At 37.7% G+C, this 144,179-nt stretch overlaps 2 protein-coding genes and 1 pseudogene across 2 annotated transcripts; 1 reads left to right on the plus strand and 2 right to left on the minus strand.

Moving 5' to 3' along the window:
- Positions 1-13,900: 13,900 nt before the first annotated feature.
- On the plus strand, positions 13,901-21,891 carry LOC148348358 (phospholipid scramblase 2). Its single transcript, XM_088322716.1, has 7 exons — positions 13,901-13,965; positions 14,386-14,465; positions 15,979-16,021; positions 16,082-16,302; positions 16,611-16,772; positions 17,361-17,522; positions 19,763-21,891. Exons 2-7 carry the CDS (start codon positions 14,397-14,399, stop codon positions 19,790-19,792), a joined length of 687 nt encoding a protein of 228 aa, XP_088178842.1. The 5' UTR covers positions 13,901-13,965; positions 14,386-14,396; the 3' UTR covers positions 19,793-21,891.
- An 8,328-nt stretch (positions 21,892-30,219) lies between these two features.
- plod2 (procollagen-lysine, 2-oxoglutarate 5-dioxygenase 2) lies at positions 30,220-69,524 on the minus strand. The gene is made up of 20 exons (XM_088322047.1): positions 69,225-69,524; positions 56,185-56,276; positions 55,969-56,105; positions 53,739-53,902; positions 51,275-51,387; positions 51,141-51,204; positions 50,836-50,933; positions 49,434-49,535; positions 44,861-44,986; positions 44,672-44,793; positions 43,700-43,804; positions 39,821-39,946; positions 39,452-39,593; positions 37,996-38,058; positions 35,706-35,819; positions 35,504-35,569; positions 35,286-35,390; positions 32,928-33,074; positions 31,559-31,684; positions 30,220-31,495 (listed from the first exon to the last, which is right to left on the minus strand). The coding sequence occupies exons 1-20, from the start codon at positions 69,325-69,327 to the stop codon at positions 31,340-31,342; spliced, it is 2,271 nt and encodes a 756-aa protein (XP_088178173.1). The 5' UTR covers positions 69,328-69,524; the 3' UTR covers positions 30,220-31,339.
- On the minus strand, positions 33,850-33,987 carry LOC148348360 (U2 spliceosomal RNA; annotated as a pseudogene).
- Positions 69,525-144,179: the final 74,655 nt, after the last annotated feature.

A 144,179-nucleotide genomic window follows, 5' to 3' on the forward strand; every position in this document is an offset into this window, starting at 1 on the left:
GAGGGCTCATTCACACTGATAGGTTTGGCAGCAGATGCCCTCGAGAAATGATTTTCAGTAATCGAAGCTATCAGTGTGGTATCAACACTAGATATCGATACCTTGTATCAGTAACCAGTAGAAACACTAGACTGCTGTAAAATAATGGTTCAAGAATTCCAAATAATACAGGATAAGAAACTTGAGTTGTTATGTCCATAAATCACTCAGCAAAATGGAATAAGAAGAAATCTGCGGAATTCTTTGGAAATATGTCAAAAGCATTAAACTATACACACAAGAATTCCTACAAGAATACAATGCTTCCACTAGTCTCAATATTACAAATAATATCAGTTTGAGGAAAGAAAATCACTACCACAATCATTAAAGAGTCATTCATACCACTGTTATATACATTTTGTAAAGTAAGTAGCATATCTTTTCAATCCTTGTATTGTGCCGGATATTGATACATCGAATGTGTACTCGCACACTGTTGCAGATTTATGATTCGAGTATATCAAAACAAAATGACTTCAAAACAAGATCCATACAAATATGCTAATTAACCAATGTATTTTTTAAATTAATTTCCTGCAAGCGTGACAGTAATATTTATTGAGATTTATAGTTAAAATGCTGTCCATTTTTAGATATTAAATGATAACAACACGGTGGAACTTTTTTACACACAATATAGACTCAGCAAGGTGTCAAGATGTCATATGGAGTTTTTCGTGGAAATAGGTTTGGTAGTTTGTCAAAAGTAATAAAGTGACAGTGTGCAATAACTCATCTCTAAAGGTTGTTGTTGCTTAAAATGAAACTAAAGTGTGTTGATTCAAAGTAGACATATCCTACTTGCAGATGTATTTGCAGGCTGTACGCTGCAGACCAGTGGCTAACACAAGTGGCTAGAGAATGAAACAATGGAAAAAGAATGAAAGATCCCTGAGAGACAGTGGAGGACACATTAAGCTTCATCTACATGGAGCAGTGCACAATAAGAACAGCTGCTAGCGGCAGCATAGGTCCATGTGGCTAATGTGTGTGACTAAAGAATGCAGCAGTGGAAAAAAGGGAGAAAGTCTTCATCACGGAACTGAGCGTTCTTAGACTTTGAAAGGTGATTGACAGTGAAGGATTAAACAAGCTTTATTGGCACAAAGCATCTTACAATAACAATGGTGGTGAGCAGTGGGCCAAATCCGGAAGTCAACCTGCTAACATGAATGCCTAAAGAAGGAAACAGTGGAAAAATAGATAATGCCTTAGTCACAGAACTGAGCACCATTAAGCTGTGGAATACGAGTGACAAACCAAGCTTTATATACAGAGAGCAATGAGAAAGTTTCTGGCGGCCAGGCATGCATACCTGTCAATCTGTATGTTTTTGCCGTACAAAGAATGTTTATTATGCATTTTAAGACGTGTACGACGTACAAGAAAATCAGTACGGAAAAACGCAAATCTGTCAATTATGGGTACCATCCGGTAAACACCGACTATCACGAAATGGCAAATCAATCAAGTCAAACGATTTCGCCGATGAAGCCTCTATTATCTTGGTATCGTTTTTTTTCGTTGCAAACGAAGCGAGCGGTTTGATGCTACTGTGCGCATGCGTCTTCCGCCTGGGGATTTCCCAACATGCATCATTCCGAAAAAAAAATATGGTGTAAGATTATTTTATATTTTGTACGGGAAAATGCGACAGTTTGTACGGGCATGGAGCCGTGGAGGTTGACAGGTATGGGCATGGCCTTCAGCCATTTAGCTAACTTGGGTTGCTTGAGAAGAAAACAGTGGAAAAATGGGGTGGACACCTTAATCGTGGAACTGAGTGACATTAGGCTGTGTAATACGAGTGATTACATGGCACAGCAACAACTGTTATCCGCGAGCCATCCCATGCAGCCAAGTGAGTAACATCGGTGGCGAGTGAAGGAAATCATGGAAAAAGTGGAAGATGCCTGAATCACGGGACTCTGCAACCATCACATGTGCTCAATGTGAAGGTAAGTGGCCATCAGGTGATTAGAGCATCACCAGGACAAAATACCTTCATAAAATTGTCATTCAGGCTTCGGTAGTGGTAAGGTGGTTGCCAAAGATATTAGCTTTTTCAAAGGGCTTATTAAGTCGTGTTATATAATGACAAATTTCTAAACCTTCACTGATGGTCATGGGATAGTACATGTGTTTTCGCTTTGTCAGAACCGAAACACATGATAGGCCCAAACACATAAAGTTTCACACAAAAGTTTATTGGGATATCGAAGAAGTCAGGGGCGTGGAAACAAACGCCAGCGATCCGGTGATCGCTGGAAAGCAGCTCACGGGATCAGAGCGGGATCGGAATGCGGAAGTGATTCGCCGGGACAGAAGATCGGAGCGTAGTCAGGGGCAAAAAAAAGGGCGATAGCTCCGAACGAGGTCGTGGTCAAAAGTGGGTTGTTAGCCGGAGCGGGAGATCAGAGTGTGGTCAAAAGGACAAAACGGGTCGAGAGCCGGAGAAAAACTGAGAATCAGGAACAGACAAGGGGTATACGGATGAAAACGGGACCGACAGGAGCCAGAGTCAAAGTGCTTGCCTTGCCTATGCAAAGGTTTGCTGACAGACTGACAAAGAGTGACTGGAGTACTGAGAATAAATAGGGGGGAATCAAACAGGGATCTAGGAGCAGCTGGCGCAATGAGTAATCATGACACGCTTATTATTTGGAATTGATCAATTATGTTTTATCTGAATAGTTGGGGTCACTATAAAATACTCACTGGTGTGTTTAAGGAAATCTTGAAACTCAACATAATATTTCATGTTTAATTGATCTCAGGGCCTATGCTTTTGGCCAAATATAAATACAAGGGGAGGTTTTAGGTTTCTAAAAAAACAAACCCAAAAGGTATTACATCTGTCACTTCACAAATACAACATATATTTGTTACTTATTCAGGATTCCGGATGGTGTTCCACGTCTAATGTCCCGAAGGATTCAGTGTCTGTGAAGGTAACACGTCGCAGGCGTTTACATAATAAAGTCAGCGTGAGTGCCAGTCAGAAAGAGAAGACGTGACTTTGTATTTTGATTTTCTGATTTTATTTTGGACGACCTGTTGGCACGACTCCATTCAGGGTTTTCACACCACTCTCACTCACTTTCTCACTTGCCTTGCAGGTCATAAATTAAGGGAAATCAGACATTTGGAACGCGTAAACGAAACAAAACATTTTGGGTTTTTCACCTTGAAAGTGGTGTGCAAATTCTAGCTTTTGTCAAATTATTTTTAAAAATTAACAAAAGGCGAGATTATTTTATTTTCAATATAAAATGGATTTCATTTGGAATTATATTACGATTAAGTACAAGGGTCAGACAATACAAACAAAATAATAACAATGTTTTGTAAAATAACTTTGGCCTGCAAAGCTATTCCCAGGCTCAGGTTATTCTATTGTTTTCCTCCATTAGTCGAGCTTAGGGGTGGGCAAACTACGGCCCACCTGGTTTTTTGATCTCATCCACCAAACAACAATGATAAAAGTTACCATACGTTTACATGTTGGTAAAGATAAAAAATGTTGTGATGGTGCCTCTGTTGTCCACAATTTCCTCTGTATTTATGTCCTCCCATAATACATACATTTTTCATGAAGTATTATTGTAAGCTGGGATCAAGGACAACATTTAACTACAGCAACATTTTTTTTGTACTTGTTTTTTTTTAGTTTTTAGGATGTATTCATTTTATTTATAGAGATATTTATCAAATCAATGTTAACACATATTGAATTTGAGTTTTTCAATGGACAGGAACATAATATATGTCTTTGTTTTTATTCTACGGGTTTACAAGAGAACATTTACATAAATAAATACACATATTTAGATGGATTGGTGTCACGCTGCTGGCTTCCTGATTGGTTATCCGTCCTACTTAAGCTCAGTCCTATCGTTTTTTTATCCCGTTTTCCACCCCGTCTGTTCCTGATTTCCCCTTTTGTCTCCGGCTACGACCTGTTTTTGATCCCGACCACTTTTTGCTCTCCTGTCCCGGATATCGACCTGTTTTTTTCCGTCTACGACACTACGATCTCCCGCTCCGTAAGATCCACTTCCGCATTGGAACATGATCCGTGAGTGGCTTGCTTCCTGAGTCCAGGGAGCACCGGATCGCGGGCGCTACCTTACCTCTATATCTCAATAAACTTGCGGTTAAGGCTACACATCTGGGTCCTAATTCCATTCTGGTCATTACCATTGTTGCCTTGAAGAACAAGGATATTGTTTCTAGAAATATTTTTCTATGTCCAGGCCAGTTGTTCTTTATTTTGTAGCCAGATGTGGCTTTGTGCATTATCTCTTAGAACTGGTTGAGACAGAGGCTTGGTGGAAATTTCCACCTCTCTACCTTAATTTTTGTTTTAGTTTAAAGGGACACTGTATAATATCTGCCACCAAGACAATACTGTCTTGTGTAGTGCAGCTGAAAATAAGTGTTACAAAGGAGAAGGAAGAATCTTAACTACGGAGACTAAACCGCATAGTTTTTTTATCCCTTTTTTTATTGCCAAGCCTTTCACGAGGTTGAGTTTGTGGGTGGTACACTCGGTAAAATCCATTATTCACACCAGATTTTTTTTCTTTAGTGGTACTGTAGAAATTGTAAAATTGCCTCTGAAAGTCCTTAGAAAGTGCTTAAATTTGGCCATGAAAAGGGTGTACGAACCCTAAAAGTTGTCTCTTTGTTGTTACGGAAATCGAGCAGCTCGCTGAAAAAAAAGAATCCTAGAGAAAGGAGACAATCTAATTTTTTTCTGAAAAAAAAGCACGACAAAGGGGAACAACTCTTTGGAGTATATGATGATGAATCGGGCTTTAAAGGACACTAAACAAATATTGTCAATTTTATTTTGGTATTGTGTCTATTAGGGCTGGACGAATTTGGGGGGGAAAAAACAATTGAGATTTTTCAGACCAGTATCGCAATTTCAATGCAATTTGCAATTTTGAAAGAAAATTCCCTTTTCTGTGCCAGTTTCATTCTTTTTGTGAGCGCGTAATCATAGTGGCATGTTTTAATATCAAGAAAACAGCACCCTCCGGTAAGCTTTGTTAGGGTTGCTGTCTGCTCACACCTCTGTACCATACTATGCTGCTTGCAAACTTTGCCTCCCTTGTATTGGCTAGTTCTGTTAAATCTCGCCTTTGATTGACCAGCGCCTTCAAAACCTGAACTGTCACAATTCTGGTTGGCCAAACACTCCATCACTGAAATAACAAAGGGGAAAATACACAAACATGGGAATATAAATCCTTAAAAAAATGCAGTGTCTTGTGATTACAGATCACATCGCAATATCAATTTTGATTTCAGTAAGTCGTGCAGCCCTAGTGTTCATAGTGTACTTTGTCAATGAACTACTTTTGTCATAGGATGTATTCAATAATGTTTGTCACTTATAATGCTTGGTTTGAGCTGAAAAAAGTAAAAACAAAAATGTACCGATGTTTAATACAAAATTTGTGATGCACAATATAAATTGTACCCGGTAAATATGGTGAATGTACATAAGTATGGTAATCAAACTAATTCAATCAAGAATTTGTATTCCTATCTCAATCGGACCATTCCAAACACATCAGCATTTCCACTCTCCACGCATCATCGATGGGAGTCTGGGCTTTTTAACTCGTCCCCTCCTTTTTTTTTAACCCCCTTCCACTCTGCCAACCCCCGTCAAGTGCTTTTGTGACTTTTCCACGGGGGTTATCTGAGCGGAGACGGCAAGCCTGGCTTTGGCGCAGGACCTTTGGTTTCCAAGGCAACTTTATAATTGTTCTGGACCGGGTCCAAGCGCGGCTGGACATCCAGGCGTTATTGATGTCAGGAGAAAACACGTATGAAACCAGGAGACATCCATATGGTTCCGTAGGCGCTCATTTTCCTTGTCCACGTTTATAATTTCATTTTCTGTACAATAGAGTTCAACATTTCTTATTTCTATCATGTTCTCAATCCATCATTGAGGCCACGAGGTCATCCTGGTTCGTCTGGGCAGAGTATGGAGGCCGTATTGAGAACAATGTGTCTCCATCACGGCGCATTATCGACCTGAATGAAAGCGGCGGCGCCCGAAAGCTTTTCGGCTTTCAAAAATCGCCTTTGTCGTCTGCGTTTTTGACAAGGGCAGCCATCATGCTGCTCGTCTCCATAACCGTGTTATGACACACAAACCCATAAGTTAAACTACAGGACTGGGGGCTAAATCTGGCCCGACACAACTTATTTTGGGGTCAATTAATACAAATCAAGTGATTGTTTTGAGGAGGTTTTCATAATTTGAGCTATGGGCCGGGCTATACAACCAACCGGAGCTGACAAATATTTGAAATCGTATTTCAGAAAGGATGAAGATCATTTTCAGATTACTTTTATGTTCAGACTCTGTTAACGCTTGAAAAAACTGCAAATAACAAAGAAGCTATAATTTACAATATTTTTGTACACATTTGGAACAGAAGCAGGAATAATGACCTGGCGTTGCCAGGCATTCTACTCGGGCGAGGTTGTTGTGACCTTGATTCGTTAAAGAAATCGCCAGGGAGCCACAAGGGAGAGCCAAAGAGACGTATGCAGTTTCAGAGACGCCTGTGCACCAGGTTTGATGTTTATCGATTTTGTTGGTATTAATTGGGGGTGCCTTAACGGGAAACCTTGTTAAAGACACATGCAGAGGCCAAAAATATAATCGTCTATATTTTAACGAAAAATAGTTCAACCCTATTGATATGTCACATACACACACACACACAAATCAGGATTTATAGATTATTTTAGATAACTGTTTATGAACCATCAATTAAATTGTGAAAATCAATATTTTTATTAGAAAAATTAATATTGATTGTTTTTTTATATTGATTATTTTCATTGAAAATGTTTGTGTTAAGTAATTTTCAATAAAATGGCACATTAAACTACATAAGATTCATAGTCATTTGTATAGCTTAATAGTTAAGCTTACCACGCCCCACCAATCCTTTGATTATATTTTCTATTAATATATTTCCAATTTATTTTAAATGTAACTTTTTATTTGTTGTTGTTTAGAATTATTAATATAATTTGGATGTATCCATTTTGGGAAAAATCAGTCATTGACCTGGACTGAGACAAACATTTTCTAGTAACAATATCCAAATCACTCGCGTGGACGTTCCACAATAAATGCAATAAATCTTGATAGCTCATGCACAAATGCACCTCCTTATTTCTCTCCATGCCTCACCCACTCTGAAATTTGAGTTAAACAGTTCTGTTTTGTGCAATCAAAAAACATATAGAATTATATAGTTTCAATTCATTCATTTTTTTTACATCTAAATTGGTAATGCTCGCCATCTAGTCGCATTTAAAAACATGATTGCTAATGTGAGTCACCTGTGTCTGCTCATATGGCGCCAACCGCCGCAGGTTCTGGTTCCCTGTCACTATTTGAACCCTGTCCTGTCAGTTCCCTGTTGTCAGTCCGTCTATGAACCTCAATGTATACTAGGCAAGCCTTTTTCGACACTGACTCCCACCTGTCCCATTTTTGCTCCCGTCTGTCTACAACCCGTTTTGATCCTGACCACGTTTGCTCTGGAGTGCCGGCTTACGACTCGTTTCCGACCCCGACCACGCCTTGCTCTCCCAGTCCCGACTACCGACGCGCTTTTCCGTCCCTGACACCACCATTGCTCGCTACGGAAGATCCACTTCCGTGTTCGCATCACAATCCGAGTACGAGAGCGACTTGCTTCCCGCGTCCAGCGAACACCGGATCATGTGTGCAGCCCTTCCTCTTTCCTTCAATAAAATTTGTGAGAAACCTGACGCAATTTGGTCCTGTTTCCGTTCTGGTCCTGACACAAGTATACCCAGTGTATATTTTCTTCTCTTTTTTCCATTTCATAAATTGGTTCTTAACTAATTATTTTTCCGTAAAATGAGAATATTTACACTTAAAATGATGGTTGTATCTTCCATTAGAATTATTTTAGCCATTATTCGCCCTATTACATTAGAAAAAAACGAATACATTTTGTCCTTGTTTTGTTGGAAAAACAAAACAAGGACAGACAGGATGTTTTTTTTCTCATAAAATAAGGAAAACAATTTGCTAATAGAAATTGGACTATGTCCTGCAGAACAGCAAACAAAGTCTCATAGCACATTGGTTGAGAAATACTGATGTAGATACCCATTCATGGTAACCAGTTGCTGAAACAAGCACATAGTCCTCGCCAAAACTTAAAAATGACCCCTTTGAGGCGCATTTGTGTAATAGAAACCAACTCTTACTGTCACCTCCTTAATTTTGACAACGCCATGAACAAAATAGAAAAAACAAAAACATCCATTTAAACCACAACCCGACTACTTCAGTGACATGCATAATTTTTGAACTGGGAACACTGGGACCTTAACCTAATGAACAACAAAGACGAAAGCGGGCGTAAATGGAGACCTTTTCTTCTTTTTCCATTCATCTCGGGGTTGTCCTCATTACGCGGGGGCCGACGCGACAAGCTCGTTAGGGGCCACGAGAGATTACCCAAACAGACGGACTGTAAAACAGGTAGGAATGTGGCTAGAGTGCACACATGGAGAAGGATCCCCGGGTGGGTGTAACTGGGAAAGACAATCTGAAGGGGCTTTCAAAGACCCCCTGGCTGTTTTCGGTGTTTATTCAGATTGGAGCGGTGTTGTGCTGCTTTGTTTTGATCTCACTGATGGAAAACATAAGTGTCAAGGCTCTCTTTTGGCCATTGCGGGTGATAAAATGCTCCCATGATGGCGAGCAGACTTGGGTGCGTCATTGCTCTTTATGTTTGAAGGTTGGAAAACAAAAGCACAATTTTCTTGCAATCTTGCAGTGAACCCAAAGCATGTATATTTTGGACCGGAAATACAAAGGAATTGTACGGAATTTGGAACTTTTGAACTCTTTACCGCCATCTCCTGGCTTTAAGTCTTGATTGCAGCCTCAGTCAGCTTGTTCATGATGCGTGTGAGTACACGCATTTCTTACTCACGCTCAAATAAAAGCTTATTTTTTTCAGCTTTATTGGAGTGTTTGTCACCGTTCCTCTAGCGCCCAATTGGCCCTGCCCGTGTGGCACCAGCTGTGGCTCATTGACAGATTGGCTTTCCGTCTATTTAAGCTCAGTGCTCTCACGCTTCGTTTGTAAGTCCGGGAACGAACTTCTGCCCCGCAAGACGTGGGTTTTGACTCAATCCTTTTTCCTGTTGGCATTCCTGTCCGGTATTGTTCCCATTTATTTTTGTCATGTTTAATATCAGTTTCCAGTTTCGTTCCCGTCTATTTTTGCCCTGTTTATTATTCTCTTCAGTTTTTCTTTCCCGTCTAGTCTGTCCTGTTTTATTTCGATATGCTGTTTCATTACCAATCCTGTCTGTCCCGTCCAGTCCGGTATCGACACATCTGTCCGATATCTACTCGGGCAATTGGTATCGATCTCGTCGACTGGTGGCTTCCTATCATTTCTCGCCAGACTGCTGCCTATTGTGCGTGACACCGCATTTCCCGTAAAACAAAAGGCTTGTGTGAGAAACGTCACGCATTTGGGTCCTGGTCATGTTCCGGTTCATGAAAGTTTTGGTTTGGTGTTTGGACTATACTTAAAATAGGCATCTTCCGACTTTCACCATGTTCATGATACTCTAACATATACAAAAAAAAAACATTGGGATGAGCATTAAGTTACTTTCCACTTCGTCAACCCCCCCTCACCTTTACCTGTTTGTGCTGCCTAATATGTTCCACAGCCAGAACAGCTTTGCTAAAAGTAAGATTAGAACAAATGCAGATAGGCACAGGGTAAAAAAATAATAAGGGTCTTTGAACTCATTTGGCTATTGTTAACGACCTCAAACACCGCACCCCACCTTCAGTGTATTGTTTTTTTTTCCCTCAAACTATCATTTGGAACCTATTGTTCTTAATATGTACACAAAAAGCAAACTTCTGGACTTAGGAGATATTTTTGCTAGTTTTAAAAAACTGAACTAGAAAGGAGGTGGTACTTTGTAAATTGTTTTTCATTTATTGTTATCTATTCTTGACATTATTTAATTATTGGAATTGTATTTATTACTTCTACATTATTATTATGCTGCGTTGGTTGGTTGGTTGGATCCCTTAACCACTATGGTCATGGGGGCACCCTTTCCTTTGGTGTTTCTCGGGTAAGTCCAGTCTGGTGGCGGCCATCCCTCTCCAGGCCAACTTATGTTTCCATCCGGTCTTGAACCGGGGACGTTTTCGTGAATTATGCGAATGTGCTAAGCTTATATAAATTAATATTAAATGTTTAATTTTGAAATAGATGCTTACAAAAAGTCATATAATTTGACATGGAAAAAATAAGTTCTCAACTGAAAGATAGATGAAGATGAAGGTGGGTGTGTAAGGCTGCATGTGGGGGGAAAATATACTGCAGCTCAGCTGTTCTAGTAGGCTTTTTTTGGACCTGAAACATTTTCCCTACAGTAACTCGTATGATGCAAATTTCTATGGGCTTGTTTTATCAGACATTATTACAATATAATGCACATACCCCCAACATTGTGAGGATTAATTCTTAATGAAAAATTGTTTTTAAAAATGCATTAAATATTCTGACATATATATTTGTATCTTAAGACACTGACGGTGCTTGCATTGTTTTCTGGGTTACTAGGGGTCACTTGGGTAATTTGTGTTACACGAATCAATTAAAAGAAGTTTTTAGTCCCCAGAAAGCAGCTGAAGTGTCAGCAGATCTGCGGCCGAGTCATCATTTGTTCTCATTAGAGTTACTTGGGAGGAAATCAGCACTGCTTGAGGGAAAGCGGTGATTTTTTACTAGCAAATAAGGGAAAGTCGAGCCGCTTGCGCCTTGTAATTTGTAACAGAGACACAGTGAACAACTCTGTTACTGTATTGTGGTTTTTCAGAATATGGTGGTTTTCAGATTTTTTTTTGTTTGGACAATGGGAAAAAAGGCCATTTGTGCAGGAGACCTTGTGTACTGGAGGGTGTGCATCCCTAGCTTAACGCTACCCTCTAGTGGGTAAATTGTGGTACAATGTATTTGTACTACTTAAGCATATGCGTGTATAATATTCAAGGAAGTAATATATTGGGAATATAGTTTTAAAAAGCTTAAATATTTAAAAAAAACTGTGTTTTATAATAATATTAACAAATATACAGAATTGACCCTTTTTTAAAGTAATTCATTTAGAAAAAAAAAACCTTGGAAAATATGTGAATAGATATAAGTTAAAAAAATATAAAGGCAATATATATATATATATATATATATATATATATATATATATATATATAGATATATATATATATATATATATATATATACATATATATATATATATATATATATATATATATTTATATATATATGTACAAGGTATGACAGCCCAAACCTAAACAGACTGTTGTTCCGTTATTCATGTCTTGGTCTGAGTGTAGTAGAAACAAGTTAAAAATAAGGCAATAAACAAGTTAAAAATAAGGCAATAAATTATTATGATAAAAAGGAAAATGGAAATACAGAAATAAGTAAAATATAGGATGCTATGTTTGGTAGATAGAACTGTAAACATAATTTGTGAAAAATAGGAGAATAAAAAAAGGAAAAGTGAGTTTCATTATTATATATTTTATTTATAATTAAAATAAAATGGAAAATAAAAGAAAATATTAAAGAACATTGTTCTAGTTACCCTGGTTAAATAAATAACAACAATCAAATACAATTGATTAATGTGATAAATAGATACACCAATAAATAGGTAATCCTTAGAAACAGAGTTACAAAAATATATGTTAGAAATATTAATAATAATAATAATAAATAAACAAACTGAATTAAAAGAAGACATTAATGTGTTTCATTCTTCCGTTATTTATTTAAGTCAAGTCAAGTCATTTTTATTTGTATAGCCCTTAATCACAAAGAGTCTCAAAGGGCTGCACAGGTTATTGGACAGACTTATTTCAGACTATTACTACACCATCCCCTGATCTGAAACCAACATGAGGGCAAGGAAAAACTCAAAAACCTCAACATGAGGAAAATGAAGAAACCTCGAGAAGGGACCGCACATGTGGTAATCCCCCTTTCAGGATGACCAGGCTGCAATGGATGTTGCAAGTACAAATAGTACAGAAAAGCTTAGATTTAAACATTTCCACTGAGGTTGCAGATCGGATCTCAGGGGGAAGAGCATTCCACAGCACCGGTGCCCGGATGGAGAACGCTCTCGAACCTGCGGACGACTTCTTGGCTCTTGGGATCACCAGTAGGCCTATTATAATCCAAATGAAAATAAAAACTAATTTCTTAGCACATAATTATGGTTACCCTGGCTGAATAGGTAAAAAAAATAATTCAATATCTGAATAAAATTACAGAATATCTAACTAGATCTATTTATCTAGAGAATTATATAAATCCTCATCTGTGTGCGTATGTGTGTGTTCGTACTTGGTTTATAGGCTCCAGAACGGCTGGGGAAAATTTACACATTAATACTTTAGGCCTTTGGGGGTGTATTTAGCTAAGTTTATTGTCAAGGCACCGCCAATAAATACCATCACAATTGATAAACATCTACTTCCGTGTATAAGTGGTTCTGGAGCTCCATGCGGTCATACTGCTCTTTGGCATTTCCCAGTGGCTCCCTAGTGGCCTTTTCAACAAACCACAGCCCCAACAACCTCGCTCAGGTAAAATGCCTGGCAACACCAAGCCCAGCAACTCCAAGCCCTACAGCGCTGGGCCATTATGGTTGTGATGAATAAATACATAAAAAAATTAACAAACCTTAGAAACCGACTGTCTAGAATGTCAGTTAACTGTTACAAAAAAAGCTAGATAAAATAAAATGAGAAAACCTGTCCCATTATTGAGTCCATTACTTTGATATAAAATTAAAATTAAAGCAAATGTCAAAGAACATAATTCCGATTACCTAGGCTAAATTAATTCAAGTACATAAATACAATCAGATTAATAGTACATTCAAAATCCAATATTATTTTCAAAAAATGATTTCAAAAATATACAACAATTACCGAGAAAGAAACAAAACTTTATTTGATCATTGGTAAAATTGAGCTACATGGAATAAAACAAAAATAATGTGCTCCAATCTTAAGTGATCTATTTATATACACTTTTACACACTCCTGGTGGCCTTGCTAAATAAATACAAGTACATTTCTAATAATAAATCAATTTTATGACAATTTATTCTAGTGTGTGGCAGCTGAATGATTAGCGCGCTTGTGGCACAGTTCGGTGGTCATGGGTTCAAATCCAGCTACCAGCCTTCCTGTGAGAAGTTTGAATGTTCTCTCTGCAATTGTGTAGATTTCTTCCGGGCGCTCCTATATTTAAAAAAAAAACATGCATATCAGGTTAACTGGCTGGTCCAAATGGTCCCTTAGGGTAAGTGAGTTGTCTGTCTCTGTGTGCCTGTTACTGGGCTGGCAACTAGTTCAGGATGTCCTCTGCCCACTGCCTGAAGATAACTGGGATGGGCTCCTGAACCCCTGCGACCCAACTGAGGATAAGCGGTGCAGCTGATGGATAGATAATTCTAGTCGAAAATAACATTTAGAATAGAATATTAATAAAAACAAACTTTCATTTAAAATATGTTAAAATTAACTTTAAAAATTCTAACTCATTCAAATGCTAAAATTGAAATGTAATACTAATTGATCTTTAAAAAAAATAACGTATGCGTAATCCATGAGAAGCAGCCTGGTCAATTCTTACCTCAGTATTGGCTGCCCCAGACAGGAAATGTCATGACAAACACCAATCAGATTACACGTTTATCCTCACTTTACTTCCGGTTTGTTCCGTTATTCAGGCGAGTGACAGCCTCCGAAAAACTGTGAGTTTTTGAGTCCGAACAGCTGTATGGATATGACGTCATCCGACACGCGTGACCGTGAATCTAAGATGACAGTAACGATCGCACACGCGTGCAGAATGCCGCCGTCACGTTTGACCCATTTATTGGACCGAAACGAGCACGATTGTGGACCCGTTTTAACGTCGTCCATTTCATTGAAAAAAATAACCGTCCCAACTGTTATTTCTTGATTATTAAGCCTTTGGCTGATACATTTTTGGGAAAATTAAGGGGGGGTTCTGGAGCGGGTTCTCTTTGCGTCACTTCCTGCGAGATTAAATAATCGAGAGATGGCTTGATAAACCACCTGCGTACAACAGTCTGTTTACGTTTGGGCTGTCATACCTTAAACGGCCGCAAGAGGTAGCCAAATATGAGCGTTGTTTGTTATCTCAACAGGTCAAAAAGATATGAACATGTACGAGGCTCCCAGTGCGGGGATACCAGGGTGTCCACCTGGATTGGAATATCTCACTCAGGTAGAGTGTAATATATATATATATATATATATATATATATATATATATATATATATATATATATATAAAAATTGTCTTTCTTTCTCAGGTGTCTGTTCTTTGCTAATATTGGCAATTGTGCTTGGCCAAGGCCCTTCCTTACGCACTCATTATTCCAAGATTGTAGTTTGGATTATCGACCCCCATCCCCTGTTAAGAGGGGACTGTATGAGAGTGTGATTGTGCCGATTGTGTTGTATCGTGCAGAGACTTGGAGCCTGAACAAGGAAATTAAATGTTTTTGAGATGAAGTATTTGAGGAGTAAGTTGGGATTGACACGATTGGATGGATTGAGAAATGAAATTGTGAGAGCCATAACTGGAGTAGTAGTGGAACTGAGCAAGCTTGTGTATAAGAGAGTACTGGGTTGGTTTGGACACATGGAGAGAATGGATGAGGAGTAGATGTTGAAGAGGATCTACCGAGCAGAAGTCAATGGAAGGAGACCAAGAGGGAAGGCCGCGATTGACGTGGATGAATGGTTTCATGAGTGCACTGCAGGAAAGAGGTCTAAATATAGTGGAAGCTAGAGCTCTTGTTGGTGATAGGAATGAGTGGAGAGGTGTTGTAAAAGGATAGTGGGATGTTTAGACGTGTTCTAAGGGATGGACAGGACACCTGTATGATGTGGCAGGGGTAAACCAGTGAAAGCTGTCGGGCCCTGCTGTTGAACTGACCGGAGTGACATGGCCGCTTTCTTGTGTGCCGTTTCATCTGGAGGGACGAAAGCATGACCAACTTGGGTGGCGAGGTGCTTAACTTGTTTGGGTGTTTGGGCATTTGGGTTGGCCAAACATTTTTGTGTATGTTTTGTGCTACTTTTTCCCTTTTTTTACTTTCTTTGTTTTTGTATGTGTTTGTCTTTCTGTCGGTCATTCCTCTCAAGGGATATGACCAGGGTAGATAGATAGATAGATAGATAGATAATGTTTATCTGTTGGCCTGGAGAGGGATGGGTGCCACCAGGCTGTACTTGCCCAAGACACACCACAGGAATGGTGCCCCTGTAACTTTAGTGGTTAGGTACAGCCTGGTGGCGCCACAGGGGTTGGGAATTATTTGGGGAGGCGCTCCCCATGGAATAAACATTTGTCAAGAGACTAATCCTGAAACCTATCGAACTTATTTTATTTATGAATCAATATACTTGCAAATGTCTATATGTTAGATTTCTTTATTTTCGTTTTTAAATAGATTAGTTTCATCAAATTGATTTTAAAACACTCACAATTAAAGCAAAATAATATGTAAGGTCCCTGTTTTAGGCACTACATTTGATATTTAATGTTGTAGTATATATGTTGTATTTTTTAGTATTTTTTTAGTATTTCTGTGTTTTTTGTTGTTGTAATACTTTTGTTTTATTTTTGTATTGTTCTCGTAGTACTTCTGCAGTAATATTTTTAATATTTACATAGATACATGCATTTAATGTGTACATTAGATAAAGTTTAATATATTCTACCTTTCTAGGTGGACCAGCTACTCATCAAACAAAAAGTTGAAGTTGTTGAAGGTAAGAATCAAATTGCCTAAATTATATAAACTAAATGTTAAGGCACATCGTTGGTTGCAGCTCTTGTGGGATTCGAAAGCAACAACAAGTACGAAGTACGCAACGCTCTTGGTCAAAACGTTTTCTACGCCGTGGAAGAAAACGACTGCCTAAGTCGGCAATGTTGCGGTCCGATGCGGCCTTTCTCCATCCACGTCCTGGACAATTTCGGGCAGGAGATCATCACCGTCACCCGACCGCTCAAATGCATGTCCTGCTTCTTTCCCTGCTGTCTACAGGAGGTGGGTCATGCTTATGTTTTTGTGTGGAAAAAAAACAAAGTAATTATAATTGTACACAAATGCATTGAGTCCCATCCTTTTTTGGACAATTTTTATTGTCAAAATTTAAAGGCACGTTGACCATCAAAAACAAATGTTTGTGTCATGTTTGTCCTACAGAAACCTTATAATTTTCCATTATCAAACATTTTTGATAAAGACCTAAAGATCCACTCGAGAGCATCAAAGAGCTAAATGCGGCTCCAGAGTTTCCTGTTGGAGACCCCAACTCATGGAATTATTTTTTCTGCCTCATTTTTGGGGAACAGTTGGAGGTGCAGGCCCCCCCAGGAAACACAGTGGGTTACGTGGTGCAACAGTGGCACCCATTTTCCCCCAAATTCATCGTAACCAATGAACACACAGAGCCGGTCCTCAAAATCCACGGGCCCTTCTGTGGATGGAGCTGCCTCCCGGATGTTGACTTTGAGGTAGGTGACGGCCGCACTGGGGTTCTCCACCTTCTCAATTTGATTTCAGTCAAGCCTAATGTAATCCCCTGTTTATTGTGGTTAATGGGGACCAGAACGCCGGCAATATATGAAAATCTGAGCAATCAGATTTTGTAATGAGCTGCTTAAAGCTATCTGGCGCCATGCTGCAGTTTCCTTTGGTAGGTAACTCTTGCGCCCGCCATCTGTTTGACTGACCGTAAACACTAGCCTATTACAGTTTAGCTCACACAGTCAGTCACACCCACGTAACACAGAGCACCCTCCCTAATCTGCCCGTGCTCTCTGCATTTTATCAGAACACAATGCACAATACCTTGATATCAATGAGTATAAAAACAAAATAAATTCAATTAAAAATCAGCAAATGATTCAACCAGTGATAACGAAAGCCCAAAATAGCGAGGAGTCTCTGTAGTAACTGAAACATAATATTGAGTTCCCTTTAAGAGACTATCAAATCAAACTGGGCCAGCAGGCAGGCGGCCCAGATTCAAACGGGATCTCCGCCAATTTTCTTCGTCCCAGATGTTAGCAGTTTATACCCTTTAACATATATTCTTTCAGATTTTAACCATGGATGAGGTGAGCAAGATCGGTAAGATCAGCAAGCAGTGGACGGGCCTCCTCCGGGAAGTGTTTACAGATACAGACAACTTTGGGATCCAGTTTCCAATGGACCTGGACGTCAGGATGAAGGCTGTCATGATTGGGGCCTGTTTTCTCATTGTAAGCATTATGAGGCATAAGGATTTATGCCTCTCCTGATATTTTCAGTCCTTAAGCATATAACCATTTTTTTCTGCTCAATTATGCAAAATTTATGACATCAACAGAACATTTTTGGAAGGATCAGGAAATTTCCAAGTTAAAAAAGACACTTTTTACTGGTTTCATTCCCTTAATATGAGCACTATGCTCAATGTACTGTTTCAAACTCTTTCTCAACATTGTTTGAGCCAATTTTGAGGCACACTGCCTTTTAAAAACTGTAAAAGGTCAACAATAATGAATTCTCAGTTTCCATTACTGTAGTTTATGTTGGCAAGGCGTGTTTTATAATTATTTTTTGCCTGATCAAGAGTTACAGGTAAATCATTCTGGTTAATGTTGCTGTAATTTCGATGTTTTACCCGATTTCTGGGTTGAATTTTGACTTGTTTCCTAGGACTTACTATATTTATTAACTTGTTTAAAAAAAAAAAAAAAAAAAAATATATATATATATATATATATATATATATATATATATATATATATATACATTTTAAAAAGGAACATTACACATTATATATTGTTAGTGAAAAAAATAATTTTACTACACATTTATTTTTTTTCTTTTGTAATATAAGATTTATATTCAATAATTTATGTAAATGAAATGTACTTCATTTAAGTATTATTTTTCCTGTTTGCTAGTGGAACAAGAGATAAAACAATATTTTTCTATCCATGGCAATTTCACTTAATTTTCTTCTCTGGTAAAAGGAGCAAAATACCACTTAAAATGTGGAAAATTATCTGCCAGTGGAATGGGATTTTTATTTTATTTATCTCAAAATAACAATGTTTAAATTAAGCAAAGTCCTCTGCCTGTGGGCAAAAAATGTTTACTTTTTATATCTTGAAATAAGATGAAATAATATTTCAATCGAGCAAAATTATCTGCCAGTTAAATATGTTTTTACGTGTTTTTTGTTTAAATCTGTTGCAGCTTAAAAGAAACAAATCCCCACAGTACCTTAAGAGCATCATTTAAAAACAAACTCGTAAACAAATAAATAATATAAATTTTCACATTTCAAACATATATATATATATATATATATATATATATATATATATATATATATATATATATATATATATATATATATGGTTAAAAAATCAAATAGAAAAGAGCATACAAAAACCAAATACATAAATATATTAATAAAAAACAGAAAAAGTTAATACATGAAAAATAATTACAATTTAAATAAAATAAATATATAACATATAAATAGAAGCATTATGATAATATAAAAAATGTAAATAAAAAACAAAAGGAAAAATAAAAATTAAATAAAATTAATATACAAAATTCATGTGTACAATATATATACAAAATAAACAGTAAATACACAAATGTAAACATTTAATCAAAATAGAAATAGTGTACGAAATATAAATAAAAACAAACAAATGAGAAAAAAAATCACTGAAATAGATGTAATGTCACTGTCACATTTGTACTCACCAATTTGGGGAAATTGGACAGTTATCTGTAGCACACCAGACAAAGTGTCACACACTAGTTGAGGAACCCAGTTTTTAATGTTTTTATTAAAAAAAGAAAACAAAAAAATCAAAGAAACTGCCTGCAAAGGTGTCAGGTTAATCTGTAAAAACACAATTCTGTTTTAAAATGAAATTGAATGGTCTTATTTGTCAATAATAGCAATGTGAAACATTGTATGCAATAGGATCAGACATGGAACCCCAGGGTAAACATGTAATAAAGACTTTAAAGAGAAAAATCAACAAAAGACAGGCTAAATAGTCTAAACTATTTTGCTTAGAGACTGTGCTAGGTTATAGTAATAGTGCAATGAAAAAACAGTGCATCGTAACAATAGTACAATGATCAAGGATCACTTAGGAGGGTGTGTGTAAGAATCTACTGCTATTGTGTTATCCTTTTACCCTTGAAAAATGAGCAATTCTTCCCAAATGTCTGTTCTGTGTCCAATTCAAGTCCAGAGGTCTCGAAGGAACCAGCATTTCTCCGAATTGATGTTCCCTGTTGGAAATGTTCCCAGACGCGACCATACGTAGTTCGCATTTATTTCGTGAAATTAAACTCAAAACACATTTTCAATTCTCTCTCTTTGAGGAAAATGCCAGAGCACTAACAGTTAATATCCAGGACATGGAAAACGTTTTTCTCCATTAATACTCCTCCTTCGTTTTGTCTGTTTCTGTTGCAGGATTTCATGTTTTTTGAGTCGACTAATTGAGGAGTTGAGAAAAACATTTTTATTATACAACGCTGCTGGGAAGGAAGAGGCTACGGAGTAAAATGTCACAATGGGTGCCCAGCATAAGAATTAAATAACAATTGAAGAAAGTATATATATGAATGTGAAGGTATAAGGTTTAAGACACAGCTATCTGTTGATTTATTTACCCACTTAATTGTATTCATTATTTATTTATGTATTTATTTATTTTGTTTTATTTTGAAGTCTGAGCCTCAAGTTCTGTATTCATTTTATTCGTTCATTTTATTTTTTTATTCTTAAATCTTGCAATAATGTGTGTATTGTATTTCAATTGTTATGACTCTTGTATTAATATATTATTACAGATGTAATTTCTATTTTATTTTACTTAAGTGATTTTTTACTGACCCACTGTTTTTTATCAATTCATGTGTTTATTTAATTTATTTTATTTTGCAGTCTAAGTTAATACATCTTTCTCCATAAGATTTTTTTCATATTTATACTTGTTTAATGTCCATTATTTGGGGGAGGCGGGCCTCATTGGGTTAAAAATGTGGCAAGGGGGCAATCCTGGAGACCTATCCAGGTTCTTATATTTATGAATCAATATACTTTCAGACGTCTACATGTTAGATTTCCTTTTTTCTTTTTTTTTAAATAGATTAGTTTCATACAATTGATTTTAAAACACTCACAATTAAAGCTAAATAATATATAAGGTCCCTGTTTTAGTCACTGAATTTGATATTTAGTATTGTAGTATTACAGTAGTCGTATTTTTCAGAATGTTTGTAGTATTACTGTAATTTTATTGTTGTAGTATTTTGTTGTATTTTCATAGTAGTATTTTTGTCATACATAGGTCGCATCTATGTATGAGTTGGCACCCAAATTGTTTTCTCAATTATGAGTACTTTATTTAGTATTATATTGTCTTTAGAATTTGATCATTTCCGTTTGTTCAGCCAGGTGAAAAAGCCAGGGGTGCCGCATGTAGCCCTCGGGGCATAGTTTTCCCACCCCTTATACAACACATACAGGGTGTCCCAAAAATGTATACATATTTTAGCAGCTGATAAATAAATGATTTGTTCCTTATTTATAGACGAGTAATGGAAGCCAGACTTGACTTTGAAGGACAGAAATTAATTCTAAAAGGTATCAGTATCAGATTAGAATAGTCTGTATTGGTCATTTATATTAGTATATATGTATATATGTGTATGCATATATATATATATATATATATATATATATATATATATATATATATATATATATACCCACTTATTTTTATCCATTCATTTATTTATTCATTCAATTTCGTTCAAGTTTTTCTATATATTTTTCATCTATATTTTATTTATATTATTCATATTTTAGTTGTTTTGTATTTATCTATATTTTATGTGTATAATACACGTTTTCGTTTGTTTATATTTAGTTTTTTAGTTCCAATGACATCAGATTGCTTTAGCATTACGGAAAATGGCCCTGCTTTTTATGATAAAATTAAGATGATTATTTATTTTATTTTTTTCGGTGATGCACTACAATTTTTTGCCTTGTTTGAAGTATTTATGCTTTGACTGGAAATGTATTTGCTACTAAAAGTTTGAAGTTTGTAGTGTGTATTTTGCAGCTTTTTTCACTGGAGGTCGCTGGCTTTCCATGTATTATTGAAACTTCTCAATGGATAACAGAAAGTGTGTACTGTACATATATTTATTTTCTTGACACACTCAGGTTTTGAAAATGCATGCTACTTGAATTTTGTGTCGGTGACTGGCATCTTGCTCGCAACTGACTGTACACATTAAAACATATTTCAAATTTCGGTATGTTCTTTGTCAGGTCATCAATTGTAGCAAAAAACTGTTATTAGAAGTATGAACTGATTTTCTGATAATATTTTCTTCAAAACTTGGATTTGATTTTTGTGATTTTTACCTGTTTGACTAAGATCTATAAGGCTGTGCAATTTTCTTCTATATTTTATTGATATTCATTGATCATTTTTGAGGTCTGTTATGATTATTTTGTTTTTGAAAGTGTTCCTTGAAATAAATGTGACGAGAATTCTGTACAATAAAACAAATCCATAGACTAAATCTTATGGATGTGGGTACCTGATCATTAAATTCTACTTAAAGCATTTTAGTAAAATGGTTATAAATAAATTATGTCATATTCTCAGGACAACAAGTCATTTACATAAAATGTATATTATTTTCAGTCAGGTATTTTTTATTTAACAATACATGAAATGTTTCCTTAGAAAACTATTCTTAGTGTCTTTATGCAATCTAGAAAAGTTTTTTTTTTAAATTGATAATTTTCTCCATTTTACCTTAAAAATACATCTTAAGGGGGGGCGGGGGTGATGAACTGTAAGATAATAAAACATTTGGAAACTGCTTAATATGTTTTAATATTTTTTTATTTATTTTTCCATTTACAATTTTTTCCATTAACAAAAGTATCGAAAATTGGTACCAACTTTATCATGATTACTCATTAGACTCAACTGTGCCCGCTCGTTTGGCGCCAGTTGCTGCCGGTTACCTGATTCGTTCCCCTCCCTATTTAAGCTGAGTGCTTTCACTTGCCTGTTGTCAGTCCGTCAGCGAACTTCTGTTTTCACAAGGCAAGCATTTTTGACTCTGACTCCCGTCAGTCCCATTTTGTCACCCGGTTTCCACTTGTCCATTCCTGATTTCCCCGTTTGTCTCCTGCTACAAACCGTTTTTTGTCCCCGACCACGTTTTGATCTCCCGTTCCGGCTAACGACACGTTTTTTGACCCCGACCACGATCTGATCTCCCGTCCCGGCTAACGACCCGTTTTTTGACCCCGACCACGATCTGATCTCCCGTCCCGGGTAACGACCTGTTTTTCCGCTTAACTACGCTATGATCTCCCGCTCCGGAAGATCCACTTCCGCATTCAGAACACGCGCCGATCCTGTGAGCGGCTTGCTTCCCGCGTCCAGCGAGCACCGTTTCGCCAGCACTGCCTGACCTCTATGTTTCAATAAACTTGTGAGTAATGTTACGCATCGGGTCCTCCTTCTGTTCTGGTCGTGACAAACATATTCAATTTATTTTACCATATTTTTTCACCTCACATTTTTTTGTTTACTAATGTTGTTTTTTGTTACATATGTCCTTTTTCGTTTTTTAGAATTATATTTTTTTCTAGTTCATAGTAAAAAAATGCCCAAATAAATTACAGAATAACATAATACCAAAATGTTTCAGTTATTTCGCTTGTTTTTCAATCTTTCCACTTCTATGGCTGTTTACTAACTGAATCGTCCTAATGATTTGTTGGTACATAAGTTATTTTATTGCACTATTGATTGAACAAAAGGTTGAATCAATTATAAAATAATGTGCGGCAACATAGTTTATTTATGTTAATACATTTTCCCGGCCCTTTTTTTTTGACTTTTTTTTGTTTATAAATTGTTTATTTTAGAATTAATTTTGGGGGGGGACATGTTTCCATTTTTATTTATAATTTTTAGAGTTGTTTTTTTCTTAATTTTATATAAAATATTTTAAATACATTACAGAACAATAACAAAAGAAAAGTGATTCATTTATTTCCCTTTTTTTTATTTGACTTTGTTGCTGTTTATTAAATAATTTGTTGTAATCGTTTGTTTATTATTTTAATATATGTATATATATATATATATATATATATATATATATATATATATATATATCTCATCTCATCTCATCAGCCGTACCGCTTATCCTCATTAGGGTCGCGGGGGGGGCTGGAGCCCATCCCAGCCATCTCCGGGCAGTGGGCAGGGGACACCCTGAACTTGTTGCCAGCCAATCGCAGGGCACACAGGGACAGACAACTCATTCGCTCATTCACACCTAGGGACAATTTGGACCGGCCAATTCACCTGAAATGCATGTTTTTGGAATGTGGGAGGAAACCGGAGTGCCCGGAGGAAACCCACGCAAGCACGGGGAGAACATACAAACTCCGCACAGGAAGTCTATATATATACATAATTGCATTTTATCCTAAAACGGTTTTAAATAAACAAATTTAAAAATGGGTGCCAAAATATTTGATTATTTTACAGTATGTTTCTTCACATTTTTATCTATTTATTTTGTTATTTTTCCAATATTTGACTTGTTTGCTGTTGGTTATAATGATTTATTGGGAAATATTTTTTACTATTTCTTCTCATTTTATTATGAAAAATGGTTTTAATAAATTATAGAATAATGAGTATCAAAATATTCTATTTATTTTACATTTTTTTTTGTTTTCTAGACGTTTAGTTAAATGAGATATTTCCATTTTACTTAGTTTCTTGAGTTAATTTTTTCATTTTCTACAATAAAAACTGTCAAAATACATCAAATATAATAATAAAAATGTTGGAAAGGAGTGCCAAAATATTTTCTACCTCTTTTTTTTACTTTTAGAGTTTTTTTAAATGCTAATGACAATGATTTTGGGGGACATATTTGTCACAGACCAGGAACGGACACAGAACCTAATAGCGCTCGTTTTCTCAGTTTTTATTGAAAAAGAGGGAGAGTAGGGCTTGCTTCCACGATCCGATGGCTGACAAACAAAAGATGCGAGCGGTGCGGAAGTGGCACTTCCGTGTCTGGCGAGGAGGATTGGAGACAGGCGGGAATAGCACGTCGTTGGCCGGGACTGGAGATCAGAGGCGATGTTGAGTTCGTAAGCAAGGGAGGTACCAGGAGTCAGGCAGGTAACGGGGCAAAACAGGTCAGGTAACAGGCAGGCAGAACAGGGTGTAATCAGGTCCGTAAACAGGTCAGCAACAAAGAAAAAAGCAGGGCAGACACGGAGTCGGACAAAAAGGCTAACTGAGCTGAAGGCAACAGTTCGCATAACGATCTGACGGGGGTTTAAAAGGAGAGTGACAGCCAATCAGCTGTCCGGGCTGTAAGCGCCAATTAAGCCGCCACAGCTGCGCTCAATCGGCAATCATGACAATATTTCCATTTTTAATTATTTAGTTATTTTTCATTGTATACAAACTCTGTTAAACAAATATTAGAATAACAAGTGCCAAAATGTTTTTTTCCACCTTTTTTCATTTCATTGACTTTTTTGTTTTGCTGATTTCTGAATTATTAGTTCAAATACGGGCAGCACGGCGGCGCGTGGTTAGCGCGTGTGCGGCACAGTTCTGAGGTCATGAGATCGAACCTCCTGTGTGGGGTTTGCATGTTCTCCCGGTGCTTGCTTGGGTTCCCTCCGGTTTCCTTCCACATTCCAAAAACATGCATGTCAGGTTAATTGGCCAGTCTGAATTGTCCCTAGGTGTGAATGAGCGAGCGAATTGTCTGTCCCTGTGTGCCCTGTGACTGGCTGTCAACCAGTTCAGGGTGTCCCTTGCCCACTGCCGAAGATAGCTGGGATGGGCTCCAGCACCCCCGCAACCCTACTGAGAATAAGCGCTGCAGATAATGGATGGATGGATAGTTCAAATGATTTGTGGGTACATTTTATATTTTAATTATTGTTTCTCACGTTTTGGTTTAAAAAAAAGTGTTTAAATAATTTGTACAATAACGAATGCCAGCATATTTCATTTATTTTACTTTTTGTAGACTTGTTTTGTGGTTTAGTAAATGTATAGAAATAATGTTATAAACATGTTTATAGGTCCATATTTCATTTGAATATTTTTAGATATTTTTTAAAAAGAAAATTATGAAAACTGTTAAATGTTTTATAAGATAATACAAATATTAAAAAGCAGTGCCAGAATATGTTTATTTATTTTTTTACTGCATTTTTACTATCGTTTTGGGGACTCTTTTTGCCGTTTATTCATATTTATTGGGAAATTTTCCTTTTTTGGGATACTTTCTCCCCATAATATATAAAAAAAACAGATCAAATCAACTGTAAAGTTATAAAAATGTTACAAAAGTCTGCCAACATGTTTCATTTTTTTATACTGTTTTTCCACACACACACTTTTTCTTTTCACTTTATTTTGGTTTAATACATGTTGGTTATAATTTTATTAGACATAATTCCATTTTTTTTTCTTTATAGTTTTTTTGCATTTTTTTATATGAAAAAAAATCTTGGGACCTGTTGTTATGGACAGTAAAAAGAAATAAAACCAACAAAACACAATAAAATGAGATGTAGTCCCTCTCAAATGCACCATTTGACTGAACAGATCGAAGAGATTGAGCAGGGCATTATATCATCTAGTGTTAAGGAGTTTAATTGACCCTCCATTTTTCTTCTTCTTCTTAGAATTATTTTTCAAAGGCCCAATCCTCTAAAACCCAGTCCGTGACCCACAAATTGAGAAACACTGCACTAAATCAAGCAATTTTAATAAAATAGTTTGCATCATCTGTACCTTTGAAAACAGTTGAGAGGATTTTTTTTCTTACCTATTTTGAAACCCCACACAAAACCCCTTCAGGCCACAATGCTAAACACACACTTTCCTTCATCAACAGGCACAAAAAGCAGACAAAACAGACAGAAGGATCGTTTGAAAGTGTCCCGAAATAGCTCTTAAAATTGGAACTGGTGTTTTTCTTTGCCAGTTTTAGACAGAGCTTGTGGCTTTGGACTCCCCCATCTTTCCTTCATCTGGTCGTGTTCATAAATCACTATCTGTCTAACTGGGTGGAGTGAGAGGGTGATTGCATTTTCACAAAGCCACTGTGTCATTTAACTTAAGTACTACTTTCACCTAGTTTGCTGATAAGCAGTTTGACTTGTGATGAAAACGGTACAGACGGTCACAGTTCACGGATCCCTGAATCTCCAGGGTGGTAGGGGCATCAAAACCTGTGGTGTGCATTGGGCAAGTACAGCCTGGCGGCACCCATCAATCTCTAATTGTTGTTTTTTTTGGTAGGGGTTTGCTCCACTACATGAAACAGTAAACCAGTGCTGGTTTCCATGGTTACTAGTTGCACCTTCATCATCTGTTCGCTGTTGTTTTCTGGTGTTAAGTGTCAAATCAAGTCAAGTGATGTTTATTTGTATAGCCCTTTATCACAAGGAGTCGCAAAGGGCTGCACAGACCACAGATTATTGCTAACTACAAACTATTATTACACCATCCCCTGATCTAAAACAGACATGAGGGCAAGGAAAAACTCAAAAACCTCAACATGAGGAAAATGAAGACCCTAACCTTAACCCAAGAGGGGACCGCACAGGACGTAATCCCCCTTCCTGGATGATCAGGCTGCAATGGATGTTGCTTTAACAAACAATACAAATACAAATAAAATAATTAAAGTTTAATATAAAAATAAAAAATGAAATAAAAAGGACAGTGCGTGACAAGCATATTTGAAAATAAATGTATCTAGTCCGAAGAGTCAATGTCAGTTGTTAAAATGTTAAAAATGACAAACATCAGGTTTTTGTTTTTTTTTGGGTTCTTTTTTTGTCACGGAATCTGCAGTTGATCACTGAGTGTACCGAATTCTCCAGACTAAAGGGTGCACAACAAAAACCTTTCACTCGCTCTTCAGAGAAGAGCCACATCTTGACATTAACTGGCAGCGGGGTGTGATAATACCGATACTAGACCCTAAATCACTGGGGGAAAACTTTTGTAAAAGTTTTGTAGTATTTGTTGTGCAGTGGTTTGCACATTCGCCTAACACGGGAAAGGTCCCCGGTTCAAGACTGGGTGGAAACATATGTTGGCCTGCAGAGGGCTGGGTGCCATCAGGCTGTACTTGCCTAATACACACCACAGGAAATGGTGCCCCTATGATCCTACTGGTTAAGAGAACCAATCAACCACACTGCAAAAGTCAACTAGACACCAGAGGATGCTATAACACCCAAAATAGAATACAAACTCATTTTTAATTACCAGTCGTTATTTTTTTCAAATTTGGAGATTGGGTGCCAGCCGATTCCATACCGAAAATTTAGTTTTGTAGGCATAAAGTCTTATACCATTGTTTAGTAAACAAAAGATTAACTTTTCTTAAGATTCTTGAAAATACTTGTTTCCTAGAAATCTTCTGAGAAAAACAACTTTTTGTGGAAGGATGCATTTCAGGGAAAACTTTTACTTCTGTTTTTTTCCGCATTTGTGGTACCGTAAAAAATCAGAGGTCTCCAACGTCGTGCCTGCAGGCATCAAGGTGCAGCCGAGTTGCCCGAGAACCTGTTCTGATCACAGCTCACCGTTCTGGGTCATTGTGATTTTTTGTAAAAGGATTTTTCTGGTGGTTGACTGAGTCCATCTAACCCTGATTCCTATAAATAACTTGAACTAAAAATACATATCAAACTGGTTTTCCTTTGCACTAATTAGTAACAAATAGTAGTTCTCAGCTTAAAACCGGGTTTGAGACCTCTGATCTAAACAATGCTATCCATAAACACAAGGATGCTTTGCTTGCAAAATAACCCTTTATCGCAAGAATATTGAACTGATGCATGAACTATGCATGAACTTTGCAAGAACGTTCACACGATTTCGGTCACCATGATGATCGCGTTCCCTTGGGAAACAACGTTACACCTGACGTCCATGAAACCTCATCCTTCTCTGGCATCTTTTTTAAAGGAATAAGCTCTGTTGAAGAGTTAACTGCCTATTACTATTCGTCCATATCTCCCGCCTCTCATGTCACAACTTCACTACACCCACTCGAGCCAACTACACACACTCATTCCTCGGATACAAGAAGCAACATTAGGAAGTTGGGCTTCCTTAACATGTGGAAAAATGCCTGATCAAAGCCACTACTCCCACCTAATGGTGATGTATCATGCTGAAATCAATCCTGAAATTAACCCTTTAAAATAGTTTGAAAAAAAAAGCAAGAAAATATTATTTTTACGTTTTGGCATTCAGAAACAATGCTAGTGAAAATATATATGTTATGGCACTGAATGAGTTAATATATTGACGACAATGATCTCTTGTGACAATTGTAATATCTGACATCACGAAATTGCCATTATCGTAACATCAATGTTACTGAATTAAATTAATTCAATTTGAATGTTCTCATAAATGTTGCGTAAACTTGTGTTGGTTCACAGCGTTCTGGTTGGTAGGGTGGTGATGAAAAAAATAACGAATGCATTATGTGTTTAAAAAATTCCTAAATTATTTTCAAAATTAGCCTATAATTTATATATTGAATCACTCAGTGCCCCTTTACAAAGTAGATAATTTAGTCGTTGACAGACTCTATTGTAACCCAACTTCTAACAATTGGAACATAGTAATAACATAATAATAACATAGTAACACCTTAGTAATAACACAAGTTATTATTTGTGACACGCATATCAAACTACTGGCCCTTCGCACTAATCGGTAACAAAAATGTAGCTCTCAGCTGCAAAAGGTTTGCGAAATATCCTAAAAGGAGCACCATTTGAAATCGATGAGTATACTTTTCAAGGTTATTGTATGCTTAAGATACAATACTGAGCAATATTTCAATCTTAAAAATGGCTCATGTGTTGAATAGGATTGAATATGTAATCCTCCAGTGCAATTCAGGGAGATATTTATGGTTGACCGATCCCCTTTTAGCCTCTCACCAAAATATGTTACTAAAGTAACAACATAGTTATAACAAGTTATTTCAGAAATGCATATGAAACAGCTTTCTTTTGCACTAACCAGTAACAAAGAAGTCGTTTCCATTTTAGAAAATATTAGTCACCCCCATATTAGGCCCCACAATTTGTGGTAGCCGTACTGTAAATCTGTATTGTATAGAAACACGTTTCCCATCCCAAGAGCGCTACTTTACGCATAGCTACCTCTTGAGCATGCAACATTTTTAACCTTTACTGTAACAACATCATCTCCAGATGGATTCCACCGCAATGGATTGCAGAAAATGATCTCAGTGTGCAATCATCTCATTACAATGTTAGGTATTGATTTGACTTGAAAGTATCTCTGAGGACCTACTAGCTTGCTAAGGTATGCATGTCTTTCTAGCATCAATGTCACCTTTCAGAGGCTGGGGGAAGCGATGACCACAAAAGACTCTTTGAGGAGAGCTGACCAAGTCCTCCTAACATCACCCCCACCCTTTTAAATAGCACCAGTTCATATTTTTTTCCCTTCATGTGGAGAGGAAGTTTCGGGAGGTCATATGTGACCATAATTGATGGGCAGGCCACATTGTTTAGTTGTTACCTCATATGTAAGGCATTGGAGAGGATTACATTTTCTATTTAAACATGTCGTATTCAAACATTTCAGTCATCACCGGTGGTATACAAACGTAAATAAACCTTACCTTCCTTTTAGTTCACGTCAACGTTTAACATTCCACACGTGTTACTTTCATGTATGTCAAGTAATGCTGACTTTCGTAACCAGTTCAATGACCTTGGCAATTTTGCTTAATGTCTGCATCATTGTATAAATAATCATTCAGTTCAATGGAAATACTTTTTTTATGTCAATAAATTAAAAAATAACATTTTTTTCATAATGTTTTGTCAAAGAATGAAGATGATTGTCAATGTTCGAAGATGCCCAACAAACCTTCAAGAAACAGATTCAGGCCCAATCCCGTTTCTTCCCCTTTCCCTTAACCATTTTCTTATTTATGTTTCTCCCCCTACGTACAAACTGCAAAAATATATTCCTTCCACATTGGCAGAAAATCTTTCTCTTTAAGAATGCATACATAAGTACATTATATGCACCGCTTATACTCACAAGAGCTGCTTGTTGCTTGCAATAAGAGTAGTTTATTTTAAACTATTGTATCATTTTTGTAGGATAAAATGATTTTTATTAATCCTTAAAATAACCTAAATTGTCGTAGCGAATTCTTCTCATTTTAAGAAATACTTTTACAAGAAAAAATACCTAATATGAGCAAAATACATGTGTAAGATAAACCAATTTTGTTTTTAGGTAGAACTGTTCTTATTTTATTTGAAGTACGAGGTAAAATATCTTAAAACCATAACAAATATTATATCTGAAATAAGCAGCATTTTCTGACTATCGATTATGATTTTCATTTGCTGTACTTTCTAGTTGTCGGTTAATCCCTCCCCCAAATTCTTCCAGTTGGTCAGTAGAAGTTAGGACACTCACAACCTATTTTTGTGAAAGGCTGATTAGGACCCTCACCCCTCGATCTCTATGCTTAACAAAGGAATGGGACAGTCTTTGTCTCATCGCGAAACGTGCATTGCTAGCATAAGGGTCAAAATGGAGGGGAAGGGGGAGAAATGGGACTGCGACTTTATTCCTGTTCTATATTTCTGCTGTGCAAAGTACAAAAATAGATTATCAAACCACAAACAGCTCCACTCACTTGTGACATTAAATAATTTAAAAACAGAATTTCTATAAGCACCAATTATTTTTGTTCAGTTCTGCATCCGCTAGCCAGTCAACACTCTGACAGAGATCGGCTTGGTCCAGTCACTTATCTTTTCAAAGCCTAATACTTTAAAATCCAGCATCAACAAAACATAGAGCCACAAAACAGAAGAAGCCAGTCAGAAATAGAAATTTCAGTGGAATCAGACATTTTTTTAGGGGTCAATGAAGGACACGGCAATGTAGCGTGTGCCGTTGGTGGTGGGTAGACCTTCGTGAAGATGAGTCAATCGTCCCGGGTGCATGAAGCTCCAGCCTTTTCTCGGCGAATCTATTGAACAGTTGTACCGATGGAATCGACAACCGCCACCCTAAGAATTACGCGTAAGGTTATTCTTAATTTCCAAAGAAAATCTCTGTTCTTTTAATCTTACCTGAAAGTCTTTGTTTTTGTCATTGAGAGCAATGTTGATAGTGAAGGTTGAGGAGTCATGGTGAGGCCTAAGGTACGATTGCCTCTCGGGAGTATACTTGACGACAAAGTTCATGAGGGCATAAGCCTACAATGGCAAGGAAAATACATCAAGTTACTTGTCAACAGTCTTTAAACATGAACATGCGAGCCTGTTGAGGCAAGTTATGTGAGGTTTTAGAGAGGTGTCTGTGATCAGTTCCAGGACTGTCGGTCATGTAAAAAAATTCAAAATATGGTAGAACCCAAGGATATAACATGAATCTGTTCTGAGGTGCGGACCACAAGGCGAAAAATCCTATGGTAATTAGTTAAGAATGATTGGTAAACCCATCCCCCAAATAATTGTGTATATTCAGAACTACTTAAGTGTGCTATATGTGTCTATAATTAAATACCAAAGACCAATAAATATTAATGTAAAGGAAAAAAATATATTTTATTCACATTTGATGTGACGTGACTTGAGCTGGTATAGTGGAGTTTTTGGGTGAACGCAGAGGGGGGAAGGAAAAACTTCCACCCGGATCCTCCAAGTTAAATGTCAAAGTGTCTTTGGGATAGACATTGAACCCACTAATGACCCCGGTAAGCAGGTTTCGCCGCTATCGGTGTGTGAGTGTGTCTGTGAATGGGCAAGTGTGAAGAACATTGTAAAGCGCTTTGGGAGGTCTTCAGTGACTTGAAAAGCGCTATATAAATGCAGACCATTTAGCATTTACTTGCAATAATTGTCATTCCTTTAGAAGACCTCCTTTAACCAATTGCCATTTGGTTACAGCTATGTAATTAGCCTTCTTTTTATTTCTTGAAAATCGCAAACTTTATTTCCATGATTAACATGTTTTTGCTTCTCACTTTAGCATAACTGCAAGTTTTGGGACCCATAGTGAAAACAGTACTAAAAATGCAGTATTGTATCACTGGCACACACGTTATTTACAAAGTCCACAAGATATCAACTGAATCAAGTAAAAGGCATTGTGGGAGGTAGTTCAGCTAATGGCATACCAGCATTTTACATGACGTCTACCAATAACAGGAAAGCATCTAGAGACAAAATACTACAAGCACACAAACAGGGCAAGTTTTATGTTTTGGGGCACACTGATGTCGTATACGCTGAAGAAACGTAAAGCGGGAACTAAAAGCCATCGAATCCCACAATGTATTGTGAAAATGTTTTAAGGCAGGATCACCATATCCCAAGGATCAACTGTATCTGTTGAAACGGAAATTTTGTTAGACTGTTTATGAAGGACAATGGTTTTTGACAAACTACATTTTTTTCAGTTGTTTTGACATCTGGTGTTTACTGAGGTTTCACCGACCTTGGTGTAGTATCCCGAGAACACTTTGAGTGTGACAGGCGCTATGAACTCTCGGATGAAGTGAAGCCATTCCTTGTCGAAGCCGATTTGCTTCATGTGAATATCGTCCGTTGGGACCGTCTCATAGCCGCCGGCGATCCTTTTGTCCTATCAGACAAAGAAAGACACAGATTCTAATTATACCTCAAGTATAGTAGATCTTATATTTAAATCCTGGTTTTCTTTCATTTCTTGTCAGTTCATTGGTGTGTCGTGTACCCGGCAAGTGTGTTTTGTTTTTCGACTTCCTGTTTATGACAGGTTTTGTGTTTCACTTTGTTATTGGTTTCTTGATAATTAAACCACTTCATTCGAGCAACTTTCACCTCTGTAGCCCTGCTTTCCCTGCATTTGGGTCTGCTTCTTAAAAAAAAAAAAAAGTGACAAACTCATTTACTGCCAGTGACGTATATAGACATTTTTGACCTGAACATATTCCCAACCAATGACGGCGGCAGACAGGAACATGGAGGTCAAAAACCTTTTTAAAGCTGAGAGCTGATCTTCTAATATTTGTTAGCACAAAGGACTACAAGTCCAATTCACATTTCTAAAATAAATTATGATGTTATTACTAAAGTGTTACTCAGTTCTTAATATGTTATTACAGGGTGCCTATAGCTCAGGGTAAGTTAAATTCAAGAAGTTTTAATACTTTTTTCATGCCTTTCGACCCCTTTGATTCCCTTTGAAACAAACAAAACAAAAAAATACAAATGGGGTTTTGGGGTTTTTAAGGGTTATTGATCTATCTTCGTTATCCATTATCCATTATCCGTTATCGGTCAGTTCATAATACGCTACAAAGCCTAGGAGCCGGGACACTTACTCTCAGCCAAAAGGCCAAGCTAAGGTCCTAGTCCTAAAGCCATGCTGCGATCATTGCGAATGCATCGTTCCCGGAGGTACTGCAATACCGGACCGATGCGTGGAGTGGACAGAGCAAGCTCATATTCCATCTCCGAAATGCAAAAATCAAAGATGGTGACTTCATAGAAAGTACACAAAAGGGCCAAGCTAAGGACCTAGCACATCAAAGTCACCAAAACTGAACATAATGTACACTGTTCAAAAACAAATATTTCATGCACACAATACATTGTGCCTCGTACAAAAAATTCTTCTTTGGACAGCCACCTCCCCTTAAATGTACACTTTCCCTTTATTCAAAGTAAAGGTCTCTGTCCAAAGTTGCTATTTGTATTGTGGGTAGACCTAAGACATGCTTCTGCTCTGAAAGGCCCGACCGAAACCACATCACCGTTTTCATAATTCCGGTATTTTTGGCACGCGGTGTTGCAAAGTAAATTGGTGAAGAATTAAAAATAAAAACATAATTGATAAATTTTACCAAATCTTTTTGGTTCAAAAAAATATTTTTGACATTTTTTGAGACTTTTGAACATTGAATTTCAGACATTTTAATGACAATTTTGGGGGGAAATAATGAATTAAATGCCTTTTAAGACGTTTTCAAGGATCCGCGGGAAATCTGTATTACCAAGGTGCAAATACTCATTTTTAAAAAGGGTTCAAATAAGCTAAGTCAACCTCTAAAATGCATGCCTTGTAAACATCCACTGAGTTGTTTACAAACATAAAATATAGGCTCATTTCAAAAATAATTTTGGAAGAAGTGATTGTGTATTCAAATAAACTGATCATGTCAGATATTTCTCATTCCAGCTAGGAATCAAATGTCCTAAAAAATACTTCAACCCAATAACTAGTGAGCTATTTTCAGAACTAGCAGTTTTATATACATTTTTTTGAAATGACTTGTAATTACTATTTCATTATTATATTATTACGTTATTATATAATGACTGCAGCCGGAACGCATTCAGACTAACAATTGACTTTAATTTGGCCACTCCAGTAAGTTTCATGTTTGACATTTCATGTTTTCCATGTCCTCTTGTTCAATGTCTTAAAGAATCAAAGACATTATAGAGGTCATCACCCACACATCATAACACCGTTTATGTGGGTAATCAAAAACTTTCCACATCTGCTAGCCATACGGTAACACCAACTCTATGAAATAAACCTACATTTTGTCACGTTTAAATTGTTCTACCAAAGCCAAGGTTCCAAGTTAAGCACTTTTCCACACTATTTAAAACATTTTCAGCCCGATTCTCTTGACTGATTTTTGAACGTTTAATAGATCCAAGAAAATATTAATGAGTTTCATTCCTTAGACCGTGCTACTTCCCAAACCAGCTGGAGGTCAAAGTGTCCCAAACACTAATGAATGAGTTCTCCTCAGGTTTCATGCTTCTGGCAGATGCTTAAAAGAAGAAAAAGCTAGCTGACCTCATGTTTACCACCAGACCACGAGCCATGGTGCTCCATCTCCTCCACAATCTCGTCACAGGCCTTTTCAGTGAAGACCGGGAACCAAAACACATCTGGACAAGGCTGCAAGCCAAACAGACGAGACTTGTTTTAAAGTCCTACCTTGAGTTTGTAGTTTATAGAGATTTATTTATGCGAAATGCAGATGTGCCATAGTAAAAGTAACTCATACGAACCTCTTCCATGTTGTTTTCAGTGAAAATTTTCATATAGTTTGGATGGATGTACTTCTCCTTCCAGTCCTGCAAATAACCACACTGTTTTTTTTTTTTTGTTGAACTGTTTGATGACCTGAATACCAGACGGCACTAATCCTTTCCCCCCCTTAAACAATTCTCCATCAGGAGCCACATCTCATGACCCAAACGAGTTACTCACCAAGGGGTTTTCAAAGATCTGCCACAAGTCACTGTTATAATGAGACGTGTTATAATTGGCTGCCGAAATCAGCCTTCCAAAGTCGTGGCGGTTTGTTAAGTACATGAAGAGTCCCTGGAGAAGACAGAAAAGAGCAGGATCTCAGATCTACTCTTTCAAGTTGACACAGATTTGAATGATTGTAAATTAATAATAATTGTGTCTGATTTAGGTAGAGCAGAAACAGAAGCCATATAAATAATCTAAGATTATTTATGGGTGGTGTGGGAGTGTCGGTGGAGTGGGGACAGTTTAGGGCAGGGGGGTCGTGAGGTGAAAGGAAGGGCAGGAAAACAAGTCAAAGGGTTTGCAAAACCGCCTTTTATAGGGAGGCACTACTGAAATTTTGGACTCAAAATCAGACTAGGCTTCGTAAGGGTTGTTGTATACTTGGTATGATTGCCAATTGCTCATGATGTAAAGATGGTGGATTACAAATTGAAGAGCCTAGTCTGATATTGACTGAGGTGAAGCAGTTGGCTTTACAGTAAAGCATCAGAACAGAGGTCTTTGAATGTAGGATCTTTGTTTTTTGTTTTTTAAAATATTCTCCTTGATGCTTGGACCGCAATATTGCTGAATTCCAGAACCACCTTAACAGCTCGACAATCACTCGTTGGGTGTGTTTATATGCAGGCAAGAATCCAATTGGAAATGGATTACTGGATCAATCTGGATGCATTGTTTACATACTTATTGACCAACAAATAACCCAACATACATGGCGTTTTCAAGAAATCTGATTACAAGGAAGAAGTGGTAGTTCAATTATTACGCAAATAAACTGGTAAAATAATGTAGGAAAGTAAACCTTTTGTTTTTTTTACATACATCTCAGGCTATACTGCTTACCTGTAAGACATGCATAAGAATTTGATATCCTAAAGTATCAGCCAAGAATAGATCAGAAACGTTTTTTAGGGGCATAACTTGTAAATGAGTGAAAGAAGATTTACAAAATGCACTCTATCCAGTTATTGAACCCATGCCATGGAGATTGCATAGGCCGCCAGTTCTCTATTTTGACTACTAGTCCTCTCTGTTATTTGTTATTTTGATTATTATGCACTGTTTGTATCATTGTCACCATCAGACAACAATTTCGCTGTTCTTTGATTTTAACACCCTTTAAGGTAGATCTGCTTTTTATGATCTAAAAGAGTAAATAAAAAGAATGAGTTCAGGGGAGGGCTTTAAAAACAAATTTGGAATTTGGCAAAGTGATGTTTCCTTTGTACAGTCCTCTCCTGTCTACTAAACTATTAACTTATCAGCAAACCAAAATTGATTTGCAATGCTGTGTTGATTTTGTTTTCAAGATGTGCTCCTAGGCGGCTCGCCAATAGCATAGATTTACACTATATATGGGTGGACTGTGACATTCACACAATATGGATGTATACACTTAAAGCATTTTCACTATGGGGGAAGACAATAAAATGGAATGTGCCGGAAAAATCGACGAACACATATTAGTTTTTGTGGATCATTCGTCTCTGTGCTAGTTTAGAGGGATTTGCATCATAAATACATGCAATCGGATTACTTGTATACATAAACTAAAGATGGGCAGCACGGCGGCGCAGTGGTGAGCGCTTGTGCGGCACAGTTCATGTCACGGGAACCTGTCGTGGGTTCAAATCCAGCTACCGGACTTCCTGTGCGGAGTTTGTATGTTCTCCCCGTGCTTGCGTGGGTTTCCTCCGGGCAATCCGGTTTCCTCCCACATTCCAAAAACATGCATTTCAGGTGAATTGGCTGGTCCAAATTGTCCCTAGGTGTAAATGAGCGAATGAGTTGTCTGTCCCTGTGTGCCCTGCGATTGGCTGGCAACCAGTTCAGGGTGTCCCCTGCCCACTGCCCGGAGATGGCTGGGATGGGCTCCAGCCCCCCCGCGACCCTAATGAGGATAAGCGGTACGGCTGATGAGATGAGATGAGATAAACTAAAGATCGAAAAATAAACTGGAAAACTCACAGTCAAAATAAGACTTTAATCAGATTATTGCGCACATTTACACGGATTTACATCATCTGAATACCAGCAAGTCAGTTTCCGATCCAAATATTGCCTGCATGTAAATGTACCCAGAGATATTCCAGGAACTAACACAAAATACCCTACTAAATACTTGAGCATCCACCCAGGCGTTACAAAAAGCAGATCGGCTTGGAATGGCTTCTGAGTGCGCTAACCCGTTGGATTTATATGTTTTGGTCATGAAACAACAGTAATCAAAACAAATGTAAACCTTTGGGGGCCTGAGCATATGGAATGATTCCGGAGAAGGGGACTCTTTTTCTCTCTGACTGGTCTAAAATGAAGGAGAAGCATCATATAAACAGGATGACATGGGTTATTATTTCAGATAAAGACTTCGAGCAACACAAGGGGGAAAAGAAAAAAAGCGAGAGTTCCTCAGGGGCTTATTTTTTGGGAAGTAGGAGGAACGCATGCAGGACTGCCGAAGACCCCGAGGGTTCGTTTCACAAAGGAGGTTTAGTGAGAACCTGGTGTTTTTTAACCCTGAAACGAGGGAAACGCTGAGTTTTTGTTTCAAGAAGCAGGGTAAATCAAACTCGAGAACGGATGACTTATAGTTTCATAAAGAAAATAAGCTTGGTCAGTTACCTTAGTAAAAGTGTCTTGGGAACTAACCTGCTTGGTAGCAAGTTTTTCCTCAATGAACCTCATTTTTTTGGCTCTGTCTGTCTGCATTCCTTTCTTTCTTTTTCTCTTTTACTCTTTCTCATTTTCTTTATTTCTTGTATCTGTCTTTTTTCTGTGAGTCTCCCTTTTTATCTTTTTCTGTCTTTATTTTTCTCACTATTTTACTTTCTTTCATTTTCTTTGTCTCATTTGTTTTCTTTCTTTATTTGTCTCTCTTTTTCTGTCTCACTTTATCATCCCCTTTCTTTTTCTCTGTGTCTCTCTTTCCTTCCCTTGCTTGCTCTCTTTTTCTCTATCATTGTGTGTTTTCATACCTTTATATGATCTCTTCCTTTTTTTCGATGGTCAGAAAGTCTCTTCCTCTTCTTTTCTCCTTGTTCACTTTTCTGCATGTCTTTCGTGGGTTCCATTGTGAATGATAGTTCTTTGTATAGTCTGTGGTTTGCAATAATCTGTTGTCTGTGCAGCCCTTTGAGACTCTTTGTGATTAAGGGCTATACAAATAAACATGACTTGGCTTGACTATCTCCTTCTTTTCTCTCTTTCTCTATTTTTTTCTTTCTTTCAGTCTTTTTTTTCATTTAAATGTCATGTCCAGGGCTCCATCTAATCTTTCTGATTCTGGAAGAGTAAAAAACAATGCACCCGGCTTCCCTTTTGCAATGTAGACTCATCAAATCGGGGCTTTCACCATGCACTGGTGATCCAGTTAAATCTAAACACAGACTTGAATGAACTCAGTGAAATATGCTCACTGGGACCGAAAACTCAGTGTTTTCTATCTCAGAAGTCAGAGTTAGATTCAGCACTTGTTGAACCTCCTTAGTGAAATCCCCCAGGAAAGACAGAAAACAAGGAACGACAAAAACACATAAAGCTGACGATACAATCATGATGGCACAACACATAAAATGCATTTCAATATATACTTGCCGCTCATAAGCATCCATTGCACTGTTGACTTTTATAGGGTTGTGATTTAAAGTATTCATGATAAAAATGAATTGGAAAAAATAAAAAATCGTATTAGTCCTTACCAAGTCCCTGGTGTGTTTACACAGAGCCATATCAGGGTCCAGTTTCTCCAGGACAAAGTAGTTCTTTTCTTTTAACTCTTTTCTTAAAACTGAGCCCTTGACCAGGTAGATATGCGCCATGTAAGGAATGTTCCACACGCCCCTGGAAAAAACCCGAAATAAATGAGGCAGTGGTCTCGCTAGTGCCACTCAAATAAATGTTAATGGCGGTCATCTGGTCCTTTCTTTTAATCCACAAGACACATGTTTGAAATATATTGTTTTCGTTTACATTTCTGTGGCATTGCTGCCCCTTAGCCTTTATATATATCAGATTATTTTTAGACATGTACCGTTTTCACTTACATAAATGGATGGTTACACACTTACACTCTTTTTCTCTGCACAATATCAACAAAATCTTCCGAGCGGGCGTAATAACCATCCAGACTCAAAGCTCCCCAGAAGTTGGACCACAGCTTGTTGTGACGAGTGACAAGAGGACCGATCATCTTCCTGCATGAATAGAAGAGGTGAAGTAGCTATACATCCATTTTGCCTGTTGATACAGCATGTTTTTGGGCATCTCAGTTAAATATACAAAGTAGAAGTAGATCTACTCCTGCCGCATCATACAGGGCAGGGCAACTGTATGATGCGGCAAGGGTAAACCAGTGAAAGCTGTCGGGCCCTGCTGTTGAACTGTAGAGTGTGGTGTGTCACCCTGACCCAAGGGACATGGTCACTTTCTTGTGTCCCGTTTCATCTGGAGGGACAAAAGCATGACCAACTTGGGTGCCAAGGTGCTTATCTTGTTTAGGTGGTTGGGCATTTGGGTTGGCCATGGTCAATTTTTTTGTGTTTTTTGGTACTTTTTTACTTTTTTCTTTTCTTTGTTTTTGTCTATGTGTTTGTCTTGCTGTTGGTCACCCCTCTCGAGGGATATGACCAGGCTAGGTAGGTAGATAGATAGATAGATAGATAGATAGATAGATAGATAGATAGATAGATAGATAGATAGATAGATAGATAGATAGATAGATAGATAGATAGATAGATAGATAGATAGATAGATAGATAGATAGATAGATAGATAGATAGATAGATAGATAGATAGATAGATAGATAGATAGATAGATAGATAGATAGATAGATAGATAGATAGATAGATAGATAGATAGATAGATAGATAGATAGATAGATAGATAGATAGATAGATAGATAGATAGATAGATAGATAGATAGATAGATAGATAGTCAAGTCAAGTCAAGTCATTTTTATTTGTATAGCCCGAAATCACGAAGAGTCTCAAAGGGCTTCACAGATTATTACACTATATTACACAGACTATTTTTCAGCCGACGAGAAGAGTAGGTTATTCATATGCTATGGAGTAGAAGTGAGTTTTAAGCTTAGGTTTAAACATTTCAACTGAGGTTGCAGATCGGATCTCAGGGGGAAGAGCATTCCACAACACCGGTGCCCGGATGGAGAACGCTCTGGAACCAGCAGAACACTTCTTTGCTCTTGGGATCACCAGAAGATAGATAGATAGATAGATAGATAGATACATAGATAGATAGATAGATAGATAGATAGATAGATAGATAGATAGATAGATAGATAGATAGATAGATAGATAGATAGATAGATAGATAGATAGATAGATAGATAGATAGATAGATAGATAGATAGATAGATAGATAGATAGATAGATAGATAGATAGATAGATAGATAGATAGATAGATAGATAGATAGATAGATAGATAGAAGTAGATCACCTCAGAGAGAAACGTGATTAAATTATTACTGTTGTTCTCATACATTTTTGAATGTGAAAACTACGTATTTGCTATCATTTATTGAAATTAAAACTGTTATTGTGTCACTACTAGATAGAGGTAAGATCTTGGGCCGGATCATTAAATCAGGCCGGGCCGGGCTTCTCTCTTGCCGTTTTTATGTATTTGTATGTATTTATTTTTTCTTTGTGAAGGATTTGGACAACATGCGCCTACTTTCACTCAAGTAATTATTTGAATGACTACTTTTTACTTCTACTTTGGTGATATTATTCTGAAGTAACTGTACTTTTGCTTGTAGTAACGCACTTTAGCGCTGCACCTTAGCGCCGTTCGTACTTCAAACTGCACATTTTCAGCGACCAAGCCCGAAGTGAACCCGATGCTCCATTTCGGCACTGCGCGTACTTAAGCCGAAGAAGGCACTTGGATGATGAGGTGCACACTTTGGCGCCGAAGTACGTATGGAGACGAAATGCAGCTTCGAGTTTACTTCAGGCCCGGTGCCTCAAAATGAGTCAATTGGTCGGATTCGAGCTGATTCACGCTTTCATACCCGCAGGCCGGGTCGGCTGGATTTTATTAGGCTTGATCTTACATCTGCTACAATATTATTACTATGTTACTAATATGTAAAAACATACTGAGTGTTATGACTTACCAAAAAGCTTTGTTGTAGAAAAACATGCACCACATGATATTAAACTTGCATAAGTGTTTGCTTAATTATTTGTATTCAGTTTTATTGAGAATTGTTTATGTATGCAAAGTACTCAGATCATGTTAATGACTTGTTTTGCTTTTGTCCATTGTTTATGTGTTCAAATACCCTACAATTCCATTGATGAATTTATTCTGTTTTTAATATTGGACACCTGCAAAGAAGTTTGCCAGTTTGATGTTGTTGTTTCTATTTTGCCTATTACTGTGTACTGTTGTTCATTGGTTGGACTATAATTGACTGTTTACTAGATCCAAGTCACTATCGATAAATCATGTTGGTGTTTTTTGATAACCACATCCTTTGGAGAGAATCTGCTATTTTAACCTAGGAGAATATACCAAAAGAAAGGGATCGGGGCTGGCCTTTGAGAACAGGTTGGGATGTATTATCTGAGGTTTGTGCTCTTCCCTGATCTCCTTCCAAGTTCAAAATCCATTGATGTCTTCTCTCATTATTTTGAGTGTCTAGTAAACTGTATTCTTAGCTCCCATTTACATAACTGATTTGCGGGCTTTTCAATATATCTTTTCAAGTAATTTTAAGAAAGAAAAAAAAGAAAAAAACTATCATGAATGTTTTATAGCATATGACATAAACCTGAAAAATAATAATAATAATCAAACCGTGACTCATATTATTAGTCTAGCTGGTATTCTACTTATGCCGGATTTTTTTTCGGCAACCAGACAGCCAGCAGAGAATTCCCACACTACCTTGAAATAACCCAGAAATACTGTCGCTCTGCATGCGAATTTAAACTACAGCCACAGGGACTCGATGAAGTCTGTGGGATACTTTCTTTATTTTTTATGGGCTGCAGAAAAGAGACAGCAGTTTAGCGTGTTTGTTTTTTTGCGTAATGCAAAGTGGCACTCAGGGGTTAGCGCTCTCCGTTTGCACGCGGTCGGCAAAAACAGGAAGCTGGCTCCGTTTATTTTTAAACCTACAGTCGCTCCATTGCAATGCGCCTGGTGTTACCACAATAATTTCGACAGACTCCAGGATAGAACGCCAATGGTTCGACAGTCTAGAGAAATGATTCACAACAAATTCAACTGTTAAAATCTTAAATTTAACAAATTCAAAACTCTCCATCACTGAATCACAACAAACCCGACAGTCTCAATAACTGAATTACAGCCAAATTGACAGTCTCAAGAACTGAATGGCAACAAATTTGACTATTTAAGAACTTAAAACTGACAAATTCAACACTCTCAATAACCAAATCCCAACAAATTTGACAGTGTTGATGACTGAATGCTAACAAATCTGTCAGTCTCAAGAACTGAACCCCAAACAAATTGGCAGTCTCAAAAACTCAATCACAAAAAAATTTACTGTTTAATAATTTAAAACCAACCAATTCTACACTCTCAATAAATGAATCCCAACAAATTTGACAGCCTCAATAACTTAATCCCAACAAAAATCGACAGGCCCAAGAACTGAATCACAAAAAATTTGACTGTTTATGAACTTAAAATCAACAAATTCAACACTCTCAATAACTGAAACCCAACAAATTTGAACGTTAAGAGAAGTGAATTACAACCAATTCCACAGTCTCGATAACTTAATCCAACAAATTAGACTGTTTCAGAACTTAAAACCAAACAAATTCAACAATCTCAAGAAGAAAATCCCCAAATATTTGACACTCTCAAGAACTAATGGTAAAAAAAGAAATCAACAGTCTCGATAACTTAAACCCAAGTTCTTGTAGATAACCCTAGTTCACCTGTTCTGCTCAATGAGGAGCTTAAGAGTCTGCGGGTTGGTCAGCATCACGTCGGCGTCGATGCTGAAGTAGAAGTCGCAGGTGCTATCCTGGCGGCATAGATCCCTAAAGCAACAAGCAGTTCAAACTTATTGTTGAAAAACATAGTTTCAAATCAAGAGTTTTAATCAATTTTCTTAGTAATCTCCAATTATGCATGGACAATGTTATTGAAGAAATAGTTGACATTTAACTTGAATTTGGATTAACAATACCAGAAAGTGCAGTTTTACCCCAAACATATAAACAATACAGATTGCTTTTTTTCAGTTTCCCAAAATATCAAATCACATTTTTGGAAACAATATCATGATTTGGATTCAACCACTAAAAGAAAATAAATCTGCTTTTTTAAGGAAATATATTTACTTTGTGAAAATAATTTGATTTAAATTAAGAATTTGTTGTTTAATCAAAGTTGAAATGGATAAATATAAGGAATTAATGCATAAGCAATAACATTAGCAGCTATTGGAGGCTTTCACAATGCTGTTTTTACTCTTTAAACTTCATAACACAGGCCTTAGCTTTGTTAATGAGGCTAGCGGCTACGTTAGCGAAAAATATGAGTAAATCCAGGCAGAGACTGGAATATCCCTCAAGACAATTCAACAATCTTTCAATTTTTTAAAATTATCATCTCGGAAAAGTTGTTCACAATTTATTAATGTCCTATTGAAACCTTTATATATTTTCACTATCCTTCAGATTTTCACTTCATATTTTATATTATACTATGATATTTATGAACATATTTCACCTTTACACCAAAGTAATTAAAATGGCATTATAGGTCCATCCTCAAATTATCGAAGAAAAAGAATACTGTTAATACTTATATAAAAATCTACATTTTGTATTAAACAGAATGGGATATGGCTTTAACATAAAACGTGGAAAAGTGTACATTTTTATCATTCAATTCTTACATACATGGCCATGTTTCTTGCCTCTCCTTGGCTGAGGTTTTCTTCTGGTCCTACGACTTTTAAACTACTGAATACGTTTCCGTGTTCCTCCCAAAATTTCTGCAAGTGCCTTTCATGGTAGACCTCCTAAAATGTGACAGATGTGAAAAGATTAGAAGGAATACAAAAGAGAGTTCTGAATGAAAATACTCACATTATTGTGGATGAAAACCTTGAGTTTGTCTTTCGGGTAGTCCAATGACGTCAAACGTTTGAAGAATTCGGGAAGAAACGGCGCCGGATGCTCAATGAAAACTCCGACAAGCACATTAGGGTACTCCTGTTGAAATGGGACATACCAAAACATTGCACTAAAGCGGAGTTCTTTATTTGGAATTAATCATGAAACTGTTTGACACCTCACATTAGCTTTGTTTATAAATGAAGTTGTGACGGATTTTAGGTTTACTCTAATGTCGTTTTGCTGACGTGATATAGAAACACTGGGTGTCATTTGTACTTCATGAATAAAATTAAGTGTGGAAATCTCCAAAGAAAACCTTTAACTCGTGTGTGCTTTTCTATCACACGTCGTTATGTATTTAGTAACTCGATACTCAGGAGAAACCCTGTAAACACAGTGAGAAATTTAAATTAAAGAGAAAAAGGCTTCGCTGCAGACACAAAGTTTACCCTGGACTGGAACTCCCTTTGACCAGTACACAGCGAGGATGAAAAGGCTTGCAAACATCTAATTTGAAGGTTTGAAGCACGGTCTTGATAATTCTGCCAAATTTGGGGGAAAAATGGCCTTAAGGAGACAAGCGTCTGCAGCGTTTTTGCTCAAAAAAAATAAAAGTGCTGTAATGTGGTTGCCTAGCTTGTTATTGTCTTAGACAGTAAAATTATATATAAGAATGCAACCTTCCCCATGTATTTGTGATGTCCCAAAATATATTTGAACAAATCCTGTCAGTTTAATGTTTAAAATTGTTAAAAAAAATCATTTTTCCAGACAATTAGAAGCTTTTTAGAATTTTTTTTGCCCAGTCTTATATAAAAATAGGTTAAACGTCAGCCATTTTCTAAGAAGTGCTTAATAATCTTTCTATACAAGTCTCTACACACGTATTCTCGCGGTTTGAGGAGCCTCTAAACTAGGGGTGTCATACAGGCGGCCCGCGGGCAGGATCAGGCCCGCTCGGGGATTGAATCCGGCCCGCGAGACAACGCTCAGAGAAGCGCAAGAGAAAAACGAGTAGCAGGTTGAAATATGTCCACTTGGTGTTGCCAAAGCCAGGTGCAAAGACGCTGTACTTGTATTTCTTTCTCTCTCTGTCGCTCTCACTCTTTTTTCTCCCCTTTTCTCTCACTTTGTGTCTCTCTCTCTTTCACTCTCTGTGTCTCTTTCACTCTTTGTGTCTCTCTTTCTCTTTCTTTGTTTCTCTTTATTTCTTTCTCGCTGTGTGTCTTTTTACCTTCTTTTCCTCTCTCTCCCTTCTTTCATTTTCTCTCTCTTTTGTCTTTCTGTCTCGATCTCTCTTACTTTCCCCTTCTCTCTTTCTCTCCTTTCTTTCTATTTCTCTTTGGATTTCTTTCTTTTTCTCTCTTTCTTTCCCCTTCTCTCACTCTTTCTCTTTTTCTCTCTTTTGTTTCTTATGTTCTCTCTCTCTTTTTTTATCTCTTGCTCTCTTTCTCTTATTTCTTTCATTCTCTTTTTCTTTCTCTCTAATCTTCTAGCCCGGCTCCGAGAGAATGTTTGTTCTATCGTGAGCTCTCTAGTTAAAATGAATTTGACACCCCTGCTGTAAACCTTATTGCATTGTACAAATGATTTTGGGTAATAATATATTGCTTGATAATAGATTTCTGCTTGAAATGATCATATTCACAAATTTTAGCAGTAAACTCAATCATTTATATAACATTTAAATAGAAGTAAGTATAGTAAAGACACTTTTCATTACTTCAACTAGTATATTTAAAAACTATTAAAATAAGTAGAAAATATGTGAAAAAGACATTGGAAAGACAACAAGTCTTTCTTTGGTTGAAAAGTTTTTGAGGGGTACATTCAGACCAGAATAGACAAAGAAAAGACAAACTCGTTTATTTTAGGACTAAATTTGGTCCATGTTGGCTGGTATGAAAAAAAAAACAATTTAGGACATCTATTTTTTTTGGACTGTATGTTTTGGACTGCATGTCTAAGACAGACCAATCCAGTTTTAGCCCAAAGTCTGGAATCCAAAAGGCATTTTGGTGCATTGTGGGTCTTCACAATTAAGCATTTCTCCTGTAGTTAAAGGCACCAAGCAGACACCACCAGTAACTCGAAATATTTTCAAGTTCCTGCCATTCCAATCCTGCACTATAGGTTGCCGCTCTTGGCTGAACTCAGTGACACATTTTCCGCATGGACACAGTAACTGAAGATTGTGGCTAAAAAAATTATACAGAGAAGGCCACAAAAAGGAAGGCAGGTCGGCAGTAACACCCCTTTAAATGAGCCCTTCAGAAAACCACAGAAGCCATATCCTGGACCACAGCGGTGCCAGGCTTTCTCTTATTTTGGCACCAATACTCTTCTTAAAGGAATCCAAAAGCTCCAGTAGGTATATAACCCATTATTTTCGCTAAGGGGTGTGGTTGGCAGTAACAATCAGTCTAATCTGTGGAACTTGGACAATCAAGGACTTACTAAAACTGTCTAAAGTCTAGACAGTTGCTGATCCTTCATCGATTCCCGAGATGTTTTAAAGATAAACTTTCCACTTAAGCAGGGGTCAGCAACCCAAAATGTTAAAAAAAGCCATGTTGGACTAAAAATCCAAAAACAAAATTGTCTGGAGTCACCAAAAAATATAAAGCTTTCTATGAGCCTTTAATAAATGCAACACGTGCTCTGTTCATCTACTGTATTTTAGCAAGCCTACTTTCAAAATGACTACGTTAAATGTATCGTATTGTGTGAAGAATGATGCACCACATGACTACTCTATTGTAGGATACCTCCTCAAGATGAATGTATGAAGAAGGCACAGCGTCTTTCATTTTTCTGATAAAATTAAGAAAATGCAATAAAGAAATCCAATTTTTGATTTAGGATTGATTGAGGATTCAGAAAAACAACAAAATAGAACGTGAATAACGTGCCCCTTATCTGGGCAACAAGGAGAGTGTAATAAAATGTAGCATGCATTTATAAAATAAAATAAGGCAAAGAAAATAAAGGTAAAGTAAATAAAATCACATTAACGCAATTTAAGTTTGTTTTCAGTGAAACTGTCAAACAAGTCAGTGCATGGGTGAAACAGAAGCAGCCTCTTCTCCCTCTCTTTGATACTGAAAGCAGCCATCCTCAGGCCGTTGTACCAAAACGTAAATACAATCCCCAAGCGTCATTCAAAATGTATACTTGAGAGAAATCAGAAATCACTGAATAAAAACAGCTACTTATTTACTAAAACAATTCTTATGACAGGATTGTGCTTTTACCCAATTAATGTGACTTGTGTATTGAAATTAGAATTGAGTAGAATTACACTTTGCCGTTGCAAAGAGACCGGACAGAAGAGGAGAGGAGAGACCGGAGAGAAGAAAACAAGCGAAGGAGATAATTTCCTTCTCTTCACATAGTTCGGTAGTAACACCCGGAGTTGAATTGTACTACCGTAAACTCCGGACTATAAGCCGCTACTTTTTTCCCAAACTTTCAACCCTGCGGCTTATTCAGTGATGCGGCCAATTTATGTAATTTTTCTAATTTTTCTAACGGCTGCCAGCGGCGCTCGAGTACTAGAGGTAAGATTTAGACTGCACCTTTTTAGCTTGTGCACAAATTAAATTAGCGTGGACATATCTTCATCATGCAAATTGCAAAAAGTAAGGCACATGACGCAACATTCAAGCTAATCGCAATCAGGCAGTCCGATATAGAAGGAAACAGCTATCGCGCGCAAACTTTATCTAGCGAGCCTGATGCTAGCGAGTTTCTGAGTAAGGGAGCATGGGACGGCGTCCATATGACAAAGTCTCTTTCCCAGACAATAGGAAGATGACTTTGATGACGTCAGCTATAAGGAAGAAGATGAGGACGGCTTACCGTGCTCACTTCAAGTACGGCATGTTTTTTTAACAGAGCTGTTTGCTGTGTTGCGAGCGTGTTTCTAGTAGCGTTTTGCTACCCTTCACAGGCACGGTTTGGGATGAAAGTTATAATATTATTTTAAAGCTTTGAAAACTCTCTCGGTGTACCGTCTTTCTTTGTAAATATGTGTAACCATGTATAATATGTATTTGCAACTGTATATTTTTGTAATGTATTTATTTTAGAAACTTATTTTGATATATTTTGTACGCGCAAATGAGAAAGAAGGGGCGGGGCAAACGAGGGCTGACGGGAAGTGGAGTAAAGGTGAGACGTGTTTGTGGATGCGGATATATATTTTTCCCACCCTTACCCTTGGAAATATACACCTTTTTCCTTGGATTACTTTCAACGGGCACCTGGACTCTGCAGGTCTGCATTAAATTTTAAGTCCGGTATCATTTTCTGTTCATTTTGACGGCTGTGTTTCTTGGACTGTATCGGGTATGGGTTAATTTCGTGTTTGTATTGCGTTTTTTCAATGTGGGCGCATACGGCTAATATACAGGTGCGGCTTGTGTATGTACAAAATCGGTTTTCCCCCCGAAATGTGGTGGGTACGGCTTATAATCAGGTGCGCTCTATAGTCCGAAATTTACCGTATATTATTCTTCTATGAAGGAAAAATAGGACTTACGTCCAACTGAGTCAAGTCCACGACATCATCATCACAGTGGCTGCAGCCGTTTTCGTAGTTCCATGCGTTTGGCACATAGTTGGCTAAGTAGTTCAAATACATCTGCAGGGAGAGAATGGAGTGATGTTTGTAGACTGGGGTTTTGTAGACCGATCTACTGTTGAATCACAGAGCTAGTACTGTTTGGAGGAACATGTATTTGTACAGGCTGCCATATAGTGACCACATACAGTATGTCAAAAGTACAACAGTACAGTATTACCTATTTTTCACAAACAATCCTGAAAACTTTCGAAAGTAAACGTTTTTTTTGTTTGTTTCTATCCCGATAATGTGTTTTACATTTTAAGCGGGAAGACATTTTTTGGCACAACACGGCAAGGTTGAAATTATCAACACAGGCATTGAGCACCCTATTGCTTTTTAGTTTGAAAATAACATGTGAAATGAAATACTGCAAATCACCTTCAAAAACTCCATCCATCCATCCATCCATTAGCTGCGCTGCTTATCCTCAGTAGGGTCGCGGGGGTGCTGGAGCCCATCCCAGCTATCTCCGGGCAGTGGGCTGGTTGCCAGCCAGTCGCAGGGCACACAGAGAGAGACAACACACTCGCTCATTCACACCTAGGGACAATTTGGACCGGCCAATTAACCTGACATGCATGTTTTTGAAATATGGGAGGAAACCGGAGTGCCCGAAAGCACAGGGGAGAGCGTGCAAGCTGGTAGCTGTATTTGAACCCATTACCTCAGATCTGTGCCACGCACACACTAACCACTGCGCCGCCGTGCCGCCCCCTTTTAGAACTCAATGATATGAAAAATGTATTACTAAGTAGCATCAGAGTGTAAGTCACACTCGGTATGTTATTACTATGCTATTACCAAGTTAACTATTGGAAGTAGGGTTGATAAACTCAGTCAATGACTAAAATAATCATTTTGCCAGAAAATCACAATGACCAAGCACTGGTGAGCTATTTTCAAAACAGGTCCATGGCACCTCAGCAGTCCTTAGAGGGCAGCATGGGGCCCGTGGGCACCACTTTGGAGTCCCCTGATCTATTGCGATCTACCATTTTGTTTTGTTTTTTTGCAGTTGTTTACTTAGCAGTTTTCTTTTATCTTTTTTACAAGAAATTGATTGACAAATGCAAGAAACTGTTATTCCAGGGACTGAGTCTTTGTGGTCTAGTCTAAGATCTAGATCTTCCCTCGAATGAGTAACAGTTTGAGTCATTATTAACACCAGAATGCATATGTACTAAGTAAGTGTGAAACTCATTAAAAAAACCGACAGGCTCAGTGTAAATGACATCATTTTTGATTGGATTACTGAACCCAGTTCCTCTACTTTGAAGCACGACTGCAGAAGGAACGAGAGTAATGTGTTGCTCACTTTGGTATTCGCGTTTCCATGGACAACCACTGGCAGGGAGTCGTACGCTGTGTTTCGGACTCTCACGCGGTTGGTTCCAAATTTCAGGAGCACTTCATCTGCCAAAGTGGAAAAACATGATATGTCGGAGAAGGCAATGGAAATTGACATAACGGGTGGGCAAGAACGGCAGTGTTTTATTACTTTGAAGATAAAGACAAATCACTGGATTAATGTACAAAACAGTTTTTCAGATTAAAGAGAAAAATATTTCAATCTTGAAATCATTCAACAGGAGAGGAAATAAAGGAACGGGAAATTCTCACCGATTGCCCCATTCAGATTCTGGAAAATCTGGCACTTGTGGTCCAGTGTCATGTTGAGAGATTCCTAACAGACATGGAATATGTTGAGTCTTATTGAAATGGCATTTTCATAAGGCGACAGATGAAAAACATACTCTTTGGATTGGATCGACAAATATTTTGGTATAGAAAAGCTGGTCATCGTCGTTGTCGTGAAGATTCCACTGCGAAACGATTCGGTTTATGTATGGGGCATACCCCATTATCCCTGTAAGTGAAGACAATTCTGAGTACACAATTATATGTAGATATATTTGTAAAAAGCAGTTTGTGTCAGTATATTTTTAGCCACTTTTCCAGACATTCTTAGCTCCCCCAAAAATCTCAACATAACTCAATGTATGATTTGACTGTCTGACTGAGTCTATGGGACGTTGTGTGCTATTAAAACACATTTAAATGTATGTTTTCTCGTTTTTACGGCTTTCAGCACTGCTGTCTGTTTGTATACCTCAAGGTCGCCGACCACACAGACTAATTGCGAGGTTGAGACTATCAGTTACGAGAAAGAGCCTCAAATTACTGTTTGCAAGTTGACAGATTAAAGTAGAAGTAAAGTAAAGTTGTTTTATTGGCAGGTGGATGTATAGTCTGTTCCAAAACAATAGCCAGAAACCTACAAAAGGATTACCTACTGGGACGATTCTTTTCATGTTGGCATCGTTTGATCTACTTATAGTTAGACCCCCCCCCCACACGAACAGATTGAAATCATTATTATTTTATTGTTCAAAAAAAATTGAAAAAGCGCATCTCCACAAACTTAATCTGAAAGTCCTATGATTAGACTCAAATGTGGAAGTAGTCGCTTTGGCAATAGCCATTAGAATTCTACCTTACGGAATAAATAAATGCGAAGAATGCAGCATGATGGAATCCAAGTACAGCCCCACAGTGGGTCGGGGATATTGAGAATTAAAAGGAGCCTGTGATCAAAGTGAAGCGGATAGTCTCCCCAATAGGCTGGCAAAGCATGTTGCTAACCACAAGAAAAAACTGTCATTATGTGTCCTGGAAACCAGGTAGAAATCAGAAAACGGGACAGTAGGACTTCAATAAGCTTATTTCTCTCAACCTTTTTTAAAAGATTAAAACATATTCCATCGAGTAGCTCTAACCGATACCTCACTATATAACCCAAAGTGGGTCTAAAATAGACCTATATGCTAGAACGAATTTGATCTAACTTTCTCTGTGGTACCTGTACAAAATCATCATTTTTTTCGGTTTGTTCTTAAAGAAATACAAAACTATGGTGGGTGACCCAAAAATTATAACATATTTGGGTTGTTTAGAACAAATCGAACACATTTTCAAAGTAATTATGTACAGTATAATGTGACACCAAATCATGTTTCTTTCAACAACAACAAAAACTAGAGCTTGTTTTGTTTTTACATTCCAAAACAAATTGAACAACATTTTTGTTTAAAACATTATGATTTTTTTATTCTTTTATTTTGTATAAAATAATAAATTAAACCAAGTGTTAATGGGTCCACTTTTGACCCACATTGGGTTATTTTTGTTCTTAGATTGAAGCCTTTTCAATTTCATTTTTAAAGCAAAAGAAAGATTTGTTTTATTGTTTGTTTTATTATATATATATATACATGTATTATTATTTTTTATTTTTTTATTTTTTTTATTTTTATTTTTTTGTATCAAAATGAATAGATTTACCGGTCCACTTTCGACCCAAATTTGGCTATTTTTTTTCTGAAACCTTTTGACTACAAAACTTATTTTATGTACAATTTTTAACAATCATTATTAACATCATATTTTAATTGTATTTTATTTGAACATTATTTGTTAGTATTTCCATTTGAGGGCAGCACGGCGGCGCAGTGGTTAGCGCGTGTGTGGCACAGTTCTAAGGTCTTGGGAACCTCCTGTGAGGGTTCAAATCCAGCTACCGGACTTACTGTGCGGAGTTTGTATGTTCTCCCCGTGCTTGCGTGGGTTTCCTCCGGGCACTCCAGTTTCCTCCCACATTCCAAAGACATGCATTTCAGGTGGATTGGCCGGTCCAAATTGTCCCTAGGTGTGAATGAGCGAGCGAGTTGTCTGTCCCTGTGTGCCCTGCGATTGGCTGGCAACCAGTTCAGGGTGTCCCCTGCCCACTGCCCGATGATTGCTGGGATGGGCTCCAGCACCCCCGCGACCCCACTGAGGATAAGCGGTGCAGATAATGGATGGATGGATGAATTATATACATAATATGCAGATGAGATGAGATTTCCATTTGACAGGCACTGCAGAAAAAGCATATCAATAATACATTTTTACCTTCAATTCTCTCGTTCTCAATCCAAAGAATGAGAAAAAGTGTCAGTCTGCCTATTTATTTTAAAAGGAGCTATAATAACATACGTTTTGTGGTTTCATGTTTAAAAAGTGTCTGCGGCATTCCTTTGTGCCATTAAAAGTATATTATATTTAATCAGTATGTGGGGTCTATAGAAAAGATTGAAAGTGTTTTGGAAGTGAGGCAAACAAGCATAAATGCGAAGCAATGCAAATTCCGAGCATTTTTAGGATGCTTTATTCACCAACCTCCTGAGTTGAGGTAGCGCTTGCCACTGCGGACCGACGGGTATTTGTCAGCCAGTCGCTTATCCGGCCATATCAGCCCCTCCGCGGCAAACACCACTTTGTGATTGGCTAGCTGAAATTTCCTGAGAATCTCCTCCGCTCCCCCAGCGAAGATAAGATCATAGCTGGGACAGGAAAAGCCGAAAATGAGACACAACAGAAGAATATTTTGCCATTTGGAGTCAGTCCGTCATGACTTGGACAGCTTCCAGGGGTATAGGAATCTTTTCTTTTTTTAACGTCATTCCTCATGTTAGCGAACATTCTTTCGTCTACCTTTTTGCAAAACCATGTTAATGCTTGTCTGTTTACTCACTAGGGAGCTCACTTTGTTTCCAACGACAAAGCAAGCAAGGAACCAAACCTTTTTATTGGTGTTTCATTTATTTTAGCTAATTTTTGGTTTCATCAAAAAAATGATGAAGGGATCCTCAAAATATTGAAAAAAAGGAAAAAAGGGGGATTTTGTAAGTAGCTTTTAGCAGAAAAACAGTAAGAACCCTGTTATAGATTATTGTCGGGAAACACAACCTTCAGGTCTTTCCCTGGTTAGGTAGATTTATTCTTACTTAGAATAAAACAGAAAACATACGGTAAAGAAAAATGTTGCAAAACATACTCAGCACGAACCCTCAGTTACATTTTATGATAACATTTTAAACTTGGAAAGAACTACTTGTAATAATGAGAATGACCTAATACATATGTTTTTATCAGTTTTTTTGCAGATGTGAAAAATGCCCGGGTAAAATGACTGGATTACCATTGAATCAACATCCATTTTAATTTCTTTTTTTTTTGTTTAACTGAAATTAATCAGAATATTCAAAATGTTTTGGAAGTAGCTAAAAGTAGTCAAAGGTGGTAAAGACATTGCCACGAGTTTTGACAATGTCACATAGAATGACCTAATGCAAAATTCTGTTTCGAGTTTATTTTGCAGATGTTGAAAGGTCTGGGTAGAATGACTCAACTACCGTTGAATTGTCATTCGTTTTAGTTTGTTTTTGGTTGAATTGAAGAATGTACAGAGAGTCTTGAAAATCTTTTTGGAAAAAGCTTGCATGCTGAAACTATTTGAGCACCCCTGTTATAGACAATTGTCAGGAGAAGCAATATTCACGTCTTTTCCTGGTTTGGTTATTCTAATCTAAAATGACACAGAAAACAACCAATAGAGAAAAATGTTGCGAAACATTCTCAGTTCACAACTCGGTTCCAGTAACTCATAACATTTGAACTCGGAAAGAACTAGCTCTGACAATATGACATGAAATGATCTAATGCAAAACCCCAATTTGAATCTATTTAGCAGATGTTGAAACGTCTGGGTAGAATGACTCAACTACCATTGAATCATCATTTGTTTTAGTTAGTGTTTGGTTTAATTGAATAATGTACACAGAATCTTGAAAATATTTTTTTTAAAAAGCATGACGCTGAAAAAGTGTGAGCAAATCTTCGTTTATTTCAGTTTTCCATCCATCTTTTTTCTATGCCGCTTATCCTCAGTAGGGTCGCTCTAACCCATCCCAGCCTATCCCAGCCATCTTTGGACAGTAGGTAGGAGACACCCTGAAATGGTTGCCAGAAATTCACAGGACTTGTTTTAGTTCGTTTTTGATTTAATTAAAGGATAAGGAAATAAGTAGATATTTTGCTTGTTTTTGTGATAGGTTAATCATTTGGACTTGCATACTTTGTAAATACCCTGCATTCTGAAAAGGTATGAGCATCTACGAGTCATTCTGCTTGTTTGAATATTGGGAATCTCAATTAAGTATTCTGTGTTAAACATGGGAAAGGTACGTCTAGAAAATTAAGTCAACCTGAAAAAAGCTATGACGAATTATTTTATTTTTAGTTTTTTTTCAGTTGGTTCGCGACTTTATTTTAAACATGAGCCGTCTTTCACAGTAATTATTCAGGTGTTACATATAATATCACTTTCCCCTCGATAGACTATATTTGTCTTATGAAAATATTATCTCAGACCACGCTGACATGGTTTAGTGAACTCATAAATAAACTCGTCTCATAATAACACCTATAATGGAATTTACAAACATCTGCTAGAACATCTCTATCAAAAGATCCTTTTCATTTAACTTTAATGTCTGTTGGATTGTAGGGACAGATTTACTGTGGAAGTTGAACAAAAATAGGTTCCTGATTTAAAAATATCACTTACCTATCAACAAAAAGGACTATAAGGTCCTCCTGGGCAGCTAGATCTTCCATGGCCTCTTTCAGTAGTCTGACTTTTTGTCCTCCACCAATAGAGCGACCAACATCACCTCCCTTCCATTCTTCTCCCATTCCCAACACCTGAGATATAAAACAAACATGAATCCAATTATTTTTCAACCAGAATGAATTAGTTGATATTTGCTCCGGGCTCTCTCACCTTCACAGTGTAGTTGAAATACTTTGCAGATCGCATAAATCGGAAAAAGCCATCTGTTTTCTCTGTTGCAACGGTTAGCACCAGCAAATTTTCTGGATGATTAAGAAAAAAAACATCAGTCAGCTAATTTTATACTCAGAAAGTTAAACGCAGTTTGGCCGTATTCTCCAAAGTTGTCAAATCAAAGCTACAATTCTTGCTTTTGCTTTATTTTTTTCTTCGATAATTGTCATTGAGTTTGATGTGATTGCATGTTTCAATCCAAAGAACTCCCACAAACCACTGCTCACATTTCACACGGTATGCTGAAATTCGAGGTTGAGGAAGGGAGAAAGAGAATATAAATTATCGAGACTGAAGAATTAGCCTACACCCAGTCTGTTGTTCTTTGAATATTTTTGTTTTAGAACACAGCAAATTAATTTCCACTGTGTTATGAACTGCGTTACTTGAAAGAGAGAACGTATTTAAAATTAGCAGGGCCACAGATAGAAACCAAAACCTCTCAAGTATGCGAAACATAAAATTAAATCATTCGACTGTGAAGCTGAAATGCAAACAGGAACAATGTCCTTGTATTTTCGTCAGTTAAATCTTGAATCGAAATAAAACGTGTCCAGCCGACATCCAATAATTCCGCCGACAGTAGTAGTCTCATACTGTTTCCTGCTATTCTGTCTTGAAATCCTATTTGGTACAGACTAGGAACAAGTTCTGGTCCTACATTTACTGGCATTAGATGACAATAGAGTTTTATAGACTAGCCTTATGGAATCAAGGGCAAATCTGTGAAGGCTGTAAAATGATGTAGAAAGGTAATATTCTCATATGCATCTGGAAAATATATGTTTCTGGCTATACTGCTAAACTGTAAGAAATATGATATATGATATAATGCATCAGCCAAGAAAAGATCTTAAACTTATTTTTAGGGCTATTACTGCAACTCGTAACTAGGTTACAGAAAATGTACATTCTTGCAGATCTTGTAATCCTTTGAATCGAAGTGTACTTTCGCATGCTGTTAGTAGTCCGATTGGAAGCAGACTATTGCCAGTTTTTGGAGTATGTAAACACTAACAATAATTTCGATCAAGGTCCAAATCCATCGGCAAGTTCTGTGATTCATTTTAATTTCCTATTTCTCTTGCCCCAAAGCACTATGGGGCTTGTAGCAGAGACAACGGACCCATGCAAAATCAGTTTTACTCGCTAAAAAGCCTCAGGTATTTTGATAGATTTCTCCGAGATATTGTTTATTTTATTTTATGGTCACACAGTTTAATCCATCTATATATAGTGAAAGTCTATGATTTTGGCTAGACACATACTAGCACAATGTGTAAACAGATGGAATGCAGCAATGGAGCACAGTTTTCGTCCAGTGTTTCTCAACTAGTGGGCTGTGACCCAAAAGTGGATCACGGACCGTTTTTCAGTGGGTTGCGGGCCTTTACCTTGACAAACTAATGCTGAGAAAAAGAAAAATGAAGGGTCAATTACATTCCTTAACAGAAGATGGCGATACTGCCCTGCTCAATCTTTTCTTCCTGTTCAGTCAATTGGCTCATTTGAGAGAGACCGCATCTCAATTCATTGTGATTTTGTCGGTTTCATTTCTTTTTTTTATCCATAATAAAATTGCCCAGAATTTGTGATAAGGTGAAGAAAAAGTGGAAAACCGTGACAACAATATTTGAGTCGAAAAAGGAAACTATTTCAAAATTCAGAAATCGGTGTACATGTGTCTACCATTGAAGCGCTGCTGGAAGGTAGAGTAAATTTTTTAAAAATGTTATATTTTTAGCGTTTTACCGGTAGATTATTGTTTTTAACTATATAATCAAACAGTTATCAATGTTTAGGTAAATGTTATATTAAAATTTTAAATTCCTTTTAGTATGTGGCTATTTTCAAGCAGTTTTAGGGAATCGCTCATATGCAATGAATGTCAAGACCAGAACGGAAGTAGGACCCAGATGCGTAACATTAATCACAAGTTTATTGAGGTATAGAGAAAAGGCAGCGCCCGCGATCCGGTGCTCGCTGGACGCAGGAAGCAAGCCGCTCACAGAATCGGAACGTGTTCCGAATGCGGAAGTGAATCTTCTGGAGCGGGAGGTCGTAGTGCAGTAGACGGAAAAACAGGTCGTTAGCCGGGACTGGAGAGCAGAACGTGGTCGGGGTCAAACAACGGGTCGTAGCCGGAGACAAACAGGAAAATCAGGAACAGGCGGGTGGTAAACGGGTGAAAAAACGGGACCAACGGGAGTCAAAAATGCTCGCCTTGTGCATACAGAGGTTCTCTGACGGACCGACAACAGGCGAGTGAAAGGACAGCGTTTAAGTAGGACGGGGAACCAATCAGGAAGCCAGCAGCGGCTGGCGCCAAATGAACGGGAACGGGTGAATGTAATCGGTCATCATGACAATGAAGGCTTAGATGCAAGTATATATGGTTCTTAAAATCGTTTTGCACTATTCTTTCATTTGAGAAGTGGAATTTTTTCTTGATTTGGGTCGCAGCTTGTCTTTAGGGTGGAATGGCGGGTCCTGAAGTCAGACCAGTTGAAAACCAGTGCTTTAGTTAAGGTGAAAAGTTCAATAAGGAAACAATGTCTATTTGTGAAGCAACAGTACTCCTGTTTTGCAATTGTAATCAGAACTCTCATAAACGCCATGTATACTCATTTGTTCCTAGGCATAGCCATTCTTTCAAATTGGTACTTAAATCCTATTTTTCGTTACCAATCCAATTATTGCCAGCATGTAAACACAGTCAATGTTTATGTCCACTTAATACTGTGTTTGCTCGTTTTTTTACTAGTTGGTCACTGGTGGCACTATGTCCTTTCTTCAAATATAAAAGAACAGCAGGTGTTTTCCTTAAAAAAACAGCTGCTTGCTGTGACAGAAAAACACCATTAGCTCAACGCAAAGAATGATCCACTGAGTAAATTTGAAGATCAGGCAGATAAATAATTAGTTTCAATTGACACAGGTGCAAGACGATAAACACGAACTGACCCACTATTCAGAGTTGAAGACCCAGGAAAAAAAAAAATTGGGTTTGTTCCCAGAAGATGTTCAGATCAAGATGTTTGGACTACTCCGTAACATGGTCTGGTAATGTCATTACAAGCAGATAAGTCAGCTGAACTGAAATAAAAAAGGAATCGATGGCCAGGATTTGTAGTTCACAATGATCATTGTTTTTTAGTAGCTTACCGAAAATAAACTGAACAATAATGTCATGTATCATATGTTGTCCTAACAATTTCGTCTAGTCATTACTCCAACATGTGCATTTCTTCAGTTTTTTTGTAATGTAATCTCGAAGGTCAACCTGCTTGTCCACTCTGTTCTAGGGCGTAAACAAGCAACCAAACAGCAGATAGAACACAGTCATTTCTTTTCTCCTTTACTAAACTTGCAAAAAATGAATTCTTACAAGTTTTGATTTTTTTTTTCTATAGAAAATTAGAATAAGCAAAACACTTTTATATTGCACATTCTCATTGATGTTATTTATTTTAAGAAATATTTTCCACGTCGATAAGAAAAATGTTGTTTAACAAAAAGTGTACAATATTTATGGCTGCTAGTGTTGGCAAAAAACCCTAAATTCAGTATAAAAAACATCGATTTGAATAATGGTCGAAAATATATGACCTATAAGACCTATTTTAATTTCTATAAATATTCATAGGCCTAGTAATTCATTATGGATTTTACATTGCGGAATCTATACTTAGTAGTCGCTGCCATGTTTGTCAGGCATCTTGTTTTCAGTTGGCACTGGTTTTCGTTTGGAATGGACAATACAGTGTCATCTAGTGGTCAAATATTACACAATGTATCTTTAAAACAAGCAAAGGGTCAGCTATATAAGATAAATTTCCTTATTTTAGGTATACATTTGCTTATTCTAGATCAGCAACATGTTCCGCCAATGGGGTAAGATGTTATTTATTGTACATACAGTTTCTGGTGTTTATTTATCATAAATGATTTTTTTCAGCATATATATAATAATAATAATAATAATAATTTCCTTGTATTGTCATTCTGTGTAACAATGTACACAGAACGAAATGTCGATTGCATCTGACCCGATGCAGCCGCAGCCAAGAGAGGGCGCCGCCGACCACTTTTTAAGTCTTAGGAATGACTCGGCCGGGGCGCGAACCCGAACCTCCCAGTCTCAAAGCGGGCGCCTTACCATCTAGGCTACTGAGATATATATATATATATATATATATATATATATATATATATATATATATATATATATATATATATATATATATATATATATATATATATATATATATATATATATATATATATATATATATATATATATATATATATATATCTCATCTCATCTCATTAGCTACACCGCTTATCCTCAGTAGGGTCGCGGGGGTGCTGGAGCCCATCCCAGCAATCATCGGGCAGTGGGCAGGGGACACCCTGAACTGGTTGCCAGCCAATCGCAGGGCACACTGGGACAGACAACTCACTCACTCATTCACACCTAGGGACAATTTGGACCGGCCAATTCACCTGACATGCATGTTTTCGGAATGTGGGAGGAAACCGGAGTGCCCGGAGGAAACCCACGCAAGCACGGGGAGAACATACAAACTCAGCACAGGAACGGCAAAAATGATGTTGGCAAACTGTTTGGATTTATTTTCATTTTGTTTCTGTCGCATTTTATGTTAGTTTTGCCGGAGATCAAAGAGATTAAAGCCAGGAGAGAAAGGTTACCACGTGTTGTGAGTCATTATTTTATTCATATCTAGTTTCTTTTGTCTTTTATTAGCATATTTGGTTTTGGAGTAATCCAAAAGTAATTGAAAGTAATCAAGTTAAAGTAACCCTACCCAAACATATATATATATATATATATATATATATATATATATATATATATATATATATATATATATATATATATATATATATATATATATATATATATATATATATATATATATATATTTTTTTTTTTTTTATTTTAGTCTTTTATTTATTTTTACATGCATTATTTTATTACATTTTGAATAATTTTGTATTTTTTTGTATTTATTTTCAATTTTTTTTTTCATTTTTGTTTATGTGCTTTTTATTTTGTATCACTTTGTTCAAATGTTTGTATTCATATATATGTAAGATTTTTTTAAACTATTTAATTAAAAATAAGAATAAAACAACGAAAAGCATATGTAAATATCGGTCTTTCTTAATTAAGCACAATGCTAACTCTTCACTGAAATTAACTATACTCTTAACTGATACTTGAAGCAACATAGCCTTTTAAGCATTAAAAAATATGTAGTATGGGAACTTCTACTAGAACAACAAATGAGAATGAAATATCATTTCATTTTAAAGCTGTGACATGTTACTATGTATTTATAACAAATCTGCTATCCAAGTCAAAAGCCCCTTGACATATACTCCTTGAAACTTCCATGTGTTTGTAATTATGTGGCGTAACAACGGCAGGACCGGAGGCAGATTGCAGAGTGCTGTGACATTGTTTTCGTTGTCCACTCGATAAAAATAATGTTTGCTTTGTAATCAAGACGCTTTTTGCAATTAATGGAACAACGGTGAGTCCGTGAAACAGAAGCAATGGGATAGAATTGCAGGGGAAGTGGTAATAATGGAGAGTGTGATTCTGTCAATTCTAAAAATCACTGTTGACAAACTTGCATCCAGGAAACGTCAATGTTGTGAGCTAAGGGACGTCAACAGAGTAGAAATTAGATCGATTTTCAAACTTCAACTTGGAGGGATTGTAATGTCCATAGAAGATTTAATCACCTCTTTATTTTTAATGATATCGTTGAATGGTTATAGCAATATTCATTAGCGAGGGTAAAAATTCGTGTGCCTTTTTCATATTTCTAGATAATTCAAACTTTGTTTCTACGGTTATAATATTTTGGCTTCTTCCTTTGGCATCACAGCAAGTCTTTGGACCTATAGCTTATAAATATACAATATACTAGGGCTGCGTGATTAACCAACATCAAATCAATATTGCGATGTGACGTACAGCGATAGGGTAACCGCAAAACACTGCATTTTTTGCCAGGATTCAAAGTTCCAGTTTGTTGTTTGAGTGATAGAGTGTTTGGCCAACAAGAATTGTCACGATTTGTGGTTTAACAACGCCAGCCAATCAGAAGCAGGTTTAATTGGCACCAACTAATAAACGTGAGGCAAAGTTAGCAAGACGTGTATGGACGACTTTGATAGGATTCTGTAAGCTGCCAGTCAGTCAAACAGACTTTGCATAAATGGCCACTAAAAGTAATGTCACAGCTTGTAGCTTTAGCGGCTCGTTACATTGAAAATAAATTTGTTAATTAAATCTGACCCTGAAGAAAGTCAGGAGAATACAAAGTAGAGCTGATTACAAGCTGGTGCTGCCTGGACTTTCATTGCGTATAGGCGTCGTAAGGGAAAGCTAACAGCTAGGCTAGCAACTCTTTAGCCACCACTGTCGAAAGTGGCTAGTTACCATTGCTAAATCCATTATCCATGAAACGGACGACTTGGAACTATTACTAATGGAAAACCACTACATTTGTGACTCTTGTATGTTAATCATAACAAAGACCTTGCAGAATTTGGGGTAACCCAACACTTGCGTGTATCTAACCAGCCTCTCTCTAAATTGTTTTCTTACACTGAAAGGAGTAGCCGTCCAATTTTGTAGTACTTTTGTATGATGACAATAAAGACTCGTTATTCCACTGCAATTCTGTTTTTATTCGTGGATATAGTTATTTTGTTACAGTCGTATACTCTCAGTTTCTAAGGACATCACCTTGAGGACTATGATTAAGTTCTCCCCCAAAAACAAAACAAGCACAGAAATGCACTTTTCTTAAAAATCCAGAATCACATCGAAAATGCAATACAGGTCTGAAAAATCACAATTAGTTTTTTTTTTCTAAAATCGTGCAGCCCTACAATATACAACAACACAACAATATACAAAAAATACGCTGTGTTGCAAAGTATTTAAGAAGAACAAGACATTCTGAACTAAATGAAGAAAAAAGCATGGGAGTTCAGACAATAGCATATCTGTATTTGCATGATGCCGTGACGCAATCCAACAGCAGAATAGTATTTTATAGCGCATGAACCAATAGCAGACAGGTATCAGCAAAACGTAACTCGTCATATGCACGAACACCACAAAAATTGATTTTTTTTAAGATTTTGGGCAAGAAAAAACATCTCACCCACTCTGAAAATGGAAAACACCGTGAGGCGGGAACACCGTATCACGGGGGTCTATTGAAAGTCTAAAGTTTTTTTGATTTAACAATTTAGCAAATGTTCAAATTATGGACTTTTAAAAATCAAATCTCTTCGGTATATCACCCAGCCCTAGGGTAAGGCCTCAAACAATACATTAAGCTTCCATTGTTTTTTATTCTGGGTTTGTACACCTCTATAGTAGCCTAATTCAAGCATATTTTCCAATATCTCCAATACCATTAAAAGAAAAATATCCGGTGTGAATCATGTCTTTTGCAGACCCAAATAGTATATATCTGTGATTATTACAGTGCTGTACACACCAATGCCAGATGCCGTTAATCACGAGGGGAAAATAATTTGCAGTGGCAAATAAAAAAAGGCACTACAAAGCAGTGTCTGCATCATTTTTAAGCAAACTTGGTGAGAAACATGGCAACATTTTCATGCATTTACGGGCACTCAACCCATAATTCAATCACTTTCAATCCTTTAAGCATAACATTACACTTCAAACATTGCAAGGATTTCGAGCACTCGTTCGAACCCTGAATTCAAGAATCGTAGCCTTATCGAGTGTATTTTATTGCCGAATTTTACAAACCCCCAGAGAGCCCAACACACGCACACACTCTTGCTTTTCAGTGTGGTACATTATCTCTAATAATCACAGCAGGTCTATAAAACTTCAGTCAAAAAGCAACCTGTGGAGGTTTAAATTTTAAAAGCCGGGCAGCCTCTCGCAAACTACAAATGACGCCGTCTTAAAGTTTTCAGGTTCCCTTGCAAGTATTTGCCTGCACAGTGCTTCTCTGACTGGGAGCACAATGGTCTTGATTCTGCAGGGTCAGGCCACCTGTTGGCGAGGCCCTTTTCGGAAAGTAACGCCACGTTGAGAAAACGTCCACCTCCCTGCCCCCAGTTTACTGTTTTCACAAACTGAATGAGGCCTTTGACAAATTTTCTCGCGTAAACTAGGAGGGTTTGTGCTCAAATTATTCAAAATGAGTTATTATAAAGGTATATACCGTAGTCATCTGTGTACAATGCCCATTCATTTTTTATCTAAGGTAGTCAAGCTTTATGAGAACGTTATAGGGGCTTTATAACACAAAAGCAAGATAGTAAAGTTTCTTGCTCAACAAGCAGTCTGGTCTGAAGCAGTGTTAATGCATGAAATATGCAGAGGTTTTTAAGTATTATGACAATGTTATACTGTCTTTATAACACAATACGTGATTAAGAAATAAGTGTATGTTGCCTCATATGAAGTCTAGTCTGAAGAATATGAACATTTGATATATGTATACTTTTGTGAGGCACTATATTTGCATAAAGCTAGGGTGTGCCATGTTTCATTTTTGCCCCAAAAAAATAACGCAAAGTTAGGGTGCGCGTAATATACCTTTTGTGGTAGCCGTTTTTGTGCAATGATTGATCAATCGAAAATTATCACTGAACACAATCTCTAATCATTGGACTTAACGGGAATCGAACCCGGCTAGTGGCAGTGAGAGCACCAAATCCTAACCAATTGTCATGATTGCCAAAATAAAGACACATGGGGCAATCATTTGGCGCGCAGGAGCGCGATCTCTGATTGGCTGGCACTCCCCTCTTAAGCTGTCAGCACCCAGAGGGGAGTGTCAGACCGTACTCGTGTCTCTTTGTGTGTTTCGCCAGATTACCAGTACCAAAGACTTCTCCTGCTTGATTCCTGCCTGCCTCCTGTTTCGACCTGTTCCTGTCACACGTTTACGATCTACTCTCCTGCCCGGGCCACCGACCTGCCCGCAAAGCTGCATCGATTCTGCCTACCTGTCACGGAACTGCCATTCCGTCCGATGCTGCTGATGATCGACAAACACCGGCGTCCAAAGCAAGCTCTGACAACTCATTCCAATAAAGATTCCTTTAAAACGAACGCAATTGGGTCCGAGATTCGGTCCTGGTCCCTTACACCGCTAGACGAGTGTAACTCAACTAGTGGGTGAGAACCCAATTTCAGTGGCCTTTCCCTTAATAAAATATTGCTAAGAAGAAGAAAAAAAAACAGAGGGTAAATTACACTCCTTACAGTAGACAGTGATAATTCCCTGCAATCTCATCTACCGGTTCAGACAATGGATCATTTAAAAGGGACAACATCTCATTTTATTGTTATTTTGGGGGGTTTATTTCCTTTTGTCTGCCCATAGAAATGGGTCCCAAGAAAGTTAGTTATAAAAGGAAGAAAAAGTTGAAACCAGTGACAGCAATGATTGACTGGACAGTTGTCACCATTTTCCAACTTCCACTTGTCACTAACTTACTTGGGACCCATTATTATGGGCAGAAAAAGGAAAGGTGTTCACAATGTTATGATGCTTGATGTGAAAGTGATCTGAGGTTTTACTAATGCTAATGTGATCTGTGATACTGTATTACCTGAATTTCCAGTTATTCCAAATTGGCTAAAATGCAGGAATATGGGGGAAATTATAAGAATCCAGGATCAGAAACAACGATTTTCTACCCAGTTATTATCTGTTCCACCCTGTTAGGTAAGATTTTGTTATAATATAAATTAGTTTTTGTGCCATGTTGAGAAATGAGGAACAACAAATACTCACATAAATGCTTTTAAAAATCTCATTGTTTTTAACGTTTTCTGTTATTCTGGTTTTTTTTTTTAAAACATGAAATCGATATACTCTTCTTAATCAAAAAATCAGTTACAGTTTCAAAGATAAAACATATCGTCATAGCTAAAGGGACATGCCACATGTCAAGTCACATTTATTTGTATAGCCTTTAATCACAAAATGTGTCAAAGGACCGCACATGTTACAATTACACCATCCCCTGATCTTAAACCAACATGCAGGCAAGGAAAAACTCAAAAACTCAGCACGAGGAAAATAAGAATCCTTAGGTAGGGGCCTACTCTTTCTTTCAAAGAAAGCAATTATACATGAATATTTACATGTTTAACTATTTGTGGTCTACATTTAAATGTCCTTAACAGGGTGGAAAACATTCAAAGACAAACTGTAATTATAATTGTATCCATCCCTGAGCTGGACCACTATGTATTTTTTCGGTAAACATATAAGGGATGTTATTATATCATAACAACATTAACCTTTTTTTTCTTCTTTTTTTCAAAAATTATGAAACCGAAAGGTAGTTGCAAACAAAGTAGCACACATTTACACGTTAAAAGTAGAATCTCACGGCATACACTCTACGGTGTTGACAAGAACACAGAATCACACACTCAGTTTTGCAGGCCAATTAAGTTGCTTTTCACGTTAATGAGATAATGCTTTTCAAATGGCTCGTAAATGTTACCGAAGCAGAGTCGGCGCCTGCTCCAACATGCGTCGGTAGTGCCATAAACTTGCAATGTTTATATTGCCTACCAAATTAGGTTATCGCTTTAATAAGCCTAATGACCTGTGCATTTTATTTAACAAATTTTCATATAAATTGTCTGCCACAGAATATAGTTATTTATAAGCCTTAAACCGAAAGTAACCTATTGCAGAACCCGATCCTCATTTTGGCAAAGGATAGGGTCTGCTGGGGCCGCTAGATGGTTATAATACTCGTAAAACTTTACTACCTCAGCAGCACAAGATCAAAAACGCTCAATGTGTGTCATTGTTTTGAAAAAAGTTGAGATACATTTTTCAAATGTTAACAGTGCTTCAGACCAGTCTTCAAATCAAGAAACATACAATTAAATTTCTTGCAATTTGTGATATAAAGCCGATTGAAGATTGTCATAAAACCTCAAAACCATTGCACTATTAGTTTAAAACACTAAATGCTTGTCAAAGTTTTTGACAAAATGAGACAACTATTTCAAGTATTAACATTGTTTCGAACCACCAAAAAACATTTGATTTTCTTGCTTTTTGTCTTATCAAGCGATTATAGTTATTGTCATGATTACTGACTAGCTTCACCTGTGCCCACTCGTTTGGCACCAGCCGCTGCGGGCTACCTGATTGGTTCCCTGTCCCTTTTTAAACCCAATCCTTTCAATCTCCGGTTGTCAGTCTGTCAGCGAACCTCTGTTGTTACAAGGCAAGCATCTTTGACCCTGACTCCCGCCTGTCCTGTTTTTTTGCTCCCGTTTTTCCAGATGTCCGTTACTGATCTCCCCGTTTGTCTCCGGCTACGACCTGTTTTTCATCCCGACCAAGTCTGCTCTCCCGTCCCGGCCTACGACCCGTTTTTGATCCCGACCGAGTTGTTGCTCTCCTGTCCCGGCTATCGACCTGTTTTTCCGACCTTGACACCGCCATCTCACGCTACGGAAGATCCCCTTCCGCATTCTGATCAAGATCCAATTTTGTGAGCGTCTTGCTTCTCGCGTCCAGCAAGCACCGGATCGCGGGCGCTGCCCTTCCTCTTTCTATTGATAAAACTTGTGGTTAACGTTACGCAATTGGGTCCTGATTCTGTTCTGGTCGTAACAGTTATGCCATAAAACTTAAAAACCTCCTCATATCACTTTTAGATCAAATAAAAAAAACCCTCGCGCTTGTCAAAGTTTTTGAGAAAAAATTGAGATACATATTTTAAATGTTAACAGTATTTCAGGCCAGACTATAGATAAAGAAACATACACCTAACTTTCTTGGTTTCTGTGTTATAAAGCCATTATAACTCTGTCATAAACCTAAGAAAAACCTCCTCACATCACTTTTAGATAAAAACACTCAATGCTTGTAAACCTTTTTGAAAAATAATTAGATACATATTTAAAATGTTCATAACCTTCAGACCAGACTTCATAGAAGTCAACATACACTTAACCTTGTTACCTTGTGTGTTATTAAGCAGGTATAACATTGTCATAAAACTTAAAAACCTTTGCATTTTTAAATGAAAAAAATATATGTTTTTCAAAAGAATTGAGATGCATGTGTCATGTATTAACACTTCGTCAGATAAGACTTGTTATAGAGCAGCACACTTGTAACTATCTTGCTTTTGTGTTATAAAGCCCCTATAACATTGTCATAAAGCTTGACTATCTTAGATGAAAAATAAAACAACAATGTTGCGTGTCAATGTTTTTGGGAAAAAAAAAAAAAAAAAATAGAAACATATTTTAAGTCTTAATTGTGTTTCAGAGCAGACTTTAGATCAAGCAACATGAACTTTTGTAAAACTGCTACAACAATGTCATAAAACTTATCTTACCTTGACGCTTCTAGATCAAAACACTTAATCCTTGTCAAAGTTTTTGAAAAACAATGAGATCCATATTTCAAGTGTTAAAAGTGTCTTAAACAGGTATGCATACAGCGCAACATATGGTTAAAGCTCATGCTTTATGTAATAGAAAGCCGGTATAACATTGTCATAAAACTTGATTACACTCAATACCGAATATTTTTTGACAAAAAAACGAAACACGTGTTTCAAATGTTAACAGTGTTTTTAAACAGAATGCATCTCAAAGAAAAGATTATTACATATCTTGATTTTTGCGTTATAAAGCTGTTATAACATTGTCATAAAAGATAACTACCTTGCCACTTCTAGATCAAACCACTCAATGCTTTTGAAAACAATGTGATGCATATTTCAAGTGTAAACATCGTTTCAAATTAGGACTGCAAATTGAGCAACATACACTTAACTTCATTGCTTGTTTAACTATAAAACCGTTTTAAAGTCGTAATAATTCATTTTTGCGTCCCACTAGAGAAGGCTAATATTCCAAATAAGGATGTGAAGTTTCTTACCATTAGGAATAAGCGTAGGGTCTCGAGAGTTGTCAGTCGACACGATCGCCCTCACGTGGGTAACCCAACAAGAAAAAACTACACAAAACTTAAGGAACTCCATCCCTGTCAATAAAGAGTAAGGGTGTCCGAATCAGAAGCAGAACCCACAAGGGTTTCCTTTCTCTCGATAAGACATTTAATACGAAAAAGTTGGCTCCAGATTTAGTTTCCTGAGAGTTGCTGATGCTGCGTTTGTGCGTTTCCAAAGTTTGAATGAGAACAGCCAGTGGGTGACGGCGCTGAGGTGCAGCGTGAAAGTGGAGCTGATTGCAGCTGGACTCGATCCCCCAAAAGACCTCCCTCTAGTTCTCCTCCCACAAGACTCCACACTCATTATTAATGCCCCTCCCCCCAATCTTGGGTTACAATGGTGACTCAACACCAGAAAAAAAACTTGACTTGGATTTTATTAAAGCTGTTCCCAAACGGATTTGTTTTCGATTAGGCACCACATAATGCGTAGTGTTCCTACTCACAATCATGCAAATAGTGTCTTGCAAAAGTATCCCCCCCCCAAAGAACTTCTTGACATATTGCCTTATGTATATCATACCTGTCAACCTCCACGGCTCCATGTCGTATTTTCCCTTTCAAAATACAAATTACTCTTACACCATATTTTTTTTCAAACATGTTTATTTATGTAGTTTAACATGTTATATTGTACTTGTGTTTCGTTATAGAAAATCTGTACGGAAAAACGCAAATTTGTCAATTATGGGCACCATCCGGTATACACCGACTATCACAAAACGGCAAATCAATCAAGTCAAACGAGTTCGAGTTGTGTAGTGAAAGGAAGTCAGTCCCTTTTTAGAGAACCAGCTTTTTCGGCTCAACTCATTAAAGAGAGACGGCTCTCAAACGGCTCACTTGCTTTGATGCATTATATTACGAATCATTATGTTGTATTAAGAAGTTAAAAAAAAGGGAAGTATAAAAGGAGAAAAGGAAAAAAGACAGGTTTGTGGTTATCCCTTTAATCAGTATATTACCGACAATAATTTAATCCAGAAAATGAATTAATAATTTGAATAAGAAAATGTGTTATTCTACCTAATTATATTTACATGTATTTTTTCCTTCTACTTAATTTTTGAACTTTTTTCTATGATAAACCTCATTCATGTCGAGCAACTCAGTATCTCACAACAAAATGTTAATTAACAATATATATGATATAACAAAACACATGTACAATATAACATGTTAAACTACATAAATAAACACATTTGAAAAAAAATATGGTGTAAGATTATTTTGTATTTTGTAAGGGAAAATACGACAGTTTGTAAGGGCATGGAGTCGTGGAGGTTGACAGGTATGTGATAGATTGTGCACAGAATTTTTCCGGATCTTTCCACAAATGCTCTGTATCTAAAGGATTGGGGTATTGGCTTTGCCTTGGCCATTCCAACACATTGACAGTGTCAGGTGTAAACCATTACATTGCAGACGATTGTTTTGGTTTTAAAGCCGTTGTCTTGTTGGAAGGTGAATGTGCACCCTGTTCTCAGGTCTTTAACAGAATCCAACTGACTTTCTGTCAAAATCACCCTGAATTTGTCTCCACTCATCATCCCATTTACTTTAACAATCTTCTCAGTTCCTGCTGAAAAAAATGCAACCCTAGGACATGATGCTCCACCACCATGTTTGACAGTAAGGATGCTGTTTTCGGGATGATGCGCAGTCTTAGTCTTCAGCCAAACAGAACGCTTTGCATTCAGCCCAAAATGTTCAATGTTGGTCTCGTCTGACCAGAGCACCTTGTTCCACTTAAGTGTTTGTCCCATGTGTATGTCTGTAGGTCATCCAATATGATCATGGGCCTCTTGGTTACTTCTCTGAATAGTTTTCTCCTTTTTTGACCTAAGGTTTTGAGAGAAATGCTCCATCCATTTATATACTTGTGCTCATAATGTAAATTTTGCAAATTTTGGATCCCATTCCTGCGTCAGACTTTTCCTCAACTTCATCTGCCTTATGTCCTTTTTGGTCTACATATTGCTGTCTGTCTTCTTTCACAGACCTCCGACCCCATCACAGAGCAGATGCGTTTAAACTGAGACTTAATGACACACAGATGGACTGTTTGCCATTGTTAGTCATTTACCTCGGCATTGGATCATTTAGAAGCCATCAGTGAACTTCTGGAGTCAATTAGCTGAGCTGAGAGAACAAGGGATCTATATTTTTACTGCACCTGCTTTTGAGTTTTTTTCTGAGTACATTTAAGATACAATGTAAATAATTTGGTTCCACTTCACATGTTGCTGATTCTCAAACATTATGTTCAGTTTTTTAGCCTTAAGTTTGAAGCCTGAAATGTGGCAATATGACAAAAGGTTATTGCGGGGCCAACACTTTCGCTAGGCACTGTATGTTTCAAAATAATCCAAAAATAGGGTGACTTGAGATATTTAGTCTGAGAAATTACCATCTGGCTTGTTTGTTGTAGAGCTGTAAAACCATTGAGGAGGTAAAGTGCTCATCTTGGGATCAAGAGGTTTCAGGTTTGATTCCCGGCTCCTCCGTGTTATATGTCGAAATGTCCTTGGGCCCTAATTTCCCCGATAGCAGGTAGTAAGTTGCCTTGCATGGCTGATGCTGCTATCGGTTAGTTAGTGTGTAAAAGGGAAATGTGTGAAGCACATTGTAAACTACTTTGGGAGGTCTTCATTGAATTGAAAAGATGCAGACCATTTACATTGAAGGAACACAATACTTTAAAAATGGCCAATGCCATTAACACAACATGCGAGGCAGCTCCAAAACAAACATTGATTGCATGCCGCTCATTTCTGCTTGAAGGTAGGCGATTGTGACTTTTTGTTTTTGCGGTGTGTCTCGCAGTTGGTATAATTTTGTCCGCCAGCTCCCTGTTAGCCTTGGGCTGCCGAGGGCTTCCCTCTTTTGTTTGCTCCTGGTTGGTGCTTGTTGGCTGCTGAGCATTTGTTGTTTGGTTGGTTAGCCAGGCGTCAGCGTTGGTTTTGCTGTGTTCCTTGTTTTGTTTATTCTTAGTCGGCTTCGCGTTTGTCGTTGGTTCCCGGTTAGCCTAGCTGCTCTCATCTATAGATTTTGAAACTGCAAGGAGAACAAAGAGAGAAACATTCAGACATGGAATTCCAACCCTTATTAGAGGCCCTTTCTTGAATCCTTTCTTTTTTACTACGTATCTTGGGCTACAAAATTAGATCCGCCCTAAAAGGTGTGAAAATCGATGAACAGAAACATATTTGGCTGATAGTGACAATGATTTAGTCAAAACAATGTACAACAGCTATTTTTCCAAGTGATCAGCACCTGAACTTTAAAACTGGTCAGGATCCAGTAAGTGGTCTCAGAATTCTGTTTTCGTAATTTTCAAAGAGGTGATATGGGTAAGTGTTTTTAAGAACGACCTATGAATTATCAATTATCTGCACAGCTTATCCACAGTAGGGTTGCAGCAGAGCAGTGGGCAGGGTACACCCTCAATTAGTTGTCAACCAGTTGCAGGGCACACAACTGTTCAACTGCTCACTCAAACCTAGGGACAACTTGGAGACACAAATCAACCTGCCGCGCCTGTTTTCGAAATGTGGGAGGAAACCGGGGTACAAGGAGGAAACCCACACAGACACCGGGAGAACATGCAAACCCCGCACAGGAAATCAGGTAGCTGAATTCAAACACAAAACCTTGCAACATAACCACAGCTGCTGTGACGGCTGCAAAATGTAATAAATGATTAATTAAATAATTAATTAGTTAATAAAAACAAGATAAACAAGTAAGTAACTAGATAAATAAAGGAAATAAATTGTATTTAAAAAATTGCTAAATTAAACACATTGTCTGAGCTACTGTCCATGTCGAGTTCCCCAAGAACAGATGTCAATACTTACGATACTCCATTGCAGATGCGCCGTTGCGGCGACGGAGCTGTTTATTGGTTGCTGCATTATAATTTCAGCTTCTGCTTTCTTGGCTTCTGATTCCACTTCTTCCATAAGTCAGTCCAATTCTGTAAAGGATTTGCCCAGAAGTGAACTTCTTGCCCTCTGTGGAGTTCTGAAAAACCTAAAGACAGTGGCTGAACAGCAATTCAGGAACCACAAGGCTTTTTGACAAAACCGGCAATGATCCACCCAGATTTTCGATGGCATTCTGGCTCCAATTTAAAGGATAGACCACAAGTGAAGCATTTATTCTGTTTCTACTGAAGAAAGTCATCCAAGCTGGACATTATGGTCCGTCGCATCATGCTGGGCCACCAACTCCTCATGCATACCACCATGTGTTGCTGTGAAAGGATGATCTATGACCTTGGTCAATGGCTAAATAGTATATCAATGGCTTTAGAATGTTTTGCGGAACAGATTTCCTCATCTCCAATTCTAAAAGCAATGTATTTGGAGTTTGTTCCTCAAAAGATATAAGGCAATCATATCTATTCATCTCATTTATAGGTACTACGGGTTGATTATATGTTATTAACGAGACATTGTTCACCAATCAAAAATTTACCAATAAAGGTCGCTTTATCGTAGAATAGATAAGAAAAGCATGAGTATTTGAGAAAGTCCTACGCAAGCCTAGAGGGATACCAATTCAAAAATTTAAATAAATCTACCCATAGAATTTAATTTATATGAGCAAAGAAGCATTTTAGCAAGCTGGATTTCACTGGAGATGCTAAAAAACGCCGCTAGCTGGTAAGATCTGTAGCAGGTCCTCTCAAGTGGCTAACGTTAGCGGCTACGGTGAGAAGCTACTTAAAACGCCCATAAAAGTCACAAGATCAAACCAGACCATCAATCACGCTATTCAGCGAAATTTACAGCAAACAAAAAAGAAGATTAACTAGCTGCAACCCTTAGTGGCTTACATAAGTGGCTAGCAAAAATAAATAAAAAAATAGATAAATAAGTTACTAAAAGCATGCAAGACCACACCAGAAAATGTCAATGTTTACAGCGAGTAGCCAACAAAAAAGGCTACCAGTGACCCCCTAGCGGCTAATATGAGTGGCTCCTGGGGAAACTAATGAAAAAAAGAAATGGCTATTGAAAGCATGTTAGATCATACTCGGAGTATCTAACATTCACAGTGAGAACCTAACCATCAGTACCTACAGGTGAGCCCCAAGGCTACATTCGACTGACATAAGTTGCTAGTTGAAGAAACTGATCAAAAAATGGTCAGGTAACGCGAAAGAGAGCAAATAAGAAGATAAGAACTGGTGGAGGGTTCTATGAGGGGAAGGTAATTAGCATTTAAAGCAGCGCTGAAAACTTCAAACCTAAAAGCTATTTTAAAAATATATTCTGGCTCCTATAGTTTCCTGGTTTTAGTTAGAAACATGCCTATCTCAACAAGATAGTTTTCAGGCTATGCGATACAATTACAATTTTCTATTTAAATAAACGAATGCTTTGTATGCCTTCATGGGGCCTAATTGTTAGCTAACAACAGAGGCTATACGTGAGTGCTAGTGGCTTATATGACGACTTAGCAGAAGACACAACTGGGACTTTAAAATGTATATAACTACCAAATGCTACCTGCGCCTCTTGGGGCCTACTTACAAGATAACAATAAAATTGTTATATTATTCGCTAACAACAATTGCTAGCCAAGAGCTTCAGTGACTAACATGAGTTCCTAGCAGAAGAAACTATTAAGACTTTAAAGTGTATTTAAATAAACAAATGTTACTCAAGCCTTCGTCAGGCCTACCTAAATATTACGATTACATTGTCAAATTGTTGATTAACAACAGTGTAAGTGAGGGCTAGCGGCTAACATGAGTGGCTAGAAGAACAAACATCCTGTACTTTGAAGTGTATTTGAATTTGCAAATGTTTCATGTGCCTTCTGGGTGCCTACCTACAAGACTTTAACAGCATTATTAGATTGTTAGATAACAAGAGTGGCTAGCTGTGAGCCATAGCAGCTAACACGAGTGGCCAGCAGAGAAAAAAAAGGACTATAAAAAGATCAAATCAAAAGATGCCAGCATTCACAGCAAGCAGCTAAAAAGGCATACCATCAGTGAGCTCCAGTCAATGGTAAATGTGTTTTTGCTAACTAATAATATACATATATATTTTCTTTATCACAAAGGGCACTGTGTGATTGTCACTGGGACTTTTTAGTGTATCTTAAAAAGCAAATGCTACCAAAGGCTTCTTGGAGCCTACCTACAATATTACTGTCAGAACCAGAACAAATGGTAGACCCAATCGCGTAACGTTTCACACAAAAGTTTATTGGGAACCCAAGGAAACAAACACCAGTGATCCGGTGATCGCTAGGCAGGAGGAGCAAACAGATCAGAGCGTGAACGGAATACGGAAGTGATTCGCCGGGACAGAAGATCGGAGTGTGGTCAGGGGCAAAAACGGGTTGATAGCCAGAGCGGGAGATCAGAGCGTGGTCAAATGGACAAAACTGTCCGATAGACGGAGACAAACGTGGAATCAGGAACAGACGAGTGGTATACGGATGACAACGGGACCAACGGGAGCCAGAGTCTTGCCTTGCGTATGCAGAGGTTCGTTGACAGACTGGCGTACTGGGTATAAATAAGAGGGGAATCACTCAGGCAACAAGCAGCAATTTTATTTTTTACAGTAAAATGAAAAAATGGTAGTTAAATGATTTGTGTGGGATAGTAAAACATTTTTTCATAACACCAAGTTAAATATGGCGGTCGAAACACAATGCAATTATCGTATACTGCAGGCAAGGTACTGCCTCTGTGTAATAACTGGGTGGTACTTCTACTCCCCGGGACCATATTCAATTTCAGAAGGTGTAGTTAGAAACCTAAGTGCCGAGCACGCTCCCAAAAAGCGAACAGTGGTGATTACTTCCTCCCTCATGTTCCCTAAATGACAGAGATTAAATCCACTATTAGGAATCCAGTCTCACACTCCTGTAGGAAAACGTTCAGGCACTACCCGGTGCTCAAGCAAGCCACTTTTCCCTCAAGGTACGCCACCCATGATTTTCCCACACGTGTTTGCCCGCTGTTTAATATTATGCTAGCAGCCCTTGAACTTATTTACATGACAAAATTTCCTGAATTTATTGGTGCAAATCCGAGCTGTCGTCACACATCTGGTTTCACTTTTAGAACGAAGGTTTGATTTACTCAATTTAGCTGCCAGGGATTTGATTGAGGATGCAAAATATGAATTTAGACAAAAATGTAGTACAGCTTTAAAGCCACATTTTTATAGGATATATATACAGTATATATATATATATATATATATATATATATATATATATATATATATATATATATATATATATATATATATATATATATATATATATATATATATATATATATATATATATATATATATATATATATATATATATATATATATATATATATATATTCATATATATTTATTTATATATATGTATACACCAAAGTAAATATTACTAGAATATTACTCTTACACTTACACTTTTGTTTCTCCATAGCTGAACCTTATGTATGCACATATGGCCACCAACTATGTAAGATTGTTTACTTAGCTTGGATCCATTCCTGCAATATATGGAATCCATATTTTGCACACAATCACCAAAGGCATAACAATCTTCTTCTGTGTATGTACATTGATGATGAGATTGGGGAAAAATCAAGGTCAAGGCTACACATCTGTAAAACAACTTTTTTTTTTTTCGAACATCCAGGATCATTCCATCCATTATCTGCACCACTTATCCTCAGTAGGGTTGAGGGGTGCTGGATCCCATCCCAGCTATCTTAGGAGAGTGCACGCTAACCCTCCAGCCGCCGTGCCACCCAAACCCTCCAATAACTTTCATAATATTCTATTTTTTTTTGCAATTTTGTAAATCTTACAAGTAGGGATTTTGCTTTTTACATTTGATTTTCCTCCCATACTTCTGTAAAACTTGACCCAAATAGGCGTTTTTGCTTGTAAATTATTAAATGTGTGCCCCAAAACTGTAATCCCTCAGTACTTTGAGTGTAATACCTTGAAGCCAGAGTGCATCCCGGGTTGAAAAAATATTCTGTGATCCATTATCCTTGATGCCATATTGGCAAAAATAAAGGGGCCGACAAATGATTTTTGAATGGCCTGCAGTTCTTTTTAGCTGTTCCGTCCATCAAAAAGTGAACTGCACCTGTGTGGCCGTGATCCATTCTCCCAAATCCCATATGGATGCGAGCTGGGATTGGGAGAGCTCACTTATGTCAGATGAGACGGATGTTTTTTTGCTGTTACTTTATTTTCACCCATGGTGAACTGGAGTTGTGCGGCCAAAATCCAGTATCCCTGATCTCATACTGCTTCGAGTGGAGACCGGCATAGCAAACTTTTGTCGTACCTTATGTTTTTTTTTTTTTACCGTTACTACATTGTGCCTAAAGTGGACTGCAAACGTACGGTCACAATCTATTAACTCCAATCCTATATTACAGAAATTGGGGACCGACAGATGGCACTCTTTGTCAGGAAGCATGCCGTTCTGGTCCACCTAAAATTAAATGCATAGTTGTTGCTGCAATCCATTCTACTGGTTGACAATTTCTGAGATCGGGGGCCAGTAGAGCCCATTTTTATCCCTAGTATGGGCTGCTCAATTGTGCCATTGTGGCCCACCTAAAAGGAAATGTATAGTTTTAGTTGTGGTCTGTTACCACCAGTTCACTATTGCTGATGGCAGGGCAGAGAGAGCAATGTTTTTATTTTAATTCGTCCTTTCTGCCGAAAATAAACTGCACTGTTTTGGCCGTGATCCGTTATCCCCATTTGACTATTGCTGAGAGTGGGGGAGGAGAGAGCAAGTTTGTGTCTTTTTTTGTTCATTACGCCTAAATGAAAAGTGAGTGTTAGTAGGGGTCAACAGAAACATACAAGGTTTTTTTTACACATCTCGTGGGATTCTGGTCCCTATTAACAGTGATAAATGAGGAACTGCACTGATGAATACCAGTAATATGAATAAATACAACTATGCTTTTCAATGAGTAGTAAAGTTGATTTACAGGAGATTAATAAAAAATAAAGATTTTAATCTATGTTTCCCTTGTTAAAAGCTAATATGCCAAATGTGGTTCGGCACAAAATGAAGGTTTGGGCATAACAGTGAGTCACGGTTGTCTGGGCAGGGCTTACATCATTTCCTGTCAGCCACACTAATGTCTGGAATGTTACACTCACACTCACAAACTTCAGTCCTAAAAAATATTCTTTGAAAGTGGTCTTCAACTGTTTCAAATTTGCAGCTAATGACATTGAAGGCAAAAAAAAAAAAAACAACATAAAATGCTTTGGAATGGAAATTTTCTTGACGCCTTGTTAGAGCAAAACGTTGTAATTCACCCTCGTCAAATTGCGGAGTACTGCCGGTCCTAGAAAAACAGTTTTTCCTCCATTATGTCCCATTGTGGATGGAACACGAAACTTGGTGCCAAAATGATGATGTTACAACTGTAAAGTGATGAAGTACTGTTGCCGGAGGGAAAAAGAATTGGAAGCGATAGCCAGTTCACCCCCAATCGAGTCAGAGCTCTCACTAGGTGGTTGGAAACTATGTGTGGAGCTACCATGCTGTTGTCTCTGCAGGATGCATGGGATGGACATCTGGTCGAAAAAACCCTGATCTGCATTAGAAAAAGAAAATGCCGCCAATCACCCGTAGAGAATCATCAGTCAAAATGATGAATTTCCCTAAATGCAAAGCCATATGTGGAAATGTCCATTTTTTAAAGCTCTCGGCCTTATTAATTCTGATCAATGGACCATTCATTCCTGTTTTTCTTTTGACAACTCAAGGTGGGTAAATAAATCAATCAGTTACGATGATTTGTATTCATGTCACATATATAAAATGTCAAAGTTTATTCCGCAAATCTGTAGTCTAATTTTAAAGTTGATATTTTTTCATGTTACAGGGTTAAGTATGATGTTTTTGGGCCCATCTTTATGGCAATTTATTCACTATATGACTATATTATTATGTTATTGTATTATCTCATCTCATCTCATCAGCTGTACCGCTTATCCTCATTAGGGTCACGGGGGGGCTGGAGCCCATCCCAGCCATCTCCGGGCAGTGGGCAGAGGACACCCTGAACTGGTTGCCAGCCAATCGCAGGGCACACAGGGACAGACAAATCATTCGCTCATTCACACCTAGGGACAATTTGGACCGGCCAATTCACCTGAAATGCATGTTTTTGGAATGTGGGAGGAAACCGGAGTGCCCGGAGGAAACCCACGCAAGCACGGGGAGAACATACAAACTCCGCACAGGAAGTCTGGAGCTGGATTTGAACCCACGACAGGTTCCCATGACATGAACTGTGCCGCACAAGCGCTAAACACTGCGCCACCGTGCTGCCGTTATTGTATTATATAACAATTAAAAAGGGTGACCCCAAAACAAAGGATTGGGCACCTCTGGAATCAAACAAACCCGTTTTACTATTTTCTGTTTACACTGTAGAACAAGACGTTTTTTTTTCCATACAGCATTATCCCGAATATGTGATATAAACAACGTTTTTTGAAGGCCTAAAACTTAGTATTTATTTTAAATACCTATCTGCAATCAGTCAACATTATAAGATGCTGGCCTGCTTTTGGTTTGCATCATGTAACGGTTGGCCATTGCCCTCACCTGGGCCCGCCCGTTTGGCGCCAGCTGCTGCTCGTTGCCTGATTGGCTTCCCTCCTATTTAAACTCTGTGCTCTCATTCACTCCTTGTCAATTTGTCAACGAACCTCTGCACTTGCAAGACTTGTATTTTGACTCTGTCCGGTGTCCTGCTCGTGTATCCAGTATCCTGTATCGATCCCGTCTGTCTCGTCCTGTCAGGTATCTTGCTCCAGTATCCGGTATCAATCCCGCCTGTCTCATCGTGTCCGGTATCTTGCTTCAGTTTTCAGTATCCGGTATCAATCCCGCCTGTCTCGTCCTGTCCAGTATCTTGCTCCAGCCTCCAGTATCCGGTATTAATCCCGTCTGTCTCGTCCTGTCCGGTATCTTGCTCCATTATCCGGTATCTATCCCGTCTGTCTCGTCCTGTCTGGTATCTTGCTCCAGTATCCGGTATCAATCCCATCTGTCATGCCCTGTCCAGTATCTGCACATGTATCCTGTATCTGGTATCGATCCCGTCTGTCCTGTCCCGTTTCGATCTCTTCTGCCCCGCGATCGCCGAATCGCTGGGGTTTATATTCCCGTGAAATAAAGCTTGTGTGCGAACGTTACATGTCTAGGTCCACCGTCTGTTCGTGTTCTGACACATCATGAAAATACAAGTAAGCTATTTGCTAAACTCCTGCAATGCCTTTCCCTCTCTTTGTTCATTCATGAATTTTGTGTAGTTCGTAAAAACTGTTTTTGTACTATGGGTCCCAAGACTTCACGTACAAAGATGTACACGCAAATACATATAATGATTTTTTTCAACTTTGGTTTTTTTTTCACTTTTAATCATGTACCCTGGTGTATATCATCAAAAAAATATAATATTAAAAATTATAAATTATTAAATACGTCATAAGAAAAAATTGTGTCCCTAGTGCCATGGAACCGAAACGTCAGCACAGTTGTCCAAACAAAATGAAAAAAAAAAAAACCAAAGAAAAGGACAATTGCAACTTTTTAAAGTATTATCAACATGCTTTTAGCATTTAAATGTGTGAATATAAAATGTACACCTAATTAGGGTTATTCCGTTGCCAATAAACTTCTCATGCCATGTTCTTATTCCACATATCAAAATGAGGCTTTGAAAGAGAGCATTCAAATCAAAAGTCAAATTAACATTTTCTCAAAAAAGTGGTTTGAAGACCAAAGCAGAATCCCAAATGAAAATAAAATACGTCATCAGTGAGACCAAAGGGATTTCTCGATTTTGTATTGGTGCGACCTCCTGTGTTCATTAGAGAAACTGTCTCAGTATCAGTCAACGGCAAATTGTGATAAGTACCTCAATAACGTAAAAAAAAAAATATATATAGAAAATAAACACATATATATCATTTAACAGATTTAACGTATTTCTGTTTAAATTGAATCATTCCTGATAGTAATGATTTTGCTTATTTTTAGGAAACTTTTCATTGTTATTTTTCTTACAGATCATTTAAAAAAATTATACATTTAAAATATTCTGCCAATGTACTCCCCAAAAAGCATTTAAAAGAAAATTTTTCACAATTCCAAAAATACATATAATTCTCATACTATTTAATTTGGGAAAATTATGTTATTGAGTGCCCGCATCCCTAATAAGGATAAGCGGTGTGTATAATGGATGAATGGATCTTATCAAGTAGTTGATGGATCATTATGCTAATATCAATGTCACAGTTGCCATGGCGCCCAATTATCCTCACCCGCGCGGCGCCAGCTTCAGCTCGTTGACAGATTGGCTTCCCTTCTATTCAAGATCAGAGCTCTCACTCTCCCTTTGTCAGTCCGTCAACGAACCTCTGCTCCACAAGAAGTGTGTTTTGACTCGGTCCTGTTTCATGTTGGTATTTCCTGTCCGGTATTGTTCCCGTTTATTTTGTCCTGTTTAATATTGGTTTCCAGTTTCGTTCCTGTCTAGCTTGTCCTGTATAATTTTGATATCCTGTTTTGATAACAATCCAGTCTGTCCCGTCCTGTCCGGTATCGACCCTATCTGTCCGATATCTGCTCGGGCAACTGGTATCGATCTCGTCGGCGTCTGGCTTCCTTTCATTCCACGCCAGACTGCTTCTTAACATGCATGACTGCCGACATTTCCCGTAAAATAAAAGTTTGTGTGAGAAACGTCACGCATCTGGGTACTTATCCTTTTCCAGTTCTTGACAATCAAGGGTTTTTTTTAACGTTTTTTTTTTGTTTATTTAAAAAAAATATATATTTATGGAATATTGACATTATTATTTTATTAGAGACACAAAATGAAATTCCTCAAAATAACAAAAACTATGATTAAAATAATCTATTATTTTTTATTTTGTTTTGCTTGTATAAAATTTGTTGTCAAAGCAACGACCACAGCACTAATTCAGTTAGGATAAAATAACAAATTCTTTTTTTTAAATCGAAAAATTAAGAAACTAAAAACAATTATTTTTGTATAATAGGGATACAAAATTATTTCACAATGGTGAGTCCCTGAACTTAAGCAAATAAATAAATAAAAAAAAACAATAACAAAACAAAACTAGAACCAAAACAACAATCAAAACCAAAAACTAACAAAAACAAGTAAAAAAAACCCAAAACGAAGTCAAAACCAAATTAAATCAAACCAAGCCAAAAGAAAACACATGAAAACAACACAATACAGATCAAAAGAAATCTAAAACTAAACGAAGTACTAATACCTCAACAACCCACCAGAGAGCGCTAATCCTCTACAAATAAGCTACTAGCACACCTCTTCGTCCTCCATCGACACGAAGAACAGAACTCCTAATTGATGACTTGGATTTCAAGTTTGTTCTCCAGTCGTCGGGGGCAAAGTAGGCCATCGTATATAAACATCATTTAATAATAATGCCAGTTCATTAGTGCAATAGCCAAGCAATCGCTTTCATCAGCCGGGTAGGAGAGAGAATGCTTGTGAGGACTTGAAAGAAAGTCATGCAGGGAGGATGTCTTGGTGGGGGAGGAGGAGAACCCCCATGCCCCCTGCAAACAGTTAATCTTGGCTGCTTAGTGCATTCGTGCGCCTTCAGTGGATCTGTGATCAGTAAATAAAAGAAAGCTTTTGGGGATTTATTGATGCTTTCACACAAAGGCGGGGATGCCAGGATGGGAGCTTTTGCTTTGAAACGCCATTCTGAAGCGCTCGTATTTGTTTTTTTAGTTGTCGTATTTGCATCAAAACATTTCCCATGAAAGGTTAATATTGTCTTGAGGCAGACCTGTCGGAATGGTACTGTTGTGGTATCAACTGAAGGAAAGTCTTTTACAGAAATAAAACTGCAGTAAATAAAGATGAGTCATCCTTAGCTTAAGGTTGGTTGTTATGACTCCCCAATGAAGTTGCACCCGCTTATTCCTCGATTAACTTATTATTTGAATGTATAAAACATTGGTAGTTTTGCATGCACTAAAGATGGATACAAGTTAAACATCTTCTCATTAATCATGTTAAAAATTCCCAACTGAGTTCAAAGAGCCCTTATGCTTTTCCCCTACTGTGCCTCTCATCTTATATCTTACATTTAACAAAGCTGTTCAGGGTGGGTTACATTAGGTAGGAGGAATGTGGGGCGTGGGGGAGTGTTGGAGAGACACAGCATGCTCATTCCCGCCGTTTTTTTCTTTCTTTTCTTTTGCTGTATTTGGTGGTGGAGATTGTAAAAAAAGGTCTTTTAACTTTATAGAACATTGTTATGAAAAAAAATGGGTAAAAAAATAGATCAATTAATTACTTTGATCCAATTATTTTAGGTTATTCTCAAACTTTGCATTGGGCGATTATTTATAACATTTTTGAAATACAAAAGACCTTTGTAAAAAAAAAAAAAAAAAAAAAAAAAAAAAAAATATATATATATATATATATATATATATATATATATATATATATACTATATTTTATATATATTATATTTTGTTGATGTAAATATTTTTTTCATACCTTAAATCAGTGTTTTCCAACCTTTTTTGTGTCAAGGCACAATTTTTTTTTATTAAAAAAAATCACACAGTCCTTGTTTAAAAAATGAATCCAGGAGCTAGTTTTATGTTATTGTTATTTTTTTTTTTATTTTAGTTCAAATAATCATATTGTGTCACGGTTGTCCATGGCACCCAATCAGCCCGCCCCTTTGGCGCCAGCTGCGTCTCGTTGATTGATTGGCCTTCCTCCTATTTAAGCTCAGTGCTCTCACTCACCCTTTGTCAGTCCATCAACGAACCTCTGCACCCGCAAGACATGGGTTTTGACTCTGTCCGGTTTCCTGCTTGGGTTTCTTGTCCGGTATAGTTCCTGTCTATTTTGTCCTTTTTAATTTCAATCTCCAGTGTCTGGTATCGTTTCCGTCAATCTCGTCCTGCTTGATATCGGACTCCAGTCTCCAGTGCCTGATATCAATCCTGTCTGACCCGTCATGTATCGACCCCATCCGTCCGATATCTGCTCGTACAATTGGCATCGATCTCATTTCTCCACGCTAGACTGCTGCCTTACATCTTCCGCCCAACGATCGCCGAATCACTGGCGTTTGGGTTAACGTGCATGACTGCCCCATTTCCCGTAAAATCAAGCTTGTGTGAGAAATGTCACGCATCTGGGTCTTCCTCCTGTTCCGGTTCATGACAATATTGCCTAAAATGACAGTATAGTTTTTTTTTTCTTCTGTTGTTATTGTGGCTCAGGAGGTAATACAGGTTATTATTCATTTTGCTGTCATTTTGAAATGTTTGTTTTTTAAAAATATAATAAAATTACTAGGTTTTTTTACTAACATATTTCTTTGTTTTATAAAATAATAATACAAAATAAATGCGCAAAAATCACGTTTGCAAATGTCTTACATTACTTGATGTTGATGATTATTGATCGTATCCGTGCAAAACTAAAACTAATACAAAGAAAGGGCTATGCAGCCTTTTAGAGCAGGTTGACTTCCTTATTTGAAGGCTTCTTTCCCTGTTTTCTATGTAAGTTCAAAACCCAGTGATCTCTTCTCCCTATTTTGAGTGTCTACAAAAGTGATTAAATATATTTCCCTGCAACACCCCATGAGCATACTACTAGTATATAAAATGAATGAAAAAAATGGCAATCTACTGCCACCTACTGATATGTTAGTTACTCGGCTGATGACCTGACGAAATCAAAGAACAGCGGCATGCTTTTTTCACAATGATAAAATTGGTCAGTTCCTTGCCGCACACTAGACAAGGTCTCATGGCACGCTAGTGTGCCTTGGCACATTGGTTGAAAAACACTGCCTTGAATCAATACATGTTTTTCTTACATGTTCTATTTTGTTTATCCTCCGGAGATCTTCTTCGATGCGGAGATGATCTTTTTCCTTTTATGTTTACAAAAGCAACAGTTGCCCTGAGGTACACCGGCACTTTACATTACAAAAGAAGGAAAAAGCGACAGGGAAAAGTAATTATGCACCTGATATTCTGCATTCGGTCCAACTATCAAACAAACTGGCTTTTTTATTTATTTTCCTGAATGCTTTATGCAAAGCAAAACCAAGCACAGAGCGGAGGAAGGGGGGGATAAATAAAAATAAAAATCATACCAATTAGGAAGTCCTTTTTTTCTCTCAATTAAACGAAAATTAAAAATGATTTACAATTTGGCAGAGGAGCTGTTGTATATTTGTGCATTTCACAAGCATTTCCTGCAAAGCGCCGATAAATCCAATAACCTCAAACACAGCCTGCAGCGCAACTGTTATTGCTTTCTAAATAATGTAAGATAATCAGTTGAGCGGGCGTTTTGTGCTGCGGCTCAAGTCAAATAAATTTAATTTTTCATCTCTTAAAAAATTATACCTATTTAGTCCTTACAGTACAAAATATTTCTAAAGCACAATCCAACACTACATTACTTATAGTATTTTATTTATTATTTTATTGTTTACATACCTTGCTAATACAGCACTAGTGATCTAGGTTTTGGATCAGGGGATGGTGTAGTTATAATCTGTGGTTTGCAATAATATGTGGTCTTTGAGACTCCTTGTGATTAAGGGCTATACAAATAAACACTTGACTATCAAGAGCCGGAACAGGAGGAGGACCCAGATGCGTAACGTTTCTCACACAAGCTTTATTTTATGAGAATGTGGCAGTCATGCACACTAAAACAAATGCTAGTGATTCTGCGATCGCTGGGCAGAAGAAGAAAGACAGAAGTCTGGTGTGGCAATACAGGAAGCCAGAGACCAACAAGATCGATACCAGTTAGACGAGCCGATACCGGTCAGAGGGTGTTGATATCGGACAGAACAGGACTGACAGGATTGGCTTCAGATATAGTAGACTGGAGACAGATATCAGACAGGACGAGATGGACGAGAACGATACCAGACACTGGAGACCGGAGACCGATATCAAAACAGGATGAAATAGATGAGATCAATATAAACAAACAGGATACCGTACAGAGACAAAACCCACGTCTTGCGGGTGCAGAGGTTCATTGACGGACTGACAAAGGGTGAGTGAGAGCACTGAGCTTAAATAGAAGGGAAGCCAATCAGTCAACGAGCCGCAGCTGATGCCAAATGGGCGGGGCCAATTGGGCGCCATGGGCAACCGTGACATTGACTTGACTCGATCTTTTAAAAAGGCGGATAAAAGAAACATAAAAGTACATTCTTTTTTAGCCTCATATGTTATCTTAAAAACAGTAACTTATTTATTGAAGAAAAAAAAGGTCTTTTTGGCAAAACAGACTCATAAAATGTGTTACTGAAACCAAATTTTATTATAAATTGGATTCATGTGGGAATTTAATCTTTAGTTCAAGTTTGAAAGAGCACAGTTGATTTGCAGCTTAATCAGGAGCGCCTCATTGCTGTTTTTGTGGAGCTTTTTTCCCGCAATCAGTTTACATGACCCGACTATGATTAGCTTCTGTTGTATTCATTCGGTTTTACGTCACTGCGTTAGTTCGAATTCCGCTAACTTTGCACGATTCGACGATTTGGTCTGATGAAAGCGCCCTTTTTCAAGTACGTTAATCCGCATCTGGCTTGATTACAGACGAGAATCAAACTAGAGCATATAGAAAATGAAATTTCGTTCTAGGAAATAGAAAGAATCCGAGACCGTGACTGCTTGTCTCGGTTTGTCGGGTGCATTAGCCTGGAATCGAAAGCGTCGGTTAATGAATGCGTAGCTGCAGATGTTGTGTTGAAAAAGGTCAGACGGCTCTTTTCCAGTCAGACAACTCGGGCTAATTACTGAAACAATGCATCGTTTTGACGGTTTTGTCGCTTGATTGCTTCAGGGCGTCGAGTGAATTTGTACGGGGGTTATTGGTTAAATCAGGTGTGAATTAAATACATCCTCTTTTAGACTCAAATGATAGAATCAAGCATATTTAGAAGTCTTTATTCAACGTTTTAAGCTAGGTCTGGGCCATGAATTAATATTATTTGGCTATTTGTAAAAAGAGAATAAGCACGGTTTAATAAACTTTAACCATCTTGAGGAACAGAATTGATATTGTAAGATAGGGTTCTCCAACGTGGTGCCCGGGGGTGCCCCCTAAGGACAGTTGAGGTGCCTGAGGAGCTGTTCTGAAAATAGACAAGCAGTGCTGGGTCATTTAGACTTTCTAGTAAGTTTTTTTTTTATTGGTTGACTAAGTCTATTCAACCCTATTTTTAATCATTGAACCTGGTACTAACATACTAATTACATAAAAAAAAACATGATAAGTTGCTATTATAGAAAGTCAAATAAATAAACTCCAGTTCATGGGTTCCACGGACAAAAAAATCTATTCAAGTATTAATATTTTTTTTTGTGTAATCAATTACGTGAATAGAATTCACTGACTCCTTAATGCCCCCAATAAGCAGGTAGGCGCCTTGCATGGCTGAATCCCTATTGGTGTGTGAGTGTGTGTGTGAATGGGTAAGTGTGAAGCACATTGTAAAGCACTTTGGAAGGTCCTCATTGACTTCAAAAGCGCTATATAAATGCAGACCATTTGCCATTTAATTCAAATCTATTCATTAAAAATGTATTTATTAATGTTTTTAATGATTTATTTTACAGGTAATAGAACAAATTAAATTCCAATGTATGGGTTCTATGATGCAAATGAACTATCTTTAGCTCTCTGTCTGGATACGGTTTCAACTTTGTAGCTAGCTATCTTCCTACCTGTTTAATTATTTAGCAAGATATCTAGCCAGTGTTTTACATGTATTGCATACCACATATATATATATATATATATATATATATATATATATATATATATATATATATATATATATATATATATATAATCTAAAATTCGACTACATTTTTACATTTTGGCACTCAGGGATAATGCTTCTGAAAACGTATTCGAATGTTATGGCACTGATTAAGTTTAGGATTTTAACTGCCCCCACCGATTGGCATTTTATGGACCATATTGTCAATATCAATACAGTGGAATCTCGGTTCTCGACCATAATCCGTTCCAGAACCCTGTTCGAAAACCGATTTGTTCGATCACCGAAATCATTTTTACCATTAAAAATAATGTAAATCGTTTTGATCCGTTCCAACACCCTGAATGTTTACCTTGAATGTTTAACGTAAACATAAAGCTAACCCAGGCTAATCCTACTTTTGCGTTATCGTAATCTTCCGTACGAAAGATTACGCTAACATGAACGTGTGAAAATTAAAAATTAGGTGGTTTACAAATCATTTAGCACCCAGGTTTCCACAACAAGTGGTGAGCGGTTCATTGGAAAGGGGGCTCCGTTCCAACACCCTTAATGTTGGGCTCCGTTCCAACACCCTGTACGTCCGCGTTATCGTAATCTTCCATACGAAAGATTACGCTAACATGAACGTGTAAAAAAAAAAAAAAAAGGATAAAGAAAAGAATTATGAATAGGATTTCTTACCTTTGTGGTGGTCAGCAGAAGGCGCAGGTTGATGGTCGGGAGAGGGATGGAGGAGGAAGGAAAATTATTGTTCGCACACCTCCTTCATATTTTGCTATTATTTCTTTCTTAAATGCAATAGTTGTACGCTTTACTTTTCCTTTTTCACCTATAGCAACTTTGCTGCTTGCACTGACTTTTTTCGGAGGCATAATTAGGGGCTAAAACACTTCGTACACCTATATTAAAAGCAAAAGCAAAACGAAGCACGTCCGCACGCGATAACAGTCGGTCACGAAAAGAGCGATCTACACCCGTACGCCGCTCAGCATCGGACCCTCGCATAGGCACTCACGCATTACCAGTGTTCGAACTCGGATTTTTTGACCGAACAGCGAAGCAAGAATTTCTCTAAATTTTTGGTCGGACTCTGATTTGTTCGAACTGAGAGGCGTTCGAAAACCGAGGTTCCACTGCACATTAAAAAAACAGGAAAAGTTAACTACCATCATAGCAGTAAAAGGCATGGAATAATGTATCAAAAATGAATGCTGAGAGAACCGAGAGCAGACGAACTAAAACGTCAGGGACTTGTTCTACCAAGCAGACGGGCGAGTTAACAGATGGCCGCCCGGTCGGAGCAGAGGACGGCGAGGTCGGCGTTATTTGCATGTCAAATTAAACACCGACACTTTCTGTCCTCACCCGCTGAGCTAACTGGTGTCCACCAAAGATAAAGGATTTCCCAATACAACAGTAGATTTTCAATGAAAGATCAATATTTTTTATACTACAAGATGTTTGAAATAATCTTTTTTGTTAGCTTATTAGATTTTTTCTTATCTATTAAAAAACACTTTAATAGATTGTATTAAATAATTTTCTTATTTGATTTGATTTATAACATTATATTTTCAATTTAGATTTCTATTTTTACATTATTCTGATTTTATTACATTAACATTATCTTCCCAAGAGCTATTACCACCTTGAACTCCCATCAAAAGCGTCCCTGGGCACAATGTACTGTACAATTGCTACTGTGAATTTGCACATATTCATTATATATCATTAGTATATTGTTCTCTAACATTTTTAACCTTTTGCACATTTTTATCTTCTTAATTTGTCTTATTTTCACTGAAAGTAGAAGCCGTCCAATTTGTTATACCCGTGTAATGACAATAAATGGCATTCATTCGTTTTTTTTTTAAAGTAATTCAAATAGATTTTTTTTGAAAAAAATTTTTACTAGACTTTTTAGGATTGATTTAAGATTATTTACACATTTCTTTCTCATTTTGTTTTATTTTACTAGAATCCTTTAATTATTTTTTATTTTAACAGAAATGTCAAACTTATTTGTCTTGTTTTACTAGATTTTATTAGCATTATTTTTTCTATTTGATTTTGTTTAACTTTTTTTCTCATTTTATCAGATGTGTTTTAATCTTATTTCAACTTTTAAAAATATATTTTTTAGATTTTTACAATTATTTACTTTTCTTGACTTGACTCAAAGCATGTTTTTCTTTTTTTACAAGTTACCAATCACGAGTTTCTGATAGTATTTTAAGAATATTTTAACTGAATTTCTCTTTGTACACATTTATTCAACGTTTGTTTCTTTTTTAATTTTTCTAGAACTCTTTTGATATGTTTTAATTTTCCTTGATTTTTAAAACTTTTTTTTCTTAATTCACTTTATTTGTTGAAATGATCATATGTTTATACATTTTTACAATTATTTAATTTCCCTAGAATTGAAAAAAAAAATCTCGATATCATAGTTTTTTTTACCTGACTTGACTTAAAGTTATGGCCCCGCTTAAATGTTTACCTGCATGAAGCCTCTGTCGTTAAATTGATAATATGTGGCCCACCAGTAATATTGACTGCACTATAAAATAAGCTTGTCCCCCCCCCCAAAAAAAAAAACCCAAAAAAAAAAAACACCAGATGATAGCAGTAGCCCTTTGGCAACTCAGCCTTGGACTTCCTGTGAGAATTTCAGCCCACTCCACATGCCGACTGTAATTAAAAAACGAAAGTTGACCGTGAGGGCCGATGCTTCCAGGACAAAAGGAAATTGGACTATTTGTTTCACCAAAATCTTAAACAACTGCGTCTGCCTAGTTTGCTAAGGAACTGTGGATTTTTTAAAGAAAATGATATTAAAATGCACTGCCAGACGAAACATGCTGACTGCAAAAAGCAAACTGCAGACTAACGCTGTGAATAGGTGAAGCAAATGGAAGCTGTTTTAACGGCACAGCAGCGCTTTTTCACAAAGCCCAAGGTCAAAGGAAAACGCTACAAAGGCGAGCTACGAGGTTGTAACGCTGATCGCCAAGCACTGAGAATTTATTATAGACTGTTTATTAAAGAATGACAGACTGAAGTCGGCCCACACACACTTTCAGCCTTCCAAATCTGCCTGTTTTCTAAAAGGTTTAGACACCCTTGATGTAAATTTTTTTATTAAAAGTTACCAATACGTTTTTGATATTAATTCAAGAGTATTTCAACATAATTTATAATTTCCTACATATTTATTCATTATTATCATCATTATTATTCCACTCGTATTTTTTTTTTATATCAATATTCTTGTTTTAGTTGTTTTTGGTTTATACACTTTATTTTTTCTTACTTTACTAAATTTTACCACCAATTTCTTTTGTTATTTTATTACATATTTTTGACCTTGCTTATTGTTATTGGACCATAATTTTACCTGGATTTGTCTTATTTTAACAGATTTGTTACAATCTAAAAAATTGATATATATTTTAATGTTTTTCCCCATATTTTTCCTCATTTTACAATTTTTTTTGGATGACTATTTTTCTGATTTTACAAGATTAACTCAAATATTTCAAATAATGTAGAGCTTATGTCAGGTGGAGTTGAAGGTATTGAAACAAATATGAAATAAAATAAGAAAAGTACCTACAAACCGAACAATTGAAAATGGAACTGTTTTCCTCTTGTCTTCTTCTTTTTTCCTCCCTTTCTTTAACTTGTACTATTTCAACGTCCTAAGAACCCGGAACGTTATATTAACAATTACAAAAATTAAGGAATAGTGGTAAAATCGTTATGCTTTCCTCCCCCTCAAGCTCTAATATGGACACGGGCAAAAAATAATGTCGGATAAACTCCAGAAATGTTGAATTACTCCCTTCCCTGGCCATTCTTTTTACCAGCCAATATTTTGCCGCCATAAAATCTTTAATAGAACAATCATTTGCACTGACATATTTGCAATGAGTCATAAATCTTCCCACTGGGGTAATAAAAATCTTAACTCTTCCGTCAGTGTTATTGGTAAAATAATTTTACATGGCTTTTTTTTCTAGGTGGCGGCACAGTGGTTGGCGCGTGTGCAGCACAGCTCTAAGGAAGTGAGATCGGACCTCCTGTGTGGAGTTTGCATGTTCTCCCCGTGCTTGCGTGGGTTTCCTCTGGCACTCCGGTTTCCTCCCACATTCCCCAAAACATGCATGTCAGGTTAATTGGCCGGTGAAAATTTTCCCTTGGTGTGAATGAGCGAGTGAGTTGTCTGCCCACTGCGACTGTCTGGCAACCGGTTCAGGGTGTTGTCAGCACCCCCGCGACCGTACTGAGGATAAGCGGTGTGGATAATGGATGGATGGATTGAAAGGACATATGGCAGTTTTATAAGTTATACATTTATAAGTTATAATGTTAAGCCATTGGACTCAGTTAATATTTTTTCTCATCAGAGGAATTTGTGCTGGCATTTTTATGTGAAGTCTGTGGATACGGCTGAGGAAAAAGCCTGATCAAGCGATCAGGGATCAGACTGGTGCAAATGAGGTTCCATTTCTATGCCGTGATGCCATCTTAGCCGACAGCCTCGCCGAACAGACCACCACACTCGAAAAGGCTTCCAGCAATCTAAAGTTCAACGAAAAGTTCGAGGTCCTCAACATCGAAATGGGAAATAATGACTAGTCGAAAGAGCTGGAATAGTTTAATCGGATTGAGATCAACTTTTTGCCGTTCTCTTAGTAATAAAGTTTAATTACTGACAATAAATGAAGAAAAAATGATAGTGAGATGTATATGCATACATGAAGGCAAACGTGAAATAGACACATTATTAAAGATGATTTTGCTTATCTATAATTTACACGTTTGATTATTTCTCTTGTGTGATGATGAGATGTGATTTATGATACTTAAAATTCCTTGTTATAAAATCCGATTATGTGAAATAAATAATGTGAAAAGTGTTCCGGTTGTTAAGGGGACAGGACCAAGATAAGCTCAGGCTTTTTCCCCTCTGCCCTTTTTTGTCAAGTCATGTTTATTTGTATAGCCCTCAATCACAAAAGTCTTTAAGGGCTCCACACACCAAGATTACATCCCTTGATCCGAAACCAACATTTTGCCAAGGAAAAACTCCAAAAACAGCAGCATGAGGAAACGAAGAAACCTTGAGAAGGGGCCCGATATGAGGTAACTCCACCACTTCCAGGATGACCTAGCAGCAATAGAATATAGCAACTTATCTTAATAATTAGAATAATTATTATAATTAGAACAATTGTCCTTCTGCTCTGTTAATTGTTTATCAAAGCTGTTGATTTCAATTTTTCAACCTTTAATATGATGATCAGTGGGAAGAAAATAAAATTGATAGTCAGTCAGTCTGTCTGTCTGTCTGTATGTCTATCTATCTGTCTTTCCATCTATCTGTCTTTCCATCTATCTGTCTTTCTATCTGTCCGTCCGTCCGTCCGTCCGTCCGTCCGTCCGTCCGTCCGTCCGTCCGTCCGTCTATCTTTCTATTTGTCCTTCCGTCCGTCCATTCGTCCGCCCGTCCGTCCGTCCATCCGTCCGCCCGCCCGCCCGCCCGTCCGTCTGTCTGTCTGTCTGTCTGTCTGTCTGTCTGTCTGTCTATCTATCGAGCGATCAAACGAACGATCGAGTGATCGACCAAACGAACGATCGAGTGATCGACCAATCGAACGATCAAGAGATCGAGTGATCGATCAATAATTCTACCCTCCTGTTGTTCTCATTTTCAGTATATACTCGTGTCTTCCGGGTCAAAATGACCCGTCGTCACTAAACCCCCAATATATGCCGATTGATTACATTTTAAACACCAAATTAATTATTCCCGAAAAAAGAAAAAAACACCTATAGTTCTCCCTCTTCACCAGTACACTTTAGCTAAAGAAAAGGGCAATTCATGTGAAAAAGAGATTGGGATGCATAAGTCATAATTATAATGGCTAAGGTTTCTGTCTTATTTTCCTCCAGTGAACAATTTAGGACAATACAAAACTGCAATGCAATACAAAAAAATAAATACAAAAATAACACTTCTTCTACTGATTGCTCTAAGACACAGGAATATTGTATTATTCTATGTAGCGTAAAAAACTCTGACCTTGACTTCAACTTTATTTGCCTTATGGGTCATTTTGACCCGAAAATCATATTTGTGAATATTTTTGTACAGCTTTCATAGAAATGTGAATAAAAATAACATTCTATTTTTTTACTTTTGAGGCAAATATAGGAAATGTCCATTTTAGGTCAAAACATTTAATTTGGTAAATTTTTGCGTGTGTTTTGTCTGTTTTTTTACACAGTGGCAGGTCATTTTAACCTGAATACAACAAGACGGTTAAGAATCTGTAAAACAAAATCCTGGTTGTGAGCTGCACTAATGGGGAAAAATGGCTGGTTCAAGAAACAGAAAGAAAATATGCAGGTCAGAAAATACAAAATAAATCATCTCAAGACCTGGTGCACATTTTAATGGGATGGAGCCCTGAGAAAATTGAATTTGCTTTTATCATTTGGTTATTTTGAAGGAACATAGAGACTTTGAAGTCGCCACTAGTTGATTTTTCATTTTATTTTTTAAGTCTCAAAAGGTAAAAAACGTCAAAGCCGGCTGCGGTAGCTAAAGGGATAAACAAGTAAGTGCACGGGATAAAACCCGGGATCAAACGTGTCATTCTTGGGTTTGCTTTTGTTTGAATTTGGATTGCTTGTTTGACTTGGACGAGTCAATATTCGTGAGTGCAGCCATAAAAAATGCCAATATTTTCTGTGAAAATCTGTAATTTTGCTGTGTCCTACTTCGAAAGATATAATATTTTTTATTGTGCGTTTTATATTTTCATATTATATATATTATTTATGCATTAATTATATAATTAATTTTATGTTTATTCACTAAATGCAAATAATTGTAAAATAATATGCGGAAAAATGCAAAATACAAAAGTTTATTTTCCAAATAAAATATGTGTCACGACCATAACAGAAGGGGGACCCAGATGCGTAACGTTACTCACAAGTCTATTGAAATATCGAGGAAAGGAAGCACCAGCGTTCCGGTGCTGGCTGGACACGGGAGGGAAGCCGCTCACGGGATCGGAGCAAGTTCCGAATGCGGAAGTGGATCTTCTGAAGCAGGATACCGTAGCGTAGTTCGTTAGCCGGGACAGGAGATCAAAACGTGGTCGGGGTCAAAAAACGGGTCGTAGGAGGAGACAAACGGGGAACACAGGAACGGAAGTGTGGAAAACGGGTGACAAAACGGGACCAACGGGAGTCAGAGTCAAAAATGATTGCCTTGTGAAAACAGAGGTTTGCTGATGGACTGACATCAGGCGAGTGAAAGGACTGAGTTTAAGTAGGACGGGGAACCAATCAGGTAACCAGCAGCAGCTGGCGCCAAACGAGCGGGCACAGGTGAGTGTAATGAGAAATCATGACAATATGAGGAAAACATTATTCAAAATTTGTTTTCCTGCTTGTTCGGTATATTTTACTGAAAATAATTATATTAAAAATATGATCAAAATAATATTACAATAACAACAACAACAGTACATTTAATACTACTACCAATCGTCTGTCCATGAACTATTGGTTCACAGATCCCCTAACCTCCTGGGTCCTCGGGGGAACCACTTTCTGTGGTGTGTCTTGGGTAAGTAAGGCCTGGCGGCGCCCACCCCTCACCATGCTGCCTTTTTGGGTAGGCATTTGCTCCTCCACATGAAACAGACCCGTTTCCATGGTTATCAGAGGCAATAGAACCTCCTGACCTGCCTTGGATAACAACACCTTCATCACCTGGTAGCTGTCGTTTTTCGATGCAAAGCGTCATACCATATTTCAGAGATGAGCCTGAACTCAGCATAAATGGGCAGCAGCCATAGCTCAACCACAGACCTTTCTGGTACACATGTGACATTACTAGTACGAGATCCTTAATCATCTTTCATTTGAGTATTACATCTTACAACAGTCGTGGTGATAAAGGACTTTAATAACAGCAAAAACATTTTAATAATGATTATTTTAAAATAAAAATAAGGAGTTTTAACAGCAAACATATATTGATAGTGAGCATTTAAAAAAAAAGGAGTTCATCAGTTGATCAAAACACTATCAAATAAACCAATTTCCTTAATACATTTTAGATATTGTTTTTATTCAAATAGTTCCCAATATAGGCAATGGAAACATATGTGAATAAATATTATGAAACTATATACATTTACAAAATTAATTGAAAAAATAGTCCTTCAAAATGCTTACATTAATCAAATAAATCACATATGAATAAGACCAGTAAATTGTTTTAGGATTTTTGGCACCCAAAATATCAAACTAGTCCAAAAGAAAATCAAAGAAAATAAACCTATATTCAAGCATAATAATGAAACAATAACATTTCGGAATTTCGGAAATGCCCTTTCAAAGTGCTGCAATCACGGAAAAGACTGAAGAGAATCAGAGCTAGAACCAGCAGGCTTAAGGACAGCCTCTTCCATCAGGCTATTGGGACTCTGAACTCTCCCTGGCTCACCCCTCCCGCCCCCCTGCCTTAGCAAAATTAAAACAAAAATTCTGTATTCAGATTCTGGCAACAATTGGAACATTTTTTATTCTAAACCTCATATATTTTTATATTTTTGTAGGCATATTTTTTAATACCCTGCTGTTATGTGGTATTTGTATCATGTCTTCTCTATTGCATGTTTGCACGCAGGGAAGACAAAGTAATTTAATCTGTGCCACCATGTTCCAAAAAGGAGCTGTTTTTCCATTGTCGATGATAAAAATCAAAGAAAGAGCCTAGCCCTGATTTTCAGAACCTGGTCCCCTTGGGGTCCTCCACCCCCACAGTGCAGAAAGCGAACAGATAGGACATTTGGGCCATTTTGACTCAGAACGCTGAGCAGATGGAGCTCGGTGGGGTAGCGCTGGCCCGTCTCTGATATTGGACGCCGTGCTGTGTGAGATGGGGGCGTGAGGTCTTCAGGAGGCATCTTGATTGGTATCTGCCTGACACGCTGTTCACTTGATTATCGGTGGGTCATCGTCTTTTTTGTGCGCCAGTGGTCAAGCCACCAAAACCGTTATTAGAGGGAATTTTCTGACAGCAACACTTCGGTCAAAATAACCCAATTTTGGTCAGAAACAGTCTTAGTACTAGCGCGTTACAAAGGAACACGTTCCTGGAATGCAATTACTGTATTTTCCAGACTATAACACGCACCTAAAAACCCCAGATAGGTCAGAAGTTATAAAGTGTGTTCTATAACCAGGAGCACCTTATGTACCGCAGAATACATTGGATACAATTGGAAAAGCATTTAGTAGTCATAGGTGTGCATGACTATTCAATGCTTAATGGTATACTACTGTATTTGCATAATTATTGATAAATCAATAAACTTCATTGACTAAAATCACCCAACAATGTATGCAGTGAGATTTGAACCCAGATTGTGGCCGTGAGAGTTGACACTCGACAACTAATGTTACAGACGACATACTTTTGGCTTTAGAGATGACATCATTATTACACTATATTTACGAAGCCAGAAATAAATGTTAGAGAATGAAGAAAACAGGAAGTATTTCAATAAAATACTAAACAAACACTTTTATGTAGATGTACATACTAAACATATTAAAAGAGCAAAGACTGTTTAGAATGCAGAACAAAATGCAAAAAATGCAAATCAGAGGTTCTGGCACCGTAAAAAGAGTGAGACAATGAGATCAAACATATTGCCATTTTGTACGTCATCTGAGCTCTTACAATGCAATTGTATTGTGAAGAAATTCAGGTATGTGTTGATAAATTAACAGAAAAGACTTTATCATTATAATTAAAAGGAAACTTATATTAATATTCTGATATAGTTGAAAACATATTTACCCATTTACAGTAGCAATAATTTGAAATTGCTTTGGCTTTCCCATCAGATTGTTTGGCTTTACACTAAACTCTTATTGTCATGATTACTGATGTGATGCACCTGTGCCCGCTTCTTTGGCGCCAACTCCCTCGGACTCGGATTGGCTCCCTATCCCTATTTAAACCCATTGCTTTCTGTCACCTGTTGTCAGTCCGTCTGCGAACCTCAGTTCACTCTAGGCAAGCTTTTCGACCCTGACTCACTCCTGTTTTTGATCCTGTCTGTTTACCGGCTTCAACCCGTTTTTTGATCTTGATCACGTCTACTCTCCTCTCCTGGCTTTCGACTCGTTGTTGGTCCCGACAACGTTTTTTGCTCTCCTGTCCCGGCTACTGACCTGTTTATTCCGTTCCTGACACCGCCATCGCTCGCCACGGAAGTGCCACTTCCAGGTTCAGAGCGACCTACTTCCCGCGACCAGCGATCACCGGATCGATCGTGTGTGCATTCCTTTCCTTTCTTCCCAATGAAACTGGATCCTGTCTCCGTTTTGGTCCTGACACTTATATTTCTAATAACTCTTATGAAGTAGGCTACTTAAAATATCAAAATCTTCCTAAGCAATGGTCCCTGCAACTTTGTTAATGTCAATGTCATTGTTAGTAGACATGAGAATTTTCTTTTCAGAGTACGTCAGCAAGAAGGCATTTACACTTAACTGGTACATAGAGCAAATTATCCCACTGGGAACCCGTTGAACTTTAAACCACCTTTGCAAAAGCCAACATAGATAGAAGATGCTGAAGTTTCCTTTTCATTTATTGTTTCTCATAATTACGAGATATTTTCTGCTGCATCTAGCACGTGAAAATGGGCTTCCCGCCTAAACAATGCCAAGGATTTGAAATGTCTGTGCAGTGTTGACAAAATAATATTAATGACACCCACCAGCTATATAAACATCAGTCTTTCCTGGAGTCTCAAACCGAGAAGGTAGTAATAGCAGATTAATTGCAATATGGTATCATTCCCATAGCTGATTCCAGAAGACAAAAGGTGTTTCCTTTTCAATTAAAAAGGCTTTTCTCATAATTAAGAGATCTTTTCTCGTAATTACAAGAACCTGATCTCATAATTAGGAGATAAGGTGCCAAAAAATGTTATCCAAACGCAATACCTTCTTTGTGCTGTGGCCAGTTATACATACAGTGATAAAATAACTATTTGAACACGTTGCTATTTTGCTATTATCCCAATAAGAACTAATGGAGGGGTCTGAAATTGTCATTGTAGCTGCATGTCTACTGTAAGAGGGATAATCTAAAAATAGAAATCCAGAAATCACAATGCATATTTTTTAAATGATTTATTTGTGTGATATAGCTGCAAATAAGTATTTGAACACTTCAGAAAATGAATGTTAATATTTGGTACAGTACCCTTTGTGTGCTATTACAGAGATCAAACATTTCCTGTAGTCTTTCACCAGGTTTGTACACTCCACACAGATCTTCTCTGGATCAGTCAGGTTTCTGGACTGTCACTGAGAAACACAGAGTATGAGCCCTTTCCAAATATTTTCGATTGGGTTCAGGTCTGGAGACTGGTTGGGCTGTCCTGGAACCTTGATATACTTCTTACGGAGTTTTAAATTTGATCTCATTATCACACTATTTCTAGTCACGGTACCAGAGACGAATATTAAAAAGTGGAAAAAACAGAAATTCACCCTAAAAGAGTAACTTGCTGAGAATAGAATGATATAATAGAATCCATTGTAACAGGTATCATTGTTAATTACAGAAAAAAAAAAAAAAAACATTTGCCACTCATCCTGTGAATAAAGATAGTGTGGTGACCAGATAAAGTCTTTCCCAATGTCATCTATACAACTGGTGGACCAGTGGTTTGCATTCGATGGTGAATGACCCAGGTTCGATTGTAGTTGCATCCAACCATTTCATACTGTAATCAAAAAATTAGGGGTGGGCTTTATACATGGGTGGTGTTATACACGAATAAATACGGTAATACAATTATGGTGTCGCCGTCTCAAGCATTGGGTATAAGACAACTAAATTTCTCCTCATGTAGAAATTCTCCCTACCGTACATAGCCCTAGCCAAGCCAAATTTACAACTATAAAGCAAAATACTGAAAATGGAAAAAAAATAACGCTATTTTTTAATGTAGGTACATTTTAAAAAGTTCTCTTGTTTTTTGATATAGTGACATATTAATAAAAGCACATTATTAAGGATGTTCTGCTTTCAGTTTTAAAAGTAGATTACCTTTGTTTGAAAAAATAACGCTTGTTTTCAGCGCAATGCTAAACAAGTGAATGGGGTCAGTGGAATTACACTCCATATCTATAAATTGCTGCAAAATATACGTTTAAGGAACAATCAAACTGATGGCTAGCTTTCTACAGATAAAAATAAACACTAGTTTTCAATATACATATACTGTTCAAAGGTTTACATTGATATGACAACCTAAAAATGTGTGTTTCTGTTATAAAAGAGGATAACGCTTGATTAAAAGATCGTTTTGTTAATGTTTTTTTTTAATGTAAAGCAAAACATGTTTCTCGTGTGAAATGACACACATTTTTTATCCAAATACTTTAATATTGCAGTAATCTAGCTCATTTACTTTTGATTAGTTTATTGTAGCTTCAATACCAAATATGCTAATAAAATAAAAAATAAACACAATATCAAGAAAATTACTATATATATATATATATATATATATATATATATATATATATATATATATATTTTTTTTTTTTTTTTTTTTTTTTTTTACTAGGCATGTCAAAACCTGCACGGACAGTAGACCAAAACGCGTAACGTTTTCACACCAAGCTTTATTTACGGAAGCAGAGCAGTCATGCCCGGGAATTTAAACGCCAGCAATTAGGCGATCGCTTGGCGAAAGAAGCGGGGCAGAAAAGTCATGCGCGGAAAAACAGAAAGCCAGGGACAGACGAGCAGGATACCGGACAGGACGGGACAAAGGCGATTGATACCGGATACAGGATAGCGTGTCTTGGTTCAGGGATCGATACAGGATACAGTATATGGGACTGACGGGATCGATACTGGAGACAGAGTACAGGGTAACGGGGCTTGGATCAGGGATCAATACAGGATACAGGATAGAGGACAGACAGGATCGATAACAAACAGCATACCAGGCAGGGGGGGACAGACAGGATCGATACCGGATACAGGATACAGGATAACGGGGCTTGGAATTGGGATCGATACAGGATACAGGATAAAGGATACAGGACAGACAGGATCGATAAAGAGCAGGATACCAGGAAGGACAGGACAGACGGGATCGATACCGGATACAGGATACGGGACAACGTGATCGATACCAGACACAGGATACAGGATAACGGGGCTAGGATCAGGGATCGATACAGGATACGGGACAGACGGGATCAATAGCGGATACAGGATACAAGATAACGGGCTTGGATCAGGGATCGATACAGGATACAGGATACGGGACAGACATGATCGATACCGGATACAGGATACAGGTTACTGGATACAGGATACCGGATACAGGATAAAGGACAGGTCGGGAACAGAACGGGAGCCAGAGTCAAAATGGTTTCATTGACGGACCGACAAAGAGTGACTGGAAGCATTAATTTTAATTAGAAGCGGAACCAATCAGGAGACGAGCGGAGGCTGGAGCCAAACGAGCGGGCACAGGCGAGAACAATGGTCAATAATGACAAGACTATGCCAGGAGGCTCTTTAACTCTACCCGGCAGAGTAAAAGCCCACATTAAACCACACCACCTACATTGCATATTACCGAATTTTATTGCAATATGTATTCTGTGTAGCACTATTTAGATATTCTATATAACACGCTACAGTGGGCATTTGCACGTCACACTGGGTATTTGTATATTGTATTCTTTTTGCTTTATTATTGTATTGTTCTCAGCTCAGGGATGCTGCTGGAAATATGAATTTCCCTTCGGGGATGAATAAAGTATCTATCTATCTATCTATCTATCTATCTATCTATCTATCTATCTATCTATCTATCTATCTATCTATCTATCTATCTATCTATCTATCTATCTATCTATCTATCTATCTATCTATCTATCTATCCATCCATCCATCTATCCATCTATCTATCTATCTATCTATCTATCTATCTATCTATCTATCTATCTATCTATCTATCTATCTATCTATCTATCTATCTATCCGTCCGTCCGTCCGTCCGTCCGTCCGTCCGTCTGTCCGTCCGTCTGTCTATCTATCTATCTATCTATCTATCTAGATACCTATTTAGATATATATTTATCTATCTATCTATCTAAGACTAAGTAAAACATGCTCACAATGTAGGAATGAAGTGATCATATAGTGATTTTGAAGACCAATTAACTGTTACTGGTAAAATTATGATGGACACAATATGTTCATGTAAATATGGACTTTAGCCTCTTTCCCCTCTTTAGCAGTTTTCCCCGATGCTCGTCTTTCTCTGCCTTGTGCAGATGTCGCCCAATCCTCCGAGCAACTGTGACAGCTGCTTCGCAACCGCCCTGGAACACACACCTGTTATACACTATAACATTTATTCACAGCCGTAAACATGCATATAACCTCAACTATAACTGTTTAATTCCCGCTGGAAGCGCAACCCATATAAATAAGACCATCTGCCGGGAGTACTTGGTAAATATCTGTGCCGTTGGATCAAGAACGTTTGTCGGTATAAGCCACCTCAACTCAATTTGCACGCACGTCCATCAGAAGACGTCTCGTCTTAGCAGAAGAAGTCAAAACTGCTCGGTGTCGGCGATACTTAACACTCCTGAACGCTTGTTGTGTTTCGATGTGTGTTGTGAGGCCTCAAATGATGTTTTGTACATTTATATGAACTCAATGTGGTGATAACTACAGTTTGGTTTGTATTTTCTGACTTGACTTTGAAATCCTTTTTATTCAATTCACTTCAAGTTTGGGCAATGTACAAAACATCAAAGCTCCTTCACATGTCTTCAGGGCATCCTGAAGGACTTTTTACACCCCAATTACGTTTTTTAGAACAGCTACTATTAGGCCAACAGTTCATATTCCACACGAGTGGAACGAACAGACTAAGGGATAGCTTCTTCCTCAAAGCTATCAACAGACTAAACCGCCGTCTTGAAACACAGTTTTAAGTGCAATGTCCCGGTTTAAAGAGCATTATCTCGGTTCGTATCTCTGTATACTTTTGTGTTTTAGATGTAAATATCTCATGTTTGAGCAGCGGCACAGTTCTGAGGTCATGGGATCAACTCCAGCTACCAGCCTTCCTGTGCAGGGTTTGCATATTCTCCCTGTACTTGCGTGGGTTTCTTCCAGGCACTCCCTCCCACATTCAAAAAACATGCATGTCAGGTTAATTGGTCGGTCCAAATTGTCTATGTTTGAATGACCGAGTGAGTTGTCTGTCTCTGTGTGCCCTGCAACTAGCTGGCAACCAGTCCAGGGTGTCCCTTTCCCACTCCTCAAAGACAGCTGGGATGGGCTCCAGCACCCCCACAACCCTACTGAGTATAAGCGGCGCAGATAATGGATGGATCGATATATATACATTTTTTTTCAATACTGTATACTTCGCCAGCTCGAGTGCCATCCTAATTTAGTTGTAGCAACACAATGATAACAAAAGTGATTCTGATCCTTGTTTTCATCCTGATTCAGATTCTGATTCTGTCTACTCTGCAGTTTCTCAACCAGAGTTCAAAGCAACAGAACTATAGGATGGCCTCGGTATTTTGGAGTCTTTGCCCTGGGTTTCTTGATCCAATATCCGCCGCGTCCACTGAGGAACAAAACAACACAAATGTAATTTCCAGATGCTGCAAACGCGGGTCCAAAGCAGATGAGTGCCCACTGGTGTCCTGGGTTGAATTCCTGATCTCATTTTATTGTGATTTAGTGGGTTTTAATGCCTTTTTATGCTGATCATAATAGGTCCCTAGAAAGATAGTGATGAGGGGAAGGATAAGTGACAACAAGGATCGAGTTGAAGAAGGAAATTGTAGCGAAAATAGTGTATTAGTGTCTGCCATCAAAGAAACAGCAAATGGTTTATTTTACAATTATTTTTCATCGTTATCAGTATATTCAAATATGTTTTTTATAATCTACACATTCAAATAATAATTTTTGTTTTGGAAAACGTCTTAATAATATTTTGGTTATGCATTTATTTTAGTATGTAGCTTTTTAGAGCAGTTTTATGGGGTTGGCTTTTATGCGATAGAGGCTTATAGGTGAGTGTATATGGATTTAATTTTACCATTGAAAAAAAAAACAATTATAATACACTGTAGCGACCTTTAGATACTGTGTCTCCATTGAGAACCTGGTTTGGTGCCCTCTTTTGGTCACCAGGGTAATAACATTTGGCAAACCAATTACCGTATTTTCCGCACTATAAGGCGCACCTAAGAGCCTTCATTTTTTTCAAAAGATGACCATGCGCCTTATAATACTGTGCGCCTTATTTATGGATCAACATTAAGTCGCAAAGTCTTCCAACTAACTTGCAGCCGCCGACTAGATTTTCCCCCGAACGCCAAGTAGTCTGCGGTGTATGCTGGGATTTATTTACCGCCGTTTCATTGGTTAACCAATGTGTCAATCATCATTTGAATGGATCACTATTGGCTAAAGTTATTCGGAGGTCAAGGGGCGGATCCTTTTTATCATTTACAGGCTGGCATAGGCTTAAACGGCAAAACAAAGCCTGCAATTGGCCGAAAAAGATGTGTCAATCATCAGTTGAATCGATCACTATTGGCTAAAGTTGTTCGGAGGTCAAGGGGCGGATCCTTTTTATCATTTACAGGCCTAAGCGGCAAAACAAAGCCTGCAATTGGGCGTGTATAGCACGTGGTTGACGGCATAAAGAAAGCATTTTTTACTATTCTGTATTTGTAAATATTTTATTCTCCTGGATTTACTACGCTCACGGATATAAGAGGACATTGGCTGCACATGATTATGAACACAACGACTTCGGTGAGCTACTCCGGCTATATATTAGCCCTGTATCTTGTTTCAGACTGAACTCGATGTTTCTGTGATAAGTGGTGCAGATAATGGATGGAATGGAGTGTCTATTTTTAAATTAAACCCAATTCCAAGTGTTTATTGTCATATGCACAGTAAAGTTGCGAGCGAAAAAGAAAATAGAAACTAAGGAATGGTTGGCATTTCTTGAATCCCAAGACTTTAACCTTCCGAATGATGGAACGATGCATTTGAGTGACATCGTACGGACACCGCATCCGCACGTGTTCTCGACACATATTTGCATCTTTGCAAGCTTTCGGAATGCTAAGGGGTAAAAGTTTGACTGAACTATCTGACTGTTTTGTCGACGTTCCCATTGTAGCGCCTTATAATCCAGTGCGTCTTATGTATGTCAAAAATAGGACCAAAAACTATTATTTCGGGGTGCGCCCTATAACCTGGTGCACCTTATAGTGCGGAAAATACGGTACTTCACAATTTTAGAATTTTTAGAAATGCTAAGTTTATTCTGTTTTAAAAATTGGACACCCGTGAAGGAGATATCATTGGGTGCCAGTTCACTATTTCTACTGTTATTGCACACTATTTTGACAAATATATCATTGTCACTATTGGCTAATCACGTTGCTGTGCTTTGATACCCATATCCTTTTAGGCGAATCGGCTTTCGTAACTGTGTACTGTGTTAGTGCCCGCAGTCCCCTTCCTTTTTCCAAGAGATGCACCATTTTCAAGTGACCTCACCCCATTCCCAATTCCAGCAGTTCGCAATCATCATTTAGCTACCTTATACCATGAATACTCCAGTCTCCCACTCTATTTTGGTGATACGCCTCTCCCAAGATTCCCATTCTCGTCCGTCCTTGTCCTGCTCACCCTTCTCAGTATTGAGTCTCATATTTTATTAATAAACGCCCCCTTGTTGTGTTAAATCGCGTCCCCATTTGGGTCTGCCAGACAGTCACCTAGGATATATAATAAATAGAAAAGGTTCAGTGTAGGTCTTTCTGAACGGGTTGGACTTTCATACCTGAAGGCTTTATTGCCTGTCCTCCTTAGAGGTACAAATCCATTGATGTCTTCTCACCTTATTTTGAGTATCTAAATTGAATCAAGAAGAAAGATAATATGCTACAATTACATCTAATTATTAGCAATAAAAGATCTCTGCCCAAAACATTTAGAAATGTCCGGCGCCATAGTGAACCAAGGAGACGATCTGTTCGCTTCGCTGAGTGTGAAATAGCTCCGTGTATGTTACAGAGCAGGACAACTATTAATACTGATGAAAACGGTGCCGAGGTTTTCTCAAGGTGAAATGTGACTGAGCACCTAGCAAGTGATTTATGTCACCTTGGCCCACCATTTTGGATAAAGAGCCGACACACTTTTCGGCGTGTTTTAAAAACCTCACGTCGTATAAGTCGATTTTGGATTTTTGAATTCAATTTCTTGGTCTCCTTAGGAAAATTCACTTCCACGACTGTACTGGGGGAAAACAGCAGACATTTATTACATTAAGAGAAAATATAAAAAGAGGAAGAAACATACATGGCGATGGCACAATGAGGGAAGTCTGATTGGATGGGTCAGCTGGGCCTGGTGATGGCAGAGGGGATCAGGCTTTTCAGTATTTGATGCCAATACCGGCCATTTTATAATAACGGTTCACAGCTTGGGGTTCCATTCCCGAGCTCAGAATTTAATTTTGACTTGAACCTTAGCATATCTTGTACAGTCTCTATTACTGATGTATTTTGTCTCTAGAGGATATAAAACTTCAGATGTTGTTATGGTGATAAAAGTTATGACTTTAGCGAGAGATCATTAGCTTGATCTCGTAACTCTATAAGGCATTTTATATGTTATAAAAAATTCCAGCAACCTGGCCAATTTGAATAACCAATAATAAAACGGTAAGTTTATTGTTAAATGTCTCTCAGGCCGGCCATTTATTTTTCCCGTTTTTTATAAGGGTATGAGAACAAATATGATTTAAAAAAAAAACATAACCACCTAGAAAAAGAGAAGGATACACAGTTCCTGTCCTGATTTCTATCATATTTTGGAGATATGGGCCCAACGCAACTGGACTGAAATAAAAATTAAAAATAAAAAAGTAGAAGCCTACAAAGTCATTGTGCTCAAGTACACACACACGCACACACAGTATTTGGATTTACAAAGTAGTTTCGATTGTAGATATAATACAATTTAAATTTGAGTTTTCACTAGTTTTGACATTTCACTCTTTCAAATAGTCACCAAGAAATTGATTGCGTCAAAATCACAACAGAACACTAACTTACTCTTGCGTGCTGTTCAGCCTTATTTTTTATGTAGCAAATGTGCCATCATATTCTGCCACAATTTCTTTTCAAGATGCCGAAGCTTGCTTCTGAAAACCATGTCCTTCTATTTAATCCCGTTCTTTCAAGTCTGCTTTGAATCACGACTCCCTGGCGTCATTATCCCAACATGAGATACGTTGAAATCCGGCATAGAAGATATGTCTGGGGTTTGTCACTTTCCTAATTGGGCAAATCAACGTGCCTTACATGCCCAACGATCGGCTTTATTAGCCTAATCAGCTCTCTGGAGGCCAGACCGGCGGCGTAAGACCCTTGTCAAAATCCTAATAAGGTCCTTGGTCAAGACAGGGTCAGAGCATTGAGGACGTACGATGATTTTATAGGAGCAACCGAGCTAACAGCACGTTCAAGGATGCATCAAGGCGTCGTCCAAATGAGTTTCGGAGGGTTTAACCTCAACACGCTACCCCATTAGTAATCGACGCTCGTGTCCGGATCTGGTACGCTACCTTACCCCAGAGTGCACCAACCGGGTTTGGAACTGGACACACCTGTCCCCAATCTCCCCACACCTAATAATGATCATCCTAACCCTTTATAATGACTGCTTGGACAATTTCAGGTTCGGGTCATTACCATTTCTATGTCACTTTCATCCTGCCTTCTGTTACCATGACATGTTTTGTTTTGTTTAAGGTTTGGCCACTTTTCTATTTTTTTCAGACTTGTTTTTTTTAATGTTGTCTGTTCCTGTTTTTTTGCTGATAAATACTAACCTTTGTTGAGCACATTGTAGCAAAATTTGGTTGTCAATAAACATTTGTACCCAACATTTCTAGACTAAATAAATTAAAGAGCGGAGTTTATTTCTTTTTAAACTCTTCTTGCCTTTTCAGAGCACATTTGATTTTTAGATAATTATCTCAGGGAAACAGAACAAAAAACCTTTCCAGTTTCATAATTTGAGGGATTGGCTACATGGCAATTTTAGGTGAATAATTTTTACTGTTTTTGATTGTTTAGTATACCTTAATCAAGACACCCACACTCTCGGCTATATGAGTTTTCATTTGCTATTCTGGAAAAAAAAAAACTTGAACACCACACAAAAAAGAGGGATTGGGATTGGGAATAATGGATTGTGGCAGCATGAGTTCAGTTCATTTTAGGCCAAAAGTCAGTTTAAGCCACTTTTATCTGAGTATTTCTCAAATGTACTTGACATACAAGAAACCGAAATTCTGTTAAACACTCTTCCATGCCTCGACAACAGTTGACATCAGGAATGAGCAGATGCCGGAACAGCCTTAACCTAAAATAATACTCAGTAAAGGCGCAAAAGCTGTTCTTATTATGTATTACAGGGACTGGTAGTTTCAGTTCAGTTTCAGTTTAATGGTATCCACATTCTTACAATGACATTCTCATGGGTCCATTTGAACCTAACTGACAAATTTAAACATGTTACCTATTGTTTTCTTTTATTGATGTTTACTACGTTTGTGGACTGTTAGCAAAAGCGAAATATATTCCACCCTGGTCATCCTGGAAGGGGGATTGCCACTTGTGAGGCCCCTTCTCAAAGTTTTGTTTTTCCTCATGCTGAGGTTTTGAGATTTTCCTTGCCCGCATGTTGGTTTAAGATCAGACAATTTTGTTATTGTAATCCTGTGCAGTCCTTTGAGACATTTTTTTGATTACGGACTGTACAAATAAATATGACTTGTGACTTGACTTGAAAAGCCTGTGACCACACCCTTATTTGTTTCGAAACAAAACAGTGAGGTGGTCAGGTGCCCAATGTGGGGGAGTGGGGTGGATGAGAGTGCAGTTAATGATAGGGAGTATTACAGTAAAAGCAGGAAAGAGCTAACAGATCCAACAAAAATGAGCTCTGAGGTTTCCCTGCTCGCTATGTGCAATCTGGGATAATGAATCACTGCAGCACGAGTGCAATCCACTTTTTGTGGACAGAACAGCAAACATGCCCAACATAAATGCACTCTGCCAATCCTTGCTTGCAGCAATATGGATTGCAATACATTTTTTAACCCGCAATGAACTTAGGCTGCAAAGTATACAGCGCAAAGTTGCAAGGGGCATTGCAGTATTTTCCTGTTCTGATTTCATTTCAATTTCCCTACATCCCCTCAGGTCAATGAACGCGTCACGGAAAAATATTTTTCCATTTCGATATTTATCTTGGCCGCACATGCGCATTTGGCCATTTTCTTAATTAATTATTTGAGCTCCAAAGGCAAATAATCTTGTTCATATTTTTCATTTTTTATTCTCTTTTAAAAACCATTTAATTAAATAGCCCGCAACAATATTTTCTCGGAAGGAAAATCATATCGTTGTGTGTACGTCATATTTGCTCATGTTGAAAATGACCTTGAGGTGGTGTGAGTTGGACGCCATATGCTTGACTCAATTGATTTAATAGCGATAAAGACACAAATCGGCGGGGTCTTTGCAATGCTTTCACGGACAGGGGTCAAACTTTTTATGAAACCATGAAGGTTTTTTAATACAATATTTGCAGTTGGATTCTTCCCTTGGAGCCAAGGTCGCCCTTGGCTACATTGTCGCCTGTGTTGAATGGGTCCGGTTTGCTGTTTTTATTGGAAAGGGATGAATGTAGCCAATTTCACACATTGTAAGTCGTGTTTGGAAAGAAAATCCAGGAAAAAAAAGTGAAAATAGGGCCACATTAGCAGTATGAAAAGGCCCTGCCACTCCATTAAAAGATGAATGTTCCTGTAAAATTTGCCTAAAATCCCAAACCAATACATACCCAAAGGTAAATTGAACGCTGTTCTATAACCAGTCAGAGAAAATTGACACTTGTGGCCTCTTTAGAAAAGTGTCACTTTGAAGTTTTGTACCAAACTAAAATAATCACTGCAAATGCTATTAAAATTGATTAATTTAATCTGGAACACACAAAAATAGTAAATTTTTATTTTCTTCTGAATTTTCATTTGCAATCACATGCCCGCAAAAGAGTGTAGCATGGGAACTTAGCTGGAAAACAGCTGGGACCATAGCATTAAGCCTTACCTGGTCCCAGGTCAAATTTAATCACAATCTATTTTAGACCTTCCTCTAAAGGTACGTCAAAGCATTTCCAAAAGTACCTATTTGGAAATGACCAGTTTACAACACTAAAACATTGTGAAATGTATATTTTACTTTTCCCATCATTTTAGAGATTTTGAAAGAGTTGTAAATGTTTGACTTCTCTTTCCAGGGGTCAATCAATGATTGTGCACATGTCAAAATTGATGCCAAATTACCTGTGCACACTTTTTTTATCTCTGATTTGAATACACATAGAAAAGTTGATATTCTCATTGGCTAATCAATGTGTCAATCATCATTTTTTTTGGTTACTACTGGCTTAAGGTATTCAAAGGTAAAAAAAAAAGCCATTTTGTTTTTATCAATACCGTGAAAAAAAAGCCTGCTATTGGCCGAGATTGGTGTCAATCAAAAGGACAGAGGCTAAAGGCCATATTTGGAATACTTTTTCAAGTCTGTTTTTTCGTAGCGTAACGAGCGCATTACAACAAGGAACGTCCAATGAAGCAGAAATGCCTTTACCCCACTCAATACTCACACAGAATCTGTCCTGTGATGGGATTTTCTGTGTGCTATCTGCTCACAATGCAACACAGTGCATGAAACGTTGATGTCAATGACAATAAAAACGATTCATTATTCTTATCTGTCTGCTTCATCGTGTGTTTTGGAGAAAACATTTCTTACAGTTGAATGCACAGGACAGACTTGGAAGTAACGACTCCATGTTTGTGGACATTCAACTCATTTGATGACTCTGAGGGAACATAATCAAGACTGATTGTGATGTTTCTGTGATGAATATATTTTGAAATACTAAGGATATTATCATCATCATCATCATCATCATCATCATCAGCTGCACCGCTTATCCTCAGTAGGGTCGCGGGGTGCTGGAGCCCATCCCAGCAATTATCGGGCAGAGGGCAGGGGACACCCTGAACTGGTTGCCAGCCAATCGTAGGGCACACAGGGACAGACAACTCGCCCGCTCATTCACACCAAAGGACAATTTGGACCGGCCAATCCACCTGAAATGCATGTCTTTGGAATGTGGGAGGAAACCGGAGAGCCCGGAGGAAACCCACGCAAGCACGGGGAGAACATACAAACTCCGCACAGGAAGTCCAGTAGCTGGATTTGAACCCACACAGGAGGCTCCCAAGACCTTAGAACTGTGCCACACACGCGCTAACCACTGCGCCGCTGTGCTGCCCATACTAAGAATATCCTGAATTTAAAAAGTTTCCAATGGTATGTGGAATGCTTTATTTCTAGTGACATTATACCAACACGCATTTGCTTATCAAAAGTCTGACGAATGTTTTTTTGTCTTGTCTTTTCACCGTAGAATTTTTTTTTTTTTTATTAATGTCATCATTTCAGAATACCTTCTAAACAAAATAGATTTGTTTATTAATGAATTCTAAATTGTGTTGGGTTCAAATTTTATTTTTTTATCACTTTAATCACTTTAAATATATTTACTGAGCGATTTGATTTGTTCATTTTTACTTATTTTCATTGAAATCGAATGTTTTATTATGATTTTTTCATTTCATTTTAGTTTTACGTTTGCGGTTTTATCGGTTTTATTAATGCAGCACAATGATACTTAAAAGTTTGATTTGTTTCTTTATTCTTATTTTTTTTTATGTTTCAATCGTTATTATGTATTTATTTATTTATTTATATTTTTTCACCATAGTTTTAAGAATATTTGAATACTTTGGTTTCCCTTACACCTTGATTTCGATTTTATTTTTTCATATAGATTTAAATGTATTTTTTCATAATCTATTAATTATTGTAGCGTATTAATTAAGGGCAATTTTTTTTTTTTTTTTCCTGCAAGCTAGCACTGGGCAAGCTAAATTTCAGCGAGGTCTCTGCAATGATTAACCGTCCCTTATCTAGTGATTTTCTACGAGTTGTAGCGCTAGGTCATCTGTTTAATTCGTAATGGATCTGGCGTTGGTGAGATACAGTCTCTGAGGGGTGGCTTAAAAGAGTTGTTAGCCTGTTGTAGCAGTAGGCTGGAGCTGCAGCCTTGCTATTGCCTTCTCCTCGACGCCGCCTCTTTTGCTTTCCCGACCCGATAACAATCCTCATAGCACCTGCCGTGATCATAATTTCTTTGCGCTCTACTCGACTTTCCTTAGTGTCAGATTTTACTGATGAAGCACCGGCCTGTCAGGGTGGCACACACAATCACGCCCACCCAATACACACAATAAATCTGCCCTGTGATAGCATTTTATGTGTGCTTTTTGCTCATAATGCAACACAATGTATGACATGAGAATGTCAATAACAAAAAAAAATCAATTCAATTCAATTCAAAATCTGTCAAGCGGTGAACAGGCGATAATCAAAGTGCGAAGGAGCGAGGGGTCTATGTATTTTCAAATTTTCAAAGTCTGTTGAAATGACTAATAGCCTAATAGAAAACAATATTGATCGGGGCGAAAATTGACTGCATAGAAAGCAACAGCTGCGAAGGTCAATTGATAACATTTAATGGAATTGTTAGTCTCTGGTCCTGGGGGCCCACAAACATTGCCTTAAAGTGTGACTGCAAGTATCATTTGTCAAACCGGTCGCACTGAATCATTGTCCGAGGTCTGCGACTCCGACCCGCTGTTGAAATAAGAAAAATAAAATCCTGTGATTAAATGGAAAGTGTGACATAACTCATGTTTAACGGTGGAAAAACAGCGGCCGGCGTGTTGGCACAAGGCCTGCAAACATAAATCGTGGCTCCCCGCAGATGTTGCTTGTAAAAGGTCAGCGCGACATTGAGTCATAGCGCTGTGTTGAAATCAAAGCGCAGAAGGGCCACAATTTGTCACTTTCGCATGACGCTTGCCAAGCCAAAATCGGCTCCAAAAAGGGAAGAAAATCTATTATCGTTCTTTGAGGGTGATAAGTGAGTGATTTTTCTAAGTGTCCATTTTTTCAGAGCGGTAATTCTCAACTGGTCTGACTTGAGCATCCGCCATTCCACCTTTATGACAAGCTGCGACCCACATCCAGAAAAAAAATCACTTCTCAAATGTATCTAAATCAGATATTTTGCAGTTTTGAACAGAGATAGTAGAATATATTCACATTTTTTGAAATAGCATAAGGACCAGCAAGAGCTGCACAATTTCAAGTACTGTGTATAATCACATATAAGACTACAGCACATTTAGGCACATAAAACTGCTTCAAAATAGTCACATACTAAAATGTATTCAAAATATTATTAAAGCGTTTATCTAAACATCCATAATTGTTTAACTGAGCAGTTAAAGGAATATGTATTTGTAAAAAGCTAAAAAAAACGTAACATTTTCAAACCATTCACTGTAACTTGGCAGAAACATATGCAACATTTTTGTATTTCATAATTGTTTTCTTGTTTGACTCAATCATGGTAACGCTTTCCCACCTATCCTTCCCCTTAACACTAACTTTCTTGGAACCATTATCGTGGGCAAAAAAGGGAAATAATACCTACAAAATCACAATACAATGAGGTGTTGTCTCTCTCTTAGGGCTTTATCGCTAACCTGTGTTAGGGGGTGTGATTGACTGTTCTTTTTAGCATTATTTTAGGAAGGTGAAGCCCCGCGAACCACTGACCCAGTTGATAAAACACTGTTTTCAATCAGTGGTCTCAGATCTTTTCTGTACCACAGACTAGTTTAATGTGTGTCAGTAATCTCGTGGCCTAATGCAAAAATAACATTTATGAGAATAACAATAACAAAATAAATAATAACAAGCCCAAATCTACGGTGTAATCATAAGACCTATAGGGATATGGATGCCATAAATTTGTCTCTTCATCACACCATTTTAACTCACAGTACAACAGTCTAACATTTGCGATTTACATTTTTTCGAAATATCAAAAGGGAAAGGTCTAGTACAGTAATCCCTCGCTAACGTGCTCTTCTATTATCGCTAGTTCACTGTTTTAAGGATTTTGAGTTCAAACCAATTGTGTTTTTTGTCATTGACATCAACGTATCGTGCATTGTGTTCTGAGCAGACAGCACACAGGCAAATACTACTTATGGGCTGGTTGAGTGTTGGGTTGTCGTGACTGTCTCTGTGTGTGACAGTGATAGGCTGGTGTTTGCTGTCAGTGAAAAAGTGGGGTAAGCGCACAATATGATCACCAAAACAAACTGAGGGTCGTTACATTGAAAATAATTCTGACAATCAAATCGTTCCTTGAGGAAAATCAAGAAGAGCGCAAAGAAATGGTGGTTAACCGGGAGGTGCTCCGTGGATTATTTTCGGGTCCGGGAAGCAACTGAGGTTGTGTAAGCAGAGAAGGCAATAGTGGTGCTGCAGTTCCTGCCCACTGCTACGACTTGGATGCGTGACAACTCTTACAAGCTACCCCTGCTGAGCTTGTATATCAGCAACACCAGATCCAATACCCATGAAATGAATGACTTGGAACTCCAACTTGTGGGAAAACACTAAGGGACGGTTGTATTTTAATTATCACGGAGAACTGGTTTAAATCGAGGATACACTATCTTAGCGTGTAGCTTGCCAGCCGCTCTCTTAAACGCTTTCTTACACTAAAAGGAGAAGCCATCGAATTTCAATAAAGACCATTCATTCAACTGCAATTCTGTATTCTGGATTTTTATTTGTAGATCTATAGTTGCTATCCAGTTACAGTCGTATAGTCGGTAAGGACCTAAGCTCCAGGTAACGAAGATATTTATCACTTTGTGCTTCTGGTTCTGGTCCTCATTAGCCGCAATAACCGAAGGATTACTGTACAAAAAGGTAACATTTTGTGGCGCGATTGAGACACTTGTTTGCAAACTCTTTCCACAGTTGTCAATCTCACTCAACTAGCGCAGATGACAATCCTTATTTCATTTGCATTAATATATACGCTGGAGCGCCACAAAAATAATTATAGATTAATGCCAGGACTCTTTCGAACGGACTAAATATCTGCTTTGTTTTTTTCTATCGGGCCAAAAACTGTGACGATACATATTGTGTACTCCTAGGCATGTATGATTTTTTTAAAGTAGTAGTAGCAATACCTGGTCTTCCCTTTATCACTTTATCATGTGAGCAAGGGATGAGAGAGCTTAAGATCTGTTGCCTGGCTCATACTCCTGCATTTACCCGTGGTTCATTCATTTTCTTCACTTTGCCATTTAGAGCACTTGGCAGAAATTACATCAAGTCGTCACCCAAAATGATTTGTTTTAATTCAATTGTCGGATTCCCTGGTCCGCACCAGTTCTAAGCCCGGTGCTAGGTGCCTGCTGAAGCTACCCAGCAGGGACGCACCACGCGTTGTATTAAAAGGCGCAGTGTTTAAAATGTAGGAAAAAGTAGTGGCTCTTAGTCCGGAATGTATAGTAGCTAGTACTGACTATATACTATTTTGTTTACAACGTGATGCTTTTACCTGGAGTGCTGGGGTTTGAAAACACATTTTCGAATTAGCATAGGTTTCTATCCGCCACCATACAACAATTTCACGTTGCGATCCCCACCTCAGAAAATATTTGTTTTGTATCCCAGGGGCTTTACTATAAGCCGTTTTCAGTGCTTTGTTTTTATTTCGTCACTGCTTTCTATTGACGTTGCAAATATGGAGGCCAAGTATTTTTTGTCAATATTTTTGAGTGCTGCAATAAGAGCTACCGTTCACAGTTTACGAATGCTTTAATCTCTGGGGATATAGGGGCCCCACTTCCTGTCGTGTGTCTTGGGCAAGTCCAGCCTGGCAGTGCCCATCCCTCTCCACGCCAGTTTTTTGGGTAGAGGCTTGCTCCCCCACATGAAACAGACAGTACTGGTGTCCACGGTCGCCAGTAGCATATACTTTTTATTATTTTACTACATGTTTAATCTTGTTTTTCTTGCAAAAGCTTTTCTTTCTGAATCCAAGATATTTTATCTTGTTTTTCTTGTAAAATAAGACGATTATCTGATCTTTCAGTATTTTTCTAAATATAGTGTATATTACTTCACCACTTGTCACGACCAGCATAAAGGGTAGACCCAATCGCGTAACGTTTACTCACAACTTTTTTCAGTGCTCAGTACTCGCTGGACGCGGGAGGCAAGCCGTGTGCAGAATCGGAATGAGTTCCGAATGCGAAAGCGAATATTCCTGAGCGGGAGATCGTGGTGTCGAGGACAGGAAAAACAGCTCGATAGCCGGGACAGGAGAGCAAAACGTGGTCGGGATCAGAAACGGGTCGTAAGCTCGGACGGGAGAGCAACACGTTGTCAGGATCAAAATGGAGACAAACGGGGAGATCAGGAATGGACGGGTGCAAAAACGGGACAGGCGGGTGTAAGGGTCAAAATGCTTGCCTTGTGACAACAGAGGTTTTCTGACGGACTGACAACCGGAGAGTGACAGGACCAGGCTTAAAAAAGAACACGGAACCAATCAGGTAGCCCACAGCGGTAATCTTGTCACCACCTAGATGTTGCTTTATCGTGCCGTGCATCCAAAACCTACAGCGACTCAAAGAAACCAAATCATCTTTCTTCAATTTTTTAGGGTGGGTTTCAGGTACACCAGAGTGTGGTAAATAACCACACACTGTCCTTTATAGTTTCTGTTGTCAATATTTAGTGTTTGTTTTTCTAATCTTGCTTGAAAATATGAGCAAATTATTGCACCATGTGATGGATAAGCTTGCCTTTTTCATAGATGATTTTAGTCACGTATTTTATAAGATACACAAGATAGTACAACCTTATAAAAAGTAATCAAGCTCATTTTTCCAATTATGCAATTTTGACAATAAGTGCTAAACATTTAGAATCTAAAAAAATAGAGTAAAAGCAAAAACTAATCCAAGTTTTTTTTCACACTCACTACTCGATTCATGCGTTTATGGATGTTTTCTAGAATTCGCTTAGGGAGCTTGGGAGATAAACAGCCCTATTAAGGAAATAAATAAAAGCCTGAACACACACTTAACTTGACCAAAATCAAGCATTAAATAATTACTGTAATTCACTTGAGATTGTTTTTTTTTTAAAGTTGTGTAACGATTTTTACATTCCTTCCTTGCAGGAAAAATTGATCGGGCCCAAACTAACGGGATTAAGTACGAGGAAAGCATTCAAAGAACAAATTATAGATTTTTGTTTAAATGATGGATGTGGTTTATTAACGTGTCCGTGTGAAAATATCCTGAGGGTTTAGAAATATGGCACCTGAAATTAAACACATAAATAATAAACGAAAAGATAGCCTGCTTTGTGGGCCACCAGAGGGCAGTATAAGATGGAATAGATGTTTCAGATCCACACAGAAGATAAAGACTAGATCGTTGCTGTCATGAGAAAAAATATCTCAAAATTTCTTTTTTCTTTTGCATTACTAACATTTTTATGTTCAACCAGGATAATGTGGAAAATGAACATACATTTTTAAACATTATTTTAAGAGTAGAGAAAATAATATATTGATTAATTTAACTATTTTTGTAATTATTTACTTCATCTGTCAAACAGTTGTATATGGTCACATCAGCGGTGTCGTAAGTGAAGTCTGGGGTCCATTGCTGGCCCACTGACCATTTTTCAGCGGCAATATAAAGTATGTACTAATAGAATAACTAATTTCCACAAAAAATAAAGTGTGCCTCTTATACAATTTTTCAAATGTATTCAATAATATCATGATAATAAGTAAGATAAGTAAAATTAAAAAATAAACAAAATAAACAAAATAAATAAAACAAATACAATGAATAAAATAAATAAAATAAATAAAATAAATAAAATAAATAAAATAAATAAAATAAATAAAATAAATAAAATAAATAAAATAAATAAAATAAATAAAAACGTTTTATATTGAAACAATATTTTGGAAGAAAAATAAAATAAAATAAATATGTATAAAATTATCCAAAACCAAAACAAAACCAATTTTTGCGTTCTTGGTGATTCACAGTTTTTTAAAAAAGTGAGTGGACCTACCATTTCTCTCAATTTTGATTGAATCTACTGTATTTTTTTTAAATAACTGCAACCAAAATATATTTGTAAAGCCTATGAATAAATTCATTGATTTAAGTCACAACTTATTAATCATATTGTAACTTATAATTTCACCACATTATGTAACTGAATCATTCAAATGATAGTTTTACCATTTAAAATATTGATAATTAATTAACTATATTTGGATTATATTTATTGTAGTCTTCTTCTTGTTATTATTATTATTATTATTATTATTATTATTATTATTATTATTATTATTATTATTATTATTATAATAACTATTATTATTTTATTATTATTATTATTATTATGTATCATTTGAAACATTCTTTAATATCATAACATTCAATTAAATCAGTATTTTTATTTATTTGTATTTTTTAATCCATTTATAATTTAATTAAATTCAATTGTATGTATAATTTTCTTCTATTATTTAAAATGATTATATCTCAAGCACCTAATTATAATTAAAATTATTGTATAATTATTTATTATTATATAATTATATTGTTTACATTTACATATTTACCGTATTTTCCGCACTATAAGGCGCACATAAAATCTGTTGTTTTTTTTTAAAGATGAATATGCGCCTTATAATCCGGTGCGCCTTATATAGGGATCAATATTGAATTGCAAGGTCTCGCAACTAAGAGAAGCAGCCAACGACTCAATTTTTCGCGTAGAAGAAGAAGTGCGCTGTGTATGCTGGGAAATATTAAACAACGATTCTCTTTTATTTGTGCGTTTGTACAAAGACCCTGAAATGGCGCCTATTAAGAGACACGCTTATAACGCAGAGTTTAAACTCAAGGCGACCAGTCACGCAGTAGAACACGGAAATAGAACAGCAGCAAGAGAGTTTAACAATAATGAATCGATGTTGCGGAAGTGGAAGAAGCATGAGGATGAGCTGTTTACGTTTTACATTTTACAGTTATTATGTTATTGCTTTATTGTTATTGTTTTGCACTTGTTATTGTTTTTGCACATTACGAGTGTCACTATATTGCGATTGCACTAACGTTTAATTTACCATAACAGTATCAGACGTTTTTTTGCGTGTTGACTAAATGGAGGAAAAGTAAAATGTTATGCCTTGCTGTTGTTCAAAGATGTTAAAGATGTGTCACAAAAATGCTTTAGAGAAAATAATAAAACAGCTGTTTATTCATTTTGGGGGTGAATGGAGTTGTGGAACGCTTGTTTGTTATCTATTAATAAAGTTTGACCGACCTATCCGACTCTTTTGTTGACATTCCCTTTAGCGTGGCACCATCTAGAGGTTGCATAACATAACTACATCGCCTACTGTAGTCAAGTCAAGTCACATTTATTTATACGGCCCTTAATCACAAAAATGTCTCGAAGGACTGCACAGGATTACAATTAAAAAATTGCACAATTACCTGATCTTAAACCAGCATGCACTTATAGCGCCTTATAATGCGGTGCGCCTTATGTATGGAAAACGTTTTAAAATATATATCATTCATTGAAGGTGCGCCTTATAACACGGTGCGCCTTATGGTGCGGAAAATACGGTGCTTTCATTATAATGGCATTTACTTAATTTTTTAAAACTTTTTTTAAATTTGTATTTATTTAGTCAATCAGGTTCTGAAAGCAGCTGTTGAGAGCATATTAGCACAAGTAAACACAGGAGAGAGATTCGAAACACTCGATGAACACAGGACACCTCGCTGACGGTGTGTCCTAGATGCATCCAAGATATTTTCACAATTTCCATCCATCCATTATATCACTAGGGTTGCGGGGGTTCTGGAGCCCATCCCAGCCATCTTCAGGCAGTGGGCAGGGGACACCCTGAACAGGTTGCCAGTCAATTAACCTGCCGTGCGTTTTTCCAGAATGTGGGAAGAAACCGATGCAGGCACAGGGAGAACATGCAATGGGAGGCTGCCACAGGTGTACTTGAACTCTGGACGCACTAACCACCCAGCCGCCGTGCCACCTCTTTCAAATTAGAATTATTCAATTACAAGTCATGCATTGAGTATTTTATGATGATGTATGAAAAGATTTCCCCGGTGATTTAGAATCTAGTATCAGTCTTGTCACAAGTCGCTGTCTGTCAATGCGGGAATCTGGCTCATTTTTTAAGAGAAAAAACCTTTACACTGGAAAACAACAGCAGACAAATAATGAAGGTGCTGTATCTGAGATAGATCAGGAGGCTTCTCCTGCTGTAAACATGGAAACATCTGTTTCATGTGGGGGAGAAAACCCCTACACTCTGGAGAGGGATGGGCACTGCCAGGCTGTACTCGCCCAAGACACACTGCATGAGGTGGCTAAGGAATCTGTGAACCAAAAAATACTAAAACATTTTGTGGTTAGCTGTTGGCAGTTAAGCAAAGGACAAAAACAACAAAGTTGCCCAGTTCTTTTGAAAAAATTGAAAATATTGTTTATTTTGTTTTGCAAAATGCCACAGATGCACAATTCTGAGTTCCAAATGTCACAACAGGAGCGTGATAAGAAGGGTTTGCAACCGTAAACACAATTATACCAACAGGCGTCCATTTGCATGGAAGCAAAAAATCTCATTGGCAAAAATGGGTCTATGTAATGATTCCAATAGGACATCTCAGCAGGGAAGGGTTTTCGGTTTGTTGTCGCTGGCGCTAATTGAACTATTAGCACGATTATTTCCAAATGAGCTCGACTAATGTAGTCAATGTATGCTTATTGAAAGATAATTACAGCAGCGTGATGGGATGACTGTTGAGGCACAGTGTGGGGAGTCGGTAAGAAATAACAATAGTTTTACGAAAAAATGTAATCGTTGTTTAACCTATATAGTGAAATGAAGGTTCGTAATGAAAAAAATATACAGTATTGTTACAGATAAAATTATGTTATCTGCCAAGTCACAATAACTCACTTGTTGTCTTAAAGGCATAGTATGTATAATTTGACCAGTGGATGTGGCTGTATCGTATTGCGCAACCATAAACTGGTGCTAAAAAGCACAAGCAAGAATAATCATTTACAGAAACTCCAAATGACCAAACCGCACCATTTACTTCTATGTTTCTTTTGTGAGGGTTTTTGGTTTTTCAGGTACTTGTAGCAGCAAGATGGTCGAGAATCATGTCTGCTCCCTTTAGGCGAGGCTCACGTTAAGTAAGTAACTGCAAATTTCTGGACCTACCAGTATTTAAACAAAAAATCCATGTTTAATATACAAAGTTCATTTTAAATTGATATATTTTTGTTGATTAATATTTTTTTACCCATAGGAGGTGCTAAAAAATACACACTGTTCCTTTTAGAATCAACCCATTTAAAAAAAGTATGACTGAAAAATGAAAATCATGTTTGAAAAATAAATATTTTAATTCATAATTCAAAATTCAGAAATATTCTTATTTTGACAGTATCTAAAAATATAAAAAAATATTAAATCGTTATCTACTTTTCTTTTTTTTTACTTAACGATAAATAATTCATACAAAAGCAATTTTTTTTTTTTTTTTCAGAAGTATACGTTTTTTCGCCTAACAGTTTTAGGCAACTACATTGCTCTTATTATAACGTTTTCAGTATATAGCTTTTCTTTGTGAGTACAATGACTTTTTTGTATGTTAAAAACTTCCTAAATATATTATATAACCTTCATATTGACCAACGCTTGTATTATGATTGATCCTTATTATATAGAGAAGTTTGGTTTTCATTTTCTTTCCAAAATGAAGCTGTCAAACTGACAATATTATTTGCAGTAATAGTGAGTATTATTGAGTACTTAATTGGCAGCCACAAGCACATAATATCTATTACATCACAACTATGTATTCATATATTTATCGTAATAAGAGCTTTCATAGTGCTGATTATACATATATTTTTAAACAAAGCTGTCGAACTGAGATAATTATTGGCAGCAATAGTGAGTTATTTAGAGTACCTTATAAGTAGCCATCAACCCAATGAAAAACTAAACTTATTATGTTTTTCTACGGCCTCCCCACAATAAAATAACAATTACCATATAATAAGATTGTATGGTGATGGATTTGTATCACTGATAGTGAGTCATGTTAAGTTTTTCATTGTAATACACCAGCACATGATACCTATCATACTTAACGGTTATATGATGATAGTATTATATCCAAGAGTTTGATAGTGACGATTATGGGTTTTATTTTTTCAAAACAAGGCTGTTGAACTGACAAGATTATTAGCAGTGATAGTGAGCAATGTTGACTACATCTTCGGCAGGAAGTAGAAGTACACTTTTTTTTTGTATAACAACAGTCTCTCCACACTATTATGATAACTATCATAAGGGTACATAGTATTTTGTTATTATGTCGAAGAGTTTGATTATCTTTTTTTACGAAAACGTTGTCGTCAAACCGTAAATATCCATCCATCGATTATCTGCACCGCTTATCCTCAGTAGGGTCGCAAGGATGCTGGAGCCCATCCCAGCTATCTTCGGGCAGTGGGCAGGGGACAACCTTACCTGGTTGCCAGCCAGTTGCAGGGCACACAGAGACAGACAAGTCACTCATTCACACCCAGGGACAATTTGGACCAGCCAATTAACCTGACATGCATGTTCTTGGAATGTGGGAGGAAACCGAAGTGCCCGGAGGAAACCCACGCAAGCACTGGGAGAACATGCAAACTCCACACAGGGATGTTCACCCCCATGACCTCAGAACTGTGCCACACACGCGCTAATCACTGTCCTACTGTGCTGCCCAACTGTAAATATGATTAGCCGTAATAGTGAGTAATGTTGAGTACTTCATTAGCGGCCACCAACAGAGTGAAGAAGTAAACAAATTTGTATATCGACAGCCTCCCCACAGTATGATGATAACTATCAAATTGTAAAGTCGTATGAATAATCGTATTCTGAAGTTTATGATGATTTTTATTACTTTTTTTCCAAAGGGTAGCTGTCAAACTGACAAGATTATCAGCAGTAATAGTGAGTAATGTTGAATTCTTCGGCAGCCTGTAGAAGTACACTTTTTATTTGTATAGCAACAGCCTCCCCACACTATCACCATAACTATCATGAGGGAACATTGTATTTTTTTATGATATCCAGAAGTTTGATTATCTTTTTTTCCAAAACGTAGTCGTCAAACTGAAAATATTGTTAGCAGTAATCGTGAGTAATGTTGAGTACTTCATTAGCAGCCACCAACCCAGGGAAGGTATAAACTTTTTTATTTGTATATCGACAGCCTCCCCACATTATCATGAAAACTATCAAATTGTGAGGTCGTATGAATTATCACATCCTGAAGTTTATCATGATTATTATTACTTATTTTTCCAAAGGGTAGTCATAAAACAGAAAATATTATTTGCAGTAATAGTTAGTAATGTTGAGTACTTCATAAGCAGCCACCAACCCAGTGAAGAAATAATCTTTTTTATATGTATATCGACAGCCTCCCCACATTATCATGAAAACTATGTAAGGTCGTATAAATAATCGCATCCTGAAGTTTATCATGATTATTATTACTTATTTTTCCAAAGGGTAGCGGTCAAACTTACAAGATTATCAGAATTAATAGTGACTAATGTTGACTACTTCATCATCGGCCACCAGCATGGTATAGAAATAAACATAAAATTTCAGCAGATAGATAATGAAGAAGTATCTATTTCGCGCTGTCAACGTGCTGCAAATGAGATTGAAATGCCAAATATGAAATAGATCTAAAACCCCTCCCTCCAGTTCTTGTTTTGGATCGATACTCACTGCCTGAGTCATGATGCTAAATGGGAAACAGGCGCCAAAACACAATCAATGTTTGTTCTTTTTATTTGCTTCCTCCCAAGGACCTCCTATATCCTGTACAGTCCTGACATTTATATTTATTTTAACGTAAAAGAGGTCTGTTTCATTACTGGAGTAAAAGTTGGCCACGGTAGAATTTTTTTGCTGACCTAGTTCAATCCCCCGTAAACTGTCAGGTGAGAACAGCGGCCCCAAACAGTCAATCATTCCAAAAATAAAAAATAAAGCATATCTCTTTTCTGCTTCTTCCCACTTAAATGTGAATTTTGCATCAAAATTTGCGATGTAGTCTTGGCGAGAAATGACGTTAAAAACGTTTGTGGGGATCATTTTTTTAATAGCTTGTATGCAAATTATAAATTCCAAATGAGCCAAAAAAAATCTAAATTTGTCAATAATAGCTCAAAGTAAGGCTGATTTACAAGACAACATAATTGTTTTGTCTAATTTACCTATATTTATGGAACATACATTGACATGTGGCATCTGGTTTCACTACTAAAATGAATCAATTCATACATAAATGGTTAGAGGCGGCATGGCAGCTGAGTGGTTAGCGCGTCCGTGAAATCCAGCTTCCAGCCTTTCTGTGCGGAGTTTGCATGGTTTTACCGTGCCTGCGTGGGTTTTCTCCAAGCACTCCGGTTTCCTCCCACATTCCAAAAACATGTATGTCAGGTTAATTGGATGGTCTAAATTGTCCCTTGATTTGAATTGAGCGACTGTCTGGCAAGCAGTTCAGGGTGTTTACTGCCTACTGCCCGAGGGTAGCTGAGATGGGCTCCAGCACCCCGCGGCCCTACTGGGAATAAGCGGTGCAGATAATGGATGGATGGATAAACAAGAGGTGTTTTTAAATATACAGATTGGTTCAGTGAAGAAGTAGGTGCACCACCTCTATCTCAACTTTTTATATCGAGGAAGGCATGACTTAATTTGATTTCCAAATTTCCTGTGGATAAAAGGCAGAGCAGAACTCATCCAGGGTGCGCAACCCCATGAACGACTGCTGTTCCCGAGTTCACTATTTCAGCAAATCCAATAAAGGTAGCGATGCCTGTCAAAACTGTCCGGGCCTTTTAAAAAGTCCATCCGTCATGGTTCTGTTGCTGTCACGCACAACTCTACGGTAGATTGTATATTTCTGTCTCTGCTGATTCTAGCAGTTAACAGTTAACTCATGTACAAATGGAGCCCAAAGGAAGCTCTGTGCTCGGCCGTATTTTCGTGGGCCAGGTACCGAGCTAAAAGTAGCACAATCTCATTGTGAACATCTTAACCTTGACCCAAAACGTAAAAAAAAAAAAAACTCGGTTTGGAAAAAAAAAATCCTCGATATGCCCTGACACCTCGTTACGGAGCGAGATGGGTTTTGGTTCGGTATCAGATTGGAGCCGGGCTGACAGATAGAACTACCTCGTACAATCATTCCCCCGGGGAACGAGAAGGCCCCGGTGAGCTGGGACTTGCTGACCCGCTTTTCTGGCCGCCTGCCACCAACGACAAATTGATTTGATGAGGTTTCTGACCGGGCTTGGTTGTCACTCAGGGATATTCAAAACGGAAAAAAACTTGTTTTTTATGTCCAAAGTTGAATATTATAAAATAATAAAACTAGCCAATTGGCCCAGCGTTGCTGTGTCGATAGAAGATTGGATTCGGCTGCTTGAATTGGTCTGTGTTCAGGAGCTGCTGCACCCAAATTGGCTGCCAGATGGCATTGGAGATCCCACGTATGCAGACCACATGAAAACAGATGATTATTGATTTTGTTGGTATTTATTGGTGGTGCGTTGTTTTGACAAAAACCCTAGCTAAATACATGCGCAGACACTTAAAGTAGAACTGTGTAAATGTTGACGATAATCAGTTCAGTTGTTTTAGAGCTTATACATCAAATCCAAACACACATATATATATATATATATATATGTATTAGGGTAGAGTTGGGGGCATCCCTAATTTACTGCAAAAACCTGAAAGAGGTCAGGTTTAAAGGAACTTTATCCACCAAATCATGAATCCAAACCTAAAAATATATATATTATTTTAACTACATCAACCTGAAAACATATACTTTAAAACGTTGAGGGAAAAAAATGCACACAAACCAATACAAACCTTGTCTATTGCAAAACAAAGAAATCCAAACCCAAATGCCCAGAGTTACTCTCCGAGAATCATCGGGTGTTTCGGGTCTTTCGGGTCAGACAACCTCACTGAGGCAACCCAGCCGAGAGTGATCAATCTCTCGACTTGTGACTAGGTAGCGCATTACACCAAGTGCCCTCCCTCTTCAATCAGAGCCAGCGTGAAGCCTTTTCAGCTGCCCCCAAGATGTTAGTAATGGCTGTTTGCCTATGCAGTCCACAAAATGTCACTTGTCTTTCTTCCCCTTAAGCAAAAATTTTATATCTATATCATGTAGAAAAAGGCAATAAAACACAATAAATCATCATAAAATGAGATGCGATCCCTCTGAATACGGGGGATCATGAGGAAATAAAAGCTGTGTTCATTTTATTGTGTGCGCATTATTATCGTATTTTATAGCACTGTATTAGGCTTACATATAGTATATAGGGTAAATGAACAAACAACCTGGCTTCCATCAAATAAGAAGCCCAAAATGTCTCTTGGCATTCGGACACTGAATATCAAAGCTTCAACGCCGATAGGTTTAATCAAGGCCCTGATTATTTTGTGCCAGACTGTGATGAACGGCCTCTGCTCAATCATTCCTAACCTCGTCTCTTTGTTCCAATCCGGCTTCAAACGCCAAACTTGTATTCCAGTTCTGCCCTCGCACAAACAATGGAAAAAATGAAAATACACATACATGTTTTTGTCATCTAATCCCATTTGACGGCATGGTTTGTGTAGCCGCCACAAGAGAAAAAGGTAAGCCGTTGTTTCTTTCTGGCGGCACGAGTCGGCAAGGGCGCGAGCAGCGGGTGGTGCGCCCGTGGACCGAGGTGCAAAACAGAGCAGGGTTAATTTCCACAATCCAGTGCCAAACACGAATTCTCCATGTTGTTTTTTTTGTTGGGTCGCTGTGCTTGTTTTTGTAGCCTGAATCCAGGCGTAATCGAGTGTTGTTTCCATGCAGTGAATATTGGTGAGATTGCAGGTCAACGGAATTTTATTTTGTGGTGTTTGAAAAATGTATTTATAAAATGTAATCATATTTTAATATCGAAAATATTATATATAGAAAAACGCATTCAAAATTTAAATTGTTTTATTTTTGGGTCAGTGCACCAACCGGGTTTGGAACTGGGCACAAGTGTGGGCAATCACGACACACCAATTATCCTGACCCTTTCTAATGACATTTGGAACAGCACACAACGTAGGGTCAGGTGTATGTCCACTGCCATGCTAGGTTGGTTTCCTTTGTTAGTAGTTTAGTGACCCCTTGTTTGTTTGTTTGTTACTTTGTTCCTTGACTTTTCCATCTCGGATTTTGGTGTTTGTTTCTGGTTTGAATTTTCTCAGGTTACATTTTGTGTGAACCTTTCATTTGTTCTGTGCCCCTTTATCGTTTGTTAGGTTGTTCCTGGTTTTGTTAATAAATGCCACCCCTACCTCATAATTATAATTCCACCCATGTGTCCACCCTCAAATAGTTTTAAGTCAAGTCACATTTATTTGTATATTCCTTAATCACAAACGTTTAAAAGGGATACACAGCCCACAATTACAACATATCCTGATTTTTAAAGCATTAACTGAGAGTCAGTTTTATCTCTTGATTTGAGTTGGTAACATGGCTTTAACTCAGTTTTAAGTGTTATTTTAGTTTTTGCAACACCGGTCCCAGAGATAACAAATAGTAGTAAAACAAATTCAAACAAAAGTAATAAAAGGAAAATCAAATCGATATAAAGCTTTGACTATGAGTCAAAGCTTAAAACCTGAGCTTAATCTTTTGGTTTAAGGCGGTAAGGCAGCTTAAACTTGATTTCCAGTTGTTGTTCTAGTACAGTAGTACAGTTAGCACATCTGCCTTACACGGGAAATGTGCCGGATTCGAGTCCGGAAGGAAACATATGTTGGCCAAGAGAGGCATGCGCTGTACTTGCTCAAGACACATTGCAGGAAATGGTACCCCTACGACCGGAGTGGCTAAGGAATCCAACCAACCAACTAATTAATAAAACATAAAAAAATGAAAAATTATCATTATTAACTTTTCTTTTTAACAAAAGACAATTAATTATTCTCAAAGAGGCAAAATTAAAGTGCTTCTAGCTAGAACTACCGTGATTTAATTCTCTAAATGTTTTATCTTTTAATATATTGTTATTTAACTCAACGCATATTGTAGTGACAAACACTAAAATTTGCCATATCTGCCATCTAGTGGTGATTGGCGATATTACAAACTCAAACTCAAAATTCATTTTGTTGTTTGTTTATTTCAAAGATTTTTGGGGGGAATGTACTGTTTAAAATCATCAGGTAATTTTTAGCAGACCCAAACGCAGGACACAAGGAGTAAAAAAAATGTGGATCCAAAACCCAAGAGAGGACTTGTATCAAGAAAACAATGCATTGACGATCCACCAACGTGGAGTGGAAGACCGGAGTATTTTTAGAGGAGGCTGGCTCATGAGGAGTGGGAACACCTGTACCCGAGAAGTGGAGATAGAGTGAGAGAGACCAGAATATGGGGCAATGCTAGGGTCGCAGGGGCACCATTTCCTGTGGTTTGTCCTGGCAAGTACAGCCTGGCGGCACCCATCCCTCTCCGGCCGCATGAAACAGATAGTACTGGTTTACATAGCTACCAGTAGCAGGAAAAGCCTTCTGATCTGACTCATATTGAGCACCTTTATCATATGGTCAACGTTATTTTTCCGTGTACCTTAGTATTGAAGTTACAGAAGTGAAAAAAATATTGCGCCTACCATCAAAAAAGTTTGGAAATACAATTTTTTTTTTCCAGGAACATTGTACTTAAAGCTATTATTTCCAGTTTGGTTTCGCACAGCGCTTTATAAAAAGTCAAAACCATTCACACGTCTTTCTTTTGTGGATTTTTTTTAAATGAGCTACAGTTAAAATGGTCGGCATTGCGTCAAAATGCCCTGGGGCGTCTTTGAAAATCTTTCATTTCACACAATTAAGGTCAACGTTTTTCCATCGCCTTCCCTTTGCTATTGTTCCCAAGATTTGCTCGTCTTGAAAAACGAATATTATTGAATTAAAAATACATCTGGGTTTCCTGTTAGAATGTCATTACCATGTCATTTTTGTTTTCATGCTCTCCGAATCGTGACAGGTTGAAGAAAAAAAAAGATCCGTCGACCGGGTTCGATTTTCCGAAACCGCCGACTAATGGCCACTTAATAACCATCGCCATGGTGCCCTCATCGCTCCTGCTGAGCGAGAGCACTCAGACGGCTTTGTTTTTGTCCCTTTTTTCTCTTCTTTTTGAGCGACGTGCCTCAGAAGCTTGTGGGCTATTCTAAGGCGGTTAAACTGAGAATTTTTTTTACGTCAACGGATGAAAGACCTCCAGAGAACAAAAAAAGCTTGGTTAATATTGACGGGAATATGCTAGCTATTCCCGGGATATTTACTCGTTAATTGGCCAAATGTGTGCTTTCAAACACATCAAACTCCTCTTTAACGTATTTATCCCCAATCCCTTCACTGGGACAGTAATTGTGTTTTAAGTGACGTCCACGATAAAATAGGCTGCAAATCCTCTTATCCGCAATGAAAGTCTATTATTTTCTTAATGAGCTACATGAAATAATAATTCAGTGAAACAAAGCTTTCAATTTCAGACAATCCTCACACTGGAGCTGCCGTTGACCACTGCTCTCATTCACACATTTTCATTCACTTCAGTGCAGGGGCATTGGCATTACAAAGGTAGCGGGCCACGGGGGGCAGTACATACCTAAAGACACGCTCTGCCCACCCAGAGAAAAGCGAATCTAGTACTGACGACAGTCTTTGCCGCGCATATCCTATCTCTTTTATATTGTGTATGTCAGTGGACACTAGCGTGGACTCTCCTGCCCCCTACAGTCCGCAGCAAAAAAAGAAAAAAAGAAACGAAGCGAAAAGAAGAAAACAAATATTGAAGCAATAAAAATAAGTAAAAAGCTAGGGGAAAAATAGGCAGGAAATAAATAAGAAAAAGGAAAAAAACGAGAAAACTTAAACAGCTTGGAAAAAATAAACAAAAGAAGAAAACATAAAAGGGTAAAGTAGATGACAAAATAAAAATGTGAGAAAAAAGAAGTAAAAGCTAGGGAAACAAGAAACAAAAGAAGAAAAAGAAGGTATAATAAAACTAGACAATTTCCACGGCAATTGTAAGAGTTGTGATTAATCTGGAAGATGATCCCGGCATGTATATATAACCACGGCTGTTAGCATTATGAGTTAGCATAAAGTTTTTAACTCAGAGAGATGTTTCTGTCATTTTTTACTTGCTTCTGTGGGGGGACTCCACCCCACCACACACCCCCGGTACTGGTAAGTTAATTTGAGATGGGCCCACAACCGTTAGCAACAAGGATATGCCTTGTGGAGGTCTAAAAAACACATTCATGGAAATAACATAGTCATAACACTGTTATTACACATTAAAACATTTAAAATGTACATGTTTGAAAGGAATGAGCCATTCTATTTGAATTGGCCCATCCAGAATGCGTTAAGCCCATTCAATTTGCTGAATCCTTAGCATGTTAGCATCAGAATAATTTTTCAGCATGAAGAAGTTAGCATTTAGCTGTTAGCATCATCTTTTAGCATATATCCGTTAGCATAACTCATCAGCATGAGGCCATTAGCATAATTTGTAAATATGAAGTTGTTACAATATTGCCATTACCAACATTTTTTAGCATGAAGAAGTTAGCATTTACCCGTTAGCATTACTTTTTAGCATGTACCCGTTAGCATAACTCATCAACATGAGGACATTAGCATAATTTGTAAATATGAAGTCATTAAAATATTGCCATTACCAAAAAAAATTTGCATGAAGAAGTTAGCATTTAGCCGTTAGCATCGTTTTTAGCATGTATCTGTTAGCATAACTCATCAACATGAGGCCATTAGCATAATTTGTAAATATGAAGTCGTTAAAATATAGCCATTAGCAACATTTTTTACTATGAAGAAGTCAGCATTGCCGACAGTGTTACACCTAGCTTGCGCGAATACGAGTAAAACAAAGATAAAACACCCAAAAAATAACATTTTAAACAATCAACAAAGTGAGTCAACAACAAGGAATCCATGGAAAGAATCCATTGTGACCAATCTCAGGAGGAAATAAAGCACCTGAAAGGGAGCTGGTTGTCTATTCTTTTAAATAATGAAGACTGTTGTAAGCTGTTGCTGTTTGTGCTATTGGTTATGTTTAACGCGCATCAATGCTGTGCAAAGATTTTGGGGGGAGGTAATAATAGTTGTATTCCCCCATGCGCATGAACACAAATGGCAGGGATTCAGCGATCGATGGCCAGATGAAGGGAGACACGGGAAAACCGGAAGCCAGAGGCAGATGAGATCGAAATCGGACAGGACACACCGGATCGATACCAGATACAGGATACACGAGCACATACCGGGCAGGATGAAACAGACGGGTTTGATTCCGGATACTGGAGACTGGAGCAAGATACCGGACACGATGAGACAGACAGGGTCGATACCGGATACTGGAGACTGGAGCAAGATACCGGGTCATAATACAAGTCGTGTAAGTTCAGAGGTTCGTTGACGGACTGACAAGGAGTGAATGAGAGCACTGAGTTTAAATAGGAGGGAAGCCAATCAGGCAGCGAGCAGCAGCTGTCGCCAAACGGGCGGGCCCAAGTCAAGGGCAATGGGCAACCGTGACAACACATGATTTTACAGTTGTATATTATCAAATTTGAGCAATGATGCATCAGTCGAAAATTATCGTAAAACAATCGCCAAACATTAGATGCAACGGGGAATGATCCACATGTATTATGCCGGTACACATAGATTTGTGTATAGCAGAATTTTTTTTTACCTAAAAAAGTTTGGGTGTACTTTTGAATGCAACGGGATTCGATCCCGGATCGCAGTGACTTTGAATTTTAACAGGTGGATCACCAGTGATAAATCTGTCTTTGTAAAAGGCATTTAATTTGATCATATTTCCCCCCCTTATTTATTAACGTAACCAGAGATGAATGCTGGAGAATGGAGAAAACCAAAAGTCATCCTGAAAGATACAAACGCCAAAAAAGCACGACCAGGGAAGCAACTCTTTGGTGTTTGGGTTAGTGAATCAGACATCAATTCAACTATTAAATAATGGATGATTAGGAGCAAAATATCTTCAATCAAAAATACATATAATTAATGCCTATAAAACATTAAACAAGCATATAATCCAACACCAATATCAATACCAGATGCCAATATTGCTTAACTGCTCTTCTCATTTGCACATTTTTACTCACCTCAGTGTATACTACTTTAAGTACCAAGCAGTAATATACTGTATTTGTTCGTGTATAACGCTTTTTTTTTTACCTATAAAATAATTCAAAGTTTTGTTGCGCATTACACACAAGGCTTTTGCTCATCAAGAAACATCAGGCTGAGAACTCGCCTTACATCATAGTACAGACTATCAACCGCAAGGCCTACTTACATTGTGAACTTATTTTACTTTGAATTCAACAAATATGACCTCTTAACAGATTTTCAACAATATTTGATATAATACAAATTTTGTTAACAGGTGTATGAATAAGACATATAAAGATATATCGATAAAAGCTTAGCCATTACATACCAATTCACTACTCAATATGCTGATGCCAGGCTTTGATACCAGTAGAATTGATCAATCTATGTTTGGCAAAAGTTTCATTAAATTATTAACAGTCCTCTAGTTTCCCAATTGCAGTCGCCGATTAGACAATGGCCACTAAGGTAATGATACTTGTCATCGACATTGATACTTTCTCATCCCTATAAACTCTACAAAGGATAAATATCTGTGCTTTGTTATTTAATTTATTTAGTTACACCTAACGTATCATACTTACTATTGGTGTTGTAATGTGTTAGAATCCAGCACGCAACTGTCCCCCAGGGGAGCCAGGGGACCAGAACGAAGACAGGAAATTTGCGTGTGTTTCTCTTAGTTTTATTTGGAAGAAGGGAAAGGATAGTACACACGATCCGTAGATTGCTGGGAGCAGGTTGCTCGGACACGGAAGTGGTATTTCTGTGGCAAGCGATGGCAGTGTCGAGAGCGGGAAAAAAACTGATCCGTGGTCGGGACGGGGGAGCATAAATCATAGTCGAGTTCAGAAAATGGGTCGGAGCTGGGAAACAGAATCAGAACAGGAGAGAGTCAGGGTTGAAAGGCTTGCCTAGCGTAAGCTGAGGTTCGCAGACGGACTGACAACCGGTGACAGGAAGACGGAGGTTTAAAAAGAGACAAGCAGCCAATCAGCGTCAGAACCAGTTGGCGGCAAAGGGGCAGACTCAGGTGGCTAGCATCAGTAATCATGACACAAAAGCATGTCTCCAGGTGCCACCACATACCAAATTATGAAACTCCCAGAGTTTACTACCCCAGTCCATAACAAATTCCAAGTTATGCAATTTCTTTAAAAACTATGGAAATTTGGAAAAAAAACAAGGAAATATTCATTTCAGTATTGACAATTGATTGTTCCTTGGTTATTCATGGTGCATTGATGTCATCTCCTGGACACCCACAGTAACAGCAGGTTTGATGTGTGGTTTCTTTTTAAGTGATGACATTGTCTTATAATTACTTCTGACTCTATAGGGACTGTGTGTAAAAATTAACCACTAGGTATCACTGTATTGTGTAGTGTAACCGAAACTGAGTGGTATAAAGCACACAAAATAATACAAATGTGACCATATGGCACAAGCGTGATTCAAATTTTTCTGCCAAGCCTTTTGTTCAGAAAAAAATTAAAAAACAAAAGAAAAAAAAATAAATTGGGAAAAAAGGAAGTGAAGGAAAAAAAAGAAAAAATGAGAATATAAAATAAGGAAAAAGTTAAAAAAAATCAAAAATTCAAAAAAGCAAAAGCAAGAAAAAAGAAAAAAAAGACAAACGAGGTGAAAAAAGTAAAAAGAAAACAAAAAGGAAAAATGAGAAAAAAGGGAAGCCTTCGGAGTAATAAGGAGAAGAATGATGTAAGATCCCTGTAGGTGAGGCACATGTTATGTAAAACGGATACAAAATTATCCACCTTCTGCATTTTAATAAATGAATGAATGTTTATATGATTGTGCATGTTTTCTTATGATTTAGGTCAACATTGTTTTATTTTTTGAATAAATGCATTTTTTACCATTAAGGGGCACTTAATAATGCACACCGTTCCTTTACAATAAATTCATTTTCTCCACAGCTTCACCTCACCTCGGTTTCAGGGCAACTTTAAAATAGTACTTTTACAAGCTACTATGAAATAAAACGTCAAAATCTGAAAAAGTCTCTTCATCCGTTCTGAAGTATAATGTTCAATGTTTGGCAGCCAATTTTTAGGCATGTATATTTGGACTATGTCATGCCTAAAATGGGGCAGATGTCCAAATGATGTCCAGAATATGTTGATTATCACTCGCACTTGACTCTATCCAGAGAGGAGTATTTAAGGGACTGTGTCATCAGCAGAAGCTGCTAGATCATTACCTGACATGTTGATGTTGCTTCCCATGTGTGTTTCAGGACCCCTTGATGCCTGTGTTTAATATATCCTGGACATTCTGAATTTTATGGACTGTATTTTTGTTTTAGTTTTTCCTTTTTTACCCTCCTCCTATGAGCGTTTTTGTCAATTTACTTCATCCCCAATAAACTCCTGTCACTCCAACCAAAAAAAAACATAATGACCATATTTGTTATCGATAGTAGGTATAGACCTGAAAAAAAAATAGGGCGATATTTCATACCTTTTCACTGACTTTGAATTTTAGCTATTTTACGAGGTTTCCGAATAGGGTTTAAAAATGTGTTACACATTTGTAGGCCTACGTTAGATTGTGTTTAATTCATGTATTACTCCATCATACGATGGATAGTTAGCTTTAGAATGGCCGTCTTGTAGTAGCGCAGCGCTAAATCCATGTGAGATCCGTGCTTCGTTCTTTCCAGCAGTGGAAAAAGCTGACGAAATTCGGACTTTTAAGCCTCGGCGCACGGATTCGCCGCAAAAGTGTGTCATTACGGGGAGACGTGCTCTTGTGAAACTTTTGAAGCAGCCGTGCACAACTCCTCTCAGAAATCCTTTCTTTTTTTAAAGAGCTATCCAGATATTTACTTTTATCTCTCGGCGTGGGCACTGAGCCGCAGAAACACGCTCGTTTTGAGCTTGTGTACATGGCTATTCGTTTACCCACAAAACAGGAAATGGATGGAATCAGGTATAGCTTGAAGAATTTACGAGTCGATCAAAATCTACCATGTTAAGGGAAAAAAATCAACGTTATATGTCACTAAAATAACCCTAACCCTCTAACACTAACCCTAAAACCTAACCTAAAACCTATGGATGGGCAAATTTTTAGGCCCGCCGGCCAAAACAGGTTCTAATATTTTGCCGCAGACCCATGTCTTGAGGCCTATGCAAAATTTCTTATATCCATTTAAGAATAATCAAGCGGAATGCCCCAATATTACTGGGCATTCTCCTTGTGTGAGGTTATTGGGGTTGATAGTGAGAGGAGCCAAAATTGCCGCAACACTAATCGCTCGTCCGAATAGGGCCCAACCTTAAAGAACTTTCAAGCCGTACAACCCTTCCTGCCCCGCATTTGTATTCCTCCGTGGCCCAGTAACAGCTTGCAGAAGTGTCCCACTCTAATGTGAAAGAAGGGCGACCCGGATCGAATGGGTACAAAACATTTTTTTAGTAATGATAAAAAAACAGCCCCACCAGCTCTTACCATCATTGAGCAAGGCCTATACACGCAATGGTTCGCTCGAATGGTCAATTGTAAGTGAAACGTTTCCGCAAACCACAGCCCCCAAGGAGAGTACCCGGCAATGCCAGGCCACCTGTTAAGATTCAACTAGTAGAAGTAGCCAAATGTTCCAGGCACTCAAGAAACAGACTCCGACCAGGACATCACAGGACAGGACTTATTGAAATAATGATACCAAGAGTAAGTGTGGATAGGGAAACTAAAGTCCGAAGGAAGTCTTCCAGGATCTGATGATAGGGATGGTGAACATGAGGCGAGTGTGGGGCTAGAGACACTGGTCTTCGACAAGGATGGAGTCTAGGAGCAAGAGGGCTTAACGGGATATTCAGGCAAAATGAGGTAAAAAGTGGATCGGCTCCAACTTCACGAAGGATCAATTTTCAAATACCAGTCACTTGTCTCCAGCAGCGTTTGAAAGCTACAGCTGGGTTGATTGTGATCCTCCCCATCGGTGCTGGCAGAGGTGGTCCAGCGGTGAGGAGAAGTCTTGGCAGTGGCGTGGCATAACACCACGTTTATCAATTTGATTGGTATTCATAAAGGGGGGCTTCAACACAAAACCTAGCTAAAGACTGTAAATGTTCATGAAAATCGACTATGCCATTTTGGAGCCTCTACAATATATTTTTGATTTGTATTGAAATAGTATTTTCTTCAGTATTACATCCTTATTGCCATTGTATCTTTGAAATATTTTTGTAGTATTTATTTTCCTGTTCTTTCTTTTCAGAATTGAAGAAAACCATAATTAAGGTTTTGAAGCACTAAATTCGATATTTATTTTGTTTATACTATTTGTAGTTAGACACTCAAAGAGACAATGGGGACAAAGATAGCACCTATAAAAATCAAATATACGTTTTATTAGCAGTAATGTGTTTACTATAATAACATTGACATGATTCTTTTTCGATTTTCGTTTAGCTGGGCATAAATGAACATTTCTTATGTGATTCAATCCCCACATTGTTTCAAGGGGTGTTTTTAGTTTGCAGTTAGGAAAAGTTTTTAAGTTTTGAACAGCCAGACCCTCCCTCCCGGTGTAAAAGTAATCGTCAGCAATGTTGTCTGCTCATTTGTTTATATATATATATATATATATATATATATATATATATATATATATATATATATATATATATATATATATATATATATATATATATATATATATATATATATATATATATATATATATATATATATATATATATATATATATATATATATGGGCAGCACGGCGGCGCAGTGGTTAGCGCTTGTGCGGCACAGTTCATGTCATGGGAACCTGTCGTGGGTTCAAATCCAGCTCCAGACTTCCTGTGCGGAGTTTGTATGTTCTCCCCGTGCTTGCGTGGGTTTCCTCCGGGCACTCCGGTTTCCTCCCACGTTCCAAAAACATGCATTTCAGGTGAATTGGCCGGTCCAAATTGTCCCTAGGTGTGAATGAGCGAATGAGTTGTCTGTCCCTGTGTGCCCTGTGATTGGCTGGCAACCAGTTCAGGGTGTCCCCTGCCCACTGCCCGGAGATGGCTGGGATGGGCTCCAGCCCCCCCGCGACCCTAATGAGGATAAGCGGTACGGCTGATGAGATGAGATGAGATATATATATATACTTTTATACACCTCACCGGATCGGCTCAACTTCATCTCACAAAAAAAAAAACAAAGCAGAAGAAGAAATTTATTTTATCTTTACTATGTATATTCAGTACGGCTACATATAAACAGTAAGTACACAGTAAGTGGCCATTTTCCACTAATTCTGAAGTTTTGTTTTAGTCTGTGCCTGCCCTCCTGGTATAAAAGTGATAATCAGCTATTTAGTCTGTACACTAGTAAACCCATACTGCCTTGTTCCGGGCATCAAGTTGCCTGGTATATTCTTTTAAATACAAACTTTTAGGAAACTGCTCAACTGTAGTGCTTCTTTTACTCGTCTCACACACAAACACACGGAGAAAGAAATGTAAATTTTCCTCATACAACACTGTTTTTTTAATGAAAGAATGATAATTGCTCAAAGTAAAAGTGTTGATTGGATCAAAAAAAAAAAATCAAAAAAAAAAATATATATATACATCTTTATGACATGGCAGAGGTGAAACTTCGGTTCCTAGGTTCAAAAGCATGTCACTTCTGTTTTAAACACTTAAAGTGTTAAAAGCGGTTCTTTTTCTCACGTTCGCTCGCTCGTTTTTTTGAGTGACAGATGGTGATATGTTCAACACTGCCGAGACTTTTTTGTCGAACACCCGAACGAGACGTGCTAATTGAGCACGCTAACAGCTAAATCATTGCATTGTCTCCTTGGACGAGTAAAAGTGGGGTTGTGCTTTTGTCAGATGGGATGTGTTGCCAGTTATTTTTTTGTTGTGTGCTTATTTTAGGAGGGTTTTATTATTTCACTTATCTTTTGTGAGAAAATAAGCATTGTCTACTGTTCTGTTTTAGTCCGATATATCATTGCCCACTGTTAAAGGTACAGTGTGTATTTTAGTTTTGTATTTTAATCTGTCTCTTCTTTCTTCGTTTCATTTTAAATACTTTTTCTCATCCAAAAAAGGAAACAAATTCAAAGGTAGTAAAAAGTGTCCACTCTGAGATCATTTTAGTAGTTTAAAGCATTGTTTTGTTCTTAGAAAAATACATATTAGTGTCTTTTCGTCATGATTACCAATTAGTATCACCTCTGCCCGCTTATTTGGCACCAGCCGCTGTGGACTACCTGTGTTCCCTGTCCTTTTTTAAGCCCAGTCCTGTCACTCTCCGGTTGTCAGTCCGTCAGCGAACCTCTGTTGTTACAAGGCAAGCATTTTGACCCTGACTCCTGCCTGTCTCATTTTTGCACCAGTTTTTTCACCTGTCCGTCCCTGATCTCCCTGTTTGTCTCCCGCTTCAACCTATGTTTGATCCCGAACATGTTTGCTCTCCCGTCCCGGCTTACGACCCGTTTTTGATACTGACCAGGTTTTGCTCTCCTGTCCCGGCTATCGACTGTTTTTTTCCCGTCCTTGACACCACTATCTCCCGCTCCGGAAGATTCACGTCCGCATTCGGAACTCATTCCGATTCTGTGCGCGGCTTGCTTCCCGCGTCCAGCGAGCACCGGATTGCAGGCGCTACCTTTCCCCTCTATCTCAATAAACTTGTGAGTAAATGTTACGTGATTGGGTCTACCCTCTGTGCTGGTCATGACACGTTTCTACGATGTTTATTATAGTTTGTGTATTTCTTATAGGATTTAAACATTGTTATTCTTTCAAAGGCTATTTATAATATCTATATGGGTTGAATTTTACATTTTAGAATTTTAGAAACGAATACGCTCGTAATATCTAATCTACTAAGGGATTTTAGGTGAAAAACAGTAGAATCTTCTAGAATGATTTGAACGTTTGGTAAATCCATTACAAACTGATTATTGTAAAATGGATAAAAATCTACTTTAGACGTTGAGTGGCTTCTTATAATTGTACTTCATTAAAGTAGTTATAAAAGGATGTTAAAACTTAGTGCTGTTTTATTTAATGCGTTCTGATTCTCTTTATGAATTTACAAACGAGAATATCTCTGAGTTGTGTCCACAGTCCTTTGGCCTTGAATACACAGTTCTCACGCATGTAATATAAAGGAATTTCAGGTGAAACATAACAAAATATTCTAGAATAGCCACAAAATGTTTGCTAGATCCAGCACAAACCAATTATTTTTAAAAGTAGGAAATTATAGGTGAAATGTTGAGTGGTTTCTCATGATTGTCCTTAGTAGAAGTAGTATTTAAAGTTTATTAAAACATATTAATATTTTATTTAACACTTTATTAGTTTCTAAGAACTTTTTATACTACTTTTATCATAAACAATCTTCAGATTCAGATTCAGATTCAGATCTACTTTATTGTCATTCTAGTACACGTGTATACAGAACGAAATGTCGATGGATCTGACTCCCACAGTTTCCCTCAGTGTCCTTCAGTGTACAGATATAAATAAAGCTGTATTGTGTTATTTACCATAGTGCCGATAGTGCAAGAAGAGACGCTAACCAGATGTGCAAGATGGGCAGTCAGGTTAACAAGTCAGGTACACAGTACCATTATATTGTAAACAATAACACTGTAAGTAATAACACTGTAAGTAACAATAGTGCAGAGATCAAATGTGCAAGGAGTGGCAAGCTATAAAAAAAACTGCCACTAGTGCAAAAGTCAAATTAGCAGCCGTTTAGATTTAAGTTAACTATATGTTAGATTGACCATTTAACAGTCTAATGGCCAGGGGGACTAGACTATTGCGGAGCCTGGTGGTCCTGCACCGCACACTGCAGTACCTCTTCCCAGAGGCTAGCAGAGTGAATAGTCCATGATGGGGGTGAGAGGGGTCCCCGGTAATGTTCTTAGCATGGGATAAGCAGCGCTTCTGGCCAATGTCCTGAATGGAGGGAAGTGTAGTCCCGATTATTTTCTCCGCTGTCCTCGTTACCCTCCTCACACTACCCCAGTCGGTAGCGCTGCTTGAATAAACCGCCACACTCGATGTATAAACTCCATTTTTATCGTCATAAAAAAACTCATACATCTATATTTTAAATATAAAGCAGCTAAAATTATCACTAGCATTTCAACTTTTTTATACAACTACAAGTAAAATAAATACAAAAAAATATCCTATACAGTGGGACCTCGCTACTTAGCGGTTTGACGTTCGCGGGTTCAGAGCTTTGCGGGCCTAAAAAATAATAATAGTTGAAAAAAATATATGAATAATATCAATTAAAAAAAATATATAATAATAATAATGAAAAATATTACATTAAAATGATAAATTACATTATTTTACAAAATTAGAAAACAAAATATTCGATTAGAATTAGTAATTGCATCATTTTGCAAAGGTTGTTTTTTTTTGTTTTTTTTAAGGGGCGTCGCTACTTCGCAGATTTTCACTTTTCGCGGGTGGTTTTGGTCCCCATTAACAGGGTCTAAAAAATAATAATAAAATAAAATAATTAAAAAAACAATTTTTTTAAATTTTTAAAAAAAAAAATATTTTTTTTTTAGCATTTTTGAAGGGGCGTCGCCACTTCGCGGATTTTCACTTTTCGTGGGTGGTTTTGGTCCCCATTAACCGCGATAACCGAGGTCCCACTGTACAAAGATGCTAAAACATACCATTTTTGTAGGTGATGAACGGTTTAACAAGTATTCAACCAAGTATAGATTCCGCTTGTTTAAAAGACATAAAAATTATGGAGCAGTTAGCATTAACATTTTTTATTAGCATAACAGGTAAACAGATCCTGCTCCATAAGAGAGAAAAATAATAAGAAAAGATTGTTCTATGACATAGAAGGTCTGGCTTTTCTGTTATATATTTACAACAATTAGGAAAGTCCGCAGACAAGCCCGGGCATATGCGGGCAAGATTCGGCTTGTTCAGGCTTGTTTTAACATGTCCTACGCAAAAGCAGGCGAGTTCGGGCTAGTCTCGACGTGTTCTATGACGGTAAATGTACTGTACTTCCTGAAGTGAATATACATCGTTATTGTGTTTCCAGTAATGTGTGGAGGTAAGGGTAACCCGGTGACCCCATTAAGGGGGCAGGGGCAAAATCGAGGTGGGCAGGGCTAGATAGCTAGATAGCTAGCTAGATAGATAGATAGATAGCTAGCTAGATAGATAGATAGATAGATAGATAGATAGATAGATAGATAGATAGATAGATAGATAGATAGATAGATAGATAGATAGATAGATAGATAGATAGATAGATAGATAGATAGATAGATAGATAGATAGATAGATAGATAGATAGATAGATAGATAGATAGATAGATAGATAGATAGATAGATAGATAGATAGATACTTTATTCATCCCCGAAGGGAAATTCACATTTCCAGCAGCATCCCTGAGCTGAGAACAATACAATAATAAAGCAAAAAGAATACAATATACAAATACCCAGTGTGACGTGCAAATGCCCACTGTAGCGTGTTATATAGAATAACTAAATAGTGCTACACAGAGTACATATTGCAATAAGATTCGGTAATATGCAATGCAGGTGGTGTGGTTTACTGTGGGCTTTTACTCTGCCGGGTAGAGTTAAAGAGCCTCATGGCATGAGGAAGAAAAGATCTCTTCAGTCTGTCCGTAGTACAAGACAGTGACAGCAGTCTGTCGCTGAAACTGCTCTTCTGTCTGGAGATAATGCTGTGTAGTGGATGCGATGGATTGTCCATGATTGACCGCAGCTTTTCCAGTGCCCGTCTCTCAGCTACTGTTGTTAGGCTGTCCAGCTCTTTGCCCACAACAGAGCTCGCTTTCCTAGCCAGTTTATTGAGACGAGAGGCATCCTTCTTCTTGACGCTGCCTCCCCAACACGCTGTCGCATTGAAGAGGGCGCTTGCCACAACTGTCTCATAGAATATGAGACTGAACCTGAACCTGAGGCTAAACCTTCTATGTCACGAGGAGGGCGGGACTTGTGGATGGGATTACGTGACGACTGAAAGTAGGCGGTATTTATTTTGGGTTGTTACGATTGGGGTGGGATTATATGACCTGCTTAATTTCTATTGGTTAGGACGGCCGGATGGGATTATGTGCCCATTTTATATCCTGTTGGCTAGCGACAACCGGAAGTGGGTGGGACTTATTACAGACAAATAGTTTAGCTGCTTTCCTACAGCTTGTTACAACAAAAAGTGGGCGGGTCTATGCGACCAACTATATCTGATTGCATGTGATGTCATTTGAACGGTCACTTTGACGTGAGCGGTATTCTAACTCTCTCTGAGCGTTTATTGTTTTGCTTATGTTGAGTTTGACAGTAACATTTTTACTGCTTTATTCGTATGCACCTGCAGCTGTGATGAAAACAAGTTCAAAGAGTAGTTGCGCTTGCAAACTGTTGTCGACTGTCAAAATAAATCATAAGGACGTCGCTGCTATCAAAAGAAATGCAAAAAAAGACTTAAAAAACACAAAAGGTGATATATTTTGCCACTGAGTGGGTGTGTTTTATTTTGCATGAATAAATACATACAAATGTGAGGTACTCTCGGTTCTTATTGTAATAGAATGAACCACAAATACACACAAAATTAAAAAAAAGAAAATTACCTGATTATCAGGTAAGTCAAGTCATTTTTATTTGTATAGCCCTTAATCACAAGGAGTCTCAGAGGGCTGCACAGACCACAGATGATTGCGAATCACAGATTATTATTACACCATCCCCTGATCTAAAACCTACACGAGGGCAAGGAAAAACTCAAAAACCTCAGCATGAGGAAAATGAAGAAACCTTGAAAAGGGACTGCACAAGAGGTGATCCCCTTCTAGAATGACCAGGCTGCAATGGATGTTGTAATGACAATTAATACACATATATCATCAACGGGAAATATAGGTTATTCATAAGCTATAGAATAGAAGGGTGTTTTAAGCCTAGATTTAAACAGTTCTACTGAGGTTGCAGATCGAATCTCAGGGGAAGAGCATTCTACAACACCGGGGCAAGAATAAAGAACGCTCTCGAGCCTGCGGTTCTCTTATTGGCTCTTGGGATAACTAGTATACCAGCATTTTCAGAGCGCAGGCTCTGGACCAGAAGATGGGGGGAAATTAAATCTGATAGATATGAGGGAGCAAGTTCATGCATGATTTTGCATAATACCAACAGAACCTTAAAATCACATTTAAGCTAACAGGGAGGTAATGTGACTAAACTTTGTTGTCTAAGTTAAAAGCCTCGCTTCAGCATTTTGTACCAGCGGAAGGCTCTTGATTTTGGACTTTGGGAG

The sequence above is a fragment of the Urocampus carinirostris genome, chromosome 18, assembly GCF_059441175.1.
Source record: "Urocampus carinirostris isolate Australia breed hairy pipefish chromosome 18, RoL_Ucar_1.0, whole genome shotgun sequence".
Classification (NCBI taxonomy): domain Eukaryota; kingdom Metazoa; phylum Chordata; class Actinopteri; order Syngnathiformes; family Syngnathidae; genus Urocampus; species Urocampus carinirostris.

Coding starts and splice junctions, on each gene's coding strand:
- LOC148348358 (XM_088322716.1), top strand. CDS start 14,397: ATGAACATGTACGAGGCTCCCAGTGCGGGGATACCAGGGTGTCCACCT. Junction 16,022..16,081: donor AAAAGTTGAAGTTGTTGAAG/GTAAGAATCAAA, acceptor CGTTGGTTGCAG/CTCTTGTGGGATTCGAAAGC. Junction 17,523..19,762: donor TTGGGGCCTGTTTTCTCATT/GTAAGCATTATG, acceptor TTTCTGTTGCAG/GATTTCATGTTTTTTGAGTC.
- plod2 (XM_088322047.1), bottom strand. CDS start 69,327: ATGGAGTTCCTTAAGTTTTGTGTAGTTTTTTCTTGTTGGGTTACCCAC. Junction 44,987..49,433: donor TGGACTTGACTCAGTTGGAC/GTAAGTCCTATT, acceptor CCATTTCAACAG/GAGTACCCTAATGTGCTTGT. Junction 38,059..39,451: donor GTAAACACACCAGGGACTTG/GTAAGGACTAAT, acceptor CCTTCATTTTAG/ACCAGTCAGAGAGAAAAAGA.